The sequence below is a fragment of the Stenella coeruleoalba genome (genome assembly GCF_951394435.1).
Source record: "Stenella coeruleoalba genome assembly, chromosome: 8".
Lineage (NCBI taxonomy): Eukaryota > Metazoa > Chordata > Mammalia > Artiodactyla > Delphinidae > Stenella > Stenella coeruleoalba.
Genome location: NC_137154.1, coordinates 86,303,865 through 86,448,043, shown reverse-complemented (window position 1 = coordinate 86,448,043; position 144,179 = coordinate 86,303,865). Strand labels below are relative to the sequence as shown.

The 144,179-nt window shown below is 36.8% G+C and overlaps 1 protein-coding gene across 3 annotated transcripts; it reads left to right on the top strand.

Moving 5' to 3' along the window:
* Positions 1-37,310: 37,310 nt before the first annotated feature.
* RDX (radixin) lies at positions 37,311-140,661 on the top strand. Of its 3 annotated transcripts, XM_079930018.1 has the most exons (16): positions 37,316-38,242; positions 52,099-52,169; positions 66,385-66,468; positions 78,295-78,390; positions 78,912-79,186; positions 84,666-84,749; positions 84,957-85,103; positions 86,247-86,343; positions 87,213-87,376; positions 92,736-92,866; positions 104,787-104,947; positions 106,600-106,692; positions 110,176-110,418; positions 111,367-111,527; positions 137,272-137,369; positions 140,340-140,661. In XM_079930018.1, exons 2-15 carry the CDS (start codon positions 52,158-52,160, stop codon positions 137,336-137,338), a joined length of 1,815 nt encoding a protein of 604 aa, XP_079786144.1. In that variant the 5' UTR covers positions 37,316-38,242; positions 52,099-52,157; the 3' UTR covers positions 137,339-137,369; positions 140,340-140,661. The 3 variants fall into 3 exon arrangements, with proteins under 3 accessions (XP_079786142.1, XP_079786144.1, XP_079786143.1); XM_079930016.1 differs by lacking the exons at positions 137,272-137,369; positions 140,340-140,661 and adding an exon at positions 119,323-120,913 and having other exon boundaries at positions 37,311-38,242; XM_079930017.1 differs by lacking the exons at positions 137,272-137,369; positions 140,340-140,661 and having other exon boundaries at positions 37,319-38,242; positions 111,367-114,029.
* The last annotated feature ends 3,518 nt before the right edge of the window (positions 140,662-144,179 follow it).

The window sequence follows — 144,179 nt, the reverse complement described above, 5'->3', positions numbered from 1 at the left end:
TTTTCTACCTTTGGACCTGACCTTGTGACTCTCCTCTCCCTTTTCTGTTCAAAGGGCAAGAGGAAGTTGTACAAGCACAGGACATAGTCTGTAGTGCATTTTCAGTTTCAGTGATAGTTAAGGCTAGGAGGAGTTCAGTACTATTGCTGTATTTCACAGTTTGCATTTTTGTTACAAACTTCAATCACTCACTGACCAGTTCTTCCTCCTTTCCCTAGGATTTCCCTAGGTCTGATAACTTTCTTGGTAAACACACTGTATATTAATAGCAAGTGAAATTCTGGGAAATTTCCATTTCCTTCCTTTTTTCTCAAAAACACTGTTTTTCATTTTTACCAACCATCATTTTCAGAAGTATATTTTACATGACAGGAGTCTTGTAACCTCTCCAAATGGTCTCTATTTCCTCCTGAGAATATTTCAATCATTTTTGTTTCTGGTTGACCTAATTTTAATTATGATTCCACTGGTCATGCGGCTACTCACATCCAGCTTTCTGTTCTATGTAGTTACTCATTGAGCCAGATTTTTAAATCCACAAACTCAGAGCAAATTAGCTACCATTGGGAAGACACATTTAAGCTTTGGGGATAGTAGAAGCTATTTTATGCACTAAAGCAGTAATTTGCCAAATGTTCCCTGGTGATCTGAGAAAAAAATTGCTGAGTTTTTCATGGTATTTAATTTGCTTCCAGGAATTTAGGGAAAAGGAGAATCTGAGCTAATATGAACAAATGGGTAATCTTAGGTGTTACCTGTCCTAAAATCAATACTGTTGCCTAATTGAGTGAGCATGTATAGGAAATGTGCTCAAAGATACAGGCCCAGCTCTCTGAACACTGAAATGCTTACGTTCCTTTCTCAGGAAAATAACTATAGGAGAAATTCTGTTTCTCCCTCATGACTTCTCTCAAAGTTAATTTTTTACTTTATGCACCAAATAATGGTAAAAACATGCATGTATTTTTAAATCTCAGGTTACCAAATATCAGGAATTTCTTGGTTACATTCACCGTTTTAAACTTAGAAAGTGAATATTTAAGAAAATTAAAAAGTGGTCCTTTAATGACTTTATAAATTACCCTTTCCACTCCATTATAATCACCACTAAGTCCCCAAATAGTCTACATCCTCAAGGGAATGCCTGACAATAAATTCCTTTGAAATAATCTGAACAGACTGGAATATTCCACAAATATCTGTGGAGTGTTTACTATGCTCCAGGCTCTGGGCCAAACAATGGAGACAAAACAGTGACTAAAAGAGACATCATCCGTACTTTCATGAAATTTACAAACTAGCCGGGGAGGTTGCTATAACAAGTCTTCATGTCTAATCAGAACTCTGAGAATTTTGATCCCAATAATATATTGAATTCATCTGGTCAAGATCGCCACTGATCTTCATATGGTGATCTAAATCCAATTGTCCATTCTCAGTCAAACTTACTCAGCTTCTCAAAACATTTGATGCAGTTGATCACACCCTCCTTTCTAAACATTTCTTTAATGGATGTCCAATTTCTTTTTTTTCTTAAAATATTTATTTATTTATTTATTTGGCTGTGCTGGTCACACGGGATCTTCATTGCCACATGTGGGATCTTCGTTGTGGCATGCGGGATCTTTAGTTGCAACATGCAGGATCTTTTAGTTGCGGCATGCAAGCTCCTGTTCACTGACCAGGGATCAAAACAGGGCTCCCTGCATTGGAAGGCAAAGTCTTAATCACTGGACAGCCAGGGAAGACCTGAAGATTTTTTTGATTTTTTTGATGGACCATTTTTAAAGTTTTTGTTGAATTTGTTACAATATTGCTTCTGTTTTATGTTTTGGTTTTTTGGCCAGGAGGCATCTTAGCTCCCCGACCAGGAATCGAACCCACACCTCCTGCATTGGAAGGCAAAGTCTTAACCACTGGACAGCCAAGGAAGTCCCCAATTTCTTGGTATGACTGCTACATTCATATTTTCTAAATTTGACACTTTTATATGTCTATTTGCCTACTCAATGCCCCCTCTCAGAGATCTAATAGCATCTTAAATTAAATCCGTCCTGAACGGAACTCTTAGAGGAAACTTTGTTCCCTTCTCCACTCCACTCCTCCTGTTCACTATTTTATTAAATGGAAACTGTATTCATTCAGTTCATCAGGTTAAAGATCTTGGAACTGGCCATAATTTTTCTTTCTTTCATACTCCTTATTTAACTGACCAGAAAACACTATGGGATTTATTTTCAATTTATATCACAATATTACTGTCTCCAACCACCTTCATCAGTATTATCTTAGTTCAAGACAACATTTTCTATCATCTGGATTACTCCAGTAGATTCCCTACTCATCTTTTTGATTCCACTCTTTTGTTCTATTCTCAACACAGTGAGAGTGAGACTTTTGAAAGTTTCATCATGTCATTTCCTTGTTTATATCCTTTCCATGGCTCCCCATGACACTTAGAGTAAAATCCTTACCATGACATACAAGACTCTACGATCTGGTCTTTTCCTGCCTCTTCGCTCACCTTCCTTCCTACTCTTCTTGCTATTCCTGGAGTTTGCTCTTTACCTTCCCACTTTGAGGCCTTGGCATTTGTGCCCCTCTGCCTAGAATATCGTTCACCTAGATATTACAAGGCTCTCTTCTTCAGTTCATATGTGTCTCTATTCAAATGTTAACTTTTCAGAGAGGACTTCCCTTACTACTAAACTAAACTACTAAAACAGCACAACCTCTCCATCTCCTTGTCTTGATCCTCTTGACCTGCTTTATTTTCTTTCTAGTTCTTATCACTCCCTGACATTGTGTGTGTGTGTGTGTGTGTGTGTGTGTGTGTGTGTGTGTATTTTGTGTCTCTCTAAGAGATTCAAGATTCAAGAGCACAGTAAACTTTGCCTCATTCACTCTTGTATTCCAAAGCCTAGAACAATGAGTGTCTGACACATTCTAAGTACTCTACAAATGTAGGTTAAATAAGTGAATGTGATGATAGTAAAAAGGAAAATTACAGGGGATGTCAAGATATCATACATAGTTATGCAACTTAGAGTGAGGTATCAGGGAAGCCAGTAAATGAAGCAATCATGTGTTCTGGTTAACATCTATAAATAGAAAAGGCAGCTCACAAATGTGCATAACAGAGTTCTCTAATACTCTCAAGACAGTTGCACATCCCTCCTTCTGAGCTGACCCATTAGTGGTAGGCATAAAAGCTCTATTGAAGAAAAATGTTTTTCATGTATAGTTTGCTTTTGCTTTTTCCCAGAGAAATGTGACCAGCAATATCTCATTTATCTGTGTAACAGATCTGTTACGTAGTCAGACAAGAGAGATGAAAGGAAAAGGGGAAAGAAAGGAATAATACCAGTTTTGTCTTAATAAAAAGGCAATGAAACAGAGAGAAGTCTTGTGACATACCCAGCATGATAGCGGTAGAGCTAGACATGTAATGAATCCTTCTAGCTTATTATTGATCTCTGCTTCTAGGACCTGAGATGCAGGGTGTGGAGGAGGTGGGGGAGATGGGGGAGTGAAATTTCTACATATCAATCCAGAGTGGATATGTTTTCTGTTATATCTTCTCAACCCAAACCACCACCTGTAATTCCCATTATGACTCCCTTTAGGTTTGCAGTGCAAGAAGTAGAAAAGGTGTAGAAGGAAAGAGTGGGTGTTCTAAAAATAACTGTTGAATTGATAAATTAGCTGGTAAGAGAAAAGGGAACAAGAAAGAAGATTTTGTTGTAAGTGAATACATGTGAATTCACATGTGCATGCACACAGGTACGATTCCTAATGGTTTGAGCCTATGTGAAGAAAAGGAATTTAATTAATAGCATAAAAAGAATTGCAATTTATGGAATTGGAATATGGAATTGAATGGAGAATTTATCTTCATTTCTCTGACTTCTGTGTTTATAGTCTCATTGACCTCTCAACCACCAGATAGTTCTTATTTATGACAAAGTATCTTCTTTTCAAAATGACAAAAGAACTATATTTGTCAAGTACAACTTTATTGATATATCAAATTTAATTGTGTAATACGTTTCCTCACTCCAATCCAGGTATATGGTAAGATCAAAACGAGAGTAACAAACAGTATCAACTTGACTTGGCCCTCAGAATCCCTTAATCCCTTCCAACAAGGTACATGCTCTTCAGTGTGCACTCAAGTGTGATGCCTGGTCTGCAGCATCTACATTTCTTCCCTTTCTACTCGTGACCTGGGCCTTGTGGGTGCTGGGCCTCAGGCTGTCATTTTCTGTGTGCTTCTCTATATCAACGTCTCTGTGCTTCTTTCCCATTTCACTCTTAACTCTTCCAACACTTGGCTGTCCTCTGGCCACTTTTCCCTCATTTCTGATGCACAATATGCTCTGCTCCTCCTTTTCTGTGACCTACTGGAGTACAGTGTCTCTTATCTGCAGTGTCTGGGCATCACATTTATGTAATAAACTGCTATGGTACAAGTGCTAGCATATTGTATTTGAGAAATTGACTGCCTTGTTTCCTACTCAGCAGAAAAGAATGAGGGGTTGTGGAAGATAATGTTAAATGGCTCCTACCAAGCCGTTCCCAAACCTCTCACCCATCCATTTATGCCTCCTACTATACAGCCTGAAAAGCAAGATACATTCTTTTCCATCTTTCTTTGCATTTAGACATGGCCCTAGGACCCAGTGCTGGCCCATGGGATGCCCCTGGAGCCTACTGGTCAAGGGAGGGGGGATTCTGAGAAAGATTCTACTTTCCTGCAAAAAGAAAACTGATGAGACCAGTGTTGTTGCCTCTTTCCCTTTACCCTATTCTTCCTCTTTCTCATGCAGAATTGATGGCTGGATCTGCAGTGCCATCTTGTAACCTTGAAAGAAAAAGTCAGGAAAATCATAGGTGTGTCCACTGTGACATCACTGACTTAGAGAACCAAGACCAGCATTTAACTTCTTGATAAGTGAGAAAAATGAATCTCTATCTTTTAAGCAACTGTAGGTGGTTTTCCTGTTATTTGTGGGTGAATGCAAGTTTAAGTGATACACAGAAACTTCCTCACCACCACACCATAGTCCCCTCTAAAGAAAGAACCCAGGCCTTTGTAAATTGAGAATAGGGCTTTTTGGTCACCATGGAAGAGCTCATGGAAGATGTTTTTATTTTTTAATGTGGGCTAATTGGAGGACAGAATTGACTTATTTAAGAGAAGAGGGGGATCTAGTCTGGGGGAAGAGAGAGTGTTGCAAGACTGGGAAGGATGGGAAACAGATTCTACAAATGTCCTTGAATGGCTACTACCCAGTGCCTTAGAAGGGTAGGACCTCAGGTGGGTGTTACCTGTGTCACCAACTACTACAGTTCTGAGAGCAGAGGTAAGATCCTCTGTAGCTGAGTCTGTGGTCAGTAGAGAAGATCATTGTAAAGTGTATCTCTTTACTTTCCCAGTGAAGCAATACTGAGGAGCAATTGAAAATGGCATCATGTGGTACTGAAAGATCAAGTGTAGCCTCCAGCAACTATGTAGATTAAGGACCAGGCCTCCTGTTTACTTACAGGCTCTTATATTTTTGTGCAATATAACTATGAATGGGGAAGGGATGTGCAAAACCTTCTTAGTTTGATGTAGCCCTATTTACTTATTTTTGCTTTTATTTCCCTTGCCTGAGGAGATATATCAAAAAAATATTGCTAAGATTGATGTCAAAAAGTGTACTGCATATATTTTCTCCTAGAAGTATTATGCTTTCAGGTCTTCAAATTAAGTCTTTAATTCATTTTGAGCTTATTTGTATATAGCATGAGAGAATAGTCCAGTTAGTTTGTTTCACATATAGCTGTCCAGTTTTCCCAACACCACTTATTCAAGAGGCTGTCTTTTCCCCATTGTATATTCTTGCCTCCTTTGTCATAAATTAATTGTCCATGTAAGTGTGGGTTCATTTCTAGGCTCTCTATTAGGTTCTATCTATGTGTCTGTTTTTGTGCCAGTAACATACTGTTTTAATTACTTTAGCTTTGTAGTATAGTTTGAAATCAGGGGGCATGATATCTCGTTTTGTTCTTCTTAAGATTGTTTTGTCTAATTGGGGTCTTTTGTGTTTCCATACAGAATTATTCGTTACAATTACTTGTTATAGTCCTGTGGGAAATGCCATTGATATTTTAATTTAATGCCATTGGTATTTTAATACCCAGATTGCTTAGGTTATTATGGTCACTTTAACAATATTAATTTTTTCCAATCCATGAGCACAGTATATCTTTCCCTTTGTGCCATTTTCAATTTCTTTCATCAGCGTCTTATAGTTTTCTTAGTACAGGTCTTTTACCTCCTTAGTTAGATTTATTTCTAGGTATTTTATTCTTTTTGATGAGATTGTGAATGGCATTGTTTTCTTAATTTCTCTTTCTGATAGTTTGTTGTTAATGTATGGAAATGCAATAGATTTCTGTATATCAGTTTTGTATCTTGCATATCAATTTTGTATCCTGCAACCTTACCAAATTCATTGATGAGTTCTAGTAGCTTTTGATGGTGTCTAGGATTTTTTATGTATAGTATCATGTCATCTGCAAACAGTGACAGGTTTACTTCTTTTTTTCCAGTTTGGATTCCTTTTATTTCATTTTCTTGTCTGCTGTGGCTAGAACTTCCAACACTATGTTGAAGAAAAGTGACAAGAGTAGGCATCCTGATCTTGTTCCTCATCTTAGAGGAAATGCTTTCAGGTTTTCACCATTGAGTATGATGTTAGCTGTGGGCTTGTCATATACAGCCTCTTTTATTTTGAGATATGTTCCTCTATATCCACTTAGTGAAGAGTTTTTATCATAGTGGATGTTGAATTTTGCCAAAACGTTTTTCTGCATCTATTGAAATGGATCTTTTATTCTTCAATTTGTTGATGTAGTGTATCACACTGATTGACTTGTGGATATGGAGCCATCCTTGCATCCCTGCATAAATCCCACTTGATTATGGTGTATGATCCTTTTAATGTATTATTGAACTCAGTTTGCTAATATTTTATTGAGAATTTTTGCATCTATGTTTATCAGTGATATTGGCCTATAATTTATTTGTGTGTGTGTGTGTGTGTGTGAATCCTTGTCTGGTTTTTGTTGCAGGGTGATGTTGGCCTCATAGAATGAGTTTGGGAGTGTTCCTTCCTCTTTGGCCTATATAACATCATTAGTACTACTAATGAATATAAAAATGATTCAAAACATGTATTTTGACTTTATTGTTTAGCTCTTCATTTGAAGCTTATTTACATGTTGGTACCAAATTTTGTAAAAATGGCCTATGTATTAAACTAAACTTCAGTCAAACAGAGCAGAAGCATTTTAAGAGTCCTGAAAGCCTAAGATCTACTATTAGACACTTAACAACTTATATATTCCAACATTATTTCCAAATTTATGGCACTTATTTTTTGAACTGACACTAAAAAGTACAATATGAGGAGAATGCAGCCATGCTTCCAACAGAGTCCCAAAGGTATATCGTAATCAATGTATGTGTTCCTCAATTCTCAGGCAGATGACAGATTCGTTTTTTTGGAATATATTTGAGATAGAAAGTGAATAGGTCTTCACAGACCTTGTTCGAAATGGTACAGTGTTTGCAAATATATAATTCACACATCTTTGCTTGTATTTATTTGTTTGTTTTTTAGTTGCTTTTGTATGTCTCCACATAGGTCATCAGTCATACTTCAAAGGTAATACATATCAAAAAAGGTATTTATATATTTTTAAATATCTGTGTCCTTAATTTATAGCTCTATAAGCCTCCAAGATTTAAGTAAATTTTTGTTTGTTTGTTTATGTCTATTATAGGATTATGTGTCAATGAGACCAAAGTCATAATTCTCATAAGGTAGGTGTTCCAAGTTTTAACTCCTGAGCCCAGTCACCAGGCTTATATAATCACTACTTCTAAAAATGTCTTAGTTAGTTCAGGTTGGTATAACAGTACACCATAGACTGTGTGGCTTATAAACAACAAACATTTATTTCTCACGGTTCTGGAGACTTAGAAGATTGAGATCAGGGTACCAGCATGGTTTTGGAGAGAGCCCTCTTCTGGGTTGTAGGTGGCTGCCTTCTCACTGTGCCCTCACATGGGAGAGTCAAGAGAGAAAGCAAGCTCTCTTGTGACTCTTATAAGGACACCAATCCCATTCATGAGGGCTGCACAGTCTTGACCTCATCTAATTCTAATTACCTCCCAAAGGACCATCACATCAGGGGGTAGGGTTTCAACATATGAATTTGGGGGCAGGGAGACACAAACATTCAGTCCATAACAAATAAAAACAACTGAAAACCTACAGATAGGAGCTCAAGAAACAATTAACTTGTTTCTGTGTAAAAGATTAGCAGCACCATAACACTGTCCAAAACACAGTTATGACCTACACAAATAACAGGACCCAATATCCACTCTAGCCCAGTGCATAAGGAAATTTCCAATTGGTTCTTTCCATCCTACCTTGGGAAGGAGATACACCACCTCTACCACTATCACAAGGTGTCCAGAGGAGGAGGCTCACTAGTGTATAAGAACGCTACAGGGTAGGCTGAACACAGGCAAGGAGGACTGGGTGGGAGGTTGCAGCACTGGCTGGCGGGGCCACGGGCAGGTTGTTGGTGGCAAGCTTCTCTGTATCCAGTCTGTTTTCACAGGCTGAAAGTGTCCTTTCCTCATCTTTCCAAACCTAGTTTCTACACTCTTTCCCCTGCCTTCCCCAACCAGAGTCTCATGTAAGCCCTAGAAAATAAAGCTTCCACAGCTTCCTTCTTTGACCTTTTGTTTCGCCTCACTAAGTGGGTAACTCATAGCTATCATAGTGCTCTGGGGAAGAAAAATAAAGTGTCCTCCAATACCAATGAGAGTATGGAAAGGAAGGGAGGAAAACCAGAAAGCAACAGATTAATTCCTGGAGTTATAATCTTGCCATGTTCAAATATGATCCTCAGGACTATATTTTTTTGACATGTGCTATGATGTATTTATATAACCTCTTGCCTGGATTTTCATTTTCTCTCCCTGTTGTCTCCTCTACCTGCCTCTTTAATGTATTTAAGAATGTTGGTTAAAAAAACAAACAAATAAAATGAACTCTCTTGACTTTGCATCCCTCTAGAGTTACTATTTTAGTTTTTCCCTTTAGAGCCAGTGTCTTGAAATAATCTCTACATCAGGGACTTCAAACTGGGGGACAGGTACCACTGGAAGTGTGCCAAGACTTAGAAGGGACTGTAGTTTAATGGTAGGTGTGCTGGTCACACATAATAAATCCACTCCAACCTTCCTATCTCCTTAAACCTTTGGGTTCCCTTCTGCACATCATGCAGGGAAGCTCTGGCATCTCAATCTCATTGTCACCAATCAGTCCAGGTTTCAGTAAATCCATCAGGTAAGTTACTAGAGGCAACTACAGCTGCATGAATTAACATATTAAATCTGAAATCTCCAGTAAGTGCATCCACATTAATTTAATTAGCCTATTTTTATATCTTCCCTCTTTAGTCTAACACCTTTAGAATCCATTTCCACACACATTCCCCAGTTTCTGCTGAAACATATTCATAAAATCTTGCAATTGGTTTGGTGTGCAATCTGTTATCTCCCATAAATGTTTTGGCCCTTCGAAATATGATGAAATTTGACCATAGTTACAGGTATAATGAAAACAGAAAGTGATTGTGGTGGGTATTGAGAAGAAAGAATATCCCCTTGTACAGCATATGTCTGAAGTAAGACTATCACAGGAAGACTAGTAATCTCAGACATAAGATAGAAAGCTATGACTGGGGTTAAGGGAGGCTTAGATTCTCACATCTAAGAGAATCTAAGAACATGAGTTTAACTCATGTTCTTAGAACATGAGAGAACATGAGTTTAACTAGATGTTCTCATATCAAGTTTCAGGGTGCCATAATGTCCCAATCAATGCCCTAATTTTCACATGAGTTACTTAGTGAGGCTGTAAATTTAACCAATGTTATAATTCTGCAACCCACATTATTAAGTTTTATGTTTGATTTTCAACATCAGCTCTGTAGCGACAAGAACTGAGCTTCTTTTAAAGATGTCATAGTTCTGTTGTTCTAAGATCATGATTTTAACTAAGTGTTATAGAACCTGAGATTTTCATTTTCATTCTGTAAGCACTACAATGCACTCAGAAGAGTCTATAATAGTCAAATACAGCTGCGTGGACTCCCACGACACTTATTTCACTGGCACTTAATTAACCATAGGTGATAAGTTAATTGTAATGTTGCTGCATTCCATGGGTTACTAGCATCTTGTTTCCCATTGGCAAGAAGCCCAACACATTACTCAATCCCCAAATTCATCTTTTCGGGTCTGTCTCCTGGGACCACCCCAGATATGAATTCTATAGCAGTCAGAGTTCAGTTAGGAGACAGAAACCATGCCAGTAATTAGAGCAAGGGAAACTTAAAATAAAGAATTGTTAACTAATAAAAGGTAGTTAACTATTAAAAAGGGTAAAGATGACTCAAATATCCATAAGTAGCAAGTACAAAAAAGAAGCTGTAGTCTAAGAAAGAGTGAACAATGTAGAAACAAGAGATTGAGCAGAGACATGAGACCTCTTCAAAGAGAGCATGGCTACCACAGAAAGACACGGCCTGTCCATGGTGTGTAAGCTTGCCAGAGGGTCTGGACCAGAGCTCGTCTGCAGAAGTGGTTCACCATTTCCAGAATAGATAGGTGAATAGCTGGTCTATAGACAGAGGACTAATTATTATTAAGACTTTAATTTGACACCTCCAAAACCTGCCCTTTTCAATATGTTGGTGGCTCACCCCCACTTTCATCTATGCCTCATTTTCCAGAGTTCAAAGCCTCTCTGGTTCAGTTTCTCCAGAGAATGAATTTTGCTCCAGTTTTCTGCACAAGCGAGGGAGGGGTCATAGAATAGAGGAGGAGAACTGGGTGTACTAACTGCTCCTTTCAACCAATCCTTCTGTTTTCAGGCCAACCCTGTACCCTGTCTTCAAAGGTTGCTGAAGACTAGATGCTTGAATCTTTCTGGAACTCAAAGGCTCAAAGGCTGAGACTATTTCACTTACCTTCTTACCTAAGTAGGAACTTAGGTGATTTTAGTGAGTTTTGAAGAGAAAAGTCAGAAGTCCTTTCTTTTGTTCAGTCTATCATATTTAACCAAAATCCCCCTTATCTTTTTTTATATTTCACTTAAAAAATGTCTATCAGATATTTATTTTGGTGTATGAAAGGAGATGAGGATATAAGTTGAATCTTACTCTGTACCAGAGCAAGCCAAAACCCCATCATTTATTGAACATTCTTTCCTTCCCTCTTGTTTGTAACACACAGGGAAGAGTATACTTGGCTTTCAGAAATCAGAAATGGTATCAAAAATTTATAATATTTTCTCTGGGTCTTAAATGATGAGACAAACAGAGACATATGAAGTAATTGAGGCATATGAAATGATGTGTGGGACTGCATGCAGAAGTGAAAATGATGGGACATGAAAAATGAGGCTGATAAGAAGACATTGGGCCAGATCTTGAAGGACATTTTATACCACATAAAAAATTAAACTCTATGTATAGGACCCACTAGGTCATAATATGCTAAGCTAAGCCTAACACTTTAAGAGATACGCACAAACCATCTCCTTACCAGTTGATTAAGTGACTTCATGGTGGTCCCTTTTCAGTTATATTAACTAGCAATGTTTTCATCTTTTACTCTCCCAAGCATGCTTCTTTATGAGTCCACCAATGCCTTATGCCTTTATGATTTTTACTTCTTTCTGCATCTGCATGTGACACCACTGAAGAATTACTCATCTCATATCTGCTAAATAAATCCTTCACACATCTCTGGATGACTGTGAAACTCTACATACACACAAAGGAGACACAAGAGAGCTCAGTGGAAAGCAAAAGCCAAGGGACACTTGACAATTGGCTAAGCTTTGAATGCCCTACCCAATCACCACACAAATGGATCAGCAGAGTGTGGAAGCCTTATAGGCTTGGGGTATCTGGAAACAACTTTGTCCAAATCACTGGCTGACTACTAAGTCATGAAAATACAAAAGTAAACCTTAGGAGTTTAGGCTGAAAGAAATAAAAATTGCAATGAAAATGTCAGCAGACATATCAACAGCTGCATACTGCGGGGAAGAAGAAATCTGCAGTTCAAGTCCAGGAGAGATACCCACCCCCCGACAAATCTCAAAATCCATAGTTGTTACAACATATTAGCTAAAATCTCTAGTTTTACAAAAAAAAAAAAAAAAGGGAAATGAGATATGCAAAGAAGCAGGAAAGTAAAAAAGTAATGAGCAGGGCTTCCCCGGTGGTGCAGTGGTTGAGAGTCTGCCTGCCGATGCAGGGGACACGGGTTCGTGACCCGGTCTGGGAAGATCCCACATGCCACGGAGCGGCTAGGCCTGTGAGCCATGGCCGCTGAGCCTGCGCATCCAGAGCCTGTGCTCCGCAACCGGAGAGGCCACAACAGTGAGAGGCCCACGTACCGAAAAAAAAACAAAAAAAAACCCCAGTAATCAGCAGAAACTGACTTTTAGTGAGCTCAGATGTTGGATTTATCATAAAAAGACTTCAAAGATATTATTATAAATAAGTTCAAATAATTTTTTAAAATATTGTGACAATATTATATGTATATATATAAAATATATATCCTTAACAAATTGAGGATACCAATAATATAGACTATTTTTAAAAATGAGATTCTAGAGTTGAAAAATGCCACACTAAAATTTTTTTAATTGCTAAATTGGCTCAACAGCAGATCTGAGATGTCAGAAGGAGGCATCAGTGAACTCAAAATAGAGCAATAGAAATTGTTCAGTCTGGGGACTTCCCTGGTGGCACAGTGGTTAAGAATCTGCCTGCCAATGCAGGGGACACAGGTTCAAGCCCTGGTCCAGGAAGACCCCACATACTGCAGAGCAACTAAGCCCGTGTGTCACAACTACTGAGCCTGTGCTCTGGGGCCCTCAAGCCACAACTACTGAAGCCTATGTTCCTAGAGCCCATGCTCCACAACAAGAGAAGCCACTGTAATGAGAAGCCCGCGCACCACAATGAAGAGTAGTCCTTGCTCGCTGCAACAAGAGAAAGCCTACACACACAGCAACGAAGACCCAATGCAGCCAAAAATTAATTAATTAATTTTAAAAAAAGAAATTGTTCAATCTAAACAACAGAGTAAAAAAAAAAAAAGATGGGAAGAATGAACACAGTCTCAAAGACTTGTGGGATAACATCAAACATATAATAGGAATCCCCCCCAAAAAAGAAAGATCAAATGGTACAGAAAAACATATTTGAAAAAATAATGACCAAAAACTCTAATTTGATGAAAAACGAATATTTATAGATCCAAGAAACACAAATAATCCTAAGTAAGATAAACACAAAGATATCTATATCCGAACAAAGAGAAAAAATGGATAAGATTTTCTCTTTCTTTGTCTAGGTGTGACACACTTTAGATTCAAAGACTCAATGGTAAAATAAAATGTAAAGTATGGAAAAGGGTGATAATGCAAACAGAAACTATATGGTAGCTGGACTGGATATGTCAGTCAAAATATACTTTAGAAAAGTATTTCTCGAGACCAAGAGGGACATTTCATAATGGTAAAGGTTCAATACACCAGGAGTAGTTAACAATTGTAAATAGATAACACCTACAAACAGCCACAAAATACATAAAGCAAAAACTGACAGAATGGAAAGGAGAAATAGACAATTCAACAATTGTAGTTTGAGATTTCAATATTCCTCTCAAAGTAATTGAAAGAGCAAATAGACAGAAAATTAGTAAAGATATAGAAGATATGAACAGAACCACCAACCAACTTGGTCTTACTGATATATAGAGGACTCTCTACTCAAACAGCAGAATACATGTTTTTTTCAAAGACATGGAACATTCTCTAGTAGAGATCATATGCTAGGATATAAGACAAATTTCAATCGATTAAAAATTATTGAAATCATACAAACTATGTTCTCTGACCTCAATGGAATCAAATTATAAATCAACAACAGAAAGAAATTTGGAGACTCTCCAATATTTGGAAATTAAGCAACACACTTTTAAGTAATCATGAGTCAAAGAAGAAATCACAAAGGAAATTAGAAAACATATCGAACTGAATAAACATGAAAACACAACATGTCAAAATTTATGGAGTACAACTAAGGCAATACTTAGAGGGAAATTTGTAGCTTTATATGCTGCTATTAGAAAGGAAGAAAGATCTAAAATGTATAATGTAAGTTTTCACCTTAAGAAGCTGGAAAAAGAGCAAATCAAATCTATAGTAAATAGATGGAATTAAAAAAATAAAGAGTCAGAGAAGAAATAAATGAAATAGGGACTTCCCTGGTGGCTCAGTGGCTAAGAATCCGCCTGCCAGTGCAGGGGACACAGGTTCTATCCCTGGTCCGGGAAGATCCCACATGCCACGGAGCAACTAAGCCCATGCACTACAACTACTGAGCCTGTGCTCTAGAGCCTGCAAGCCACAACTACTGAGCCCACACGCCACAACTACAGAAGCCTGCGCACCTAGAGCCCACACTCCATAATAAGAGAAGCCACCGTGGTGAGAATCCCGCACACCGCACTGAAGAGTATGCCCCACTTACCACAACTAGAGAAAGCCTGCATGCAGTAAGGAAGACCCAACACAGTAAAAAAAAAAAAAAAAAAGGAAGAAATGAAATAGAAAATAAGGATACAATAGAAAAATAATCAGTAAAACCAAAAGTAGACTTTTTAACACAATCAACGAAATTGATAAACTTTCAGTTAGATTGACAAAGTAAAAAAAGAGAAGACACAAATTACCTAAATCAAAAATGAGAAAGACCCAACAGAAATTAAAAGGAATACTACAAACTACTTCATGCCAGCTGAACTGTCTCAAGAAGAAATAGAAAATTTGAAGATCTATATCATGTAAATAAATGGAATTTTAATTAAGAACCTTTCCACAAAGAATATCACAGACCCAGAAGGCTTCCCTGTTGGATTCTATCAAACATTACAGTAGAAATAATATCAGTCTTATAGGAACTCTCTCATAAAGTAGAGGAAGAGGGAACATTTCCCCAAACCATATTATGAAGCAGCATTTTCCTGATACTAAAGATACATCACAAGAAAAGAAAACTACAGACTAATATCTCTCATGAACATAGACATAAAAATTCTTAATAGAATATTAGTAAACAGAACTCAGCAAAGTATAGAAAAGATTATGTATCACAACCAAGTAGAGTTTACCTCAAGCAAGTAAAATTGCTTTAACATTCAAAAGTCAATTAATGAAATACATTATATTAGTAGAATAAAGGACAAAATCTATGTAATCATTTCACTAGACACTGAAAAAGCAATTGACAAAATCCAACACCCTTTCATGATAGAAATGCCAACAAACTATGAGTAAAAGGGAACTTCCTTAATTTGATGAACATTTATAAAATACCTATGGCTAACATGATACTTAATGGTGAAGGTCTGAATGTTTTCACCTAAAATCCATAGGTTTATTAAAAGGAAGGAAAAAAGAAAAACAGAAAGGTAAAAAAAGAAGTCCTTTTAGACTAATCTAATGACCTTCCTTGAAATAGTGGTGGATAAGGGGGTTTGGGAGGGAAAAAATCTATAATCTTTGTAACCAAAAGTTCTGTGCTGATGCTCCGGGAAAGAGCATCATAGATCTGAAGGGGAAAAGTGAGGAAGGAAGTGATGGGTAAATGATTCAAAGAAATTCTCATATGCATATTCATTCTTTCCCATGTGGAAGCACGACTCCATATTTGGTTGCATATGTACAGTCGCTGTTTTTTTGTTTTATATATTTTTATATATACATATATTTATTTTTGGTTACATTGGGTCTTCGTTGCTGCACATGGGCTTTCTCTAGTTGCAGGGAGAGGGGCTACTTTTCATTGCGGCGCGCAGGCTCCTCATTGAGGTGGCTTCTCTTGTTGCGGAGCACGGGCTCTAGGCATGTAGGCCTCAGTAGTTGTGGCAGGTGGGCTCTAGAGTTCAGATTCGGTAGTTGTGGTGTGCGTGCTATGCGGCATGTGGGATCTTCCCAGACCAGGGCTCGAACCCGTGTCCCCTGCATTGGCAGGTGGATTCTTAATCACTGCGCCACCAGGGAAGTCGCCAGTCGCTGTTATAATGAGAAATTATACCGATCCTGTGCTGATAAGTGTCTGTTTTTCACATTTTGGTTGGTATATTTGTATTGGAACATGCTCAGCCCTGTTATTGATGCTATTACATTAGAATCTATTCATACTAAGGAAGTGAACCTTCTCATCTGAGTTTTGGCTTTGATGAAAGATGTATTTGGATTTGTTTTGGAAGAGGGTAAGACCACTTGATCTATCCCATAAGAAGGATTGTTAGATCTTTTGTAACAGGTTTTCTTGGAATCCCTTGGATATGCATGCCTGTTGACACTAAGCATGGGACTAGGCCAGCCCCATGTTAGATGGAATCTGAGTTTGTAGTGAGCTAGTTGAACTGCAGAACCAGTCATAAACAGAAATAACTTTGGTGGGTACTTTCCTGGACAGGAGAATACTAGCACAAATACAAAATGTGGCAGAAATGTTGGGTGGTTCCTGTACCTACAACTGAAACACAGTTATTCAACATTTCAAGTAAGGATCCTCTCTCACAGTCCATTTTCGTTCATTGGAGTTACCCTTAACTAATCTCTAAATTTTAGTTACAGTCCTACTGCTAAAACCACTATACCAACCATTACTTTAAAAAAATTTTATCTATTCAAGAGACCTGTACAGTGGTAATAATGGGGGTTAACATTTACCAAGTACTTACGATGTACCAGGCCCTGTTCTATATGCTTTACAGGTATTAAGTAATGGTCGCAATAACCATAGTAGTAGTTGCTATTGTTTCTTTCCATATTCCAGATGGAAAACTAAGGCACAAAGTGGATAAGTAATTTGCCAATAGTTAACTAGCTAGTAAGTAACAAAGCTAATATTCAAATCCAATGGCCTGCTTCCAGAGCCTATGTGCTTGACCCCCATGTAAGCCTCTAGAAGCTCAGTTGTTTGGTGTAAAAACTATAGCCAGGGCTCCCAAACTGTTTGTTCAGGGATTTTAAACCTTTGCAGAAAAAAATCTTGGAGGTGGGAAAACTCCTCTTTCCTCACTGGTGATCAGGACTGTGTGTGTGTGTGTGTGTGTGTGCTCCCACAAAGTGGTGAGGTCCATGAGTGATGTGTATATTTTCAAACAGAAATAGAGAAGATATCTGCTTCTCATCATTTGAGGAAGACAAAGCTCTAGGGGACTGTGGCCACCTAAGCTACATGAGAGAAGCTCAGATATTGACTTAGTGTAAAATGAAGAAATTGTACTATATCACACCCAAAGGTAAACCCAGCCCTAACTACTCACTTGAGACAAGCCAAGCAGAAAGGAAGGGATTAGAGCAAAAGTAGAATTTCCAAGGGCCAGAGCCGTAAACATGAACAGGAATGCTGGAGCTGATTCCAAATGCCTGAAGATTAGGGGCAGAATCCTTGCAAATCAGGGAGGAAGATGTTTTTTCTACTTAGAAAGACAGAGAAACAAAGCTGAGCCAAATATTCTGGGATTTGTGTGAAGGAAAATCAGTTGAGCCCCAAGCTGGAACTGAGAGCCAGAGAGCTGATCCTAGAGAACAGACACAGAGGCAAGCTCCGGAGGAACCAAAAATCCTTCCTGAGATTCCACCAGAGATCGTTTTTTCCAAAGTGACGTTGGGCCAGAAATCCAAGGAGCTCAATCTAGCCTCCACCCTATCTGGCCAGACAGCGTGGAGGCCAGGAAAAAGAATTGAAGCTGGGTAAGCTCCTCAAACAGTGCCAATCTAACCAGGCTATAGCTGAACCTTGGTGAGATTAGGATAAAAAATCTGGGATTTGTAAACCTATCCATTTCTCTGCTCTCATATTTGCTTTCTTTTCCTTCAGTTCTTCCCGCCACCTCCCCCCACCCCAACCAATTCCAACTAAGTCCCAGCTGAACCCAGAGAAAAACTGATCTCCCATATCTAAATCAGGATAAATAATGGAAATGCTCCAGAGGCAGATACAGTGGCGGCAGAGCCAGGGAATCTGAGGCAGAGCAAAAAGTAAGGAAGAAGGATGTGGAAAAGTTCTGAACAGTAGGTTATACTACTACCTCCTTCCTAGGGATTTTTACCTTATCTTTATCCTTTTCCTTGAAGTTTGTGCTTGCATGACGACCTTGGGTAAGAGGTGAATGAGGCTTTGTGACTTCCCATTGTCAGGGCAGGAGGAACAAATAAAGCATTGCCTCTATGGAATTGTGGAATGTTTATTATCCTAAAGAAAAGCATTTATCTTCTCTCACAGGGAAATCCTGTCATCTTATCTCAGAACTTCCTCTGAAATAAGTAGTCTTCAGTGCCCTTACTTATCTTTTTCCAGCTTTATTGAGATATAATTGACATTGTGTCAGCTTAAGGTGTACCACAGGACGATTTGATATAAGTGTGTGTTGTGACCACAATAAAGTTAGTGCCTTTAATATAAGAGAAAACCAAAACAGGAAGGTTTGGTGACCTGTCTGACCTATCTGTGGGCACCCATCTATGGACAGTGGCTAAGTTCAAAAGCAACCCCCCACATCTGCTCAGGTCAAAAATTATCATGAAACTAAACCCTCTCACCTGATCCCAGCACGTTTCTGCCCTGTCCTTTCTTCCTTCTCCCTTCCCAGGGAACAGAATCTGGGAGGCTATGGTCTTGAGCAGAGCATCAGGGCTCAACCCTAGAAATGAGAAATGTAACTCATTGACAAAAATTGCTGTGAAATCTTAGTATGTTTAAGAACTTGAAGGAAGCCAGGAAAAGTGCAGGCAACCCCAGCTTGCCTTCCAGCTCACCCTGTCTTGCTGACAGAGAGTGCCTGATACCCTGTAAGGGACACACAGCTGCTTTCACGATTCCAAAATTGCCCAGAGAGTGAGAGACTTTTAAAAAATCTATTCCTAGTTTAAAAACAAAAACCTTTTCCTCCTTTGTGTTAGAATTTTATACATTTTTTTTCTTAATCTCTTCTGCAGGATCTAAGCAAACAAAATGTGACATTAACAAAAACCCATTAACATTTTCTGTAACTAATACATAAATATCTTACAATCCTACTTCCTTTTTTACTTTTTTTTTTTTTTTTTGGCCATGCCGTGCAACATGCAGGACCTTAGTTCCCTGACTAGGGATCAAACCCATGCCCCCTGCAGTGGAAGTGCAGAGTCCTAACCACTGGACTGCCAGGGAATTCCCTACTTCTTCTTTTTCACTTTCTATTTCTGATGTTCACTTTTCAAAAATAGCTTTCCAAAGTGAATTTAGGAACTGAATGCAAGACTTATGTCTTTGTCTTCCTATTTTCATTGTCCTCCTTTGCAGTCTAGTCTACAATATACTCACACAACCAAACCAAAAGAAAACACACTTATAAGTTTACATAGGATAATTACTGAGCTGATGTTATCACTGATTTATAAACGCACATTTAGAGATTTGTAAAAATGCAGTTTAGCTCAGAGTCTAATTGACTAAACAGTTCTTATTTCTAAAAAGGGCAGAACTGGAGGATTTTGTGCTTAAAATAGAAAAAAAAATTCAGCAAAATAACTTTATGATCCTGGTAGTATAGAAGTTAAATGGCAGAAAGAAGACCAAAGGACACAGTGAAATCTTCATCTCTAGAAGAACAAAGCTAACGTGGAAATTTATTGCTAAATGAAATTAGGTCCCTTTTTGCTTTAAGGTTATATAATTTTGTAACACTGTCACTAACTGTGTGTGCTGGAGTTCGTTACCTTATGTTTTACCAAATAAGACTGCCTTTAAACAATAGAAAGTTCTTACTTTAGTGAAATCTAAAATGATTCATTGTCAAATCAAAGAAAGGAGAAAATGTCTCTACCAAAGATAAATGTAGCCAATTCTATAAGTTTTCCTAAAGCAATATGGTTTTACACATTTTCTCTGTTTACAGTTTACCAGTCACATGTGAACCTTGCAAATTTCATCAAATGTATGTTTGTTAAACAAATGAATTGTTGTTTCAGACAAGTAGAGAAAGACTTCTAAGCCTCAGACTTTTGATAAATGGCAGAAGCCCATGTAACTGCTGAGGACCAGTCTGACAGGAACTGGCAGCGATAACACAGAGAACAATGAAGGTCCATTATCTCAGTGTTCACAGAAGAATGGCTTGGCACCTAGCCAGGTGTATAATAAGTCTATTTTAATGTTTATCATACTAACCAATGGATTTTTCCAAAGAATAGTAAATTAGGTGTGGCTCTTTTCTTTCTTTTTTTAAAAAGAGGATTTCCTGACAATCTGTCTAGAACTTATGATAATATCTTTGCATATTTTCATAAAATGGTACATCATGCACCTATGATAAACAATGGGACTTTGGTATCAGCTTTTTGAGTCTGGGTGTTTGGGGAATTTTATTTTCAATGGTTCTCTTTTGACTGTCGTAGTCTACATCAAGGCTGACTTTACCTGAGTCTAAATCCCTTAAAATATGTGACTTGTGATGCCCCATTGCAATAAATGAGGAGAGTCGCTTTGCCTATACTGCAGCCTGGTCTCCACACAATCAAGAGGAGAGCGAAGCAAAGACAGCACTGCTACCCAGGCATCACCTGTAATGTATAATTCTAGGGTCACACATGTGTTTTTGAAACCAAATATCTGTATTTATTAGCACATTGGAGTAACTGCTGAGTAATTAACTTTCCTCATTGTCACAACATATGGAACTAAAATTTAAATTGTTGACTGTGAAAAGAAAACCTCAACCTCAAATCACTTAATGTTCTATTTATTACTAAAGCTGCCATAAAGAAGTCAAAAATTTGATTTTTAATATTAATGAGAAAATTCTTCATTTTTTAAAATTAGAGATACTATAAATCCATTGCAAATTTTATAAATAATATTAAACATGACTCTTGTGTGTATTTGGTGCAAATTTTAAAATTAATATTAAAGTAATTGCTCAAACTTCAAATAATGCTCAAAATGTTTAAAAATTCAATATCATTAACAAAACTCTCAGCAAAATATGAATAGGAAGGAACTTCCTCAGTCTTATAAAGGGCAACTATGAAAAACCTACAGCTAACATCATATTTAATAGTAAATATTGAATGCTTTTCCCCTAATATTGGAAGTGAGGCAATATCTGTTCTTACTACTTCTAGTCAAGATTGTACTGAAGGTCTTTGGCTGTGCAATAAAGCCAAAACAAGAAATAAAAGGCATATTGATTGGAAAGGAAGAAGTAAAACTGTTTTTATTTGCAGGAAACACGATCACCTATAGGAAATCTACAGAATTACAAAAAAGCCACTAGAACTAATTATTGGATGTAGTAATATTGTAGGATACAAGATCAATATAAAAATCAATTATATTTCTACATTCTAGTGAAGAACAATCTCATCTTGAAATTTATAAAAGTAGGCTTCCCTGGTGGTGCAGTGGTTAAGAATCTGCCTGCCAATGCAGGGGACACAGGTTCGAGCCCTGGTCTGGGAAGATCCCACATGCCTCGGAGCAACTAAGCTTATGCACCACAACTACTGAGCCTGTGCTCTAGAGCCTGTGAGCCACAACTACTGAGTCAGCGTGCCACAACTACTGAAGCCTGTGCACCTAGAGCCCATGCTCTGCAACAAGAGAAGCCACCGCAATGAGAAGCCCATGCACTGCAACGAAGAGTAACCCCAGCTCACCGCAACTAGAGGAAGCCTGCATGCAGCAACAAAGACCCACTGCAGCAAAAAATAAATAAATTTATTTTGAAAAAAAAAGAAATGTATAAAATTAATACCGTTTATAATAGCACCAAAAAATATTTAGGAATAAATTTGACCAAACATGTTAAGACCTATACATTGAAAACTATAAAACATTTCTGAGACTCAAATTAATGGAGACATGCAGTGTGTTCCTAAATTGGAACACTCAGTATTGTTAAAATATCAATTCTTCCCAAATTGATCTGTAGATTCAGTGAAATTCCAGTCAAAATATTAGCATTATTTTTTCTATAGTAATTCATAAACTGATTCTAAAATCTGTATGAAAATGCAACATACCTGGAATAGTCAAAACAATTTTAAAAACAGAGAATAAAGTTAATAGATATACACTACCTGGTTTCAAAATTACTATAAATCTACAGCAATCAAAATTGTGAGGAATTGTCATAAAACAGACATTTAGATCAATGTAATGAAAGAGAGAGTCCAGAAATAGATTCAATTTGTTTTCCACAAAGGTACCAAGGCAATTTAATGAGGAAGGGAAAATCTTTTCAATAAATAGTACTAAAAAAATAACCCCTAAAATGAACCTCAAAACCTACTTCACATCATGTGCAAAAATTAACTTGAAATGTGTTACAGACCTAAATATAAATGTTAAAACTATAATAGTTCTAGAAGAAAACATAGGAGAAAAATTTTAATGACATTTAGTTTGTTAAAGAGCTCTTAAATATGACACAAAAAACATGAACCAGAAAAGAAAAAAATTAGTAAATGGACTTCTTTAAAATAAAAAGCTTTTGCTCTTTAGACACTGGTATGAAAATGAAACAGCAGGTCACAGACTGGGAGAAAATCGTTGCAAAACTTTTACCATGCATGGGACTTCAGAATTTTAAAATACCTCATAAACCAATCAAATGGAAACTTTTGTTAAAAATGGGCAAAATAATTGAACACTTTAGCATAGAAAATATATGAGTGAAAAGAACATGAAAATCTCATCATGAGTCATTAGAGAAATACAAATTAAAATCACAATGCAGTATCACTACACATCCACTAAAATGGCTAAAATTAAAAAGACTGACAATATCAAATGTTGGTGAAAATATAAAGCAACTGGAATTCTCATACACTGCTGGTGGAAATGTGAAGTGGTGCCACCACTTTGAAACCAGTTTGGCAGTTTCTTAAAAAGTTATACATATACCTACAATTTGACCCAATCATCCCACTCCTGGGTATTTACTCAAGAGAAATGAAAATATATTCCATATAAAATTTATATACAAATGTTTATGGCAGCTTTATCTGTAACAGCTCCAAACTGGAAACAACTCAAACGTTCATCAACAATTGAATGGAAAAACAAATTACAATACATCCACACAATGAAATACTATTCAATAATGAAAAGCAACAAACCATTGATACATGCAATGGCATCAATAAATCTCAAAATAATTATTCTAAGGTGAAAGAAACACAATCAAAAAAAATACACACTGAATGATTCCATTTATATAAACTTCTAGGAAATGCAAACTATAGCAACAAAGATCTGATTCAGTGGTTGCCTGGGTCTGGGTTGGGAAAAGAGAGGAATGGATGGAAAAAAGGGCACATGAAACTTTTGGGGATGGTATGTATTCATTATCTGGACTGTGGTGATGGTGATGGATTGTGAGGCTCAATATGTCAAAACTCATCAAATTTTATACATTAAATGTGTGCAATTTATTGTACAGAAAGTATAGCTCAATAAAGCTGGGGGGGAAATGCTTTGTAAACATTGCTCTTTTTACCCCTTTGTTTGTGAATTTTGTAATGTTAGCAACCCAAGCGCATGTGCTTGACCCAACATTTCAAAATTCATACTTAAAGTCTTTATTTATGTAGTTAAGCTAAAGTTATATTTAAGTGTCTAAACATGGTTTAATAACATTTTATTACTAAAAGTTACTTTAGAAAATGTGGAAAATAGAAAAAAATATTAAATATATTTCTGACCACTCAGGAATAACAGCTGTTATTTTGTTTTCAGACTTCTTCATGCATATATGAAAATAATAATTTTTTTAAAATTGGGATTATGTTATACGTAATGTTTTGTATATTGAATTTAATTTAACATTACATTAAAAGCATTTTACATGTAATTATATAATTTCCAAAAATGCAATTTTTCTATTGTATAATAAATGTTACTTTGTATGGATATACCATGATTTATTTAACTTTTCTTGCATAGGGACACTTAGGTTGTTCTCAAATTTGCACTAATTTATATAATGCTGTGTTGAACATCTTTGTATGTGTGTGTGTGTTAAACCGTGTCCTAATTTTTAAGTATAGATTCTTAGAAATGGATTAATGATCAAAGTGCATGAATATTTTTAGGACTCCTGACCCATGGTGCCAAACTGTTTTTCAGGAATATTGTACCAACTCACATCCCACTGGAAGTATATAAAAGTATATGAAAGAGCTGATCTTACAATATTCTCCAAAGTATTGAATCTTACAGAGCTTTTAAAATTTTTTTTTTTTTTTTTCCGTACGCGGGCCCCTCACTGCCGTGGCCTCTCCCGTCGCGGAGCACAGGCTCCGGATGCGCAGGCCCAGCGGCCATGGCTCACGGGCCCAGCCGCTCCGCGGCATGTGGGATCTTCCTGGACCGGGGCACGAACCGGCGTCCCCAGCATCGGCAGGCGGAGTTTCAACAACTGCACCACCAGGGAAGTCTAGAGCTTTTCAATTTTAACACTATTCGCCCCCTACCCATTGTCTAAGGAAACAAGGAAATTCCTTCAAGGAAATTATTATTTTGATATGACATCCTACTTAAAAGACATGAGTCAGTTTTGCAGAAAAGTAAAAACCAAAGCATTACATTTATGAGACAAGTAGTGTCAAATTCATCAACACTGCATTGCATTGTAACTCATATATCTATAGTTTCTGATTCTGATACAAAAATAAGTAAAAATTTAAGGCATAATTTGTGAAATGATAGATTTATTTTTCTTTTTCTTAATGTTTTATTATTTTCCAGCAGAGAATTGTCACTTGGCGAGAAGTAACAATTACTTAGCTATAGATATCAAGTATAAATTTTATGGACTATGAATATGAATATAGACTATGAATAGGTAAAGCCATGAAGAGTCATTCTAGGATCTGCAATCCAGAAATATTTCCTGTTTTTTTCTTAAACTGTGTTATATCAGGAAGAAAACTAAGACAAAGATCAAGTGCTAGGGCATTTTCATTTTTGTGCATTCTATAGAATGCTGAGTCTTTGGGGTCTTTAACAGCTCTGACCTTCACCCAAATGATTGTCCTTGCTGGTCCAGCACTCAGCAAATGGTGTAGGCTCAGTCTGTGGTGCTGGTGGGTAAGCACTACAGAGAGAATCCAGGCTGGGCCAAGGTCCATGGATCCAGTGTCAGTTTTTGGTGGGGTATTCAGAAAGAAAAATGGTAAAGAAGCAGACAAAAAGTTATACTATTTGAGGCCAAAGAATGAATAAATATACTATGAATGAGGTCTACAGAAACATGCTTAGAGAAATTATCTAAAATGTGATTTAAAAGTAAATAATGTGTATATTCATTAGAAATTGCAGTATGTTATAAAAGTGTGTTGAAATGATGAAGGGTAGTATTGAAATGATAGGTGCAAGTAACTTACCCCTGCTGCCTTTCATGGTGCTTGGTGCTTTGCAGGTTCTTTACAAAAGTTTGCTGGATGAACAAATGATTGTTATCTCAGAGTCAAGAAAAAAGGTGGAGAATAAAACAACAATAAAGGAGATTGACACCTTGGGTTTGGATGTTATGCTAAGAATAGCCCTAGATGATTTTCTGTGTGAAGAAAGAAGAGATGAATGTGAAGATGAGCAGTCTGAATTTTCTTTGAAGTTTGAATAAATCACACTTGAGCCTTTGTCAACCTCATCCCTTCCTCAGTATTTCTGTTCTTTTCCATACAGATTTATAGAGGAGATTTTGTTGAGTGGAAAGAATGATGTCTTCCTTAGCCAAGGAAGGAGGCCTCAGAGGCTCCAGTGCTGAGGGTAGATAAGAGATCAAGGAACTGGATTGTCTAGATCCAATTTTTACCAAAATGTTGGGCCAGAAAAGAGAAGAAACCTTAGACAGTCTGACCTAGTTAGGTTTACATTCTAAGGAAAAATGAGTGCTTATAAGTTTGAAATTTCTCTGTGATGCTATTTTAACCACCTCCCCCCCAGATTCTTTTCTTCTTTTGAAAGCTGTAAAACTCCTTAGAAACACTTTTCTGAGTCATTTGCTGGCATATAGACAAGGAAGGGAGGAAATAAACAATTATATTGTTTTCAGAGTCAAAGAGGGAAGAAAATTCAGGCTGGGGAATGAGGGGTGATGCCAGAAGAAAGCTATGGTCAGACTTGGATCATCTGGGAGAAAAGGATGAATAAAGGGCCAGGCCTGGAGAGGAGACATGTCCTCAGGAATTATCACTAGCAGGGAACTTTGCTACCAAAGGCACTGCTAATTTCTGGGTAGGAATAGATGGATGTACTCTACAGCACAGAAGAAAACATCATTAGTTTTTTTTTTCTATCAGATACTGACATGTGTTTTAAGATCATAAAGTTTCCTTTCCTGAAAATATGTTCTTTTAATCCCTCACTGATTTTGCAACTTTCTCATTATTAATGCTCTGCCTCAGAGAAGCCCTGCCTCAGGAGATCACCCAAATAAGCCTTGGGTGATTACTAGCTATGTTAGTAGCTATGTTACTAGCTACTAGCTATGTAATTATTACTAGCTATGTTAGTAATTACTAGCTATGTTACTAGCTATGTTAATATGCTATTACTAGCTATGTTAATATGTCCATTCATTTCCTCATATAGAAAATTAAGAGCAAAAAAAAAATAGTAAAAGAAAAAGAATAATACTTTCCATCTGGGTTTGTTGTGAGGATTCAATGAAATAGTACATACGAACCTCTTAGCAGACTACTTGGTCTAGAGCAGGTGGTTGCTAAATGTTATTGTTGTTACAAATTCAGTTGTATAAGTATCTCATTTTGGGGTATGTGTACCAGGGACTTACTGGCTTTGTCAGTGAGAGGTTAACCCCAATTTAAAGTAGTGGGGCAGAGAGACTGTTGGATGTTTGTTGCATCAGATGCCCCTTGAGATCTGTCAGTCTCATTTATCTCCAGGGTTTCGACTTCTTGTTTGGCCCCAGCTCTTGCTGCAGTACCAGCTCTGCATGCACTCTGACTTTATGCAGATGCCGTGTGATGATGATTCCCCTCATGCCCATGCACACGCCTACTGACTCTCTTGCTGAAGCTCCACTATTGATGCTGAAGCATGAGATGTCTTGGGACCCATACAGCATGCAGGCAAACAGCTGGAATTGCAAGGAGGTTAATACCTGATGGGATGAATCTCAGATGACAGGAGATAGGAACCGGAGGTTGAATTTCTCCTTCTTTCTCACCTCGACACACTGTTCTGAGATGTGGTCATTCACACTCCTCTCTGAGGGCTACCATATAAGATCAAGTGGTTAGTTATGCTTGATACAAAGTGATGGCCAATTCAATAAGGACTCTGACATTGGCTCTCCCTCCTTCCCTGCCTCACTCACCCTCTTTTCACTCCTTATCTCCTGGCTTTGTCCTCCGCGGTAAATGGGAGCCCATTCACTTTGTCTCAGCCTCTGCTTTCTGGGGAACCCATGTTAAGACACTTATCATATCCATTGTTACTTCCTTTATATAAGATAGTATTTTTAATTTGTAGCTAAATACATGGTTGCCCAGAGTAAACCCTGTAGTATGCAACTTCTCTTGCAGCTATACTTGGTCATATGACTAAGTTCTGACCAATGAATATTATTATTTATATATAAATATAATAATAATAACATATATTACATTATAATAATATGTAATGTATATAATAAAATCTAATAAGATGCACACACACATACACTTTGGAAAATCCCTTTAAAAGAATGGGAATGGCTTTCTCCTTTCCTCCTGGCTTTAATGTAAATATGATGGCTGGAGCTGGGGCAGCCATCTTTTGCCATGAGTTGGAAGCCACATGTTGAAGATGGTGGAGCATGAAGATAACAAGGCTGCGGTTGGAGCTCCTGGTGATTGGGAAGACACCACATCAGCTTTAGAATGCCTACCTGGATATCATTTTAAGAGAGAAGTTTCTATCTTTTCAAAACCACTGTTATTTGGGGCTTTTAGTCAGTTTCTGCTGAGCTTAATCCTAACTGGTCCAGTAGAAAATTGACTTTCTTTGGAATAAAAAAAAGAAAAAGGAAGAAAAAATAACATCAAGTGTCATTTTATATTCCTTACATGGCAGCACTGGATTCAAAGGCCAAAATTTTTACCGTTACATTATACTACCTCTCGCAAATTTAGATTATATAAGCCAGATATCCAGTGACCCGATCACCTTTGAGTTACCAGAATGTTGACATTCCAGACTAACATAAAACAAATAGAATGCTACCCATTCAGAAACCTGGCCTGTCAATGCTTCTCATCTGCATGAATACATGACATTAATTACAATAGAACTTACTGTGGGTCAGGCCCTGTGCTAAGCTCTCTAGTTAGAAAACGTAAGAAATAGCACTCTATGAAGGATATGTTTGAGAAAGAACCCTAGTCTGGGATTTTAGTTAGGAGGCTTGCCAGTATCCTGGATTCAGACAGTGGTAGGTAGCAGAGTTAGAGAGGAAGAGTGGGCTAGAAGACTCTTTAAGAGATAATGTTAGTAAGACTTGATGACTGATGGAATGTGGGGGTTGAATGAATTCAGGATTATTCTCAGGCTTCTATGATGGATGTCTCATCGGAAGATGGTTTCACAAATTGAGATGAACATATACAGAAGGAGGAAGAGGAAAAGAGGGCGGAGGAGGGGGAAGGGAAAGAGGAAAAGGAAGTTTAATGAAGAAGATGATGGGTTCAGCTCTGGGCATGTTGAGTTTGAGAGATTCCTGAGTACCAAGTAGCGATGTTAAGCGGGAAATGAATATATAAGCCTGGGAAGAGGGCTTAGCTAGAGTAATTTTCAAATTATTTTGTAATTTTCTGCTTTGACATTACCCCTTCCAGTAGACTGACTTTCTCGGGGGCAAAGTAGTCTTGTTAATCTTGGGTTCCCAGCACCTAGAACAGAGCCTGCATCATAGCCAATGCTAAATAAATGTTCAGTGATTGAGTGACAGATTAAATAAATGAATGAATGAATTTCAATCTGTCAAAAAAGGGATATGTTTTTTTCATCTCAAGTTGAAACTCCAATATACATTCCAATGGAAACATGATTACAAACCTCAGTTGGTTGCACATTACTGTGGGTCCAGTTACATTACATTTTAATAAGCTTCTGCAGACTAGCTTCAGAACTGAACCACCCTTCAAAATCATTTCCACGGGGGTGGGGTGGGGGACATTTTTCAAATTCCAAATTAGTTACACCATAATTTTGAACCAAAGGTCCTTCACTAGTTGGGAATGTCATTCTGTTATGTTTCCCATGAAGAACTTACATAATGCCCTGTACCTGCACCCTGGAAGCCATCATGTTTACCCTACAACTGAGAGTCGGTCAGAGTGTCGAGTGGTCACTACCTCAATGCTTCAGTGCCACACTAGGTACCCTTTTTTGGAATCAGGTCACTACAATGCCTATAGAAGGAGTCTTGAGGAAGGGAACAGAGGCACAACCCAGTGACTTGAAAAGCACTCCAGAGACTAATAATTGGACTAGATCAAGGACTTAAGTGGATTTGCAGAGGGCCTAGACTTTGTCCCTTTTCTTCACACATAGTTATCATAACAGCTAGATATTTATCAGCAATAGCCAACTCTGATTCAGACAGTCTCTCCAACTTTTCTGTAATCATTAAACTTATATTGTATGTTAGCTTCTTGTGTAAAAAAAGTATTCATACATTCAATTACTAACTTAATAAATTTCATATTGTGTAAAGCAATTTATAGTACAAGTTGTGTTTTAGTTATTTGAAGTAATGGTTGTTGTATTGCTCACTCAACGTTCTCAGAGAAACAGAACCAATAGGATATATAGAGATATGTATAAGAGGAGTTTTTTTTTTTTTTTTTTTAATAGGAATTGGCTCACATGTGATTATGGAGATGAAGAATTCCCACGATCTGCCACCTGGAGAGCCAGGAAACCCAGTGTTGTAATATGGTCTGAGTCTGAAAGCCTGGGGACCAGGGGACTGCTGGCAAAAGTCCCAGAATCTAAAAGCCTGAGAACCAGGAGCTCCGACATCCAAGAGCAGAAGATGCACCTCCAGCTAAAAAAAAAAAAGAGAGAGAGAGGTTTCACCCTTCGCTCACCTTTTTGTTCTATTTGGACCCCCAATGGATTGGATGATTCACCCACATTGGTGAGGGCAGATCTCTTCACTCAGTCTATCCAATCAAATGTTAACCTCTTCCAGAAAGATGCTCAGAGACACACCTAGAAACAATTATTTTACCAGCTATCTAGACTTCAAGTTAACACATAAAATTAACCATCACAGTTGTATTTCAGGAAATAAGTGGCAAAGTCACAAAGTAAATAAGTCTACATGACAGCTTTGTCATTATAATACAGTAACTATGCCTAGATATTGTATATCACTAGTGTTGCCAAAAACAATATTTGAAGAATGTCAATGATTTTCTTTGCACTTAATAAATGTATTGTATTGGTACTTAGAGTTGAATACATCAAATTGAGAGCAGCAGGTGTTGTAAATAACATTAAACCTTGGAGTCAGGAAACCTGGATTTTAGTCCCACACTAACTTCTTGGGTGATTTCATTCATTCATTCAACAAATATTTCTTGGCCACCTTATAATGTTCTGCACATCATGCTAAGTGCTAGGATACAAGAGTAAAAAGAAATTGACATTGTATCTACATTTTTAGACTGGTAGTTTAAGAGGACAGACGTCAAGTTTGAAAAAAATCTATGTGTTAACAATGTACCTGCTATTAAACACTGTGAAGAAAAGTTACGTGGAGATTGGACCAGGGTAGTAGGGTGGTCAGTACAGGCTTGATTGTGATGGACATCTAAAAGATGGTTAGGTGTCAACTAGGTGAATGGGGCAGAAGGAACTGTGTATGCAAAGTCTCAGTACCCTGGGTGGGACATCAGGCATATTCTAGGAATTATAGGCCAGAGTGGCTTGAGCTCAGAGAACAAGTGCAAACCAATGACCGGCAATAGGAATCAACAAATGAGTGTGGGGTAGGGAGGGGCAGGGAGATGGGAAGAAGTGAGATAATCATAATTTTTTCAACAAATTAACTCTGGATTCAGTACCGAGAACTAATTGTAGGAGGCACAAGTAGACGTGAGAAGACCAGTTAGGGGGCTACTGCTGGAGTCCAGAAGAGATAACTGTTGTGTGACCCGATTGGGAGTGGGATAGATATAAAAAGGTGGACAGACACAAGAGGAGGTAAAAGCGACAGGATTAAATAGTAACAGGCTGGGCATGAAGGAGGTGAAGGAAAGTGTTAGGATGGCTCCTGCATTTCTAGTTGAGACAGGGAATAATGGAAGCACACCAGACTTGAGCGAGACAAACTCTGCAGATCTTAATTTCTGTTTCTGCAAAATAAGAGGCAAACTTTAAAGTCCTGTCCAGTTCTACTGTAAAATTGTGTGATTGTGTTATGTAATTCAATCATTTTTTGAAAACAAGGAGTGGCCTAATTAGAGTAGAAATTCCTTATAGGTAAATACATTAGTTATCTGTTGTTGATCAAAAAAATTATCCCAAACTTCAGTGACTTAAAATAACAGACATTATCTCACCATTTCTGTGGGTCAGAGATTCAGGAGCAGCTTAGCTGGTGGTTCTTGCTCAGGGTCTCTCAGGTGGTGGCATTCAGAATGTCAGTAGTAGCTACAGTCATCTGAAGGCCTGACTGGGGCTCGAAGATTCATCTGCTCCCACAGTGGCTCACTCACAGGGCTGTAAGCAGAAGCCCTTACTTCCTCATGGGATCCTGGCAGGAGGCTCCATTTCTCACCACATGGGCCTCTCCACAAGGCTGCTTGAGTGTCCTCATCACATGGTGTCTGGTTTGCCCCAAAGCAAGTGATCCCACACAGAACCAGCCAGAATGAAGCTGCAGTGCCTTTTATAATGTAGTCTTGGAAGTCACATGCCATCAATTCCACTTTATTCTTTTGTTAGAAGCAAGTCACTAAGTTCAGCCCACATTCCTGGGAAGGGAAATTAGGCCCCATCTCTTGATGGGTATCAAATAATTTGTGGTTATATTTGAAAACTACCACAGAAAAGTTTAAATCTTGACACTTTGCAGAGTGCTGGGTACCTTTCCTTGACAGTAAATAACACTGTTGTATAGGTTTAAATTAAAATAAAACTACTGTGTTATAAACTAGAAAACAGCTACCTAGAATACTCAATGCTAAGTTCAGGGCGAATATTTATCATTTATTTATTTATAGCTCTGTAATGAGGCAAGGAAAGTCTAACAATGTACAAAGCTTAATGGGTCATAAACTAATGGATATTTGAGTCAAAAATTGTGAAATATCATGGTAAGTGATCCTCCATGTAAATGCTTTATGTTGTAAAATACATAATGAATTCTAGAAATTACTCATTGTTATGTATGAGAATCAAATATTTTATATGTGAATCACAGTCAGAAATGAAGGATTTTAGAGCTTGAAGAAAGCTTACAGATTGTCTGTCTAATCCAGTTCCCTTATTTAGTAGATGAGAAAACTGAGTCCATTAAAAAAAAGAAAAAGAAAAAAAGAAAAAGATGTTCCTAGAGTCTCACATAGTCAGTGGCAGGAAACCACTGCTGATGGGATGGATTGGCCATTTCACAGTAATACTAGGGAGGGGATTTAGTGCTTTTTGAGCTCCTTGTCTAGTTCTGAAAATCTACAATGCCTTAAAACAATCTCTGGGACAGGCCCAAAAGGTGTATATAACATTCTCCCTCTTTTAACATTGTTTGCAAGTAAAGTACAGACTAGTCCATTGGCTCTTTCAAGGTCACTTAGCAACTTGTTGGTAGGAATTGGGAATAAAGCCAAGGTTATAGATTTCCTCACTTGGACACTTTCCACTCCATTTATTACTTACCTCTGAAATGTTATTGCTGTTTATCATGAACTAAATTGGCTTTATTACCTAAGCAGAGAGGATTAAGCAATAACTTTTACCTTGTCTTTGTTGAAGACTACATGCTCATATCTGTGATCACATTATGAATTATGTACCTATGTAATTTAATCTTAGATAGGGAGAGAGTAAAGGTAGGAATCCACCTGTGGTTTCTTGACTCTTAGTTTGGGTACATTGGACATGAAACCTCTATTGACTGTACTGAAATTTTATAGCTTATATCAGCAGTTAAATTTGTATGGCTTACTAGGCATACAAAGCAGGTGATAAGATAGTTTTATTTACTTTGCCTGTTTTTACTGAGGTCTGTTATATTGGTGAACACATTGTGAATATGTACTTAAATATGCAAGATAGTGTGAATAGTATGAAATACCACAGTTTACAACAGAAGATTCACATTTGTATTTTTTCTATGTATAGGTTTTAAAAATAGTGATTTTACATTGCTGTAGCTTTAAAAAAATAGTGAATACATTTTTAAATTAATTAATTAATTAATTTGGCTGTGTTGAATCTTTGTTGCTGCACGTGGGCTTTCTCCAGTTGTGGTGAGCGGGGGCTACTCTTCCTTGCGGTGTGCAGGCTTCTCATTGAGGTGGCTTCTCTTGTTGTGGAGCACGGGCACAGATGCTTCAGTAGTTGTGGCACGTGGGCTCAGTAGTTGTGGCTCGCAGGCTCTACAGAGCAGGCTCAGTAGTTGTGGCACACGGGCTTAGTTGCTCTGCGGCATGTGGGATCTTCCTGGACCAGGGAAACTCATGTCCCCTGCCTTGGCAAGAGGATTCTTAACCACTGTGCCACCAGGGAATTCCTGTGAATAAAACTTTTTGATGGAAAAATATTTTAGTATGTTATGGTGCTCCAGATTAATTTAATTCTAAACTGTAGTAAAATCCTTGGCTTAAACGAAACTATATTTTCCAAAGAAATAGTTGGAAATGAAAGGCCTATTTTAGCATGTTATCTATGTTCATTTCTTTAACAAGTATTTATTGGATATCTCATTTGCTGTACTTATAGTTCATATATTTCCAGTTACTGAGTCCTAGAGTGCCCGTAGACACTTAAAAGTCAGCATCTTCCTAACCTGCCTAATTATCTTCATCTCTCAGTTCTACTTTTTTTACAATCCGCATTTATCTTAATGGTACCCATCAGAAACCCTGAAAACATTTTCACTTCTCCTTTTCTCTTACTTCTCAAATCTTTTGAAAGATTCTATTTCCTCTTTTTCATCCTCACAAACTTCCCAAGTTCAGACCTTCATCCTCTTGTGCTAGAGGCAAAACTGTCTACATAAGGCATCCCTCAGAATCTCAACATCCACTTTCACTGTCATTGAACCTCTCTCCCAAGCAATCCACACGGCTGCCAGTTACTTTGCTAACATAAATCAGATCACATTATTCCTCTTCTTAATACCTATTATGGAAATTCCCTGGTGGTCTAGTGGTTAGGACTCTGTGTTTTCACTGCCGAGGGCCCAGGTTCGATCCCTAGTCTGGGAACCAAGATCCCACAAGCTGCATGGCATGGCCAACAAACCAACAAACAAACTAAAAACAAACAAACAAAAAAAGAATACCTGTTACGGACTCCTATTTCTTCAAGGAGGAAGGACAAATTCTGAACTCGAACGGACCTCAACTTACCTTTCTGAAGTCTCTTATGTCTAAACATCAATGCCATCTTTCCACTGTGTCTCCCAAGCTAATTGCCTTTCCCCTCACTTCTTTTAGGGAACTTCTACTCATTCCTTTACTCTCCCCTTCTCTGCTTGTCTTTCTCTTCTCTAGGCAGAGTTAATTACCCTCTCTTCTGTCTCCTTGACAATAATGTGTTTATCTTTATTATGGTGCATATTACACAGCATTGTTTGTTTGCCTTTCCCATTACTGAATCTAGAGGGAGACGAACAAGTGTTATTCAAACTAGTAAAGGCCTGGAACTCAATGTTAGTTCTAGATTAAAAAAAAACAAAAAAACTTCTATTTATAAACCGTACTTGCAAAACTGAATTTTCTTCATTTTTAAGAAAGACTTATACGTGCTAGTGAGACAAATGCTTTATAACTAATCATCGGAATCCCAGAATTCAGAATTAGCCAATATATTGTGGTGGAGTAGAGCAGGATTCTAGCATGGAAGACTTAGTAATAGATTGTTCATCACATTTTTTCTAAAAAAAAGTAGTTTTAGCAAATGTGATTTTACCCCTTAAAATCTGAAGTGTTGGAATTAAACTGAGAAATAAAAATTTCAATTAAGCCTTATATATATATATTTTCCACTGCAAAAGTAATACAGAAAATACTGAAGAATAGAATAAGGGGCGGGGGGGAGGGGTGCCCATAGAAACATCATCCTGAGACAACTCTGGGTTTCAATTTTTCCTTTTTTCTAACACTTCATAGTTTTGTTTTGTTGTTTTTAAACATAGATGTGATCATACTACATGGTTAGTTTCATAACTTGTGGGGTTTTTCTTCACTTAATACTATACTTTTTAAATTGTTACCTAAAATGCTACAAAGTACTTATGGTTACTTTTAAGACATTTAGTTTCCATAATCTTTATTTTTGCATCTTATAAATAATATTGTGACATACAGCTTATGAACAAAACTTTTGCTCTATTTCAGATTATTTCATTCAGATAAAATCTCAGATACAGAGTATGAATTTTTTTTAGGTTGAATCACAGCACCAAACTGTTTCTAAATAGGTTGTTTCAGTTTACACTCCCACTCACAATGTCTGGAAGCACCCTTTTAATCTCACCAGCACTGAATATTATCCTTTACTTAAATGTTTACTAATATGATAGCTGACTGAAGTATTACAATTTTTGGTCTGCTTGCTGTTGAAGAGTATAGGATTAGGATAAAATCAACGCTTTGGAGTCAAATAATACTGGGTTTGGTCACAGCTCTGCAACTTCTAGCTGTGTTATAATACATCAAGCAGATTACTTAACTCCTTTTTTTAAAATAAATTTATTTATTTATTTATTTTGGCTGTGTTGGGTCTTTGTTGCTGCCCGTGGTCTTTCTCTAGTTGCGGCAAGCAGGGGCTACTCTTTGTTGCGGTTCCCGGGCTTCTCATTGCGGTGGCTTCACCTGTTGCGGAGCATGGGCTCTAGGCACGTGGGCTTCAGTAGTTGTGGCTCGCGGGCTCTAGAGCTCAGGCTCAGTAGTCGTGGCACACTTCCCAGACCAGGGCTCAAACCTGTGTCCCCTGCACTGGCAGGAAGATTCTTAACCAGTGTGCCAACAGGGATGTCCCTACTTAACTCCTTTGAGGCTCTCTTTATTCATCGGTTTTTTAAAAAGGTCAATAATAATATTTACCCCAAACTCAGGGTTGTTGTAATTATTAAAAGAAATAGTCACGTAAAGCATTTCACACCAGTGCCTGGCATGTGACAAACGATAATGAATGCTTCATTTTCTGTTGCAAAAGTATATTTGATTAGTGTACTATCTAGGAATTCACACAATACTTTGACTATCTTTATCCACGCAGCTTGTTGTGGAAGGCTGGACAATCACCTGGATAATTCTTGCACCCCAGGGAGAAGGTCAGGGAGTAATCTTATAGTTAAAAAAAAAGTACACACCTGGTTCCCATTCTTGAGGAATCTAAAGGCCTTTGAGTTAACTCTTGGCGCTTTTAATTGTTCAGAGAGGTCTCAAAGGGCAATGGTGGAAACTCACTAAAGAGTAAATTTAGTGAAAGTAATCAGGGGAGAGAGTTCCTGGAAAAGCTATTGTCTCAGGGAAGGCAAATGCTAAGGCAGGAAGTATATGAATTATTTGTTCTATAGAAGTTAAATACACTCGTGAGGTTTTATTTGAATCTAAAGTTTATTAATAAAAAGTATATAAAGCACTGCAAACAGAGCAAGCTCGGCGAATCTGATTTTGTGCACTTCCTGTTTCTATACTCAGAGCAAGTTTTGCTCTTTGAATCCCAGCAGAAAATAACAGGGGCTTGGAAGTAGATGACAGAACCAGAAGTCTATCTAGTCCCGACCACTAAAGTCAGTGGGCTAGAGTCACACCATGATCAAATGCCTAACTTTCACAAAGTCTAGGATAATTTAGGTTTGGCTGCTCTTTGGGGTCCCACTTCCAACATTTTCCTTTTAACCGACTTCTTCCAACTGCAGAAGAATGCCAGAGATAATAAAAATTTATCAAATATCCTTGCCTGGATAAAAATGTGCACTCTTGATTGGGGCCATATCCATTGAGGTTTCGGTGGCGGTTTAAAAATTGCCCCTGAAAAAGCAAGTTTTTCTAGTTGGGTAAATTCTGCAAAAATAATGTAAAGTTCTTTATTGCATGCATAAATTCCTCTAAGGCAGGTCTTTTTCTCTCTCCAGGTCCAGGATTTTCAAGCTGAACAGCCAAGTAACACGCTCGACTCGGTTGTGGATTCCCTCGGGGAAGAACTCCTCCTTGGGGGCGATAGAAACGCCCTCGGTGAGTTTTCTGGCACCAGCGGGAGTTTCAAGTTTCCGCCCATCGAGGGGAGGCGGCGGGCCCACTCCCAGCTCCGGGTTGGGCGGCTCTTCTTCCCTGAGCATCGGGCTTAGCTCAAGCCCAGTCCTCCCCGGAAGGAGTCCCCCACCCCCGCGCTCTCCCTCTTTCCCTCGGGGCTCTGGAGCCGCAGCCCCGCCCTCGCGCGTCCCCGCCCGGGACGGGGACCCCAGGCGACGCTCCGCGCGGCTGGCGGCCGCGAGCCCGCGGGGCTAGGAGGGGCGGGGGCGGGGCGTGGGAGGTCTGGCGGCTGCGGCGGCGGCGGCGGCGACTGCGGCGTTGCTGCTCGGGACGCAGCGCGAGGCCGGCCGGCCGGCAGGGGGAGGCGGGGGGCGTGGGGCAGCCCCGCCTTTCCCCCGAGGAGCCGCCAGGCAGCCATATTGCGGAGCTGTCTGCGGTGGCGGCGGCGCCTCTCGTCTCTCGCGGCCCATCGCTCCCTCCACCGCCTCTACCTTCTTGCCGCAGCCGCGACACCCGGCGCCGCCGCGCAGCGCCCCGGCCACACGCAGGGCGGGAAGGAGCCGCCCACTCTCGGGGTAAGCCGCCGGCGCCCTACCTTCCCCCACTCCCGTTCCCGGGCTTCGCCGGAGACGCTGAGGTGGCGGCGAGAAGTTTCGGGGCCCAGTGCTGTCCGGCGGCCGCGCCGCGAGGGCCGCGGTGTCGCTGCCCTAACAGCCCGGCTGGCCAGGCCGCATCCGGGGCCGCGGGAGCCGCGAGGCTCTGCCCGAGTCGTGGCTGCGGCCTGAACACGCCGGTGCGCGCTTCTCCTCCCTTCGGGCGTGGGTCCGCCTTCAGCGTCCGCCCCGGACCCCCTCCGCCTCGAGCTCGGTCGGGTTCCCGCCGATCTGGTGCGGCCCCGGGCTCGGCCTGGCTCGTCCCTTCTAGGCAGTTTGAGAATACAGATTTAAGCCTAGGAAAAATTACGTTTTGCCATGTAGGGAAGGAATTTTTTACAACTTCTTCTCCCCGGCCTCCAGTTTGAAAGTAAGGGTGTTGAATTACTAGAGAACGTGTGTTCCGCCCTGGTGGCAAAGGGATGTTGCATTACGGGGTTTGGGGCGCGAACCGCCCTCAGCCACCCGCACCCGCGCGGCGAGGGCCGCAGTTCTGGCCCCGGCTCTACCTGCTGCTTCTACTGCTGAAGGCGGCCTCCGAGCCCCATAACTTTCTTCGGCCTTTGAGGCAGCCCAGTTTAGTATCTTAGACCCCAGTAGACTAGTTGAAGACATTACAGTCCCCCCTTCCTTTAAAGGGTTGTAAACTTAATTCCTGGGCTAACTTTGAAAGCGGGGGTGAGGGGCACTGCATTATTGCAGTTTAAATAGAGCACTTCACTTTTTATACAGATGTGGCATGGTTCTTTAACCATTCACAACATGTATTTAGCGTTCTTTACCATTAAGGAGTGGTTATTAATGAGGCTGGAAATAGGTTAAAAGTCAACTTCATCAAAGATACATTTTAAAATACAGTTGAGATTTGTGTAGAAGACATTTTAATGAGTTCTGTGGCACTAAGACGGGCATGATGTAAATGTAAAAACCCAAGATAATAAGAATTTATTTGATAAACGAGCACTTGGACTTAGACATTGCAGTCTATTGTTTATGGAGCATACATTTTTTAGAACACTAAATACTCTTTTATATTTCGGACGGAGCTCTGAATGAACAATTGCCCCGTTCATTTTGCTGGATAAATAATGGCTTAATCCATTTGCCATAACAGCATTATTATCGATGGATTTAAGAAGAGAGACTAATATTCAGGATTGCATGTAAAAAAAAAAAATTTCAGTATTACATTACTTTAACCAGTGGGCTTTATCTTCCAGAGACTAATTACCTCAAATGTGGTAAAATGTATTGAATAAAACATTTTGAAGTTAATGGTATCCTGTAAAGTTGATTGCACTGACTTTGTTTATTTTGCTAAACCACTTTTTTTAATATATGATGGGATTTAATAAACAGTACATTATTAGTGAGGAATGAATAGACATGCATTGGAATTCTTTACAGTTTTATTTAAATGAGACAAAATTTGTGGCATTTAGGAATGTTAAATTCTTGCCCTAGTGGATTATACATTGTTTTGTTCACTCCTGTATTCCCAAGCATGGCAGAGCATGTAGGAGAGGCTCAGAAGTTAAATGTAATTAATTTCAGCGTGGGGAAAGTATGTTTAGTCTGTCCTTTGTTTTGGACATTTGTATTAACTGGAAATTAAACTGATACCCTTTTTTCTGTGGCGGTGAGAAATGACAGATTCTGCTGTTCTTTCTCTCTTTTGTTAAAACTCAGTCTCAGGGAGAGAACAAGGCTTATTTCTTCTTTTTTTGCTTCACTATTCCCAAGAGCAGAATTGGATTTTATTATTCATTTTTATCTTTGGCAGGCAGTTGAAATGAAAGTCTTTATGTACTTTTATCTTAATTTCAGTTCTCAATCTTCTAATGTAATCTGTGTACAGTCTAATACAATGGAGCCTAAAATCTTGAATGATGATGGGAGTCTTGTTTTTTCTTCCATTTTTAACTTGATTCAGTTCAACTTGTACAATTTAAAAATGGCAAATTTTAACCAATATTTCTCAAAGACCAAAGCCTAAAAAAATGTGTTCTATTAAGATTGTGAAGGTAGCCATGTTGGTGAACATACTTGATAGGGTAGAGTTAATATCATATCGTGCTATTGCTGTGAATCTGGGAAGTTGAGGAAGTCACCCTTTCTTGGATGGCTTGGACCTCCTGCAGACCAGGAGCTAGTGGGCACTTCTCACGACCCTGATATTATCCTTGGGGTACTGGATTTAGTGGAACTGGATTGGGTTGCTATAGACTCCAGCTTTACAAGGTTATTTTAAACCTCATGGTGTTAAAAGGCCTTCAGGGAACTTCCCTAACTTATGCAGCAAGTATATCCTCACCTGTTGCGTGATAGAAATGGTCAGTCTGACCCCAGAGAGTTCCAGAATTTCTAGCCTCTTTCAGAAGAATCCTGCCTTTACTGTTCATATTAGTTCCTGGTATATTTTTCAATATTAATTTATAATGAACATATTTTAAACCATTTTTAAAGACTATAAAACTAATAAATTTTATGACAAAGTTAAAAAAACCCAGAAAGATGTTAAGGAAAAAGTAAAAGTTCTCCCCAGCTTCCCAGAACCCTCCCCCCACCACCTCTCCCAGTCCGGGTCTCTGTTTTTCAGAGGTAATTGCTATTAGCTATTCCTTGTAGTATATAGAAAATGCCAATATTTATGCAAGGGTAAACATATACTTTATATATATCCCTTATTTGCAATTTTAAAGTCTTTAAAAATAAGATTATTTTGTAACAAACATTGAAAGGGTGTTTATTACTGTGTTGAGCATTAAGTAATTAGTATTTCTTGGATTTTCATTATTTGAATGAAATAAAAATGGAATTTCTGGTAATCTCAAGTGTTCATGTACATGTGCAAATTTTCTTGATTAATGATTGAAGATGAATTCACTTTTTTTTTTTTCTTCTAGGGTATGGTATATAACTGACACTGAAAAGTGGTGTCCTTTAAAAAAGGGTTTATGATTTTGGGTAGTGAAATGTCCCTATTATATATGTAGCTTTTTACCTGGGAACTGTTTGGAAAGGAAATATGGTCCATATGATTCAGTTCTTTGTTTCTTTGTTCCATTTAATGGTGAATCCTAGCTTTAACTTCCTGGAAGAGAGGGGTTCTTTCAGGTTAGTAGTTGTATAGGTTTTTTTTTTTTCTTTGAATAACCAGTATGTATAGAAACTCTTGCAAATTCACAAAGTTATTTTTTTCCTATTTCAGTATCAGTTACCTTTTAGAAGAATTCTAAAGTACATTTTATAGAGGCTAGTTATATATGTAAATACGCTATGCATATGAATAGGATGCTCTAGTAACACTGGTTCCTTTTCTGCTTTTCTACATAATTTACATACATTTGAAATAAGAAACTTTTGGGTTCTAGTAAAGTTGATTTATTTGAAAATGATATTCTCTTTACTGTTAACCATTTGGAGAAGAGTTCAGCAAACTGGTTTGAAGGCCACATTCAGCCTACTACCTTTTTTGTAAACAAAGTTTTATGTGAACACATGATGGCTCATTGGTTTACATATTATCTATGATTGCTGTTGTGCTACAACAACAGAGTAGTTGAAACAGAGGCTGTATGGGCCACAAAACCTAAAACGTTTACTTAACCTGGCCCTTTACAGAAAATATTTGCTGACCCCTGCTTTAAGGTATTATTCATACATTCAGACATTTATAATCATATGCCAGATATTCTTTGCATTTGTTCAGTAAGATAATGAGAACGTCACACTCTAATGGGAATATACTTGTGCCATTTTGTATACCATAAACTGTTTTTGCTTAAGTGCTCTTTGTGTGTATAAACTGGAGTTCATATTCAGTGTAACAGTGTTGTAAGCATAGTCTTCTGTGATGTGAATTCTGGGTGTTTCTTGTTTTGTACTTCAAAAAAAACCCAAAACTTCTTGTTGTTTCTGTAAATTAACTAATAACCTTTTGATAAATTAAATTGTAACTGAAAATCCTGTTAGTACTCAGAATGATGTGGGTACGAGTATAATAGAGGGACCATTAATAAAAGGGAGAATGGGGACATAGGAAATCTCAGCCATGGTTAATTGAATCTAATCACCCTTTGACTTTTATTGAGTGTGTGGGATGGACTAAACTTTGTTAGACATCATGAGCGCTCTTGATATTTAAGCTGTCTCTAGAATCTAGACTTAAGGAGACTATAAAAACCTAGTTTGGTTATTAAGCAAAGTTGGTATATACAGTTGACACGCCACATCTGTGGGTTCTGCCAACCTTGGATTGAAAATATTTGGAAAAAAAATTCCAGAAAGTTCTGAAAAGTAAAACTTGAATTTGCCACATGCTGGCAAGTATTTACATAGCATTTACATTGTATTTACGATTGTTTACATAGCATTTATATTGTATTAGGTATTGTAAGTAATCTAGAGATAATTTAAAGTATATGAGAGGATGTGTGTAGGTTATATGCAAATATATTTTATATTTATATATATGTATGTATGTATATAAATGTACATATATTTTGTGTAAGGGATTTGAGCATCCCTAGATTTTGGTATCTGCAGAGGGGTCCTGGAACCAATCCCCTGTGGATACCAAGGGATGACTGTATACCTAAAGTGCTTACTATTTACATCTAATCATCAAGCAGCATGATAATTATAGATATTATTAAATGTGTCAAGTTAGGTGGCCTTTAAATTTAATTTGATTGTCAAATTATTATTTTTAATTTTTTAATTTTTATTTTTTACGGTACGCGGGCCTCTCACTGCTGTGGACTCTCCCGTTGCGGAGCACAGGCTCCGGACGCGCAGGCTCAGCGGCCATGGCCCACGGGCCCAGCCGCTCCGCGGCATGTGAGATCCTCCAGGACAGACGGGGCCGCGAACCCGTGTCCGCTGCATTGGCAGGCGGACTCTCAACCACCGCGCCACCAGGGGAGCCCTGCTTGTCAAATTAAATGAGATTATTGAAAGAGACTTAGGTAGAGGCGATAAAGGCCTGTATTTGGGAGACCTCATTGAGAGTTTTTTTTTTTTTTTTTCCCTACCACGTTCACGGTTGCTGTCTCTTATAGCCTATTGCTTCCTAGTTTGCTCACTTTACAATGTAAAAGATGAGAGGAAAGTATTACCCTTGATAGTAATCAAGTGAGTATTATATATGAACTTAATTTACCAAAAAAATCAACAAACATCTGAGGCCTTACTGTGAGCCAGACACCATTCCAATTTCTCAAAAGGGGGATTGAATATCTCGAAAGTTAGAAACTTAATGATAGAACTGCCATATAGCCTTATTGACTGCATGAGCAAATACTGTCTAATTTTAAAGATATCTAATTTTAAAGATATTTAAGAAATATCTTTAAATATCTAATTTTAAAGATATTTAAGAAACATCTAATTTTAAAGATATTTAAGAAATATCGTTAAATATCTAATTTTAAAGATATTTAAGAAACATTAACTTTATTCTGTTTTGAAAATAAGCTACTGTAGTATCTAGTGTTTCAAAACATATATAGAATTGTGAGAATTCCTCAGGTCAGTTTGAGACTTTTCTTCTTTCCTTCTACCTAGGTGACTTACATGAACCTATCTTTGTTTTTCCATTTTTAATCATTTCTTATATGAATTTTTGATGTTTCCTTAACTGTAAGATGAAGAAATTGGACTGGATTTAGTTTTCTTACCTTTTAGCATTTAAACTTAATTTTTGCAAATGGTAATGTATTGTTTTTATACCCTCCTAGGAAGCAATACAGGTATGGTGTTTCTTTTAAATTTACAAAATTCATTTAGAAAAGAATTTAAATTCAGTGTAAAACTTTGCTTTGTGCCTTATATTTGTTTTAAGTGCTGGAAATTTGCTTTGCATTTCCAGTAACGTGTGTATTGCTTTTAAATGTTGAATATGGGCTTCCCTGGTGGCGCAGTGGTTGAGAGTCCCCCTGCGGATGCAGGGGACACAGGTTCGTGCCCGGTCCGGGAAGATCCCACATGCTGCGGAGAGGCTGGACCCGTGAGCCATGGCCGCTGAGCCTGTGCGTCCAGAGCCTGTGCTCCGCAACGGGAGAGGCCACAACAGTGAGAGGCCCGTGTACTGCAAAAAAAAAAAAAAAAAAAGTTGAATATTTTATTTCCTTGAACAAAAGTCAGTTCTTACAAAAGCAAGCACTTAATACCTTATTTAGAACTGCATGTCACCCTTACAGGATATTAATTTACAGAGGTGACTATACCAGTATTAATGTGCACTTACAACAAGTCTTTAGAGGTAGTCTTTTTGACCTGAAAACAACAGAGGATAGAGCTTTAACTTCTTGAAAAGCTCTGGTAATTGGAATGAGCTTGTCTAAAATGATGTCAGAGGAAGGCAGAGTAGGATAGCCAAAAGAGCACAGGACTTGAATTTAGAAGGACCTCTGACTTTGTTGACTAGCCTTATTTGGGCAAGTGACTTATCTGAATCTTAATTTCCTTAATTAGAAGAACAAGGGATTGTGATACTTATCTTGGGCAGAGGGAGGAATGGCAGTTATTAGGAAGATTAGATAATGTAGGTAGAGTGGCTGAAGAGTGAGCATTCTACAAATAATTCCATTTACTACCCTTATCCTTGCTTTTGGCCTTATTTCTTTTTTGCAAAATGGAACTAAAAATTCTTGTCCTCTGCTTCACTTGTGGAGTCACATGGCATTATATAGGTAAAAGTACATTATTATTGCTATTAAATTCAGTACTTAACAGAGCTAAAAAATTTAATAAGCATAGTTCTTTGTATATTCGAGGTTTTAAAACTGGGTCTGTGAACTTGCATAGTGAAAAAATTGCATCTTTATTTACACGTTTTCTTCCATTACGAATGTGGGCAGCAGTAGCAGATACTGTTTCTAATAGAAATTGCAGGTATTTTCATGATGAATAACTGTTATTGCAGATCTCAAATTGACATTTAATACTCATTATTACTTAAAGTTTAATTATTAGATACACTGGTAGATATTGTGATTTAAAGGTTAACAAAGAAGCATATATATTACTGTATTATAAATTTGTGCTTTTTATATTTTTGATATTATAATTCAGTATGATTGATTTTTTTTTTAATGTAATATTGTGTATTTTATTTTGTGCATTTAAAAATACTTTTCTAGGAGGGGGTTCATAGGCTTTACCAGAGGGGCCCATGTTGGGGAAAATAATGATTAAGAACTTTTTTTTGTAGATGCCATTATTTTGTTAATTTGACCGCCAGAATTACCTTATTAGTTCAGTTTATACTTCTCTTTGTTACCCTGCTTCCCAAACCCACAGGAAGTTGGCAGAGGACTGCAGAGAGACCACAGTTATGTTCAGAGGTGGTGTTTCAAAAGACAGAAAAATAAGTACAGTTAGGCTTGGGGAAAAGAAATTCTTAAGAGTACAATTAGGCAGCCTGGTATAAATTATTGAAGCATCACTGTAGGCCCAGTATGGACAGACTTAACACCTGTTTTACCACCTGACAGGTGGGGAGAGTCTGTTGTTGTGTCACTGACTAATAGAGCTCAAGGTGTTAAGCGTGAGGCTGTTTTTTCCATTGTACTGCAGAAAAGAGGCTGTTTTAAGGGTCACCCTCAGAGTTAAAGGACAAAGAGAATGTTTTATGTGAATATTTCTTCTGAGAAATGTGGCACTGTGTTTAAGTACGTATTCATACGTTTTCTGGAAATGGGATATATATATGCTGGTGGCATCTCTTAATACTGCTTGCCGTGACTGTGCTTCATTGGTTCTGTGGGAGTCAGTGTGGAAAAGAGGTAGGGTAAGACCACTTTAAGAAAATTAGGAAGAGTGGGGAGGAAGGAGTAAATTTTGTTTCAATAATTATTTATTATGAGGGTAGAGGGGAGAAGAGTTGATATTTATTATACATCTTTGATATACAGCGATTTAGGTGATTATATGGTGTCATTTCTTTAGAGAAGAAAAGAAGGCACCGAAACACAGTTTTCAAGATGAACCAGTTAGAGGTACAAACTCAGGACATATATCTAGGTACCTTGGCTTTTCATGTGACATTTTATTAAATTGTCCATTCTACTACTAACAGATGCCATTTTTAAGGAAAAAAATATGCTAATACAATCAAAGGAGGACTAGAAATGTACTATTGAGGTTAAATAATATTATCGTGATATAAATATTTTTTAATGATCACTAAATTGGCTAAAAACTTAGGTTTTAACTACATTTATACACAGCTTCATCCTAAAAAATTTAAGGTAGAATTCTTATGTATGTCATGAGATCTTATGCATAAACTGATATATAGACAATTTAGTGAAATATATTTTTAAAATTCTTACCTGATTTTTAAAATTAGTAACTTAACAAAAATAAGACCCTGATTAGTATTAAGTGCTCAGTTCTGTATATCCAAATATCCTTTGTAAGGGTACCTGTTTTTTTACTTTTCACTTATCCTTATGTAAATGTTGACACAGTTTGTCCCCCTTGTTATCACATAATTTCAGCATTAATTGTGATTTTGATTTTAATCATTGGCTGTTATAATATCTTTGTACTGCTGAGAACATCTTGGTACAGATTACTTTGTTTTATATTTATTTATTTGTGGTATATTTAGGAGAGAACACTGGTCTGAAAATACACATTTTTAGAAGCTTCTTTTAGAAGTCAACCGTATCCTTATTTGCAAAGGCTTTTTGTTAGGCCCCTCACTTCCCCACAGTTCATATAGATCATTTAGTCTTGTTGGAGATTTTAAAAGCTTAATGTGTATAAACTTGGTTTTGTATATGTTGGCCTGGGATATATTTGTACTTTTCACCAGAGCACTCATATTAAACCTAAAACTTTAATGTGGATTATTTTGCTTGAAAGGTCCTTTTCTATAGAGTATAAGTAACTCTAATATAGAAACTAGGATAAATTATTAACTCTAATATAGAACTCTAATATTAACTCTAATATAGAAAACTAGGATAAATTATTTCTTAAAGGAAAAGGAAAAAAGTAACTCTAATATAGAAAACTAACTCTAATATAGAAAGTAACTCTAATATAGAAAACTCTATATAGAAAGTAACTCTAATATAGAAAACTCTATATAAGTAACTCTAATATAGTAACTCTAATATAGAAAGTAACTCTAATATAGAAAGTAACTCTAATATAGAACTCTAATATAGAAAACTCTAATATAGAAAGTAACTCTAATATAGAAAGTAACTCTAATATAGAAACTCTATATTAGTAACTCTAATATAGAAAGTAACTCTAATATAGAAGTAACTCTAATATAGAAAACTAGGATAAATTATTTCTTAAAGGAAAAGGAAAAAACTCTACCTTTATTTAGTTCCAGTATTTGAGTAATACAAAACTTAAGAAATTCTGCAAAACCTGACATACATGATGCTTATTTACCTGCCTAGCTGGTCCTATGTTTGATGAGTACTCTTTCTGTAATTTGAGTGCTGTAACTTAGTTTATAGTCTGGCATCCAGTTAGTGTTCACTTTTTCCCTTTGTTCTTCCTTACCAGTGAGAGATGGCACAGGAAGGGCAGAGCAGCCAAATGGTTTAGCAAACAAGAATGATCAGTACATGAGCAAGCTCTCTTGAGTATCTGCTAACTTCTCTAGGGTGTGGCCATGGGGCCTGATATGGTAATGGAATGCTAAATCAAGAAGGTAATGTAAAAATTGATCTAGGACAATTAAAATTCCTGGTACTGTACGCTTGTAGGAGCAAACCTGAAATACCTCTATAGGGAGACATAGACAGCTCAGGGCTTGCAGGAATCCCACACTGGGGAGTGAGTGGGTTAGAGACATGAGATTTCTGTCCAAAATTACCAACTCCATAAAGAAATAAGTCATAATGAACTGGAAATAGAAAATTTTATAGTGACATAAACATTATAGGGGTAAAAGGAGGATTCAATACAAATTATAAAATAGGAGTAAAAGTAGGATTCAGTACAAATTATAAAATAGTATAGCATTAAAGTTTTTTTTGAAAGACCAAAAGTGAATTTCTAGAAATTAAAATATATAATCACTGAAAATTTAAACTAGTGCACAGGTAAACCATTAAGAACACCTGCAGAGAATTAGTGAGTGGAGGAATGTTGAAGAGAGGTAAATAGAGGGAAAATGTGAAAGAGTAGGCATGGATTGGAGAATAAGATATCCAGTATGTATCTAATAAGAATTGCTGAATGGGAGAGACAATGGCTAATAATTTTCCAGAATTTAAGAAAAGCATGAGTCTTCAGAATAAGGACGCTTACCAAATCTTGAACAAGATAAATAAAAGCAAATCTGAAGAACACACACACACATACACACACACAAAATCTTAAAGGAAAGCAGAGAGAAAAGGCATATTACCTCAGAGAAATTAGTTAAATTGCCAGCAGACTTCTCCTCATCAGTAACAGATGCCAGAAGAAAACTAATACCTTCCAAATGCTGAAGGAGTAACAGTTACTTTAGAATTCTATATGCAATTAAATTACTACTTAATGAAAAAAGGAAATATTCATTAGATATAATAATTCTAAACCTTTTCTCAATAACATAGCCTAAAAGCATATAAATTAAAAACTGGCAATTTATAAGAAGAAATTAACATCCACAATCTGAGTTGGGAAAATTCAATACATTTTTTCTCAATTTGATTAACTAGACTAAACTTTGAGAGTAGAGAGGCTATAAACAAAACATTAAATACTTACTCTGGCTTGATCTAACTTATCAGACGCAAAACATACATTATTTTCATTTATAGCTGGGAAAATCAAAAAGAAATGAGGGCTTCCCTGGTGGCTCAGTGGTTGAGAGTCCACCTGCCGATGCAGGGGACACGTGTTCGTGCCATGGTCCGGGAAGATCCCACATGCCGCGGAGCAGCTGGGCCCGTGAGCCATGGCCGCTGAGTCTGCACGTCCGGAGCCTGTGCTCCGCAAAGGGAGAGGCCACAACAGTGAGAGGCCCGTGTACCGCAAAAAAAAAAAAAAAATGAAACTGACCAAGCACAAAACATAAAGGAAATCTTAATGAATTCTTTGACTAGAGTATATAGTAAACTTAGAAATAAATAATAAAAAGACAGCACTCTGCCCCCAGGCCTCTGACCATTCTATTTGAAAATTTAAAACTTATTAGCAGTGAGTAGAAATCATAATTGGAAACTGAAACACCTAGAGCTAAACAGTAATGAAAATATATATAAAAACCTATGTGGGAAGCCACTAAAGTGATACTTAGAAAAATAGTGGAGTTTTTTTTTTTTTTTGGAGTTTTAAATATAAGGAATTTTTTCCCAAAATTATTCCCTCCAAAAGGAGATTTATATTTGTTTCATAGGAACTGTCTCATTGCAAGATGTTCTCTTTCTCTTGAGCATGGAAGTACTATTTAAGAAAGGCACATTGACCTGAAATGCCTTTACTACATGTCAGTTTGGAAAGCTCATGGAGCTCATCTGATAAGTGATTTAAGTGAAAAAAAGAGGCTAAGAAGTCTAGAGGAGATCTGGTTTTAAGTCACTTAAAAATAACACATCTAGTTATACTGTGGATATTAAAATATATTCCAACAATACAAATAGGAAAAAATAACGTCCTACTAATGTTTTCTATAAATGGGTAATTGTGGCTTGGGATAAAAATGTTAATTTTAGTGATAGATTCAAAAAGTACTTTATGTAATCTGGAAAATTTACTGTGATTCAGAAGTTTGATATAGATGCTCATGTCTGGTGTGTGAGGAATTTAGATTATTTTACATAATCAGATGATAATTACTTGAAAATAGTCTCACTGGCAAAATAGGGAGATCATTTCATGTTTGGAATTACCTTATGGTGGGACATTTTTAGTTTGTGACCTTAATGCATGTTATTAGAAAAAAAGATTGGAAATTACTTAGGTAAACTTTCAATTTCAGGGATTAGAATATGAGCCTCAGAGTAAAAGCCAATTAATGAGAAGAAAAATGATGAGAAAAAGGACAGAAATTAACAAAACAAAAATAAAAGAAACAAGAAGATCAACAAAACTGAAAGCTGGTTTTTAGACCAATAAATGAAGCAAACTTCTGGCAAGATTAATCAAGCAAAAGCTAAGGCAAAAATTAACAGTATTAGGAATGGAAAGGGGATCATAACTGTAGATGTAGTAGAGATATAAAAAAAATCATGAGAGAATACTATGAATAACTTTATAGAAATATGTCACCAAAACTTGCGGAAAAAGCAGATTTGACTGTGGGGTGTAGGGATTTAAGTCATGTTTTAGCCATGTTGTATTTGAGGTATCATTTAGATATTGAGCAAGCCAAGTTAGCCAAGCAAGTCTGGAGATACAGATTTGGGAGTTACTAGTTTATAAATGATGTAAAAGGTTGGTTTTTGAGGCTGTTTTAAGACCTGAGATGAATTTGATAGTAGGGGTGAAAAGAGGATTTAGAAGTGGAAGATAGGACTGAAGTACAGTTAGGTTCATGAAGGTAGGTGATTGTAGGTAGGGAATATTTATCTATCATTTCCTAGCTAAGAGTTAGGAAATGAGGAATTTAATACTTCTAACTGAATTTCATAGCCCATTGTATTAGATGAGAAATTTCTCTTGATGCAGTTCCCTGTATGGGGAGAGGTTCATTGACATGTGATTGGCTAAAATTTAGAGAAACGACCTTACTTTGATCCTTTGTTTTTATTTCAATTTGGAGAATTTTCAGTTTTATTAATAATAGTATCTTAAAAAGCAATTGATAGTATATTTTTAAAATACAAAAGTAATTCTATATTAATTTAGTTGATAGTGTAATGAATAAAATTTCTTGGCAAAGATATTACTTATATAAGCTGATTTTCAGGTAATTAATATATTTCTTACTATAGGTTTTCAAATTGGAATGATAATCATTTTTTTCTGGACAACTAAATGGTTAAAAATGTTACATCTTTTGGTAGGTTTGTAGGGGGAAAATCCAATTTTGTTAGATGTCTGTGAGAACATTTACCCTGAAATAGTCCATTGTTTTTCCTGGATTAAGATTTACTTCTTTTGCCTGAGCGTGAGAATATATAATTTAACATTGGTCTTCAGGACAATTCTGTATTTCCGTGAAGACCATTAGCTTGCTGATGAGTAGCATGCAGATTACTAGTGTGCAGACTATGGCTGTTTTATCTACCTTAGGTGAAAAAGTTACTCTTAATGTTATTTGTCTCTACTTGGACTTTTAAATTTTCAAGGAGGAAAAATAATTTTCTTTAAAAAGTTATCTTTTTGTAGTTTACATTAATCAGTATTTACTTTTTTGTCTTTGGCAGTACAGAAGAAAGGTTGAGAAGTGTTCCTGAATTCATTTCTTTAGAATCTGAATCTATCTGTTCTCTTCTTTGCCGTCCCTCTTCTCTACCAGTCTGGGTATAGGGGCAAACTTGACTCAGAAAGAGAAAGCATTTGGCCCTTAGTAATCTTTCCTTTGCTATGTGTTGTCTGTAATTAAATTAAAACTTTTAGTTGATGATTGAGATGCTTTATACTATGTTATTTGAGATGTGTGCTGTTTTAAATCACAGATATAAGTATTTTAAAAGAATGTGAATAATAGAAGACATTGAAAATTAGAATAAAATGAGCTCCATGTTAATTGTAACATTTTAAAATGTTAGTTTAAAGTTTTCTTTATACAAATTATATTGTTAAGCAAAAATATTACTATATAAAAAGATAATAGATCAATTATGCTTTCTTTTCTTTAACAGAAGAACAGAATTCATAAAAGTGAAGAATTTTTAAAGAGGGTGACAAAAAGAGAAGGAAAATGCCGAAACCAGTAAGTGTATTTTATTACTTCTGACACTGCTTACTTAATAAAATATCAGTGGCATTAAGGTCCTTTCGAAACAAGGCAAAGTATTATGGTAGAGTTTTGGGGGGAAAAAAAGCACTGATATTACTGTTGTTTGCTTTAGATTAATGTGGCTAGAGTATGGTGTTATGTGGGCCAGTGATGAAGAGGTTTAGGTGACACTGTAATTAAGATTACTACAGGTTGTGGGGTCAAACTTAGTTCTTATCCTTGCCCTGCCACTTAACCTGACTGACCTTTGTTAGATTAGTTCAATCTCTCCAATTCTTAATTTCTTCACATATAAAATGGAGATACAATTAGTTACTTACTGGAGAGTCTGGTGAGGATTAGAAGATCCTGGTACATATACATTCAGTGCTTAGTAAAAAGTAACTTAGTGTTAAACAGGAGAAAATAATGAGAGGTCAGAAGGATCCATGCAGTATTAATTTTCTCATAATTCTAGCTTTGATGCTAGTGATACCAGTGCTGATATTATATATAGTCCTAGATTTTTGATTTAATGGTATATATGTGATCATTTTATTAAGTTTTATAATTATATAATTTGTGACTAAGGTTTATTCTTTTATCTTATGATAAATGTACTTTTCTTCATCTAACAAAATCGGGGATTTTTTTTCAAGAATTTTTCGGCCAGTTATCTTTTTAAGAAAATCATTGGTTGTGGTTATTTGAATTTTCTGGCATGAATGTCACTTTCGAATTACTTTTAAACATTTAGCAGGTAAAAAAGTGCATTGTTGGAGGGAGAGAAGAATAAAAGGAAGTGAAAGGCATAATCAATACAAAGCAAGAATTAAATTTTTGCTTGCAGATGACATAATTTGCAGATGACATAATTATGTAAATAACCTGGAATTTACAAAACAACTATTAGAACTAATAACAGAATTTAGCAAGACTGTTGGACATAAGGTTATATTTTTAAAAAATCAGTTTTCTGTTTTATATACTAGCAGCAAAATTCAAAAAATGAAATAATTCCATTTGTAATAGCATCGAAAACATAAAGTATTTAGGAATAACTTTACAGAGGCTGTACAAGATCTCTATGCCGAAAACTTATAAGTACTTAAAAAGACCAAAATATATACAAAAATAAACGTTGGTCATAGATATGTCTAGAAAATATTACTACAATGTCTGTTGTCCCCAAATATATTGATAGATTGAATGTAATTCTAATCAGTTGAATCCCTTTGGTTAAAATTGACTAGCTGATTATAAAATGTTTATGGAAGAGCCAAAACTTATGTGGAATAGCTAAAGCAATAGCTAGTGGGAAGCAGCCGCATAGCACAGGGATATCAGCTCGGTGCTTTGTGACCACCTAGAGGCGAGGGATAGGGAGGGTGGGAGGGAGACGCAAGAGGGAGGGGATATGGGGATATATTTATACATATACCTGATTCACTTTGTTGTACAGCAGAAACTAAGAAAGCATTGTAAAGCAATTATACTCCAATAAAGATGTTAAAAAAAAAAAGAAAAGGGTGGGGCTTCCCTGATGGCACAGTGGTTAGAAGTCCGCCTGCCAGTGCGGGGACACAGGTTTGAGCCCTAGTCCGGGAAGATCCCCCATGCCGCGGAGGAACCAAGCTGATGCGTGACAACTACTGAGCCTGAGCTCTAGAGCCTGTGAGCCACAACTACTGAAGCCCGCGTGCCTAGAGCCCGTGCTCCACAACAAGAGAGACCACCACAGTGAGAGGCCCTCACACTGCAAGGAAGAGTAGCCCCCACTCACTGCAGCCAGAGAAAAGACCTCACGCAGCAACAAAGACCCAGCACAGCCAAAAATAAATAAATAAATTTATTTAAAAAATAAATAAAAAAAAAAACAAGGGTGGAGCACTTATACTCCTGGATTTCAACACTTATTTTCAGGCAACAAAAATAAGACAGTGTGGCATTAAAATATTAGATAATAGGATCAGTGGAACAAATACACATCTCCACACACAAGGTTGTCACACAATTCAATGGGGAAATTAAATTCTTTTCAAGAAATGATGTTGGAACAAAGAGTTATCCATACAGAAAAATACGAATCTTGACTCTTATATCACAGTTTACACAAACAACTAACTCTGAATGGATCACAGGCCTAAATTAACAGGCCCAAACTATAAAACTTCTACAAGAAAATAGAAAACATTTTTGCAGTCATGGTGTAGGCAAAGATTTCTTTGATGGTACACAGAAAGTTTGAAGCATTAAAAAAAAAATTGAACATCAAAATTAAAAAGTTTGCTATTTGGAGAAAGGAGCCCACGTTTCCGTAGAGCAGGAACTCCTGGCTCGGGGTCTCGTCCCTCTGCCGTCACGGAACTGCCCCGGAGCCTGAGGGGAGGCGGCCTCCCTGAGGCTGCCAGCTCTGGAGGGGCCCAGGTGGCCGAAGCCATGACAGTCGTGGGGACCGCGGGCAGGCCATGTGTATGAAAGTCTCTTGGTGCTGCAGCCAGGAGTCAGTGCTGTGCCTCTGAGGTGGGAGAGCCAACGTTAGGACACTGGTCCACAGGAGACCTCCCAGCTCCACGTAATTTCACACAGCGAAAATCTCTCAGAGATCTCCATCTCAACACCAACACCCAGCTTCACTCAATGACCAGCAAGCTACAGTTCTGGACACCCTATGCCAAACAATTAGCAAGACAGGAACACAAACCCACCCATTAGCAGAGAGGCTGCCTAAAATCATAATAAGTCCACAGACACCCCAAAACACACCACCAGACGTGGAGCTGCCCACCAGAAAGACAAGATCCAGCCTCATCCACGAGAACACAGGCACTAGTCCCCTCCACCAGGAAGGCTACACAACCCACTGAACTAACTTTAGCCACTGGGGACAGACACCAAAAACAACGGGAACTACGAACCTACAGCCTGCAAAAAGGAGACCCCAAACACAGTAAGATAAGCAAAATGAGAAGACAGAAAAACACAGCAGATGAAGGAGCAAGATAAAAACCCACCACCTAACAAATGAAGAGGAAATAGGCAATCTACCTGAAAACGAATTCAGAATAATTATAGTAAAGATGATCCAAAATCTTGGAAATAGAATAGAGAAAATGCAAGAAACATTTAACAAGGACCTAGAAGAAGTAACGATGAAACAAGCAACGATGAACAACACAATAAATAAAATTAAAAATACTCTAGAAGGGATCAATAGCAGAATAACTGAGGCAGAAGAGCGGATAACTGACCTGGAAGATAAAATAGTGGAAATAACGACTGCAGAGCAGAATAAAGAAAAAAGAATGAAAAGAACTGAGGACAGTCTCAGAGACCTCTGGGACAACATTAAACGTACCAACATTCGAATTATAAGGGTCCCAGAAGAAGAAGAGAAAAAGAAAGGGACTGAGAAAATATTTGAAGAGATTATAGTTGAAAACTTCGCTAATATGGGAAAGGAAATAGTTAAGTCCAGGAAGCACAGAGAGTCCCATACAGGATAACTCGAAGGAGAAACACGGTAAGACACATATTAATCAAACTGTCAAAAATTAAATACAAAGAAAACGTATTAAAAGCAGCAAGGGAAAACCAACAAATAACACACAAGGGAATCTCCATAAGGTTAACAGCTGATCTTTCAGCAGAAACTCTGCAAGCCAGAAGGGAGTGGCAAGACATATTTAAAGTGATGAAGGAGAAAAATCTACGACCAAGATTACTCTACCCAGCAAGGATCTCATTCAGATTTGATGGAGAAATTAAAACCTTTACAGAGAAGCAAAAACTGAGAGAGTTCAGCACCACCAAACCAGCATTACAACAAATGCTAAAGGATCTTCTCTAGGCAAGAAACACAAGAGAAGGAAAACACCTACAGTAACAAACCCAAAACAATTAAGAAAATGGGAATAGGAACATACATATCGATAATTACCTTAAATGTAAATGGATTAAAGGCTCCCACCAAAAGACACAGACTGGCTGAATGGATACAAAAATAAGACGCATATGTATGTTGTCTACAAGAGACCCACTTCAGACCAGAGACACATACAGATTGAAATTAAGGGGATGGAAAAAGATATTCCATGCAAATGGAAACCAAAAGAAAGCTGGAGTAGCAATTCTCATATCAGACAAAATAGACTTTAAAATAAAGACTATTAGAAGAGACAAAGAAGGACACTACATAATGATCAAGGGGTCGACCCAAGAAGAAGATATAAAAATTGTAAATATTTATGCACCCAACATAGGAGCACCTCAATACATAAGACAAATACTAACAGCCATAAAAGGGGAAATCGACAGTAACACATTCATAGTAGGGGACTTTAACACCCCACTTTCACCAATGGACAGATCATCCAAAATGAAAGTAAATAAGGAAACACAAACTTTAATGATACATTACACAAGATGGACTTAATTGATATTTATAGGATATTCCATCAAAAAAACAACAGAATACACATTTTTCTCAAGTGCTCATAGAACATTCTCCAGGATAGATCATATCTTGGGTCACAAATCAAGCCTTGTTAAATTTAAGAAAATTGAAATCGTATCAAGTATCTTTTCTGACCACAATGCTTTGAGACTAGATATCAATTACAGGAAAAGATCTGTAAAAAATACAAACACATGGAGGCTAAACAACACACTACTTAATAATGAAGTGATCACTGAAGAAATCAAAGAGGAAATCAAAAAATACCTAGAAACAAATGACAATGGAGACACGACGACCCAAAACCTATGGGATGCAGCAAAAGCAGTTCTAAGAGGGAAGTTTATAACAATACAATCCTACCTTAAGAAACAGGAAACATCTCAAATAAACAACCTAACCTTGCACCTAAAGCCGTTAGAGAAAGAAGAACCAAGGAACCCCAAAGGTAGCAGAAGGAAGGAAATCATAAAGATTACATCAGAAATAAATGAAGGAAACGATAGCAAAGATCAGTAAAACTAAAAGCTGGTTCTTTGAGAAGATAAACAAATTGATAAACCATTAGCCAGAGTCATCAAGAAAAGAAGGGAGAAGACTCAAATCAATAGAATTAGAAATGAAAAAGGAGAAGTAACAACTGACACTGCAGAAATACAAAAGATTGTGAGAGATTACTACAGCCAACTCTATGCCAATAAAATGGACAACCTGGAAGAAATGGACAAATTCTTAGAAATGCACAACCTGCCAAGACTGAATCAGGAAGAAATAGAAAATATGAACAGACCAGTCACAAGCAGTGAAATTGAAACTGTGACTAAAAATCTTCCAAGAAACAGAAGCCCAGGACCAGATGGCTTCACAGGCGAATTCTATCAAACATTTAGAGAAGAGTTAACACCTATCCTTCTCAAACTCTTCCAAAATATAGCAGAGGGAGGAACACTCCCAAACTCATTCTACGAGGCCACCATCAATCACCCTGATACCAAAACCAGGCAAGGATGTCACAAAGAAAGAAAACTACAGGCCAATATCACTGATGAACATAGATGCAAAAATCCTTAACAAAATACTAGCAAATAGAATCCAACAGCACATTTAGAGGATCATACATCATGATCAAGTGGTGTTTATTTAAGGAATGCGAGGATTCTTCAATATACGCAAATCAATCAATGTGATACACCATATTAACAAATTGAAGGAGAAAGACCATATGGTCATCTCAGTAGATGCAGAGAAAGCTTTCGACAAAATTCAGCACCAATTTATGATAAAAACTCTCCAGAAATTAGGCATAGAGGGAACTTCCCTCAACATAATAAAGGCCATATATGACAAACCGACAGCCAACATCATCCTCAATGGTGAAAAACTGAAAGCATTTCCACTAAGATGAGGAATAAGACAAGGTTGCCCACTCTTATTCAACATAGTTTTGGAAGTTTTAGCCACAGCAATTAGAGAAGAAAAGGAAATAAAAGGAATCCAAATTGGAAAAGAAGAAGTAAAGCTGTCACTGTTTGCAGATGACATGATACTATACATAGAGAATCCTAAAGATGCTACCAGAAAACTACTAGAGCTAATCAGTGAATTTGGTAAAGTAGCAGGATACAAAATTAATGCACAGAAATCTCTGGCATTCCTATACACTAATGATGAAAAACCTGAAAGTGAAATCAAGAAAACACTCCCATTTACCATTGCAACAAAAAGCATAAAATACCTAGGAATAAACCTACCTAAGTAGACAAAAGACCTGTATGCAGAAAATTATGACACTGATGAAAGGAATTAAAGATGATACAAATAGATGGAGAGATATACCATGTTCTTGGATTGGAAGAAGCAACATTGTGAAAATGACTCTACTACTGAAAGCAATCTACAAATTCAATGCAGTCCCTATCAAACTACCACTGGCGTTTTTCGCAGAACTAGAACAGAAAATTTCACAGTTCGTATGGAAACCCAAAGACCCCGAATAGCCAAAGCAATCTTGAGAACGAAAAACGGAGCTGGAGAAATCAGGCTCCCTGACTTCAGACTATAGTACAAAGCTATAGTAATCAAGACAGTATGGTACTGGCACAGAAACAGAAATATAGATCAGTGGAACAGGATAGAAAGCCCAGAGATAAACCCACGCACATATGGTCACCTTGTCTTTGATAAAGCAGGCAGGAATGTACAGTGTACAAAGGACAGCCTCTTCAATAAGTGGTGCTGGGAAAACTGGATAGCTACATGTAAAAGAATGAGATTAGAACACTCCCTAACACCATACAGAAAAATCAGCTCAAAATGGGTTAAAGACCTAAATGTAAGGCCAGAAACTATCAAACTCTTAGAGGAAAACATAGGCAGAACACTCTATGACATAGATCACAGCAAGATCCTTTTTGACCCACCTCCTCCTAGAGAAATGGAAATAAAAACAAAAATAAACAAATGGGACCTAATGAAACTTCAAAGCTTTTGCACAGCAAAGGAAACCATAAACAAGACAAAAAGACAACCCTCAGAATGGGAGAAAATATTTGCAAATGAAGCAACTGACAAAAGATTAATCTCTGAAATTTACAAGCAGCTCATTCAGCTCAATAACAAAAAAACAAACAACCCAATCCAAAAATGGACAGAAGACCTAAGTAGACATTTCTTCAAAGAAGATATACAGACTGCCAACAAACACATGAAAGAATGCTCAACATCATTAATCATTAGAGAAATGCAAATCAAAACTACAATGAGATATCATCTCCCACCGGTCAGAATGGCCATCATCAAAAAATCTACAAACAATAAATGCTGGAGAGGGTGTGGAGAAAAGGGAACACTCTTGCACTGCTGGTGGGAATATGAATTGGTACAGCCACTATGGGGAACAGTATGGAGGTTCCTTAAAAAACTACAAATAGAACTACCATATGACCCAGCAATCCCACTACTGGGCATATACCCTGAGAAAACCATAATTCAGAAAGAGTCATGTACCAAAATGTTCATTGCAGCTCTATTTACAATAGCCAGGAGATGGAAACAACCTAAGTGTCCATCATCGGATGAATGGATAAAGTAGATGTGTCACATATATACAATGGAATATTACTCAGCCATAAAAAGAAATGAAATTGAGTTTTTTGTAGTGAGGTGGATGGACCTAGAGTCTGTCATACAGAGTGAAGTAAGTCAGAAAGAGAAAGACAAATACTGTATGCCAACACATATATATATATATGGAATCTAAGAAAAAGAAAATGTCATGAAGAACCTAGGGGTAAGACAGGAATAAAGACAGACCTACTAGAGAATGGACTTGAGGATATGGGGAGGGCGATGGATAAGCTATGACAAAGTGAGAGAGTGGCATGGACATTCATACACTACGAAACGTAAAATGGATAGCTAGTGGGAAGCAGCCGCATAGCACAGGGAGATCAGCTCGGTGCTTTGTTACCACCTAGAGGGGTGGGATAGGGAGGGTGGGAGGGAGGGAGACGCAAGAGGGAAGAGATATGGGAACATATGTATATGTATAACTGATTCACTTTGTTATAAAGCAGAAACTAACACACCATTGTAAAGCAATTATACTCCAATAAAGATGTTAAAAAAATTATACCTCATTTAAGCCATTGAACCTAAACAAAATAAAAAAATAAAATGGGTTAATCAAAAAAAATTTGCCATTTGAAAGACAACAATAAGAAAGTAAAAAGGCAAGGCAGATTGGGGGAAAATAATTGCAGTATGGCATTCTTTTAGAACTCAATAAGACAACCCAATTTTTAAAAAGTGGACAAAAACTTTGAACATCTACTTCACAAAAGAAAATATATTAATAGCGAATAAGTAGTTGAAAATATCCTCAATATCTTTGGTTATCAGGGAAACATAAATTAAAAATACAGTGAGATTCCACTTTATATTTACCAGAGGAGCTATAATTAGACTGATAATACCTTGGCTGTAAGGATGTGGATCAACTAGAACTCTTATTTCTGATAGGAATGTGAAAGTTAAAAGTAGTTTGGAAAACTGTCTGAATAATTGAGTGGAGAACACTTATTTTTCCTAAGAGTAAGGATTAAAAATTATATATAAGGCTTCCCTGGTGGCGCAGTGGTTAGGAATCCGCCTGCCAACGCAGGGGACACAGGTTCGAGCCCTGGTCCAGGAAGGTCCCACGTGCCGCGGAGTAGCTAAGCCCTTAGCCACAACTGCTGAGCCTTTGCTCTAGAGCCCGTAACTACTGAAGCATGCTCACTATTTATGACTAGGCTGAAAAGTGGCCTTATATCTGTCTCTTCTGTTCATGTTCTGTTGGTGAGACCTTAGTCACATAGCCATACGTAATTGAAAGAGACATTGAGAAATGTTCTTGTAGCTCAGTAGCCATGTCAAACGGTAATTCTGTTAGATTTTGGTGGTCAAACAGCAAGTAGTCTCTGCTACAATCGTCGTTAGTTTTAAGGAGAAAAATCATATAATAAATTCAGAGCAGTTGCTAAAATTGAACAACTATTCATGATTTAAAAGTAAAAACCAATACTTCTTAAGCTAAGTATCGAAGAAAACCTATAACAAAAGTAATTCTTAATTTGCTTAACAGTGGAAGCTTTTCTTTTAAGATCGGGGACAAGACAAAATGTACACACTATCACTGCTGCTGTTCAACATTGAACAGAAAGCCTGTGCAGAAAAATTAAAAACTCTAGTACTGGAAAGGAAGAAACACTTTGAAGATGTTAAGGTATTTATTTATATCGGGTTGGCAAATTATGGCCCATAGGCCAAAGCCAGCCCACCACTTGTTTTTGTACAACCTTCAAGCTAAGAATGAGTCTTACATTTTCAATGGTTGAAAAAAAAATCAAAAGAATAGTAATATTTCATGACTTGAAAATTATATGAAATTCAAATTTCAATGTCTATAAAGTTTTGTTGGAACACAGTATGCTCATTGTTAATTATCTATAACTGCTTTTCTGCTATAGCAGGAGAATTGAGTAGATGCAGCAGACAGTATGGTCTGCAAAGCCTGAAATATTCACTATTTGTACTTTTACAGAAAAAGTTTTCTGACACCTGGTTTATATAAATACAAGAATTTACATTTTAACAGTTGGCAAGGGAGCTGATAAAAGGATCAATATAAAAATCAATTGCATTTCTACAGAAGTAAAACCAGAAAAAATTTTGGAAAGATACTTCATCATAATTATGACCCTGTGTTTGAAACGCTTTAAGCTAGATGAGTTTCAGTAGTTGGAATTCTTTGGATTTTAGAAAGGTGAATATACAATGTATTATGTGCATAAGTAGTGTTATGAAATTTCCATCAAGGTCTGTTGCATCACATCAGTATTTCTGTAGATTGGTGTGTGAATATCCATTTGAAGTGGGATAAATTAATTCACCAGGTGGACTTATTTCAATTGTTTTTGCTAGAAATTAGCTAATAAACTAGAGTTTTCAATGCATTTAGGATATCTTGGGATTATGAACCTATAATTATAATAGCTATAAAACCATAGGAGAAAGATATCTTAAATGATTAATATGATTTTTCTGGAGGAAATTATAAACATTTTTTAAAAAAATCTTAAAGAAGACCTAAATCAATGCATAGAAAGAACCATACACTTGGATAGTAAGAGTCAATATTGAAAAGATGTCATTTTTTACCCCAAGAGGCTGATGAATTTAGTGTAGTTCCAATTTAAATCATAATGTGGTGTTTTGAAAAATTTATAATTATATGTGGAGTCAAGAGCAAGAACAAAGAGACAAGAATAGCCAAAACAGTTCTGAAAATAATAAGGGATGACTTGCCATACCAGATATCAAGACTTATTTAAAGATACAGTAATTCAGACAATATGGTATTGGCAGAATAGTTCAATTGAACAGTACAACAGAATAGCACAAAATAAGACCCATACCTATGGACATTAGATTTGTGACAGTGCAGTCTTTGGAGAGTGAATGAAGTAATCAATATACATCATGTTTGGATGTTTAAAATCACTGTATTATTATCCCTCTGGGGATTAGGAAATGAAATTGGATTTCTACCTTAAATCATAAGCAAAAATCATTGAAGACAAACTATGAAAAACAAAACTTTGATAGGAAATATAAGAATATCTTTATGACTCCAGACTAGGGAAGGATTTCTTTGCTTTTTTTAAAAAAAATTTTATTTTATATTGGGGTATAGTTGATTTACAGTGTTGTGTTAAAAATTTTCTTAAATATGGCAAAAAATTGATATCTGCATGTAAAACATTGATAAATTCAACATTAAAATTTTAAAAATGTTTATCATAGAGAGGAACTCTTCATAAAATAGAAGGGCAAGCTACAAACTAGTAGATTTCTTTGTAATGCAAGTAACTGACAAAGGATTAATATCTAGAATATATAAAGATCTCCCACATATGAGTAAGAAAAAGACAACCCAATAGAAAATAAGCAATACATGTGAACAGACATTGTGAAAGATGGGGAGACAGAGTGGTCAATAAGCATATTATATTACTTTTCTATTGCTCTATAACAAATTATCACAAATTTGGTAGCTTGAAACAACACACATCTATTATCTCACAGTTTTATACGCTAGAAATATGGGATGGTATGAATGGGTTCTCTGCTCAGGGTCTCACTACCCTGAAGTCAAGGTGTAGCTCAACTGCATTCTCATCTGAAGTTTGGGGTTCTCTTTCAAGCTCATTCCTATCATTGGCACAATCCATTGCCTTGCAGAATGATCTATCCTTCTTTACTGGTGAATGAAGTCCCCATTTTCTTGCTAGCTGTTGGCCAGGGGTCTCTCTTAGTCCTAGAGTGTGGTGTGTGTGACAAGTCCTTTGCTCATGCCCCCTCCAATTCAGCAGTGGAGAACCTCTTTAATGTCAAAGTCCTCTCACACTTTAAATCTCTCTGACTTCTGCACCCAGTCAGAGAAAACTCTTTGCTTTTAAAGGAATCATGTGATTATCTCAGGCCCACCCACAATGATTTTCCTATCTTAAGGTCAACTGATTAGTAACCTTAAGTACATCTGCAAAATCCCTTTTGTCTTGTAATGTTAACATAATCATGGGAGTAAGGTAGGGGTGGGGGCGAGGAGATCATGGGGGCTGTCTTAAAATTCTGCATATCACACATAAGAAAAAGTTCCCAACTTCATTAGGGATCAAGAACCTGCATATTAACACCATATTGAGATACCATTTTGTACCCACTAGATTGTTAAACATTAAAAAATCAGATTATATCCACTATTAGTGAAAATATAGAGCAGCAGGAATTATTATTTATGGGAGTGTAAATTGATACAATCATGTTGGAAGACAATTCAGCATTACATTGTAAAGTTGAAGCTATGCATACTTTATCACCCAGGAATTCTGAGTTATACTTCTAGAGGAACTCAGACACATGCACTAGGAGACATGTAGAAGAATGTTCATAGCAGTATTGTTCTTAATAACCAAAAAATTGGAAACAATTTAATGTCAATCGATAGGAAAATGGTAAATGAATTACTGTCTAGTCACATAAAGATGAATGAATTGCAACTACTCACAAAAACATCAGTGAATCTTAGAAATATAATTGTGAAAAGGCAAACTATAGTGTAGAAAAATTTTTGTTTAAACCTTTTATTGAAATAGAATATACATATGCAAAAGAATATATGTGTGTAGTTGATGAATTTTCATAAAATATACATATGTAATCATTGCCCACATCAAGAAGGACTTTATTAGCAAGTATTATACAATTTTAATACAGCTATGCAGCTAAAAATCAAAAACTAAACAATATTTTACATATAGATACCTACATTTGTGACAGAACTATTGTTTTTTAAAAAGCTAAGGGGATGACAAACACAAAATTTAGGTTAGTACTTACCTGTGGGCATTGGGGTCAGGGAATTCACAAAGAAGAAATACACTGGTGACATTTTTTGTCATTTCTAGTTTTTAAGTTGAATGGTAGATTTATGGGTAAAGGAGAACCTTTTCTTTGTTCAAAATGTTCTGACACCAAAAATGAAAACATTTTCTTTATTCAGAATGTTCTGATACCAAATGTGTGGGTTTTCCATACCAAGCAGTTCTCCAATTCTATGTGGATACCAGTTGTGTGTCCTGCAATTTAATTTGTTCTGACACAACTACCCAGAATTAGCGCAGACCCACCGGACTGCTCTGGACTTCTGAAGCAAATCACAGGTAGTGCAAGTGACTCACACTTCTGTCTAACTTGGCTAACTTTTGGGGATTCCCACGATCCCCTCTTCAGATTCTATAATTTGCTATATATAACAGCTCACAGAACTCAGGGAAACACTTTACTTACTATTACTAGTTAATATGAAGGGTACTATAAAGGATACAAATGAAACAGATGAAGAAGGTGAGGTCCAGAAGGGTCCCGAGTGAAGGAGTTTCTGTCTTTGTGGAGTTTGCAGTGCACCACCCTCTCAGCAGGAAGAAGCAGGGAAGCTCTCTGAACCCTTTCGTTTAGGGTTTTATGGAGGTTCCATTTCATAGGTGTGATTGATTAAATCATTGGACATTGATGATCAGCTCATTCCCCAGCCTTTCCCCTCCTGGGCAGTCGGGGTGGGTGTCTAAAAGGTTCAATCCTCTAATCATGTGATTGGTTTCTCTGGCTACCAGCCTCCATTCTGAAGCTATTAGGGCCTGTCTGGAGTCACCTCATTAACATAAACTCTATTATGGTTGAAAGGAGCTTATTATGAATAACAAAAGATCCTCCTCTCACATCTATCACTCAGGAAATTCCAGCGATTTTAGGAGCTCTGCCAGGAACCAGGATGAAGACCAAATATATATTTATTGTTATGTTACAGTGGGTTTTATTTTGTTATGCTTCATTGTCTATATATGTTACAAGTATTTTATGTGTATTAATATTTCCTAAAGGATTATTTTAAAGAAGGAGCTCTATAAGATTTTTTTGACTAGAGAAGGTATTTCAGATAAAAGTACATGTGTGGAGGTACATGTGGTTGTTAGCATGAGTAAAATGTAAGGGGAAATAAGTCTGATTTAGAGTTCTAATAGTGTGAGTTAAAAAGATAGGTTTTTACCATATCATGGTGAATTCTAGGTGAAGATGCTATTCTGGAGTAAAAATTATTTTGGTTAAGGCATGTTACGTTTTTGGTGAGATATCCACCTAGAAAGGTATTTACACCCAAAAATTGGAATTTAAAAAAGTTTAGCAAATAAAAGGCAATAGATGTATGGTTTTTATAAAGTGAAGAATAATACATTTGCAGTATAAATAAAACTAAATATTTGATTTTTATATTGAAAGAAATAGGGAATAGTGAATGACATTCAAAGAATTTGGAGTTATATCTCTGCCCTGCCATTTGATATCCATGTGTCCTTGGGCAAATGATGGAAACTTTTCTGTAGAAATGAACTTTTCTATAGAAATGCACATATCTCCTAGTATTGTTGCAGAGGCTAAATAAGAAAATGAAAAGCGCAGGTCCTCGTGCCTACTGTATGTTTTCAATAAATCAAAAACAAATATAAATAAATCAAACTATCACTTTAATAAAGAAAATATTAGGTACATTATAGAGTTGCTTTTTACTGCCTACATATGATACCACTTTATTTTATAAATCAGATAAAAGTATTTTCTCTTTTCTATTGATTTTCCCTTTGATTTTTATTGCAGATCAATGTAAGAGTAACAACAATGGATGCTGAGCTGGAATTTGCCATTCAGCCCAACACAACTGGCAAACAGCTTTTTGACCAGGTATCATTTACCAAATAAAGTATGTAATTTTGACACCATAGTGTGGATGCTACTGCATACTTCTTTCTGTGTTTTTTTACCTTAACTTATAATGCAACAATGTAGCACTTGGAATATTTCACAGTACCTGTTCAAATGTCTTGAACAACTGTAGGGGATAGTTTTTCTCATTCCTAGATTTTGAGAGATAGGACTTTTTAAAAATAATTATTAGCAGGTATTTATTTAACATCTGTTATGCAAATCATTGTAACGAGGACTAAAAGGAATTCAGAGATATTCTCCAGGGCTTCCCTGGTGGCACAGTGGTTGAGAGTCTGCCTGCCGATGCAGGGGACACGGGTTCGTGCCCCGGTCCGGGAAGATCCCACATGCTGCGGAGCGGCTGGGCCCGTGAGCCATGGCTGCTGAGCCTGCGCGTCCGAAGCCTGTGCTCCGCAACGGGAGAGGCCACAACAGTGAAAGACCCGCGTACCGCAAATAAAAGAAGAAAAAAAAAAAAAGATATTCTCCATAGTCCATGAGTGGAATAGGTGGAGATCCTAGACAGCGGGTGTAACCAAGCAATGGGCTTGTGTTCCCGCAGCACAGAAAGCCAAACTCTTGAAAGTGAGAGTTTGCAGCAAAGTAAGGGTTTATTTCAGGGCACCAAGCAAGGGAGTGGGAGACAAGTCTCAGATCCACTCCAACCTGGTCTTTGAGTTAGAGGGTTTTTTTAAAAGGGAAAGAACAAAGAAGCTGGGGTTAATCATCATCTTGTGACATTTTCTGTGACATTTCTTAATCGTAGAAGAAAGGATGTCTCTGGTTTATGATTTGCTAGCCAGGTGGTCCATGACTTGGTGGTCTGTTAGCTTATCTTGCCCTGGAGAAGTAAGCTGTACATTAATGATGATATCTGATGATACAACAGCAATTTTAGTACATTAATGATATCAACAACAGCAGTTTTGGTCATCTGACTCTGATTATTAGTGTTCATTTAGCACAGGATTAAGGTCAGAAGGGACAAGAAAGGGAATAAAGTTGGATAGAGAGGTTAATCCTAAACTCAGTTTTAGGGAAACTTGGTTTCAAGGGGATGGCAGGAGCAAAGGCACAGGCTATAAACAGGCACCTGACAGCAGTTTGATGTTGTCGGCTCATAATACGCTAGCCTGGAGTTAGAACGTGTTAAAGAACTTGGACTACTGATATTGTCTTTTTTTTTCTCACTCTTGAGAGCACATTTGAGCCACCTTGGGGAGCTTTCAAGAGGAAAAAAGAAAAGCAATGCTTGGAAACCACCTCTAGAGATTCTGTTAGTCTGGGACCTGCTCTAAACTATTAGTAGTTTTATTTAGGCTCCCTAGGTAATGCTGTATATAATGTTGTAAGTAATCAAGTTTCATTGAGAAAAGGAGGAAGGAGATTGGTGACCAGAGGTCAAGTGGTTAAGAAGTGAATTGATTGCAAAAAGGAGGAAGGTAACTTTTACATAAACTTTTATTGATACATATGAGCAGGAGAGCAATAGTCTGTGATCAGGCTTACTATTGACCTTAGAATATGGGAGAGAGAGTTTCTGGCATTACAGCAATAAATAACATATTAGATAGCTACTGATCCAAAATATGATGAAATAGAATTTAAAAACTCCTGGGAAGTTGTTTCTTCTCTTGACAAAGTAGTAAACTTAATCTCTTGATTAGATAATTAATGAACTTGAACGCCCTGATAAAGTCTGTTTGGAAGATGAAAGGCTTTTTTTTGGTGTGAGTGAGCAAATTTTTAAGACAACAACATAGGAAGCTGCATGCACCCATACGATATAGATATTTTACTTTTGTGAACTAATATTCACTTCTGTTGATTCTTCTAGGTCTCCTGTTTTGTAAATACATAGTCTGTCTTATTTGAATAAAAATGTAGATGCAGTTAGCATTTACTACTTCATAGCATATTGAAATGTTATTTATAGTGAGCAAAATGTTTTGTGTTAGTCAAAAATGAATCAGCAAGTGGGCCTTTTTGGTATTGGATAGTGAGAAATAAAATATTTGTTTTTTTACTAAGCAGAATTGCTTTAGTTTGGACACGAGGGAAAATTAAATTACATTTATTATAATGCAATAATATGTAGTAGTTGAAAAGTGTGGGCTCTGGAACCACACTGCCTGTAGTAGAATCCCAGCTGTAGCTCTTTGACTTCACACAAACAAATACTTTCTTTGCCTCATTTTTCTCATTTGTACAGTTAGGATGATAATAACATTACTCCTTCAGAAGGTTTTTGTGAGAACTAATTGAGACTCTGTTTAAAGTACTAGAACAGTATTTGCTATACACATTTCATATTGTAATTGAAGAGGTCTAAATTAAAGAGTATTGTTATCTCGTATGGGCTCTCTCAGCAATTAATTCTTGTAGTCCCTGTTCTATTTCCTGATAATGAGAGCCAGAATGCTAGGATCTAAAAGCAGGCATTTACCTTGGGTGTAGTGAGTATATGGGTGGGCTGTCAGGTCAGTAGGTTCAGGGTCAGGCCAGGAGCAGACCTAGGGGTAGGAGTTCTCTCAAATGAATCCACCTGTAACAAAACCTCACTTCTGATTAGGATGTCAGCTTGAGGCCATCTGCCCTGTGGAGGACTCTAGTTGAGTGCTTGAGGTCCTTTGGTTTGCTCCCTGCTGACTCTTTCTTCACTGGCCTCCTCTTCCAGCTTCTGCTTGTGGGATTAGAACAGTAATATCCCCAAGGAGTACTCAACATGATCTGTTAGGATGCAAGAAAAAATATTAAAATGTTTGTCTATATTTTTGTCTTTCCTCTTCCAAATTATTTTTAAAAAATATGCTAATATATTAGTGTGAGAGCATTGTATAACTTCTAAATAAATATACATATAATGTAGTTATGTGCCCAAGTATGTTTTTACTTGTAAGTTCATGATCTAAAGTTTCCTAGAACACTTTTAGAGGTAGGGAAAGATGGGGCCTCTTAAGGAATTTCACAACTGTGCTCTCATTTTTCCTGGTTTGTGTGTGATAGTCTGAAGTTCGCTAAGAGACTGTCCCTTGTGCCCCACTGTGGCAAATCCCCCTTTTACTTAGCATTGTGAATCACAAAAAGCCTAGAAACAGAAGCTGAAGCCTGCGCTTTGGTACACTTCTCTCTGCTGCTCTTGACATTTCCTACTTCTGCCACTCTGAGCTGGAATGTTTTCTGTGGAGCTGTTGGGACAACCTATCTTTTGCCAAAGTTGAATTATCTGGGGTCTCTTTTGTCCACATTAAAGTTTTGGTTGTGACTTCCCTGGTGGTGCTGTGGTTAAGAATCCACCTGCCAATGCAGGGGACACAGGTTTGATCCCTGGTCTGGGAAGATCCCACATGCCACGGAGCAACTAAGCCTGTGCACAGCTGCTGAGCCTGAGCGCCACAACTACTGGAGCCCACACTCTCTAGGATCCACGTGCTGCAACTACTGAGCTTGCGTGCTGCAAATACTGAAGCCCACGCGCCTAGAGCCTGTGCTCCGCAACAAGAGAAGCCACGGCAATGAGAAGCCTGCGTACTGCAACGAAAAGTAGCCCCGGCTCGCAGCACCTAGAGAAAGCCCACGTTGAAGCAATGAAAACCAGATGCGGCCAAAAAAATAAATAAAAATTAAAAAAAAAAAGTTTTGGTTGTTTGGCATTGATTGGCATTTGCCATCAGTGTGGGTCTTTGTATCCTATATCATTCAGAAATTTCTCAGTTTTTTTTTTTTTTAACGTGGTAACCTTTCCTAGCACAGCTAAATTTTTTTTTCTTGTTTTTAATTTTTTGCATGTGTCATGCCAGTGAAATTTTTAAACAGGGAAAGTAAACTGAAGGGTTCAGTTTGCTCTCTTGAAACCAAAAGCCTGATATGTTTTTAGATTTTTGACATATATACACTAATATGTATAAATTAGATAACTAATAAGAACCTGCTACATAAAAAATGAAATTAAAAAAATATATATATTTTGAGCCTAGACCCCGCCCCATGCTCAAACGTCACCCCCCACCCCAACTAGGCCCCTGCTCCACCCTAAACCCCACCCCTGCCTAAGTTCCACCCCCCGACTAAACTCTGCTCCCCATAACCAAGGCTTTTTTTCCTTCTTTTTTTTTTTTTCTTTTAGACTGGGGTTCTGTTTTACCTTGGTGCTGACTCATTTATATTTATATTTTTTCTAATAAATCTTTTATTTTTCTAATTTTATTTTATTCTTTATACTTTGTTATTGTTCTGCTCCTTTTGGCTTGTTCCCCCCACCTCTTTTTTTTTTTTTTTTTTTTGCTGTTGTGGTTTAGTTTTACCTTGTTGCAGTTTGTTTCAATTATATTATTATTTTTCCTAATATATTTTTATCTTTATTCTTTGTTATTGTACTGCTCCTTTTTCTCTCTCTCTTTTTTTTTTTTTTTGGCCATGCCACCCAGCTTGTGGGATCTCGGTTCCCAGGCCAGAGATTGGGCCCGAGTTCTTGCGGTGGGAGCGCCGAGTTCAAACCACTGGACTAACAGAGAACCTCAGACCCCAGGGAATATTAATTGGAGTGAGGCCTCCTGGAGGTCCTCATCTTGGCACCAAGACCCAGCTCTACGCAACTGCCTGCAAACGCCAGTGCTGGACGCCTCAGGCCAAACAACCAGTAAGACAGGGATACAGCCCTACCCATCAAAAAAAAAAAAGAAATGACAAAAAATATGTTACAGATGAAGGAGCAGGGTAAAAACCTACAAGACCAAATAAATGAAGACAAAATAGGCAACCTACCTGAAAAAGAATTCAGAGTAATGATAGTAAAGATGATCCAAAATCTTGGAAACAGAATGGAGAAAATACAAGAAGTGTTTAACAAGGATCTAGAAGAACTAAAGAGCAAACAGACAGTGATGAACAACACAATAACTGAAATTAAAAATACTGTAGAAGGAATCAATAGAATAACTGAGGCAGAAGAACGGATAAGTGAGCTGGAAGATAAAATGGTGGAAATAACTGCCGGGGAGCAGAATAAAGAAAAAAGAATGAAAAGAATAGAGGACAGTCTCAGAGACCTCTGGGACAACATGAAATGCACCCACCAACATTGGAATTATAGGGGTCCCAAAGAAGAAGAGAAAAAGAAAGGGTCTGAGAAAATATTTGAAGAGATTATAGTCAAAAACTTCCCTAACATGGGAAAGGAAATAGTCAAGTCCCATGCAGAGTCCCATACAGGATAAACCCAAAAGAAAAATGCTGAGACACATACTACTCAAACTATCAAAAATTAAATAAAAAGAAAAAAATGTTAAAAGAGGCAAAAGCAACAAATAACATACAATGGAATCCCCATAAGGTTAACAGCTGATCTTTCAGCAGAAACTCTGCAAGCCAGAAGGGAGTGGCAGGACATATTTAAAGTGATGAAAGGGAAAAACCTACACCCCAGATTACTCTACCTGGCAAGGATCTCATTCAGATTTGATGGAGAAATCAAAAGCTTTACAGACAAGCAAAAGCTATGAGAATTCAGCACCAGCAAAGCAACTTTACAACAAATGCTAAAGGAATTTCTCTAAGTGGAAAACACAAGAGAAGAAAAAGACCCACAAAAACAACCCCAAATCAATTAAGAAAATGGTAATAGGAACATACATATCGATAATTGCCTTGAATGTAAATGGATCAAATACTCCAAACAAAAGACACAGACTGGCTGAATGGATACAAAAACAAGATCCTTATATATGTTGTCTACAAGAAACCCACTTCAGACCTAGGGACACATACAGACTGAAAGTAAGGGGATGGAAAATGATATTCCATGCAAATGGATATCACAAGAAAGCTGGATTAGCAATGCTCATATCAGATAAAATAGACTTTAAGGTGAAGACTATTACAAGAGTTAAGAAAGGACACTACATAATCAAGGGATCAATCCAAGAGGAAAACTTAACAATTATAAATATTTATGCACCCAGCATAGGAGCACGTCAATACATAAGGCAAATGCTAACAGCCATAAAAGGAGAGATCGACAGTAACACAACAGTAGTGGGGGACTTTAACACCCTAGTTACACCAGTAGATCATCTAGACAGAAAATAAATAAGGAAACACAAGCTTTAAATGACACAATAGACCAGATAGATTTAATTGATATTTTTAGGAAATTCCACTGGAAAACGGAAGAATATACTTTATTCTCAAGTGCACATGGAATGTGCTCCAGAATAGATCACATCTTGGGTCACAAATCAAGCCTTGGAAAATTTAAGAAAGTTGAAATTGTATTAAGCATCTTTTCCAACCACAATGCTATGAGATTAGAAATCAATTACAGGAAAAAAAAACAGTAAAAAACACAAATACATGGAGGCTAAACAGTGTGCTGCTAAAGAATGAGATCACTGAAGAAATCAAAGAAGAAATTAAAAAAATACCTAGAAACAAATGACAAGGAAAACACGATGAGCCAAAACCTATGGGACGCAGCAAAAGCAGTTCTAAGAGAGAAGTTCATAGCAATTCAAACTCACCTTAAGTAACAAGAAAAATCTCAAATAAACAATCTAACCTTACACCTAAAGCAGCTAGAAAAAGAAGAAAAAGGAAAACCCAAAGTTACTAGAAGGAAAGAAATCATAAAGATCAGAGCAGAGATAAATAGAAATGAAGAAAACAATAGCAAAGATTAATAAAACTAAAAGTTGTTTCTTTGAGAAGATAACCAAAATTGATAAACCATTAGCCAGACTCATCAAGAAATAAAGGGAGAGGACTCAAATCAATAAAATTAGAAATGACAAAGGAGAGATTATACCTGACACTGCAGAAATACAAAAGATCATAAGAAAGTACTGCAAGCAACTATATGCCAATAAAATGGACAACCTGGAAGAAAGGAACAAATTCTTGGAAAAAGTACAAGCTTCCAAGATTGAACCAGGAAGAATTAGAAAATATAAACAGACCAGTCACAGGTAGTGAAGTTGAAGCTGTAATTAAAAATCTTCCAACAAACAAAAGTCCAGGACCAGATGGCTTCACAGGTGAATTCTATCAGACATTTAGAGAAGAGTTAACACCTATCCTTTTCAAACTCTTCCAAAAAATTGCAGAGGGAGGAACACTCCCAAACTCGCTCTATGAGGCCACCATCGCCCTGATACCAAAACCAGACAAATATATCACAGAAGAGAAAATTATAGACCAATATCACTGATGAACATAGACACAAGAATCCTCAACAAAATACTAGCAAACAGAATCCAACAACACATTAAAAGGATCATACATCATGATCAAGTGGGATTTATCCCAGGGATGCAAGGATTCTTCAGTATAGGCAAAAAATCAATGTGATACACTATATTAACAAATTAAAGAATAAAAACCATATGATCGTATCACTAGAGGCAGAAAAAGCTTTTGACAAAATTCAACACCCATTTAATGATAAAAACTCTCCAGAAAGTGGGCATAGAGGGAACCTACCTCAGCATAATAAAAGCCATATATGACAAACCCACAGCAAACATCATTCTCAGTGGTGAAAAACAAAGCATTTCCTCTAAGGTCAGGAACAAGACAAGGATGTCCACTCTCAACACTGTTATTCAACATAGTATTGGAATTCCTAGCCATGGCAGTCAGAGAAGGAAAAGAAATAAGAGGAATCCAAATTGGAAAAGAAGAAGTAAAACTGTCGCTGTTTGCCAATGACATGATACTATACATAGAAAACCCTAAAGGTGCCACCAGAAAACTGCTAGAACTAATCAGTGAATTTGGTAAAGTTGCAGGGTACAAAATTAATGCACAGAAATCTCTTGCATTCCTATGCACCAACAACGAAAGATCAGAAAGAGAAATTAAGGAAACAATCCCATTTACCATCGCAACAAAAAGAATAAAATACCTAGGAATAAACCTACCTAAGGAGGCAAAAGACCTGTACTCAGAAAACTGTTAAAACACTGATGAAAGAAAACAAAGATAACATAAACAGATGGAGAGATATACCATGCTTCTGGATTGAAAATGACTATAGTACCCAAAGCAGTCTACAGATTCAGTGCAATCCGTACCAAATTACCAATGGCATTTTTCACAGAATTAGAACAAAAATTTTACATTTCGTGTGGAAACACAAACGACCCCAAATAGCCAAAGCGATGTCGATAAAGAAAAAAGGAGCTGGAGGAATCAGGCTCCCTGACTTCAGGCTATACTACAAAGCTACAGTAATCAAGACAGTATGGTACCAGCACAAAAACAGAAATATAGATTAATGGAACAGGATAGATAGCCCAGAGATAAACCCACACACATATGGTCACCTTATCTTTGATAAAGGAGGCAAGAATATACAATGGAGAAAAGACAGCCTCTTCAATAAGTGGTGCTGGGAAAAATGGACAGCTGCATGTAAAAGAATGAAGTTAGAACACACTAAATTAACTCAAAATGGATTAAAGACCTAAATGTAAGGCCAAACACTGTAAAACTCTTAGAGGAAAATATAGGCAGAACACTGTATGACGTAAATCACAGCAAGATTCTTTTTTACCCACCTCCTAGAGTAAGCGAAATAAAAACAAAAATAAAAATGGGACCTAATGAAACTTAAAAGCTTCTGCACAGCAAAGTAAACCATAAACAAGACTCAAAGACAACCCTCAGAATGGGAAAAAATATTTGCAAATGAAGCAACTGACAAAGGATTGATCTCTAAAATATAGAAGCTGCTCATGCAGCTCAATGTCATGAAAACAAACAACACAATCAAAAAATGGGCAAAAGACCTTAATAGACATTTCTCCATAGAAGACATGCAAATGGCCAACAAATACATGAAAAGATGCTCAACATCACTTATCACTAGAGAAATGCAAATCAAAACCACAATGATGTATCACCTCACACCAGTCAGAATGGCCATCATCAAAAAATGTAGAAACAGTAAATGCTGGAGAGGGTGTGGAGAAAAGGGAACCCTCCTGCCCTGTTGGTGGGAAAGTAAATTGATACAGCCACTATGGAGAACAGTATGGACATTCCTTAAAATACTAAAAATAGAGCTACTCTATGACTCAGCAATCCCACTACTGGTCATATACCCTGAGAAAACCAAAATTCAAAAAGAGTCGTGTACCACAATGTTCATTGCAGCACTGTTTACAATAGCCAGGACATGAAGCAACCTAAATGTCCATCAACAGATGGATGGATAAAGAAGATGTGGCACATAAAAAAAAAGGAATATTACTCAGCCATAAAAAGAACGAAATTGAGTTCTTTGTCGTGAGGTGGATGGACCTCGAGTCTGTCTTACAAAGTGAAGTAAGTCAGAAAGAGAAAAACAAATACCGTATGCTAACACATATATATGGAATTTTAAAAAGCGGTACTGATGAACCTCGTAGCAGGTCAGGAATAAAGACGCAGACGTAGAAAATGGACTTCAGGGCACGGCGGGGGTTGGTGGGGGGAAGCTGGGATGAGATGAGAGAGTAGCACTGACATATATATGCTACATGATGTAAAATGGATGGCTAGTGGGAAGGTGCCGCATAGCACAAGATCAACTCGATGCCTTGTGACGACCTAGAGGGGTGGGATAGGGAGTGTGTGAGGGAGGCTCAAGAGGGAGAGGATATGGGGATATATGTATACATGTAGCTGATTCACTTTGTTGTACAACAGAAACTAAGACAACATTGTAAAGCATTTATACTCCAATAAAGATGTGAAAAATTAAATACAGAAATAAGATAGAAAGGGAAAAAACTAAAGAGAAAACTGTAAGAAAGAGTTAACATTAAGAGAGATATACCGTGGCTTCCCTGGTGGCGCAGTGGTTGAGAGTCCGCCTGCCGATGCAGGGGACACGGGTTCGTGCCACGGTCTGAGAAGATCCCACATGCCACGGAGTGGCTGGGCCTGTGAGCCATGGCCGCTGAGCCTGCGCGTCCGGAGCCTATGCTCCGCAACGGGGGAGGCCACAACAGTGAGAGGCCTGCCTACCGAAAAAAAAAAAAAAAGATACACCAATCAAATAAAAAGTGTGGAGTTTGGATTGTGGCTCAAGAAGCCAACTATTAAGAAAAATTCACAAGAAAAACTTGTCTAGATATTTGATAGCAAGAAATAACTGCTAATTTTTTTAGGTGTGAATAATGGTATTTTAACTATGGTTTAAAAAATGAAAGATTCTACAACTCTCTGAGGGTATGAATGAACAAAACATGGTTTTAAATTGTTATAATACAAATTTACTACAACATAAAACAATTTTAAAAAATGACTTAAAATGATAAACAAATGCAATTTGTAAATCTCATTCAGATCCTAAGTGGAATAAATTAACTGTAAAAAAAATATATATTTTAAAAATAGCCACAGAAATTTCAGCATATTAGGGAACTGTTAAGTCTTTCTGGTGTGATAATGGTATTGTAATGTTTTATTTTTGTTTTTATAAGACTCCTTATGTTTAAGAATTTTAAAGTAAAGTATTTACAAATAAAATGGTGTATCTGGGATATGCTTCAAAACAATCTGAGAGGGGAGAGGTGCTGTAGATGAAGCAAAACTGGCCATGAGTTTCTATCTATTAAAGCTGACTGATGAGTACATTTACACTATTGTACTATTCTGTTTATTTGTATATGTTTGAAGTTTTCAATAATAAAAAGGTTTTTAAAGCCAAAAAAAGTAAAAAGAAATATTTATTGTTTATTTTAAACCAAGAATGTTTATTACTTAAGAACTAATGTTGAATCTTTTTGTAAAGCTTTTAAAATCTTAAACTCTCACCTCCCTCATTTTATTTTAAATATAGAATTAAAAATATATTTTTGTTGGCCTCATCCTAGGTGTAGATTAATAATCCTAGTTTACCACTTTATTTACCCTAATACTGCTGAGTACCTACCACAGGCTAATCATTCTTGGAGATGACATGGATATTAAGATGAATAAGGCAGTAATCTCTGCTCTTAGTTTTAAACAGTCAAGGAGGGTAAATAGACACTCTACTAAGAATAGTTAATTATGATAAAATAAATGTTCAAATAGCAGTATAGGTAAAGTACTATGGGATTATCAATGATCAAGTGATTAATTTTATCTAGATGATAGGAAAGCTTCATTCACGGAAGCATGTTAGTTGAGCTGGGCCTTGAGGAATACATTATTTAACAGGTGGTAAAAGTACAGAAGAAACATTCTAGACAGGGGAAGAAACACGACCAAAGGTGTAGAAATGTAAAATTTATGGCATGTTCCAAGGATGGTTTTTTGCTCAGTGAGGGTAGAACATAGAATATATGATGGTGAATGAAGGGAAGTAGGAATGGGGGTGAAATCAGCAGCTGGATACCCTGAGGCGTGGCATTTACATGTCCTCAGAGACTCTTATCACCAAAATGATACTATTGTCTGGGCTACCTAATAGTATAGTTTTAGGGGTGGGGTGCTAAACTGAAATAGGAAAAGTGGGATTATGACAGCTCTGTGTCTGTTCCCCAGATTCTTCTTTTTATGTTTGGGTCATGATGGGAGATGAGAAGGAAAAGGACATACAAAAAAGTGGATCAAATAAGATTGAAATGACACTACATTTTTTAATAAACAAAACCTGAATTTAAATTTTCAGAAACGTTCCTTTAATCACTATGTTAAGTTTAGGAAAGATCTTTTCTGTAGCAAAAGAATAAACCTATAATTTCTGTGTAGTTTTGTTCTTCTTTTGAAGTATAGTGCCATCCAGTTATAATGTGAGTGTTGAACTGAAATTGGCTTTTTTTTTTTTTTAAGGTGGTGAAAACGGTTGGTTTGCGTGAAGTCTGGTTTTTTGGGCTGCAGTATGTGGACAGCAAGGGCTATTCTACATGGCTTAAACTAAATAAAAAGGTAAAGCATGTATGATAACATCCAGCTAATAATTAAGGTTCTTTGAAGTTATCATGGTCATGAATTTGTGCCAGAAAAGCTCAGAGTCTGACGGAGTTCAAGCTTCTTTTTACAGTTATCTCTGTGAATCATTAGAGGTATCATGTCTTTTAATTTAGTAAGGTACCATCAACTTACCATCTTCGAAAACAGAAATGTTCATTTTTGCTATTTGAAAACTCAGAAGTAAAAAATACTATGAGGTGTTACTTAGTACTTTGACCTTAATTTAAACATCTTAAGGATAAGCTTCTCAAGAGAAATTTCAATTTAGTTATTAGTTAGGATCTGTGAACTACCGGTCGCATTCATGAGCATAGAATCTTTTTCACACATACATTTTTTACGGGTTTAGAATCTTAATAGATTTAGAATCATACTTACGTTTTACATCCTACTTTGTTCCAAAGAGAAGTTTATGTGACTGTGGTCAGTTATTGTGAACTTAATATTTTTGACAGTACTTGAAATTACTGTTTCAGGTGACACAGCAAGATGTTAAAAAAGAGAATCCTTTGCAGTTCAAATTTAGAGCTAAATTCTTTCCTGAAGATGTTTCTGAAGAATTAATTCAAGAAATAACCCAGAGACTTTTCTTCTTGCAAGTTAAAGAAGCTATCTTAAATGATGAGATATATTGTCCACCAGAAACTGCAGTTCTTTTGGCTTCCTATGCTGTCCAAGCCAAGTATGGAGATTTTAATAAAGAGATTCATAAGCCAGGCTACCTGGCTAATGATAGACTCCTACCCCAGCGGTAAGTGAAACGTGCTTTTATGTTATAGTCTCTGAAAAATCATATTTTAGAAGTTTGTAAATGGTTGTGTTTTTTTTTGTTGTTGTTTGTTTTAGATTTTTAAGTTGCCAGCTGGAGTGTATAGTTTTAAAAGTTATGACCCAGAAGCTACATAGATTTATATACTCTGTAATTACTTAAAGTTTCTGCCTCTTCTCATTCCCACAAGATAAGCAATAAATGGAGGCAGTGATAATTTGGGCTTGAGGAAGACATGACTATTGTTGCTCATTAGTAAAAATTCTCACACAGGTAGATAGTTGCTTAATAAATGCTTTTGAAAATAATAAGTGCCAGGCTATATTTCCTCCGCAGAATTAAAGTTAAGTTTCTAACTTTTCAAAAGACTTTTAAAACTCGGTTTTCAGACTCCTAGTCTAGGGCTCTGTTCTCATCTGCAGCATACTGCTGTCTCTGCTGAACTCGGGTCTGCTCACCAGACCAGGCAGGAAAGCCAGTCTACTGACACCTGGTTGTGGTGAAGGAAAGTGTAACATTTATTGCAGGGTACCAAGCAAGGGAGTGGGAGACAAGCCTCAGATCCACTGCCACTTGGTCTTTGAGTTAGGGGCTTTTTAAAGGGGAAGAATAAAGAGGCTAGAATTAATCATTGTCTTGTGACAGTTTGGGAGTCAGAAGTCTGTGGTTTAAGATTCTCTGACTAGTGGTCTGTGGCTTGAGGGTCTGTTAGCTCATCTTGCCCTGGAGAAACAACCTGAGTTTGTACACTAATGATGATATCTATAATAGCAACTTTAGTACATTAACAATGTTAGCGACAGTAGGACATTAGCAACTTTAGTCATCTGACTTGGTTGATTAGTGTTTACTTAGCACAGGATTGAGGTCAGAGGGGACAAGGAAAGGGAATAAAGTTTTGGATAGAGAGATTAATGAAAAACGCAGTAAGAGAACTTGGTTTAGGGGGACTCGGTTTCAATATAACAGTTATTTTAAAGTAGCATGGCATGGAAAACATGGAAAACATCATTAGCAGAAGACCTAGATTTTGAATGCTAATTCTACCCTTTGCTAATTTTGTGGCCTTAGTACATAACTTAAACTCTCTAAGCCTCAGTGTCTGAGTCTGCAAACTGGGGATAACAGTTGTGCTCTGTCAACCTTACTGTTTTTGATTACAGTTCATGAACTGTATGCTTTACAATTTTAATTGTGAATACAAGTGTTAGTTGGTAGTATTATTTATAAAATCTAGAAAGTACATCAAATGTTACTTTTAAATATCTCAGTTCTGAATTATAGTAGTGTACATGACCCTGATATTAGAATGTACTTGGGATTTTTCTTTAGAATCCAGAGAAGTTATTACAATTCTTAGCTCAGATTCCTGAATTTCAAAATTTCTATTTAAAGGCAAAACTGTATATTAACCTAAAATTTCAGTTCTCTATCACTTCCTCATAGTATTTAAGCCCTTAGGTATAATTTCTTTTTCATAGGTACTAAATATGAAGGAAGACAAAACTACTTTGTCTACTTTTAATTAATTTCCTTTGGTTGTAAGCATTAACGATTATCTTTGGCTAATAAATTATATTCTGTTGTTATATGCTTTATAGGTACCCTTAAGTACAATAGCTTTAATAATTGATTATTAAATGTTATACTGTTCTGCTCTTTAATATTACAACAATAATAGTTATCTTAGAAGGTAAAATAATGCATGTTGTTCACTGAAAGAATCAGGAATATGAGATACTTACTAGTCTCTGTTTGTTTTTGATGATTATTCCAGCCCAAAATTCCTTTTCTCAGATTTTTTAAGCACTAAATTGAGTAACTGATTACTGGTACAGTAGAATTTCATTTCAGTTAAAAGTTTTTATTTTAATTGAGGTATAATTTATATATAGTAAAATGCCAGCAGATTAGTTTTTAAATCAGAACATAAGGTAACTGTTATATAATCAAAATTACCCTTAAAATTGTTAATTGTTCATAAAATAGTCATGTTTTATCTGAACAAGTATAACATAGTTGTTCTTTCAGTGTTAGATCAGATTGCTGTTTGGGTGAGTACCAGATGAAGTAATTGGCTTACATTTAATAGTCATGTGATTAAAAAAATATTTTTTGATACTGGAATCACGTAAACACAATTAATTTAACTTCTTTTACATGCATATGTGCTGTAACCCATTCTATTTAGAAGAAGGAAGATAGCACATGCTGTTCAAGATTTGGTCTTTAGGGCTTCCCTGGTGGCGCAGTGGTTGAGAGTCTGCCTGCCGATGCAGGGTACATGGGTTCGTGCCCCGGTCCAGGAAGATCCCACATGCTGCGGAGCAGCTGGGCCCGTGAGCCATGGCCGCTGGGCCTGCTCATCTGGGGCCTGTGCTCCACAACAGGAGAGGCCACAACAGTGAGAGGCCCGCGTACAGCCAAAAAAAAAAAAAGATTTGGTCTTTAACTTTGAGGGTCCAGTCAGGTGTCCTTCAAGTTGTTCGTCTAAGGAGGACTAATTCAAGCTATCTAAGTTTAAAAGAGACTTATAAAGTTAGAATACTAAGTTTTTGGTTTAGAATGGAGAAGATACCTTCAGTCGTTGATTTATTCCATGCATAGTATATAACAAACTTTTATCACTAAGTATCTGGGGGAAAATTAGTAATCAGCTTATTTGGTGAACCTAAATCAAACACAATAATTTGATGATTTTGTTGGATGTTTATAATTCTTGTGTTGAAAAACCCAGATAAGCAATCTGTTCTCCCACAGTAGAGTTTAGTAGTCTGCTGATAGGAATAATCAGCTCCACCAGATAGTATCCCTCTCGTTTAGAAAGAGCTAGATATACATAAGTTTTTGTGTACCAGGTTTCTGACTTGGGCATTTGGGTGGTTTGTAATACCTTTTCAAGGTAAGAGGAGAAGGAACACATTTCAGAGGAGGAAGATTTCAGCTTTGAACCTATTGAGTTTGAAATATCCCTAGTATAAGAGCAGTTTCAGCAGATTGTTGGGAGTTGAAGCCAGATTGTGGTGGACTGGGGGTGGTGATGTGAGGTATGGAAATGAAGGATGGTGAATATGAACAGTTTATGAAAGAAATTTGGCTGTGACAAAGAAAAATACTAAGAGGAGGGAAGCATGAGTTTATAGACATGTTCTTTAAAAGATGGAAAAGAATTAATTCCTTTATTCACTCTACAGATTTTTGCCTCTTTTGTTCTGGCACTGGGCATAAGTGGTGAGCAACATGGATGTGATCTTTGCCCTCTTAACACAAATAAGTATATAGGCATACCTCCTTTTTTCGTACTTTGCTTTATTGTGCGCTTTAGGTATTGTGTTTTTTACAAATTGAAGGTTCATGGCAACCCTGCATCAAGCAAGTCTTTTAGCACTATTTTTTCCAGCAGCTTTAGCTCACTTCATGTCTCTGTGTCACATTTGGTAGCTCTCGCAATATTTCAAACCCTCCACTAGCAAAACGATTATGACTCCCTGAAGCCTCAGATGGTGGTTAGCATTTTTTAGCAATAAAGTATTTTTAAATTAAGGTATGTACATTGTCTCTATGGATGTAATGCTATTGCACACTTAATAGACTACAGTATAGTATAACCATAATCTCTATATGCACTGGGAAACCAAAAAATTTGTGTGACTTGCTTTCTTGTGGTGGTCTGGAAATGAACCGAAAATATCTCTGTGGTATGCCTGTATCTGGTAATATATGTAGGCAGGGGACAATAAATGATGGAGTGAAGATCCTGAGAAGATAGAGGAATAAGTCTTTTAAAGTCCCAAATAGACAGATTTAAAGCCAGGTGGGACAGATTAGCCTTACCGTGAAGATCTCCTCCTTTTTCCTGGACAGAAGGAAAAAAAAATGGGATTTTTTTCCTTTTTTTTTAGTTTTTATCTCTTTTTTAAAAGTTAATTTTTATTTTGTATTGGGGTATAGTTGATTTATAATGTTGTATTAGTTTCAGGTGTACTGCATAGTGGTTCAGTTATACATATATATATATCCATTCTTTTTCAGATCCTTTTCCAAAGTGGGAATTTTTGGATACCTGCAAACCAGTCATGCAGATTAATAATACAAGCACATTACACAAAATGCAAACGAATGAGATTTGAAATGCAGAATATAAAAAGCTAGAACATAAATCTTAGTGACATTTAATTTAATTAATCCATACCTTCAAATTTAGTTAACATTGTAATATCTGCAATTGGCTGCACTGATTATGCCCTCAAGGCTTGCCTCTTGGTGAGCACAGAGGCCAGATGGCAAGAGAGAGTATAAAGACAAGAAAAATGTGGAAACTTAAATGCTGTAAAGAGGAAGACAAAAATCTCCTCAAAAGCAAGAGCTTAAAAATGGTGTGTAGTAAAAACATCATGGTCTGTCTGAGGCCCCATTAAGGAATTCACTCTAAATAGTGAGCAACTTGTCCAAGGGAAGATTATATCCCAAGATTCCTTTATGCTGCTAAGAAATCTGTGGGTTTACCTTAAAATTTTTACATAGTAAAAAAAAAATTTAATACCACAGCTTTTGCTATCAGTATAATAGGATCTGAGTATTCATCAATAAAGGTGGATAATTATCATCATAATTCCCAAGGAGAATAGAAATACATAGTGGGATAGTGAACACAGCAGGTAAATTATATGCATGCTGAATTTGCTCATTTGGTGTTAAAATATTAGTCGTTGAAAATGAGAATGTTTGTGTTTGCTTACATTTGCAGAAGAAACACTGGAAGGATACAAAAGAAACTAATAAATTATTTGAAGTGTTGAGGGGGTGGTGAAAAAAATGCCTTTTCACTTGTATACTTCTTATATAAAAGTATTACTGATAGAAAATAACAAAATTAAATTTAGCAGCAAAGAAAGTAAATACATAGAGTCATAGAAGAATTAAGACCCAAGAATTCTGATTTTCAGTCTGTTCTTGTCTAATTTTTTTTTTTATTAATCATGAGGAAGTCATTTTCCCTTTTTTTGGCCCAATATTTTACTCATTTCAAACATTTGAATTCCCATAAACTAGCCACATAACTATCTTAAAAGCATATATTATGTAAAATAGTTTCAGGATCATAGAATCTTTTTATTTTGAGATAGTTGTAGATTCACACACAGTGGTAAAAAACGGTAGTGAGGTCTGGGTCTTGAGTATCCTTCTCCCAGCCTTCCGTAATGGTAACATCTTGCATGACTTTAGTACAGTATCACAACTAGGATATTGACATTGATGCAATCCACTGACCCCATTCAGGTTTCATCAGTGTTAACTGCAGTCATTTGTGTGTATGTATATATTTGTTAATTCTGTGCAGTTTTATCACGTGTATAGCTTTGTGTGAACACCACAGTTAAGGTACTGAATGATTCTAGACTTTTAAAAAGAATATTTGAATCTTAGAGGCATTTTCATAGATTTTTTTTTTTCCTTGCAGTGTTTTGGAACAACACAAACTGACAAAAGAACAGTGGGAAGAAAGAATACAGAACTGGCATGAAGAACATAGAGGAATGCTAAGGTATTTGGGTGGTTATTTTCTTAGTATTTTTTCTCAAATTAAAGTTTTTTTTCCATAACATTTATTATCACATCAGATTATCCCCAACAGATTATTTGGCTTATATAAATAAATATAAAGCACTAAATTTTAATCCAGAGTGTTTTTGTAATTTGTTTGGTATTACTTTTACTTATATATATATTAAAATTAGCTTTATTTCAATAGGGAAGATTCTATGATGGAATACCTGAAGATTGCACAGGATCTAGAAATGTATGGAGTCAACTATTTTGAAATAAAAAATAAAAAGGGAACTGAATTGTGGCTAGGTGTTGATGCTTTGGGTCTGAATATTTATGAACATGATGACAAGTAAGTAAATTAGTTGCATAGTGAACTAGTCATTATTCATTGCTCTATATGGCTTTGCTCTTATGTTTGTAAAGTTCTTTTTAGGCTAAATTACTCTTAACTGCTTTTTTCCCTCCCAAATTAAAAGATTCATTAGTGCCACATAGGCTCTCAGATAACATATATCTGTTTTCTCAACATCTTGCAGTTTCAGAGTGCTCAAGTGTATTTTTTTTAAATAGAATGATTGACTTTTATTTGAAGTGTACTTCTTGATGTCTTGTGAGTTATGTCTAGTAACTTAATTAAAATTTGTTCTTGCATAGATAAAGAGTGATTCCTTAAATGTTATGCCTGGCATGTAGGTTGAAATTGATATTAACATGTATACATCAGGAGCAGTGAGACAATGAATAGGTGTATAATCTATTGTATTTTGTAACACTTTTCTTTGAACATTTATCTTCAGGAATTGTTTTGAATATTTTTAGACATCAGTGAAGTAGAATATTCTTCCTGTATCATGCATAATGAACAGTGTAATTTTACCTTGAAATTGACCAGGAATATATATGTCAGGCTCTTAGAGCACTTTTCAGTAATGATAGCTACAATTGCTTTATTCCTTTCTTTAATTTACCATATCACATAAGCGTCCAAGTCTGTGGCAGTAATGCCTTCTCCTAAGACGTTTCTTTTTATTCTGAGTTGGCTCCAGAATTTTATTTTCATTATTTACAAGTATCTAATAAAATACACATTCCTAAGCAAATAGAATAACTCCGAAAGAGAGGATTTTACTAATTTTACTCTGGTATATTTTTTCATATATTACAAAGCAAGTTAAAATGCTATATCATTCAGAAGAGAAAATTTTGAAATTTTTGATTGAAAAGCAAAAATGACTTCAAGAGTAATTTTTGTGGATGAAATCTTTTCTTCTTTTTCTTCCTTTGGAAAATTTTTGAATGAGTTTCTGTAAGAGTACCTATTATAGTTATGACTACAGATAAGATGGGGAATGTGAAAGAGGGGTTAGCTCTGGATGGGAGGGATTGGGATTGGGGATTATGGACAACGGGGGCTTTGGACTTAACTGGAATGGTTCAGTTTCTTTTTGTAATGAGAATACATTCATCTTAAGGGATGCTTTCATTTTTTAAGGTTAACACCTAAAATTGGTTTTCCCTGGAGTGAAATCAGAAATATTTCATTTAATGACAAAAAATTTGTTATAAAGCCGATTGACAAAAAGGCACCTGTAAGTAAAATTCTTTTATGTATTAACTCTAAATTTCTGCCACTTTGCTATGATACCACTTGAAGAATGGCATTGTTCATTTATTGAATTGCTTCTGAGGAATATTCTCTTTTCATAGTTTAACTTTCCCAATGATGAACTAACATTAAGAATACAAGGTTTTAATCTTTTTACAACATGTAAATTACTAGAGTTTTATTTTAACCGAGATTTAACTATAAGGTAGGTAATATTTATTAGGAGTTTGTTGAAAACAATCAGCATTCCTATTTTACAAAAACATGTTGGTGGCTAGAATTAGTAGAGGTTGCCCTACTCTAAATTAACTTGTTTATAGAGCTTTGCATTATGAACTTTGTATTTTCATAACTTGAAACCTTGAACTTAAGAAATATTTATATTTAAATAGATTTTTTGATTCTTCTAGTGTCAAGTATACTCCAGTATTTTAACTCAGTTATTGGAAAGACAAAGATATGGAGAACATTTCTAGGTTAAAAAGCTTAACAGCCTTGAACAAAGGTCCAGTTTTGAGATTAATGGCAAAAGGCAAAACAAACAAAAAATCCTCCTCTGTGAAGGAACTGATGCTCATAGTTTCTTTGGAGAAGAAAAAAGAATAAATGACATTTAATGCACTGAGATGGTAAGAACATTAGCTTCTCCACAAAACTGGTAGGGAATGAAAAGGTGAGAAACCAGTTATGTGAAAGTATGGCATATACATGAGGAGTGAAGAAATTTTATGATTTCTAAACTATATGGAATATGACATTAGAAGTCATAGCACAGGTTGAAATTTAGTACAGATTATTGTGAGAGTGACTGTCCTTCATGAAGATTTTAAATTTGGGCTCCTTTATGTTTAGGATTTTGTTTTTTATGCACCTCGTCTGAGAATCAATAAGCGGATTTTGGCCTTATGCATGGGAAACCATGAACTATACATGCGAAGAAGGAAGCCTGATACTATTGAGGTACAACAGATGAAGGCTCAGGCTAGGGAGGAGAAACATCAGAAGCAGTTGGAAAGGTATGGAATTTATAGCCTTTCATTTTTAATTGATAGGAATAGGTTATCTAAAATTTAAGAATCCTCATCAGTTTCTTTGACATACTCTAAATTGACATTTTTACATTAGATTCATTGTTATTAAAATTGAATGACAGGGACTTCCCTGGTGGTCCAGTGGTTGGGACTCCCTGCTCCCAATGCAGGGGGCCAGGGTTCGATCCCTGGTTGGGGAACTAGATCCCGCATACTTCAAGGAAATACCCTGTGTGCTGCAACTACCACCCAGCACAGCCAAATAAATAAAATTTAAAAAAAAAATTGAATGGCAGGATGTATTATCACTATCCTCTTTTAAAATGAGTATGTATAATTTTCAAGTAAGAAATCTTTGACAAATATTTCTGAGAAAATGGCTTTTCATGACTCCATAGATGTGCTTTTCTTTTATCGTGCTTGCTTTTTACTGACAGACTTTGGTATGGATGTAGTAGTTTGAAATTTTCAAGTTTGTTTTGCTTGTGATTTGTGTGTCTTAATTTTTCAGGGTAAGAATGTGCTGAGTATTTGCTTTGAAACAGTGTCAGTGACATTGTAGAACTGAAGTGAACAGTTACTATACAGAGCTGAATAACAATAGCACTCCCTACCAATGACACTGATATTTTTAACCATGGTTCACTTAGACTTTTGAAAAAGGTGTTAAATATATTAAATTGAGATTTTTGAAATGTAAAAATACTGAATAAACTCCTTGTCGACCCTGGAACCACATTACTGGGTCCAGCAACATAATTCCTAAATCTGATTCTATATTAATTTAGACTTTATGCTTTATTTGAAAAAATTTAGAGACCAAATTAAATTTAACCTCTATTGAGGAAATCTTTGGAGAATAACACAATAATCTAAGAATAGAGTAGGTCCTAAAGAAAAAAAACTGATGACCCCTAACCATATATATATTAAAACATATGTCATGTTGACAATAACATGATTTGACTCCAGCAATTCAATTGGCCCTCTGCCAGATATAATTTTGCTACCTATATTTTTAGTGTTTGTATTAGATATATTTTTTTCTTAAATGTTCTGTGTATTTCAGATATTTTAGTAATTCACATTGCTCCCCTCAATTTGTCTGCCTTAGAGAAGTTTACTGCTTCACAAAACATTTTTTATACAGGCATGAAACTTTCCAGTAATTCCTGACCCCACCATTAAAGATGCTAAGTTGGAATGTTACTTTGGGCTCTATCATTTTTCACTGCTCTCATGTAGCTTAGAATCACATTGTAGTTCTAGTCTTACCTACTTTTTAAAATAGTTCTGTATTGGGCTTTACATTCTCTCTTTTCTTATGCAGCATAGCCTTTCCCTCTCTCTCAAAGGCAAAACTTTTTCTTTCTCTCGTTCTCTCTCTCCCTCTCCCCCTCCCCCTCCCCTCCCCCTCTCTTTCTTCCTTGCTTCCCTTCCCGTCCCTCTAAGGTCTCCTATCTGAGTTAAATGAGAAATTATATCTCATACTCATCAAGCCGTAATATGTCCTGACCAATCTGCTTGTCTATGATGTTGATGTATTATTTACATTCTTAACGTAAATATATTTGTTTATTTGTCTTTTGTTTCTCACACATAGAGAGGAGTGTAGTGTAATTAATAAACACCATTTGGTGATGGTGCTATATTTTAGTTACTCTAAGGTCTAGATGAAAGTGGAAGATTTTAAGTTTCTTTCTTTTTTTTTTTTTTTTTTAAACAGTAACGACCCCATGGTTCCTTTCTTGGATTCCATGAAAGGTTCCAGCATTTCATTAGCAAGCATTTATTGACTGCTTTGTACACAGTAGGAATTCAGTAATTGTTTAATTCATTTGAATGCCTAGAGGATGTTTTTTATTAGTCTAGCCACATAGGGATTGGCAGTGTTTCAGAAATGGCGTTCCAAGTCTTCATTTATTCCCTGCTTTACAGGTCAGAGAGAAATGACAGCTGTGTTTGTGGAAACAATTTTGGTCAAGCCCAATGACAAAGTAGCCAGCAGACATACTTGGGGGAATGCTCAGAGGTATGCTGCCTGTGCTGCTGGAATCTCTTGGGCAAGAACAGTAGCTGGGAAGGGGCAGCAAGAGGCCTCTTTCCCTACAGTACGTTGGCATATGTGGCCATATTCTCTCCCCATAACTCTGATAACTTTTTTTCTTATAGTGAAAATGATCTTATTTTCCATGGGTTATTGGTCCCTGTAGTCTGTGTTCTTAAGTTATTTACATCCAAATTGAATTGAGTTTACAGTTTAGAGCCAGATACCTACATGTCAGTTGTAGGTTAGCTATGGGATATTCTGTGCCATGGCTGGCTGCCTGTATCACTAGGACTCAGCTGGTGTCATGCAAAGAATACAGGCTTTGGAATTAAATAAATCTGGGTGTGAATTCTCTTCTGACACTTGTTGAAAAAGTAACTTCTGACCCACTGTTCTCTTGCCCTTACTATGAAAATAATAGTCCTACTTTCAGGAGTTTTTGTGAGAAATACTAGTGTCAGTATAGAAACATTTAGCAAAGTACCTGATGTTTTTAATAAATAGTAGCAGTAAATAATTCTTAATATTATTAATACATAGTCTGAATAGAAGTTAGTTTGAGAAGTTAGTCTGAATATGTTTTAATCTTCACTTTAAGAAAAATGTAATTGAGGCCATCTGATAGTCTTTAAAAAGTAATATATTTTAAAATACTTTTGGCATATTAGTACAGAGAATTGATAGTTATTAGTGTGTTCTTTATTTCTTAAAATAGAACAGCTTGGTCAAATGAGTGTTTCCAAATCCAAACTCTAAGTAAAAATATTTACATCTGTGGTTTAGAGTAATCACAAGAGGCTTGCTTCATGGGGAAAGTGGGACTTCATTTTGAGAGTTAGAGACAGGGGTAAGATATTTTCAGAAGATGAAGCTAACCTAAGCAAATGTGTAAAGATAAGGATATGCACGGCATGCCTAGTGGCCTGTGAATGGACCAGTTTGTTCCTCCAACAAGGTTTATGGGAGAAGCAAGCTTTTTCAATTTCATAAAGGAGACAAGACAGGCCTGCAAAAACTAGGTATCACTAAGAAATGTGGAGAGCCAAAGGCATTTGTATTAATTGAATGGGATGTTAGTTGGTGATGGCTGTAGTCAGGTGAGAATTCTTATTAAGATATGAGACACGGGCTTCCCTGGTGGCGCAGTGGTTGAGAGTCCGCCTGCCGATGCAGGGGACGTGGGTTCATGTCCTGGTCCAGGAAGATCCCACATGCCGCGGAGCGGCTGGGCCCGTGAGCCATGGCCACTGAGCCTGCACGTCCAGAGCTTGTGCTCCACAACAGGAGAGGCCACAACAGTGAGAGGCCTGTGTACCGCAAAAAAAAAAAAAAAGCTACGAGACACAAGCCTCATAAGAGCGCAGCAGAGTAAACTTTGCAAAATGCTTTAAATATTATAGTCAAGTTAAATATCGGCTATACATTTATTCCCTTTTTCAGTACAAAGACTAAATTTTCCCCCCAACTTGCTTGTTACCTTCTGTCTTATTTCCTGCTTCCATATCTCCTTTACCTCTGTCCTTGAGGATGAACAAATGAAACATCAATAGGGAAAAGCTAAATAACACCAGTGCCTATCTCCAGAAGGGGCCATCTGTGTGCCAGAGCTGTACCTGAAAGGTTCTGAGTTCATGGAATATTATTACAGCCTTTGGTCTTGAGATCTGTTTTGTGGTGTAAGTCCTCATAAAGTGTCTCAGGGCCTCAGGGAGGGAGGGAGGAAGGTAACTAACTGTCTTGGAGAACAGTGGCAACACTGGATTTGATTGAGCAGAGGCTGGGGAATGTTGGGGGTAGGCTATTCAACATCTTAGAGTAGCAGCCTGGCACGGAAAAAAGTAGCTCTTGGCTATACTTAGCAATTCCTTGAAAAGTACTGTGCTCTTGCTTTCACAGACAAGCCTGCCTTTTCAGCTTTCTAAAGAATACAGAAAGGTCAGCAGCCTCTGCGGAGGCCACCAGGCCTTTGCTTTGCTCAAGGAAGTTGGGAAACTCAAACATTTCCTTAAACCTCAAGCTCCCCTGTCTTCTAGAGGGGTGGGGGCTCCCAACTCTTTACCTGTGTATACTCTTACAGGTTGAATAGGATAGGAAGAAAGAGGTGAATGTGCTGCAGAGTGAGTCCAAGTCTTGGCGGCAGAGGGGTGCTTAGTTACTGACTCCTGGCTGTTGAGAAAGTACCTTGTAGGGAATTCTAGAACAGAGGTGGAGCTCCTCTCACATGAATGAACTCCAAGCCCTAGATTATTAAATGCTGTGAGGATTTATTAAAACCAGCTGGAGAGGTATGGTCACCCTTACACTTAAGGGTCTATCTCTTGCCAGCTTGCCACAACTGTACCTGTTTATCCCAAAACTGGGTTGATTCTCTTTTCATGTTGGAGGCGTATAGGTACTAGGAGCTGTAGGAACTTTTAAGTTTAGGTTTATTGAGTAAGGAATTGATAATAAAACTTTGCTGGTAAGCTTATCAGAGACTGCAGGTTGAGAAACTACATGGTTTGGGCCTGAAATTCAGAATTGACATCAAATGGCAGCAATGTCTTTTAGAAATATTTAGGTATATTCACATAAGTGTCAGATGAAGTCATAATCAATTTTTTTTTTTAACGAGAGAAAATTATTCCCATTAAAGTAGACAGTATTATCTGATAATTAACATAGGGTCTCTTATTCATCATTATACTTCTGGCCCTCAACATAGAGTCCGACCCACAGTAGGCCCTTGGTAGATGTTTGATGAGTGAATTTGGCTATATTTAGGTATGTACTGTCATTCTAAGGAATTTGTCAAAGGAGATTAAACTGGTTTGTCATCTTGTATCTAAGCATAAGTTGGTACTACCTTAGAAATTAAACTTCTATTAATTAATTGTTAATGGTTGAAAATTGTTGCCCTCCCAGGTTATTTTGCTGTTTAAAGTGAAACAGCCTTGTTTACTCCCTTCAAGCCTTTGTTACTTCCCCCAGTGGAGGGCTCCTGCTAATCTAAAGAAGGCATGTCCTTGGGTATAGCAGCTGTGCAGTTAACTCCTTTTGTGCTGACATGTAATTTACTGTCAAGAGTTCATTTTAAACAGTCATTGACTAAACTTTTTGCAACCTCACAATTGTGTATGTAACAGTGTAGTCCTATATTCTTAACTATATGAGTTTTGAACAAATCTGAGTATAATGAGGACTGTTAAAATATTTATGCTGTAGTTTCTTAGTTGATTCACAGCTAGTACTTAGGCTTCATATGAATATTTGCATATATTAATTTGTAAAAGCACAATTGTAATTCTTTTTAAGGGCGCAATTAGAGAATGAAAAGAAGAAAAGAGAAATAGCAGAAAAGGAAAAGGAAAGAATAGAACGTGAAAAGGAAGAGCTAATGGAACGTCTGAGGCAAATTGAAGAACAGACATTGAAAGCCCAGAAAGGTAAAAGTTTCTTTTTGACACTGGATTCAAAATTGTTGCTCTGTCATCAGCTAATAGTATTTCTTACTACTGTTAAATCTTATTTGTCTTATCTAGAATAATTACATTTAATTGCCAATTTAATACTTGGTGGAATTACATCATAAACACGTTTAAGGCACATTCAACTATACAAGGCTCATATATTCTTTGTCTTTCATTTACTTAAGCACTCAAATATTTTTATGTGTACCCTTATATATTATGAATGCCTGTATGTAGTAATTTATTCCTATCACTATTCAGGGTTCCATAAACAAAAACACGTTTTCAATACTCTCTGGTACTTAAACAAAAGCATTTTATGGATATGTAAGAACTTCAAGGCATCTAGGTAATTAAAGGCATTTTAAGCTATTCTGACTATTTAAACTCTTCTGGAACTGTCTCTAAATTTAATTTCAGTATATTAAAAATAATGCACAACACATAGTAGAAGTGTTTTGTTTGTTTGTTTTCGGTAACATGTTTGGAAGAACCTATGACCTAGGCAGTAGGTAACCAAAATGCTACAGTGTATATATAGAAAGGATACATTGGATTTAGAGAGTGTGGTTTATATAAAGGAACTCTAGAATATACTAATTTCAAACAAGAAATAGTGGGGAGAACAAAAGAAAAAAGATATTGAGTAAAATAGGATGTTATGTTCCTTCCTAAGCAGTAAGATCTAGGGGATAACATGAAAATCTACATTATTTATAAAATTAAATTAATACCTGCTTTTCTGACAACTAGTAGGACCAGGCATTCACTTCTGTTGGAAATAGCTAATGATCTTAGTTAAGGTTTATTTTCATTCCTTACATTAGCCTACCGTGGTGGGGAGATGCTGTTGAGCAGTGGGTAGAATAACTTGCAGATGGGTGGCTAGCGGAGGAAGTCACAAAGACTGTTATAAGTCCACAAACTGATCATTCCAATTGCAAGATGATTGGAAATAATATTTCTAAGAGAAGAAATAGAAAAAAAAAAACCCTGGATTTTATTCTGACTCATTAGAAGCCTCATTTCTCAGAGCTAGAAAAGACCTAGAAAGTATTTAGCTTAAAGCCCAGAGGTAGTAGAGACTTATTTGCAGACCAACACAAGGGTAGAACTTGTTTCCTGAATTCCAACTTGATGCTGTTTCTCCCACTCTAGGTGCTTTTTCATCAGTTAAAAAAGCAGACATTTGTGATGCGCCTACTTTGTGCTGTGTTTTCGAAAGACAGATACATAGCATGCGTGGGAGTGAAGCCTGTGTGGTTGACAGAAATGAGATGTATACATTAAAAATATTAATAAAGTGAGGTAACATGTGCTAAGCACCATGTGAAGAGTACGAGCAATACTCTTAGAGGAAGAATAGTGTAAAAAAAAAAAAATCTGGAGTATACTAAAGTGTGTTTTTTAAAAAAGGAAAGTTTAGGGCTTCCCTGGTGGCGCAGTGGTTAAGAATCCGCCTGCCAATGCAGGGGACACGGGTTCGAGCCCTGGTCCAGGAAGATCCCGCATGCCACGGAGCAACTAAGCCCGTGTACCACAACTACTGAGCCCGTGCTCTAGAGCCCGTGAGCCACAACTACTGAGCCTGCGTGCCGCAGCTACTGAAGCCCACGTACCTAGAGCCCGTGCTCTGCAACAAGAGAAGCCACCGCAGTGAGAAGCCCGCACACTGCAACGAAGAGTAGCCCCCCGCTCAACGCAGCTAGAGAAAGCCCGTGAGTAGCAACGAAGACCCAATGCGGCCAAAAATAAATAAATAAAATAATTTTTTTTAAAAAAAGGAAAGTTTAAAGAAATGTATGATAGTGCTCTGATTTTAAAGAGAAGATTGAAGGATAGTACTTTTTCATTTACATAATACATTTTCTTAGAGAATAGCTAGTTACTAAATCTTTCAATCTTATTTATTTAGGATGTATAATAAAAATATTAATGATTTACATACAGAAAAGTACTCAAGTAAAGAAGCACCAAAAAATATAAGGAAGATAAAACATAAGAAAGAATATAGAGCATGCCTGTCAAGACAGTTTCAAATCAGTCATCCTAAGGCAAAGGACATCCAGTTTGTTTTGTTTTGTTTTTCTAATAATACAGCTTTTCCAGGCTGTCCTAAACTCTGCATGGTTGTCTTGTAATTTATGCTAAATTCTCATTCAAATGCAGTAACTCTGGTCATATCTAAATCATGATATTTAGTAGATAAACCCATAAGTTTTTGTGAAAAGAAACTTCCATACTTCATTATTGTCATTTTCTTGAAAAAAATTTTATTGAAGTCATTATTTGAAATGTCATAAATCATTAAATACAACCATTCTGACATTTTGCATTGCCATAATTCATCATTGTTAAATTATTTAGCTTCCTTTATCATTCTTTTAACCATCTTTAAGATATATTGGTGACTATATTTGAGATACAATACAGCCAAACTTGCATTTAGTCACTATTGCAACAAATATCAAAGTGAATTTCCACCTTCACAAAGACAAACCACAGGAAAGAGTTGGGGGTATAGTGATTTCATTCATTCTGGATACTTGTTAAACACCTAGTACTTAATAAGTACACCCAGTACTGCTGTAGGCATTGTTCTAGGTATTGGGGATATAGTATTGAACAGATAAGTTTCCTACTCTCATGTAGCTTACAGTTTATTGAGGAAAGACAGAGTAATAAAATTAACAGATAATAAAAATCATCTTATGTAGTTCGAAGTGCTGTGAAGGAGATAAACAGGATAATGTGATAAAAGTAGTAATAGTAAGTAGGAGGGGTTTAGGTATGCATTGTTTACAAATAGGAGCCAAGCTTTAATTCTGTCATTAACTTATGACCATAAGCAAGTCATTTTAGCCTCTAGATTTCCTTATGTTCCTAATTTCTAAAATGGAGGTAAATAATCCCTAATTTAGCTTTTTGAGATTTTTTGATATTTAAAGTTATATTAAAGTTTTTTGTTGTTGAAATTTTTTCATAGGTATAATAATGTACATACCTCTTAGGTGTAAGGCTCAATGAATTTTTACAAAGTGAATTTATTTTTGTAACTACCCAGAACAGGATAGAGAACATTACCTGCCCTCAGGGAACCCCACCTTGTGTCCCTTTGCAGTCATTTTTTCACCCCAGATGTATATCATTCTGATTTATATCATCATGAGGTTTAGTCTTACCTTTTTTTCTAATAGCTCTGTTGAGATATAACTTACATACCACACAGCCATTTGAAGTGTACAATTTAATAGCTTTTAGTATGTTTGCATAGTTGTGCAGCCTCCATCACAGTTTTAGAACAATTTCATCACCCCAGAAAGAAGTCCCATACCTGTTAGCAGTCGCTCCCAGTTATTCCCAATTCTCCCTCCCTCAGCCTTAGGCAGCTACTAATTTACTTTTTATCTCTATAGACTTGCCTTCTGGACATTTCATGTGAATGCAGTCATGCAAAATGTGATCTGTTGTGACTTGCGCTGAGCATAATGTTTTCAGGGTCCATCACGTTTTAGCATGTATCAAGGACTTTATGTGTATAATGCTACATTTTACTTTTCCATCAGTTGTTTCCACTGTTTGGCCATTGTGAATATGCTGCTATGAACATTTGTGTACAAGTTATTGTGTATCTGTACGTTTTCATTTCTTTTGGGTATAAGCCTGGGAGTGGAATTGCTGGGTCATATGTTTAACTTTTTGAGGACATATGCATCTGATTTCTAAAACAATTATATGTCATTTAACATTCATACCAGCAAGGCATGTTTTCTCCACATCCTCACCAACACTTGTTAATCTTTATCTTTTGGATTATAGTCATGATAATGGGTGCGAAGTGGTATCTCATTGTGGTTTTGATTTGCATTTTCCTAATGGCTAATGATGTTGAGTATCTTTCCATATCCTTATTGGCCATTTACATATCTTCTTTGGAAAAATGTATTTTCAAATTTTCTGCCTATTTTTCAATCATGTTTTTTTTTGTTGTTGACGTATAAGAGTTTTTTTTAATATTTGTGTGTAAATCCCTTATCATATATCAGATATATGATATGCAAGTATTTTCCCCTGTTCCATGGGTAATCTTTTCACTTTGTTGATGGTGTTAAATTTGGTTTTAAATTTGGATGAAGTCCAATTTATTTATTTATTTATTTTGGCTTTTATTGCTTGTGCTTTCAGTGTAATGCCTTAGAATCATCTTGCCTATGTTTGAACTACATAGAAATGAATTCATGTGTACTTTTGGCTTCTTTTTGCTCAAACTTATGCAGGTAGCTGTAGTTTGTTTTTTCACATTGTTGTGTAATATTCTATTGCATGTATTTACCTCAGTTTATGCATTCTACTGGTGATGGACATTTGTAATATTTCAAGTTTGGGGCTGTTATAAAATAAGGCTGCTATGAGCATTCTTGAACATAGCACTTGGTGTACATACCTACTAGTTTGTGGGATGTACACATCTAGGAGTGGAATTTAGGGATCACAGCTGTATAGAGCTATAGTAGATACAGCCACCAGTTTCCCAAAGTGATTGTATCAAATTTCATTCCTACCACTGCTCTACATCTTCATCATTATATTCACCACTCATTATCAGGGTTTCTTTTTTGTTTTGTTTGTTTAGCCATTCTGGTGAATACAATGAGTACAGTGCATTTTCTTGATGACTGATGATTTTGAGCACCTTAGCAAATGCTTATAGCTGTCTGTGAAGTGCCTTTTCACTTATTTTGCCCATTCAAAAAAAAAATTGGATTTTCTTCTTTTTCTTATTGATCTGTAGTAGTTCTTTACATGTATTGTAAAAACATCTCTCCGTGGTTTACCTTTTTACTCTCTTAATGGTGTCATTTAATGAAAAGACAGTCTTAACTTTAATCTCCATTTATCACTCTTTTTCCTTATGGTTGTGAATGTAGTATTGTTTACTACCTCCTAGAAACTTTGTTTTACCTTTCACATTTAGGTCCACAGTCCATATGTAAGTGATTTTTATAAGAGTCAAGGTTTGTTTTTTCCCGTACGTATTTCTAACTGACCCAGACCCATTTATTGCAAAGACTTTGTACCATACATAGCATCACCTTTGTCACAAATCCAGAAGTCTATATGTATGCATCTGTTTTTAGACTCTTTTCTGTTCCACTTATCTATTTGTCTATCCTATTGCCAATGCCACAGTGTTCAGTTACTAGTTGTACCTAAAAAGATTTTTAACTGATGTGTCATAAATAAGTCATAGGTATATAATAAAATGGTAGGAAGCATGTTTCAAAGACAAGGCAACTCTTGGGCTCCCATGTTACTTAACTTTATCTTTTATCTTTTATGGTATTAGTTGTTAATTGTTACACATTATATATTTTCATAAATTATAATCCTGAAATTGAGAAAAGGAAAATAATTACTTGAAAAAGTTAATACAGAGAGCCATTTAGTTTATAACAGGACAAACTAAGTCTCCAGAAGAGTTTAATATCTGCCAAGACTGGACTTCTCCATTTAAGTCAACGGACTGAATATTCTGCATATTTCACAGAATAAACCCTCTCCTCCCATGGTATTGCTAGGTGATACACCTCCTGGATCATCCCTGGGTTGGTAGTTTTCTCTTTGTTTGCTGTATTAACTATACTTTTCCTTTCTTCCCATCTCTGGTAGCTTCCTTTTCTACTTATTCACAATCCTTTTCTTAATAGAGAGCTCCTGGAGAGGAAGTTCTGGGGATGGAAAATCCAGGAGAGGAAGATCAGCTGTTGAAATGTCTTTGCTGCAAACCTCTATGGATTGAGGATGTGATAACAGTTTCTCAATGTGATGACAAGCTCTGTAACTCTGATTTATCTTCTAAGTTGGCATTTATAATACAGCTTTTCAGTTGGGTTTCCCACCGCTGCCCAAGTATGGTCTTTTCAGATTTTCTTCCTTTAAGCTTTCATTCTCAGCCACAGGAGGAGCTTCACATGCTCTTCACATTTGCAGTATTGCTGTTTATTTGGTGGTTAGAAATGTTTTATCTTTTTTGAGGTGGGGAGGGGGCTTTTTTTTTTTTCCTTCAATGCATGATTCTAGTGCACTGGCTTACTGTTTTGCTAAAATAAAATTAGTAGTGTATTTGGGTCCCTGTCAAAGAGCTCCTGAATTTTTAGCTGGTTTTTCTTTATAGAGGGCCTGTGGATTGTGAACCTAAATGTTAAAGGTAGAATGAAGTTTCTAGAAGGTAGTAAAGGAGAGAATGTGTTCATAACCATAAGGAAAAGATTGATAAATTGAACTTTTATAATTATAAAGGGGACTCTGGCCCTTGGCATCTCTGCAGAGGGTTTGAAGGACCCCTGAACATCTGTTTCTACGTTATTGTAAGTGTTCCTCTGGCCGTTGATTCTTTCCCTATGCTTTGCTTTTTTTCCACCTCTCCTAGATGAGCAGTGTCAATCATAGTTATTTTAATGACCTTGCTTGCAAACTCCAATGTCTGGATAATCTATGGGCCTATTCTATAGTCTGTTTTCCCTTTTTGGGGTGGGGGGAGGGGGTCAGGGGCTCATTTGGTCCTGTCTGGTATACCTGGTAATTTTGATTGAATGCCCAACATTGTATATGAAAAGTTATAGAGACTTTGGATGGTGTTATTTTCCTTTAGAGAGGATTTAATTTGCTTTTTGATGGTCAGAATATGTGCAGATCACCTGGATAGAGTTGAGCTGGGTTTCAGGCTTTGTTAACGATGGTCTCTTTCTGGTTTTCCCATTGCTAGTCTAGCCCTTTGGGGGTGTCATCTGGAAGACTGCATATTTACTGGGGCCCTTCTGTCTTAGAGGGCCTTGAACTCCAACCTTTGACTCCCAAGCTGCAAGAGAGTGTTAATCTCTCTGGTCACCTCTTTACCCTCTTACAGCTGCTTTTTGCTTGTTTCCGTATGTGTGCATTTTAGGAGTTGGCAAATGTCTTGAGGGGAAATACACATAGATTTTGAGACTTTTCTGTTTACTCCTTTTCAGGATCTTGTCCTTTCAAGCCTTGGATGCTTTGGCAGCCCCAAAGTCTAAATCTCTGTCTTCTTAGCCTGATAGAATACTACAGGCTCTGCCTCTATTCCACTCTTCTGGGAATATTATATACCTGTTTTTTTTGCATATAAAATAAGCAAATACATGATATACACACAAAGATATGTTTTTCTTTCCACTTCTTTCTCTTTTTTTTGTTGGCAGTAATCTCAGATTTTATTCAAAAGCAAGACCACCCACCCCAATTACTCTGGTTATCCCTTCATAATGAACGTATCTTACATTTACAAAATTTTTCCTTGTGTCTACTTCAGTGAATTTAAAAATTAATTTATTGTCTCAATTATTTTCTAATTGTTTGGCTGTGGAAAATTGGCATATTAGATTGTACTGCCTGGAACAGCAACCAGAAGATCTGCTATAAACTTGTTAGAAAAGTAAATTCTCTGGCTCCATCCCACATCTATTGAATCAGAACCTGTAGGGGTGGTACCCAACAATCTAGTTTAACAAGTCATCCAGGAGATTCTGATAGAAACCATTTGAGAAACACTGGCATATGAGAAACATGTGCTATTTACTTAATGGACAGGCAGACATGGAAGTGAGGGAATATATCAAATAAGAAAACAATCAGTGGCCCAAGTGCTTTGACTCTAAATGGGTACAGAATAAGAATAGCCATGAATGAGACTCATAAACTGGTTCTATTCAGATACGTATAAACTGCCCCTCTCTTCTGCTTGATTTCCATGGGCTTACGTTAGTGTAAAACCCCAAGAACATTTGTCTTGGGCAGATCTGTAAATTCTTCAGCATATGGACACTATAGAGAAAGAAGTAGGATTGACCATTTCCTAATCATCTCCCAGGCTGCATTACCCAATACGCAGTCTGTCTACGCACATGTTTCTGTCATCTGCCAAGCAGGGGCAGAAAAAAAAGTAATATATAAATATATTTATGTAAATAAGTACATTTATATAAATGTAGATTTTTATATAAATAAATATGTATAATACATATTTTTAAAATCTTCATTTTGAGTAATGTTTTTTAAAAGTACCAAAATGGTCATTAGAAAAAGCAAAACATTTTTGGCCTTCCTTATATCTTTTTATGACTTTGTATTGTTTTTAGTTTGATTGCTGGGACTAAGGCACTAGATATAATTTTTCAATGCCTGAGGCCTTACAGGGTTTTAATCTGTCTCAGAATTCTCCACTTCCACTTCTTTCTTAAACAAAAGGTACATATATCCTTTTGCACCTTGCTGTTTTCAGTTACCATTGCTTAGATGTAGTACAGGTATTCTAAAATTGCTTTTTCAGTAAGTAATTTGTAATCATATTCTTAATTCTGTGATTTCTAAGAATTTTGATAATAGAACTTTTATTTGCTTTTTTTTTTTTTTTTTGTAATAGTATTAGTTCTTTTCCCAGGGTAAAAATAAACTATTGCCCTAGACTGGAAAGAGGAAGAAAAAAATCTATAATCTTCTGAGATATTTTTTTATTATTATTATTTTTTACTAATACTGTTACAATTTTTATAGCTTCCAATCTTTGCCCTTGGGGGTGACATAAGAGTTGATTTGGCTTGCCAAGTCTTAGACCTGTCAAAATCAAGTGATGCTTGTGTTCAAACCTGATTGAGAAAGGGAAGCTTTCACAAATTTTATTAGCTTGAACTTAGAATAACTTCCCTGGTCTACACTTAATTAACTTCCATAACCATCTACATCAATATACTGTGTACTGTTAATGAGAGAAACAATTTATTCTTGTAACCTTTCACCTTTGTCCTGAAAGAGCTGAGATTCTAAAAGAAGCCAGATTTCCTTCGTACTCTCTTCTCACATGCCAGACCTCAAAAATTGTAGGTTCTTGCTTTTTTTGACCCAGATAGGCAAAACATTGATACTATTCACATTTCTCATCTAATCCTTCTCCTCAAGGGCTTCTAACTGGATCCAAGGTCTGGAGGGATGTTTGTTTCATAGAAATACATATATATTTTTTGGCCATGCCACGGACCTTGAGGGGTCTTAGTTCCGTCTCAGTTCCCCTGACCAGGGATTCAACCCAAGGCCACAGCAGTGAAAGTCCTGAGTTCTAACCACGGGACCTCCAGGGAACTCCTGAAATATTCTAATTTGTGGGTTCACAAACTTTTTCTTAAAAGGCTGGATAGTAAATATTTCAGGCTTTGCAGGCTACATGGTCTGTTACAGCTATCAACTCTCCCATTGCAGCATGAAAGCAGTCATGTGCAATACCTAAACAAATGAGATTGTGTTCCAGTAAAACTTTATTTACAAAAATACGGCATTGGGTTGGGTTTGGTCACTGAGCCATAGTTTGCCAATCATAGTTAACTGGAGAGGAAAGAAAGAGATCATTGTGGGATATATGGCACTTCAAAACCTTCCTTTCTAGACTAGAGACTAGAGTAGATTTGAAGCTTTCAGTACATTTTCAACATTAAAAAAAATTAGAGTTTTGTGTAATTCTTAATATACCACAAAACAACCATTGCTCCGTCTACTATTCCTCAAATTAATACTTAGTACAAAAAAACTGTTAGAAAATAAAGAGTATTTTGAAATTTAACTTTGTAACCCAGGCTTATTTTTCTTTATTGACTCATAGTACAGAAAGAATTTTTATTATGAGAGAAAATAAGGCGTTTTCATTTGTAAACTTTTCTTATTATTTGCTTGCTTGTTTAGAAGGAGGATACAGCTGTGAACTCTGTGAGCTTTATTTTATGTATTAGTCAGCCAGATGGAAAGAATGATCATTAAAAAAGTTAGATGGGCTAGCTCTGATGTCCAAGTTTTAGAAGACATATACTAAAATGAATAATCCTAGAATTTAGCTTCAGTAACATCCTTCATTATACACTTTTCATCTTTATAGCCAAATAGTCGCGTAGAAGTTTACATTTTATCTAGAGTTTAAAGTCATTTTTCTTCCCAGTCTTCTCAAAACCTCCCAAGTCTTAACTGCAGTTACTTAAATTAGTTCTGACCAAGAACAACAAAATAAAGAACAGTAAGGTGACTTGTACGTTACAGTTAGCTTTCAAATCTTTTGACATACAGATTTTCAGTTTTTCCTTTTTTCTAAAGTATACAGAAAGGGAGAGTCATTCTTTGTAGGACATTGCACCCATCTTAATAGATGACATTCTCTTGTCTTCTGTCACAAATGTCCTTGCTATTGAACAAAGATTGTCAGAATAATACTTAAAATTAGTACTTTCAAATTGATTTCAAATCTTTTGGCTTTGTGCTAGTAATATTTTCCTTTCTCAACTCATTAGAATAAGAAAAGAGAATTAACTTTATGATCTGTACATTTATGGATTAAAATTCACCTCATTTATCTCCAAATATTACTTACTTGTCTTCATGCTTGAGGAATGGATATGTACTAATAACTCAAAATTTTCAGTAATTCATATAATTCACATCAAAATTCCTATTTGAGTCAGTAAGTATTAAGTCTTAATGTCTTGGGTTTACTTATCTAATACTTAGTTTAGGTAAGTAAAAACTTATTTAAGTTTTAAAGTGTGTTATTTTATAGACTTTTGAAACAGATGGCAGTTTGTTTATGTCAAAACTTCAGAGAGGTTTTTTAAAAAATTTTCATTGGTGTATAGTTGATTTACAATGTTGTATTAGTTTCAGGTGTTCAGCAAAGCAAATCAGTTATACATATACATATATCCCCTTTTTTTTAAGATTCTTTTCCCATATAGGCCATTACAGAGTATTGAGTAGAGGTCCCTGTGCTATACAGCAGGTTCTTATTAGTTATCGATTTAATATATAGTATTGTGTATGTGTCAGCCCCAATCTCCCAGTTTATCCCTTCTCCTCGCCCCCCCCAAATACCCTGGTAAACATAAGTTTGTTTTCTACATCTGTGACTCTGCTTCTGTTTTGTAAATAAGTTCATTTGTACCTTTTTTTAGATTCCACATATAAGCAATATCATATGATATTTGTCTTTCTCTGTCTGACTTACTTCACTCAGTTGCTGCAAATGGCGTTATTTTGTTCTCTTTTATGGCTGAGTATATAGGTACCATTGTATATTCCATTGTATATAGGTATCACATCTTTACCATTCATCTGTCAATGGACACTTAGGTTGCTTCCATGTCCTGGCTGTTGTAAATAGTGCTGCAGTGAACATTAGGGTAATGTATCTTTTTGAATTATGGTTTTCTTTGGGTATATCCCCAGGAGTGGGATTGCTGGGTCATATAGTAGTTCTATTTTTAGTTTTTTAAGGAACCTCCATACTGTTCCCCTTAGTGGCTGTACCAACTTACAGTCCCACCAGCAGTGTAGGAGGGTTCCCTTTTGGAGAGTTTTGGGGGTTTTTTGGCGATACGCGGGCTTCTCACTGTTGTAGCCTCTCCCGTTGCGGAGCACAGGCTCCAGACGCGGAGGCTCAGCGGCCATGGCTCACGGGCCCAGCCGCTCCGCGGCATGTGGGATCTTCCTGGATCGGGGCACAAACCTGTGTCCCCTGAATCGGCAGGCGGACTCTCAACCACTGCACCACCAGGGAAGCCCATGGAGGGTATTTTTTTAAAAATAAAATAAAGGATGTGCTTCTAGCTTTATGACATAACTTGAATTACAGAGAATTTTCATTTCTTTGCATTTTTGAATTGTGTAATAGAGTTTTAAAAGTTATTAGGTTTTTGCCAAGTTAAAAACGAGGTAATGTTCATTTGCATATGTGCTAATTTTAAGAAACTGTACAGATTAGATTCCTTGCTACTATTTTGACTTCTTTTGATAATGAGAAAATTAGAATTAATCATTGTTTTGGGGCGATACATATATTTGACAGAACTAGAAGAACAGACTCGAAAAGCTCTAGAACTGGACCAGGAACGAAAACGAGCAAAAGAAGAAGCAGAAAGGCTTGAAAAGGAGCGTCAAGCTGCTGAAGAGGCCAAATCTGCTATAGCAAAACAGGCTGCCGACCAGATGAAGAATCAGGAGCAGCTGGTAGGGAACCTGGGTTCTGTTAGGGGAAAAGAAAAATTCAGACAAAAGCATGGACGAAATCGGTTCCGCAATTTCAGAGTGTTTATTCTCTGAGCACAAAGGTGTTGATTAATTACGTTTTCAAATCCCCTCACTGTGGTATGTGTGCACTCACTGCAAGGAACTTGTATCTTTTTATTTGAATGTATTTTAAAGCAGTAAGTAGAATAACAAAGAATTATGAAAACCATAGACCACATGGACCATTTTCTGTATTCAGAGGAATACCCATCATGACAAATGAAATACCAGTGTAAAAATAGACAATTTGGAGGTTGCAGTATTTAGTACAGTAAATAAATGATCAGTATTGTGCAGCCACTACCAAAAGTGTGTTGTAATAGATCCAAAATCAACAGTAAAATTTTGTTTGCTAATGAGTGCCAATAAAATAAGTTCAAATAATGGAAACTTAAAAAAACACCTTTGTAAAATTAAGTATATTATACCTTCTGGAAAGCAAACCAAAGAGACAAGTGTGGAAATAACGAAGTGTGGAAATAAGCCTAAAATGATTATTTCTTCTTTTAAAAGGAAACCTAAAAATAAAACCATAAAAGATACATGGAGCCTGTTGCTAACAAAAGATTCTGATTTGCTTAGATTTTGTTTAAGCCACTGGCATGTTTTGCTTTAGATAAGTTGACAATTACGTATATTCTAAACCCTATAAGATAACCGTAGGCTAACTATAAGATAGATCATAATTGATTGGGGTTTTTTGTGTATTTAGTGGACTTGCAAATAATGAGGAGTAGGCATGACACCTAGAAGATTTGGGATTTAAATATTGGTTTAGGCATTTACTTGCTATGTGTCTTTGGGTCTTTCTGAGCCTCAGATCGCTCCCTTTGAAAAAAGGAATAATACCACCTAATAGTATTGTTGGGGAATTAAGAAAGTGCTGTTTAAATTATAAAGTGTTATGTAAATAGAATTCTTTTTCCTTCTGTAGGCTTTAACAGATAGTTTATTTTATTTTATTTTATTTTTTGTGTGGTACGCGGGCCTCTCACTGTTGTGGCCTCTCCCGTTGCGGAGCACAGACTCCGGACGCGCAGGCTCAGCGGCCATGGCTCACAGGCCCAGCTGCTCCGCGGCATGTGGGATCTTCCCGGACTGGGGCACGAACCCGTGTCCCCTGCATCGGCAGGCGGACTCTCAACCACTGCGCCACCAGGGAAGCCCCTAAGAGATAGTTTATTGATGAAAGTTTAAAAATAGCTCCTAGGTTCCTGCTATGAAAACAGGAATAACTACGTGTATATAGAATAATAAAATTTTTTTCACTTTGTCTCATTAGCTCATTATACCTAGTACAAGTAAGATATTTATGCTCTTAAAGAAATAGTTCCTTTTTTTAAACAGAAGACTGTCTATGAAAAACATATAACACAGTCCGTGTGGGAATTCCCTGGCGGTCCAGTGGTTAGGACTCTGAGCTTCCACTGCAGGGGGCACAGGTTTGATCCCTGGTCGGGGAAGTAAGATCTCAGAAGCTGCACGGCATGACCAAAAAAACCAGTCCATGTACATTAAAGCTTTTTTGACTTAATATAAATGACTGAAAATATATTACTTTTTAGTATTTGTAATTGTTTTGTTTATTTTAGGCAGCAGAACTTGCCGAATTCACTGCCAAGATTGCGCTTCTAGAAGAAGCCAAGAAAAAAAAGGAGGAGGAAGCTACTGAGTGGCAACACAAAGTAATCATTTGTTCATCACTATAAATTATTGAACATCTATTTTGTACCCAGCCATATGTGGAAATTATAGAGATAAATATAAGTTGCTGTCATGATTTAGAGGGGGAGAGGTACCTCTGTATGAATGTGTATGTACTGTAGTAAATACTAATCTAGTGATAATAAGCTAAGTACTTTGGGAACACAGAAGAAATATTTAATTTCTGAGGGAATGAGGCAGGTGTTGGGGAAACCCTTATAAATTTAAGCCGGCTCTTGAATAATACATTCAATTTGGGGGTAGAAAAGATGGAGACTGAAGAGGAAGTCATTCCAGATCGAGGGAATTGAATGAGCATAAGAAGTATAAAAGCACATGACAGATTTGAGGTCAACTAGTAAGTGAGCAAAACTTAGGGTCTGTTTTCAGAAATTTTGAGAGTTGTGGCTAGAAAGTTAGAGAGGGAATTAAGTTGTGAAAGGCTTTAAATAAATGCCCTGCTAAGGCAAGATGCTGAGAAATATCTGTAGACGTTGGGCTCTGAAGATTTCAAAACAGGATTGTAACATGATCAAGCATGGTTTTATAAAAACAGCTTAGTAATCAGCATGAAGGATGGATTGGGATAGTGGGCAGGATTACTTAAGAGCTAATGACTCACACTAAGGATGTGGCATTGAGAAAAAAGAGGAACAGGAATTATTGAAGGACATTTTGTGGTAGACTCAAAGGGGCATGGCAACCAAATGATTGGATGTAAAGTTGAATTAGAAGAATGCAATGAAGATGATACTGAGATTTCTGAGTTCCTAAGTAGATGAAACCACTGTTGTCTGAAATGGCATAAAAGTGAAAAATTAGGCTTTATTTGGAGGGGTAGGGAATATAAGATAATGAGAATTTAATTCAAACTTTAATGTTAACTCTTAAATGGAACTATAATAATAACAATTTTTACACTCAAAGGTATATAGTTCTCTGATTTTTCTCCGACAAAATGTACTTATTACAGAAAGCAGTTTTGTTTCCCTCTTAAATTTTCTTTGTAGCACTTCGGATTTCATAGGGAAGTTTTTGGTATTGAGAGTTATGTATATATGTATATGTCAATGGAACTCTACAAAAAGAAAAACACTTAACTTTTTTGTTAACACTACTTTCTTTATTAGAATTGTATAGCTCCCTTTTAGGGATGATTTATGAACGTCAGGGACACATAAACTTATAAAAATAACATATCACAGAGGCACATCCTGTGAATTGTAGAAATTAGAAAATGCATGCAAAAGAAAAATCACATTCTTGCTAACTGGGATCACTATTTTAACACTGTAGTGCATATCCTTCCAGGATCTTTTCCTATTTGCATATGTGTATACATACACATTTATATGTCCAGAGTGAGATCATACTGTACATATTGTTCTGTTTTAGTCAGTTTTCATCTCATCTAATATTAGACTATATTCAAAATTTTTTCATTTAGATATAATTGACATATAATGTATTTTTAGGTGTACAGCATGATGATTCAATATTTGTATCTATTGTGAAGCGATCATCACAGTAAGTGTAGTTAACATCCATCTCCATATATAGCTACAGAAATTTTTTTCTTGTTATGTAAACTTTTCAGATTTACTTTCTTAGCAATTTTGAAATATAGAATATAGTATTATTAACTGTAGTCCGTATGCTGTACATTATGTCCCCATGACTCATTTATTTTATAGCTGGGAGTTTGTACTTTTTAACTCCCTTCTCCAATTCCTCTTCCATTTATGCCTCTGGTAACCATCAGTCTGTTCTCTGTATCCATAAGCTCGTTTTTTTTGTTTGTTTGGTTGGTTGGTTGGTTGATTTTTAGATTCTATATATAAGCGAGATCATATGGTAATTTGTCTTTCTCTGTCTGACTTATTTCACTTGGCATGATACCCTCAAGGTCCATCCATGTTGTTGCAAATGGCAAGATTTCCTGGGACTTCTCTGGTGGTCCAGTGGTTAAGACTTCGCCTTCCAATGCAGGAGGTGCATATTCAATCCCTGGTTGGGGAGCTAAGGTCCCGCATGCCTTGGGGCCAGAAAACTAAAACATAAAAAAGCAGAGGCAATATTGTAGTAACATATTCAATAAAGACTTTAAAAATGGTCCACATCAAAAAAAAAATCTTTAAAAAAATTCCTTTTTTATAGTGGAATAGTATTTTACTATATATTAATATTTATACCACTTTTTTTAATCTGTTCATCTATTGATGGACACTTAGGGTGCTTCCATATATATCTTGGCTATTTCATTCTTTTGCATGTGGCTCTCTAGTTTTCCTAGCACCACTTATTGCAGAGACTGTCCTTTCCCCAACCTATATTCTTGGCTGCTTTGTTGTAAGTTAATTAACCATATATGTGTGGGTTTATTTCTGGGCAGACTATATTCAGAATTGAACCAAAAAGTCTTTTATAGCTAATTTGCCAGGCCAGTGTCCAGAGTAGGACTTTGCATTGCATCTGTTTGCTCTAAGTCTCTTTTAAAGTAGGACAGTTCTTTTTTTTATGATATTGGTTTATTAAAAGGACCCACAGATTGTCCCTCCTCCTGTATTTGTCTAATTCCTTTCTTATGGTGTCATTCAGCTTGTCTTTTTATCATCAATATTTCTTGTAAGCTGGAAGATAAACCTAAAAGTTTGAAGGATTCAAGTTAAAAATTTCTGGCTATGATGCCTCATAGGTGAGACTTTCAGATAATTTATCATCCAAACTAGAACACTTTTGAGAGTGAAAGGGGGTGTTGTTAATAATTACACCAGGACAACAGTGTAAAGCAGTACTTTTCCAGACAAACCAGCACAATAGAATTACTCAGATAATTGGTGACGTTGGATACTTCCTGTTATATTATATCAGAAGACATTTAATATCTGATTAACCCACCATTAGTTGTTTTAATTGATCGTTGGACTAGAGTAATAACAGTCTGTTTCCTCCATTGTCTGGTTATATTTTATCGTTGCTAAAACGTAATCTATTCGATGTGGAATTCTTTGGCATTATACTTATATCCGTTTTCTCATCAACTATTTGTATAACAATTTTAGCAACAGTTGATAATCCTTGCCAGAATTAATAATTTTATTAGGGTTTTGCACAGTGGTGTCTTTAATTCTGTCATGTAATAAGCTTTTATCAATAGGGCCTGTTTTCATTACCCTGAAATATAGTTTATATTAGAAAGAAAGGATAATAACTTGATTTTTTTTTTTGATGTGGACCATTTTTAAAGTCTTTATAGAATTTGTTACAATATTGCTTCTGTTTTGGCTTTTTGGCCACGAGGCATGTGGGATCTTAGCTCCCTGACCAGGGATCGAACCCGCACCCCCTGTATTGGAAGGCGAAGTCTTAACCACTGGACCGCCAGGGAAGTCCCAGGATAACTTGATTCTTTTAATTACCAATTTTCAAAGTAACTTGCTGATAAACTTATTTTTTATGTTCAGGCTTTTGCAGCCCAGGAAGACTTGGAAAAGACCAAAGAAGAGTTAAAGACTGTGATGTCTGCCCCTCCTCCACCTCCACCACCACCAGTCATTCCTCCAACAGAAAATGAACATGATGAACATGATGAGAATAATGCTGAGGCTAGTGCTGAATTATCAAATGATGGGGTAATGAACCATAGAAGTGAGGAGGAACGTATAACAGAAATGCAAAAAAATGAGCGTGTTAAAAAACAACTCCAGGTATTTAAAATTTGCAGTTGTATGCACATTTAAATATAATTTGCATTTTCCCCATTTGTTAAGACAAACTTATTAAAAAAGAAACATTTGATTTTTGGAAGCCTTTACCTCTAGCTGGCCTTGTGATTGGTTTGTAAGTACTTGGCCTACAGTCACGTTATTTCATGTTTTCTGTTGTATGTCCCTGTCACCAGATGTTTGTTAGCCTTGTGTAATGAAGCCTTAATTAGTAAGCTATTATTTAATTATAACTTGAGCCATGTTAAAAGTAGAACATAAAATACTGTTTAAAAAACAAATTTCTTTTTTAAACAGTATACATTAAAAAGAAATGATAATTTAATAGACTACCTGTATGACATTACATAATCTGATTTTTTTTGTTGAGATTTTGTAATGGCAAAAGGTCAGTATATTAAATGTACATAATTAGATTAAAATAGTAAATTTTAATGTTACACCTATTAGAGAACTTAATAGAATCAGTTCTCTAATTTTTAAATTCATGAAATCTTTAAATATTAATAAAATGGGGTGATAATTGTAATAAATGTATTAAGACTTTTGGAGAAAACTTCTCTCATGGTATAGAATTTATAACTTACAGTAACATTCAATAACAGCTATATTGAACCTTTTGTAAGTCATTTCAAGTATTAGATGAGAAAGTTCAAGGAAATTTAGAATAATACACAAACTCATCATGGTTGCGGAGTGTAGAAATGAAAGGCCATGGGTATTCCTCTCTAACCACTACCCCCCACCACTACTAAAAGTACAACAAACGTAAACACTTTAAAGAAAAAGATTTCGCAGTGGAAATTTTAATATACTAAAAAGTCAGAGATCTGTTATATTTGTATTTTGTGTCTTTAAACCTCTTTCATAGGTTTTTAAAATCTAAAAAAAAAGTTAATAATGGTCATACTTTTTATTTTTTAAACATAGGCATTAAGTTCAGAATTAGCCCAAGCCAGAGATGAAACCAAGAAAACACAAAATGATGTTCTTCATGCTGAGAATGTTAAAGCAGGCCGTGATAAGTACAAGACTCTGCGACAGATTCGGCAAGGCAATACAAAGCAACGTATTGATGAGTTTGAAGCAATGTGAGAGCTGTTATTTTGCATACATGTTCTTCATAAGCTGAACCACCAACAGAGAAAAGCAGGCCTTTGCAGATGTGATGGAATGCATCTCACCTTGCCAAAGCACTTAAACCAGTTTGACTGTGGTAGCTAAAAGACATTTAAGGGGAGCTTTTCAACATTAAGGCAGTGTGATATCATGCTTGGTTTTCTTTTTCTTTTGGGCCAAGGAATGGAGAACAGTGTTCCATCACCTCCTTTTTCACATTTTTCATTTTCCATTTTTTTTTTCTGTTGAAGATTAACACTAATTATCATGTCTGACAAATGTGTATGTATGATTTAAGCACTTTGTACATTTTAAAGGATGGTGGTGACTTAATGAGTGTTTAGGTAGGGCACTCTGTTTTTTCTTCTTCCATATTTTAGCTGCATGTATTTCCACATTCTCTCTCATTCATGTTTCCTCAGTGTGTACTTCTCATACCTTGATGTGCCCTGTAACCATAGCGCTGCCACTATACAGATCATTGGCAGTGATTAAAATGAGCATAGGTGGCAGGGTGGACAGTCTTTCATCATTGTGTAGAAGATGGCTATGAATCATGAAAAGGATTAGAATGTTTAACAGTATAGTGTACAGCTAGTGGTTAATTTTTTAAATCCCAGTTTAATAACATTATTGGATATTTGTTATTTGCTTACTTAATTACGGTCATCTTTGACAGCTGAATTGATTGGTGTTTCATCTCCTGTCATCATTTGGTTTTCTTTGCCCACTGATCTTACAAAGGTATAGACAGCAGGTAGTAAGTAGTTCCCTAGGAAAGTTTACTGATGAAACACTACTGCAAATAACAGTTGTCTCTGAAAGATTCTTTCATAGATTGATTTAGAAAAACAGATGTTTAATAAAAGAAAAAGCACATTTGTTGGTAATTGATTATCATCATTAATAAAACCCTGGACCTTGCTAGAAGGGCAGCATATGAAAACAGCAGTCCCGAGGAGGGGACAGTAATACTACCTCACTACTATACCTGTGATGACTGGTCGTTCAAACACAGTGAAGTGTGTAAGCTATATGTTTTATAATACATAGTGATACTGTCAATCATGAAGGAATATTTTTGAGATCTCCTTTTCCTTCAGAATATCTTAGAGTGCTAAATTTTAACTGCCTTTTTGTTGAACTGAACTGTGGGACTCTGATTTGTATTAAAATTGTTAGCGCTCACTGGTATACTATCTTCCTGGAGGGGTGTTGTATGTCTAAGGAAGTGTGTGTGTGTGTGTGTGTGTGTGTGTGTGTGTGTGTGTGTGTGTGTGTTTGAGAGAGAGAGAGAGATTGCCCTTGTAGCATATGACGACGAATGTTTGTACCTTCATTTCTTGATGTAATTATTACATAATCATTTTAGCATATTTGGTTTCTAAATCATTGTGCTTATTTTTTTCAATCTAACTAAAAATACTTAAATTTGGTTAGTTAATTCTATTTTAGAAATTATAATTTTATAGGTTATATTAATTTCAGTTATGTTTTACAAAGAAATCTTTCTAGTTTGAAAGATGTTCAATATTCACAGGTTCTAACATTTTCTTTATTATAAAACATTTAGATTTGGAGATAAGGAAAGCCTTGTTTTCTCTGTGTGGTTCAGCTACTTTCCATTTGGTATTATGCATTCAAATTTACATTTATCTATTAAAATTGCCATTTTCTTAGACATTTTTCATGCACAATAGATTCAAGTTGTGTCTGAAAATATCTCTGTGCTTTTTTGATTTTGCTGACTTTAAAAGGATTAATCTGGGCAGACATTATGAAAAGGAAAGGTTGCATTTAATATATTTTTTGGATTTAGTAGGACAAAAGATAACTGGTTAACCTTGAAGTGACTGTTGTACGGTGGTTGTGCACATGCTTCAAAACACTGTGGAAGAGGACATTTCTCCTTGCAGCACATTAGAGGAACAGATGATAAGCCTTACTATTCATGGTTTAAAGCATGTGTTCACTCTTCCAGAGCATTAAAGTAATTGCCATAATAGGTGAAAACTTGGATTTTTATTGGATTTTTGTTAATTTGCTTCATTTTGAATTGTGTGCACTACCATTCCTACATCAGTTTGATATCAGTGTTGAAAAATTACCAGTTATATTTGCTGTTTATAATCTATTTGTAGATTAGAATTAAAATGGATTTAATCCATTTTTAAAGCTGTGTGAATTTTTCTAAACAGGAACAACTATTTGCAATATGGGTTTTCATTAAACCAATTATAACTTTTATTATTAGCATTTGAGAAGCACATGTTCATATAGCAATGTAAAAATAATGAGTATTTGGTAAATTCCAGCAGGCTTATACTATTAGCATAATTTTGTGTTGTACAATTAAGTTACATCTATAATTTTGGATAACATTCATTGGTTAACAATAAAGTGACAAAAGCTCATGTTTCATGCTTCACTGTTGTTATTTAACATGGATTTCTTGTATATTTCCTGAATATTATAATCTCTATTAGATCCATAAATCATTACATCTTAAAAACAAGTGGATAGGAAAAAATTCAGAATCCTCATACATTTACTCGTTCCCCCAAATTATATATCTCTTTTGGTATGGAAGTAATAGTGATAATTCTCCAGAAAAGTTAAATCATTAAATTAAATTGACTCTTTTCATAATAGAAAATCATTTAAGATTTCTAGTCATTGCTTTTCTTGTATAGTGTTTAGTTTTCCTAAGGAAGAAGCAGTTTCATTGTCCTTGATTAATCTCACTATTAAAATGCTAATGTTCTTTAAAGAACTGTATACTAAGTGCTTCTTAGTAAATTTTATTATAAAGATTATTCTTCTTAAATAACAAGTGATAAATCTGTTTTAAGCATAGTAAAAGCCAGTTGTCTTCTCAGTTTACAGTAATATTGAACTGTCACTTTATTATTTCTATTCTCAAAGACAGGTGGTGATCTCTTTATTCTGGTCCTGTTAGAAAAGAAAAGGGAATTCCGTAGTATAATATTTTGCTTTATGTCTAATTAGAGTTCTTTTTTTAAGAACTAGAATTAGCACTTAGAAAATTATATCTTACACTGTATTGGAACTCACTCCTGGTTATCATTGGAAAGAGTTCCAATGTTAGTGCTGTGATTAAAAAAAAATGCACATCACTTTCTGTCTCAGTTCTTATTACCTGTTGATTGGTGATATTTTTAGAATTGAAGATAAAAGATTTTTTAGATCCCACAGTATCCCATTTTATGTATGCATAATGAAAATAGTCTTTTAAAATCTAAAACTTAAAACTGAAGTATAGGAATTACTGCCTTTAGAATTAATTTAGTGAACTGATTAGTAAACCCAAGCTTAGGTGTATTTAATAAGAATAAGGGGAAACGTTTAAATATGGAACTACACTGGTAGACAGTCCTCTTTTCTTTAAGTTTGTTCTAAATGAACAGAACTTTAGCTTTTCTTATTCTGTACTTCATTCTTTTTTTAACTAGGAGATAATCTATTAAATATTCTAATGTGGTTTATCATGTAGAATGACAATATTCTAGTACATTTCAAAAGCACAGTGATTCAGCAGATATGATAACTTCATAAAATGTCAAGGCAGTATGACTCCTCACATTCTACACTGTTCGCAAGGAAAACTTGGCTCACGATCGTGTTTCATATATTGAAGCTTATCACCCTCCCTTCCGTGGCTTTTCCAATTAAATAATCTTAATTCCCACTTTTTCCTACTGGACCTATCTTTTTTTAAATTTAATTTTATTTTTTTATACAGCAAGTTCTTATTAGTCATCAATTTTATACACATCTGTGTATACATGTCAATCCCAATAGCCCAATTCATCACACCACCATCCCCACCCCCCTGCGGCTTTCCCCCGTTGGTGTCCATAGAATTGTTCTCTATATCTGTGTCTCAGCTTCTGCCCCGAAAACTGGTTCATCTGTACCATTTTTCTAGGTTCCACATACATGCGGTAATATACAGTATTTGTTTTTCTCTTTCTAACTTACTTCACTCTCTTTATTACAGTCTCTAGATCCATCCACGTCTCAACAAATGACCCAATTTCGTTCCTTTTTATGGCTGAGTAATATTCCATTGTATATATGTGCCACATCTTCTTTATCCATTTATCTGTCGCTGGGCATTTAGGTTGCTTCCATGACCTGGCTATTGTAAATAGTGCTGCAGTGAACATTGGGGTGCATGTGTCTTTTTGAATTATGGTTTTCTCTGGGTATATGCCCAGTAGTGGGATTGCTGGATCATATAGTAATCCTATTTTTAGTTTTTTAAGGAACCTCCATACTGTTCTCCGTAGTGGCTATATCAATTTACATTCCCACCAACAGTGCAAGAGGGTTCCCATTTCTCCACACCCTCTCCAGCATTTGTTGTTTGTAGATTTTCTGATGATGCCCATTCTAACTGGTGTGAGGTGATACCTCATTGTAGTTTTGACTTGCATTTCTCTAATAAGTAGTGATGTTGAGCAGCTTTTCATGTGCTTCTTGGCCATCTCTTTCTTTTCTTTGGAGAAATGTCTATTTAGGTCTTCTGCCCATTTTTTGATTGGGTTGCTTGTTTTTTTAATATTGAGCTGCATGAGCTGTTTATATATCTTGGAGGATAATCTTTTGTCTGTTGATTCATTTGCAAATATTTTCTCCCATTCTGAGGGTTGTCTTTTCGTCTTGTTAATGGTTTCCTTTGCTGTGCAAGAGCTTTGAAGTTTTATTAGGTCCCATTTGCTTTTTTTTTTAATTTCCATTACTCTAGGAGGTGGATCAAAAAAGATCTTGCTGTGATTTATGTCAGAGAGTGTTCTTCCTATGTTTTCCTCTAAGAGTTGTATAGTGTCCGGTCTTAATTTAGGTCTCTAATCCATTTTGAGTTTATTTTTGTGTATGGTGTTAGGGTGTGTTCTAATTTCATTCTTTTACATGTAGCTGTCCAGTTTTCCCAGCACCACTTATTGAAGGGACTGTCTGTTCTCCACTGTATATCCTTGCCTCCGTTGTCATAGACTAGTTGACCATAGGTGTGTGGGTTTATCTCTGGGCTTTCCATCTTGTTCCATTGATCTGTGTTTCTGTTTTTGTGCCAGTACCATATTGTCTTGATTACTGTAGCTTTGTAGTATAGTCTGTAGTCAGAGAGTCTGATTCTTCCAGCTCCGCTTTTTTCCCTCAAGACTGCTTTGGCTATTCGGGGTCTTTTGTGTCTCCGTACAAATTTTAAGATTTTTGGTTCTAGTTCCGTAAAAAATGCCATTGGTAATATTATAGGGATTGCATTGAATCTGGGGATTGCTTTGGGTGGTATAGTCATTTTCACAATATTGGTTCTTCCAGTCCAAGAACATGGTATATCTCTCCATCTGTTGGTATTGTCTTTAATTTCTTTCATCAGTGTCTTATAGTTTTCTGCATACAGGTCTTTTGTCTCCCTAGGTAGGTTTATTCCTAGGTATTTTATTCTTTTTGTTGCAGTGGTAAATGGGAGTATCTCCTTAATTTCTCTTTCAGATTTTTCATCATTAGTGTATAGGAGTGCAAGAGATTTCTGAGCATTAATTTTGTATCCTGCAACTTTACCAAATTCATTGATTAGCTCTAGTAGTTTTCTGGTGGCATCTTTAGGATTCTCTAAGTATAGTATCATGTCATCTGCAAACAGAGACAGCTTTACTTCTTTTTTTCCAATTTGTATTCCTTTTATTTCTTTTTCTTCTCTGATTTCTGTGGCTAGGACTTCCAAAACTATGTTGAATAAGAGTGGTGAGAGTGGACATCCTTGTCGTGTTCCTGATCTTAGAGGAAATGCTTTCTGTTTTTCACCATTGAGAATGTTTGCTGTGGGTTTGTCGTATTGGCCTTTATTATGTTGAGGTAGGTTCCCTCTATGCCCACTTTCTGGAGAGTTTTTATCATAAATGGGTGTTGAATTTTGTCAAAAGCTTTTTCTGCATCTATTGAGATGATCATATGTTTTTTCTTCTTCAGTTTGTTAATATGGTGTATCACATTGATTGATTTGCATGTATTGAAGACTCCTTGTATACCTGGGATAAATCCCACTTGATCATGGTGTATGATCCTTTTAGTGTGTTGTTGGATTCTGCTTGCTAGTATTTTGTTGAGGATTTTTGCAACTATATTCATCAGTGATATTGGTCTGTAGTTTTCTTTTTTTGTAGTATCTTTGTCTGGTTTTGGGATCAGGGTGATGGTGGCCTCATAGAACGAGTTTGGGAGTGTTCCCTCCTCTGCAATTTTTTGGAAGAGTTTGAGAAGGATGGGTGTTAGCTCTTCTCTAAATGTTTGATAGAATTCACCTGTGAAGCCATCTGGTCCTGGACTTTTGTTTGTTGGAAGATTTTTAATCACAGTTTCAATTTCATTACTTGTGATTGGTCTGTTCATATTTTCTGTTTCTTCCTGGTTCAGTCTTGTAAGGTTATACGTTTCTACGAATTTGTCCATTTCTTCCAGGTTGTCCATTTTATTGGCATAGAGTTGCTTGTGGTAGTCTCTTAGGATGCTTTGTATTTCTGCAGTGTCTGTTGTAACTTCTTTTTCATTTCTAATTTTATTGATTTGAGTCCTCTCCCTCTTTCTTGATGAGTCTGGCTAAGGGTTTATCAATTTTGTTTATCTTCTCAAAGAACCAGCTTTTAGTTTTATTGATCTTTGCTGTTGTTTTCTTTGTTTCTATTTGATTTATTTCTGCTCTGATCTTTATGACTTCTTTCTTTCTGCTAACTTTGGGTTTTGTTTGTTCTTTCTCTAGTTCCTTTAGGTGTAATGTTAGATTGTTCATTTGAGATTTTCCTTATTTCTTGAGGTAGGCTTGTATAGCTATAAACTTCCCTCTTTTGCTGCATTCTATAGGTTTTGGATCGTCGTGTTTTCATTGTCATTTGTCTCTAGGTATTTTTTGATTTCCTCTTTGATTTCTTCTGTGATCTCTTGGTTATTTAGTAACATATTGTTTAGCCTCCATGTGTTTGAGTTTTTTACGTTTTTTACGTTTTTTTCCGTGTAATTGATTTCTAATCTCATAGAGTTGTAGTTAGTAACATGCTTGATAAGATTTCAAAATTCTTAAATTTACTGAGGCTTGATTTGTGACGCAAGATGTGATCAATCTTGGAGAATGTTCCTTTCGCACTTGAGAAAAAGTGTAATCTGTTTTGGGATGGAATGTCCTATAAATATCAGTTAAATCTGTCTTGTCTATTGTGTCATTTAAAGCTTCTGTTTCCTTATTTATTTTCATTTTGGATGATCTGTCCATTGTTGTAAGTGAGGTGTTAAAGTCCCCCACTATTACTATGTTACTGTCGATTTCCTCTTTTAGAGCTGTTAGCAGTTGCCTTTGTATTGAGGTGCTCCTGTGTTGGGTGCATATATATTTGTAATTGTTATGTCTTCTTGGATTGATCCCTTGATCATTGTGTAGTGTCCTTCCTTGTCTCTTTTAACATTCTTTATTTTAAAGTCTATTTTATCTGATATGAGTACTGCTACTCCAGCTTTCTTTTGCTTTCCATTTGCATGGAATATCTTTTTCCATCCCCTTACTTTCAGTCTGTTTTGGGTCTCTTGTAGACAGTATATATATGGGTCTTGTTTTTGTATCCATTCAGTAAGGCTGTGTCTTTTGGTTGGAGCATTTAATCCATTCACGTTTAAGGTAATTATCGATATGTATGTTCCTATGACCATTTTCTTAATTGTTTTGGGTTTTTTTGTTTTTTTTTTTTTTTGCAGTATGCGGGCCTCTCACTGCTGTGGCCTCTCCCGTCGCGGGGCACAGGCTCCGGATGCACAGGCCCAGCGGCCATGGCCCACGGGCCCAGCCGCTCCGCGGCATGTGGGATCTTCCCGGACCAGGGCACGAACCCGTGTCCCCTGCATCGGCAGGCGGACTCTCAACCACTGCGCCACCAGGGAAGCCCTTGGGTTTGTTTTTGTAAGTCCTTTTCTTCTCTTGTGTTTCCCACTTAGAGAAGTTCCTTTAGCATTTGTTGTAGAGCTGGTTTGGTGGTGCTGAATTCTCTTAGCTTTTGCTTGTCTGTAAAGCTTTAGATTTCTCCATCAAATCTGAATGAGATCCTTCCTGGGTAGAGTAATCTTGGTTGTAGGTTCTTCCCTTTCATCACTTTAAGTATATCATGCCACTCCCTTCTGGCTTGTAGAGTTTCTGGTGAGACATCAGCTGTTAACCTTATGGGAGTTCCTTTGTATGTTATTTGTCATTTTTCCCTTGCTGCTTTCAATAATTTGTCTTTAATTTTTGACAGTTTGATTACTATGTGTCTCAGCGTGTTTCTCCTTGGGTTTATCCTGTATGGGACTCACTGCTTCCTGAACTTGGGTGGTTATTTCATTTCCCATGTTAGGGAAGTTTTCAACTGTAATCTCTTAAAATATTTTCTCAGGTCATTTCTCTCTCTCTTCTTCTGGGACCCCTATAATGCAAATGTTGTTGTGTTTAATGTTGTCCCAGAGGTCTCTTAGACTGTCTTCATTTTTTTTTTTCATTCTTTTTTCTTTATTCTGTTCCACAGCAGTGAATTCCACCATTCTGTCTTCCAGGTCACTTATCTGTTCTTCTGCCTCAGTTATTCTGCTATTGATTCCTTCTAGTGTAGTTTTCATTTCAGTTTTTGTGTTGTTCACCTCTGTTTGTTCTTTAATTCTTCTAGGTCTTTGTTAAATATTTCTTGCATCTTCTCAATCTTTGCCTCCATTCTTCTTCCTGGATCATCTTCACTATTATTATTTTGAATTATTTTTCTGGAAGGTTGCCTATCTCCGCTTCATTTAGTTGTTTTTCTGGGGTTTTATCTTGTTCCTTCATCTGGTACATAGCCCTCTGCCTTTTCATCTTGTCTATCTTTCTGTGAATATGGTTTTTGTTCCACAGGCTGCAGGATTGTAGTTCTTCTTGCTTCTGCTGTCTGCCCTCCTGGACCTATTTCTTAATATCTCTATCTTTAGTGATTTTAAGAGCTGCCGTTTTCCCTCTGGAAAGATGATGACTTTTTGCTTTGTTGCCTCAATACTTCAACCTCTCTTAAACTGTGATAACAAGAGTTTTCTGATTTGAGGTTACATATGCTGCTTTAGGAGTTGAAGTATCTATCCATCATTATTCCTCACAGAATTTTAAGGTTAATGATTGTGACTAAGATAATTAATTACCCCATGGCACATCTTTTAAATTCAGGTTTATATTTGGCTTGAGTTCCCTAGCTACTAATGGTTCCAGGTTCTTATTTAATGACCGTCATTTAGCCAATACACTTTTATTAAGTATGTTCTATATTCTAGGATATAGAAGCAAGATTAGAATGACAGTGACCCTTTGTTTTGGACTATCTTAAAAAGTGAAACTTCAAATATTTATCTTATTTCTTGGATCATTTGCAATAATCTGTTACAATACTAGATTTCTTTTAAGATGGCAACACATTTTGTTGACTCATGTTATTTGTATGCCCAGATTCCTCTGTGCTTGTATCTAGTCAGTTGCTTCCATCCTTGTAATTTATTACTCTGTTTTAATTATTCATTTATATTTAATGAACATTTTTAAAATTTAGGTTCACTTTGGTAATTATGCATGTCAGTTAGTTTGCTCCTAAAAGTAGTTTACTGGTTTTAGTTTATCTTTAATAAGTCTATATAGCTAAATGTACATCTTGGTAACATGGGATCAGAATTTCTGAGATTTATGTAATAATCCTTGGAAAAATTCCTTTTGATAAAATGTGGATTTGTTATATCAAATTCTTCTTGTGCTGTGTTACAATGTATGCGTGATAGTTCTTAACTTTTTGCAAGTTAAATTAAAATGTTTTCCCTTTGTTTTAGACCTAGAAATGCAAGTATGTCTTAGACTCTTAAAGCAGTACTACCTTCTCCCTCCCTTTCCTTTTGTTTATACTGAAAAGTCTTTGTTATTCAGATCTAGCATTTGAGTCTTATATGCCATCATTCCATTTATGTAATTATTTGCTTTTAAATTTTAGCTGATTTGGATAAAATGATACACTGTGTCATGAAGGAGACTACTACAACATAAAGAGCAATAGAGGAAAATAAGCAACTGGTAGAGAATAAGAATACACAGCAGTTTCTCAAGTATGCTTGTTCTCTGATAAATTGCTTAATTTTCATTTTATAGGTCAAATTTTAAACACTGATCAGTATTTAAAGATATCCCAAAAAATAAAGTGCCTAATTTAGAAGTTTTTCTAACTTTATAGAAAGACTCATTTTATACCCAATTGACAAACCAGTCAGTATATAGTAATTAGTAATCTGTATCAAGTACTGTGAAGTTCAGTGGAGTTGGGAGATTTCAGTTGAATCTTCATTACTGTATTGTGTTAAAATATATGTAAGATTTACCATTTTAGCCATTTTCAAGTGTTCAGTGACATTAAGTATATTCACATTGTTGTGCAACCATCACCACTATCCATCTCCAGAACATTTCATCATCCCAAACAGATTCTCTGTACCCATTAAATACTAATTCCCCATTCCTCCCTCTTCCCAGTCTCTCGTGACCACTATCCTAATTTCTGTGCCTTTGAATTTGACAATTCTAGGTACCTCACATAAGTGGACTGACTCCTATATTTGTCCTTTTGTGTCAAACTTATTTCACGTAACATAATGTTTTTCAGGTTCAGCCACATTATAGGATGTATCAGAGTTGTTTTTTTTTTTTTAAGGCTAAATAATATTCAGTTGTATGTATATACCGTATTTTCTTTATCCATTCATTGGTTAATGGCCATTTGGATTATTTCCACATTTTAACTATTGTGAACAATGCTGCTATTATGTACATTGGTGTACAAGTATCTGTTCGAGTTACTGCTTTCAGTTCTTCAGTATATACCCAGAAATGGAATTGCTGAATCATATGGTAATTCTGTGTTTAATTTTCTGAGGAACTGTCAATACTGTCTTTCTCAGCAACTGCATTATTCCCACCAGCAATGCATAAGGGTGCCAATTTCTCCACATCCTCACCAACAATTTTTATTTTTTGTTTGCTTGTTTGTTTGTTTGTTTTTTGGCTGTGCCACTTGTGGGATCTTAGTTCCCCGACCAGTGATTGAACCCAGGCCACAGCAGTGGCTGAGTCGTAACCACTGGACCACCAGGGAAGTCCCTTTATTGTTTGTTTTTGATAGTAGCCATCCAAGTGGGTGAACTGGTATCTCATTTTGGTTTTGATTTGCATTTCCCTATGATGCATTTCTCTCTGATGTTGAACATCTTTTCATATGCTTATTCACCATTTGTATCTTATTTGCTGAAGTGTATATTCATGTTTTGACCATTTTTAAATTGTTTTTTGTTGAATTGTAGGAGTTCTTTGTATGTTATGGATGTTAGTCCCTTATCAGATACGTGAGTTGCAAACATTCTTCCATTCTGTGAGTTGCCTTTTTATTCTATTGATAGTATCTTTTGATGCACAAGTTTTTAATTTTGATGAAGTTTAATTTTTCTGTTTTTCTTTTGATGCCTGTGCTTTTAGTCTTGTGTTTTTTAAAGAGACAGAAGAGAGATTATGTACAATGGTCGAAGTCTAGAGAGATGAAAAGTACACTGTCTTGACTACAATAGAAAATGTAATTTCCTGTGTATTGACTGCAGGATGATAAAGCTAGAGTAGATTGGGTCGGGAATTTATGGAGTCTTTAATCCTCTGCTGAGGTGGTTTAGTTTGATTTGAAGACATCTGGTGCCTTTGGGAATGCAGTTACAAAAGGGAATAATAACTAAACTTTGCTCCAAAGGAAAATTCATGCTGCTATGTAAAGTATACTAGAAAGTGCTATAATGTAATTAGCCTGAAGAAAATCTGTGGTCATGGGAATGATATTACTACCTTCTGAGTAAAGGAAATATGTAGATGTATTTTGCTCTCATGTTCACTATATGTAGTAATGTTTTTCCTTCTGCTTATTTTCCAAATGACCTCTTTTGAGGACAGTTAAGACCTCTGTTTTATCCGTGACCTTTTAAGGATGCGTTCTTTAGTGGCACAAAAAGAGAACTAGAAATTAAAGACACCCAAGAACAAATGGATTTGATTCTGAGTTCTAATTGCAGGTCGTTGTACTCTATTGTGCTCTAGTTTTATAAGCAGTTTCATAGTTCTGAATTAGATTGTCTGTTTCAGAGCATTTCTCTGGAATCAGATACAGACATTTAGATTCCAGATTCATTGTGTCACTAAAATGTAATGACCAAATGTTAATATCCATGTACTTTTGAATTATTAATACTTGTTTATAGTTGAAAAACTATTACTGCAGAGTGTGCTTACAACAGTTCTATCAACATCCTCTTGCTCTCAGATGATTCTAATAATGTAGTGACTGGAAGAAACTTGAAGGGTTTTTTGAAATAGGTTTTAAGGGGTTAGGGAAAAAAAGTTCTTTCAGATCATTATGAAGGGGTGTTATATTCATCAGAACACAACTCAATGAAGATTATCTCAGAATATATACACACAATTAACTATTCACTGGCTGTGACAGCTTTGAACAAATTACTTTGGAAATTTCTGTAGGTTTTTTAAAGTTGAGAATCATTTGATTATGCTCATCAACTTAACTTTCGTGCTAGATTTGATTCATGTGCTTATGCCCAAATGATATGTTAGGTTTTTTTTCCCCTTATTTTTGCTTATTTTGCCTGTTTTCCTCAAGCAATTTGGTCATCTAAGTTACAGGTGAATGGTTTTCCTCCCCACTAACTTTAAAATATGGTGGTTTATCATTGGTATGTAGATTAAATGTAGAATTTTGCAACTTCTTAATTTGTGTGTTTTAAAAGTACTTTCTATCAAAAGACAAAATCAGTGTATGCAAAAGGAAATCATAATCAAACATCTGTTTACTTTCTTTTAAATTCTTTAATTAATGTTTGCAAATGTACTGCATGATAGCACATTTTAGTTTCTTAGAACTTTTACATTGATTAAACTATCATTTTTTTCAAGAAATATTAAAATCTTTAAAAGGTAGTTGATTATAACTATGAAAAATGTTTTTGTTGGTAGGGTCAAAATCAAATTACATCACTACTATTTAGCAGTTTATATGTGTTCTTAAAATACCTTAAGAGAATACCTCCATTTTGTAAAAATTAGAGTATCAAACAGTATAAAACATGAAATTAGAAGCCAGAACCTAACCATCTGAATAATTTATAATCTAGTTTAATGTGCTGGGCCACATTACATTTCAGTATAAGCTGATGTTTTAAGAATGTTTATAATGAATTGGGGGGACATAGGCTATATCAAAGGCTTTGAATCAAAATGTATAGAAAATATATCAATTGGAGAAATAGTTTTATCTTTAGAGGAGATTATTGGCATTAATGTTTTAGGAATATTCTCAAGCATTAGGAAGACTGGAAACCAATATGTCTTCTAGATTACTGATGTGATGTATACAGGTAGGAAAGTGTTCTCCACTACCTTATTTTTGAGCAATTATGCCTTAGTTCTTAGGCATTACAAGAATTTATGGATTTTTTCCCATAAAGTAATAAGATTAATACCTACATACATATGCATTCATAGATGCAGTCCTTCTTCCAGTGATTTACAGAGCAGTTGCTATTTATGCAAAGCACTGGTAGAGTTATGGGAGATAGATGTGACCCTGTGACTGGGTCAAGGAAATTGTAGTTAGGGACTTGGGACGTGGACTCAAATTAAGGTACAGAAAGTAAAAGTAGTAAAAACCGAAAGAAAAATTGAGATAAAATGTTCAGGAGTTAAAATGAGAGGTTATTAGTAGGTGCTAATTAGCATACAAAGAAGCATGATATTGACTTGATTAATGAGGCCGGGAAATATATTCTTCATTTATAAAATTACAGCTGCTGGGGAGCATCAAAGTTATAAATTAATCACTAGGTAGGCTAGCTAATGTTAACTTGGTTCTCTGCCACTAAAGAATTGCATTTTCTTTAATATCAACGTGTCTGGTTTTCTTATAATAGAATTTATTGAATGTAAGCAACCTTAACAATAATGGTTTATATTAGAATAGCCAGTATTGAAATGTAATTTAATATTAAAGTTTTCTTATAACCCTTTTGTTAATTACTTATTTAACTTGCCACTAAGTTTACCATGTTTTTACTGTAAATTATTTTTTTACTTTAAGTAAATATCAGGATACCCATTACCTCAAACAGTACAGGTAGAATTTCCTTCTCAGACGCTGGTTAATTGTCTGTGTTGATTTTTGTAAATGTATATAGCAATAGTTTGTATCATAGCAGAGCTTCAGAAAACTGGGATATTTAAGGATTGTTCTTTTCCCCTTTGGTTATTTTCTTTCTTTCTTTTTTAAATATTTATTTATTTATTTATTTGGTTGCACCGGGTCTTAGTTGTGGCAGACGGACTCCTTAGTTGTGGCTCCATGGCTCCTTAGTTGCAGCTTGCCAGCTCCTTAGTTGTGGCATGCAAACTCTTAGCTGCAGCATGCATGCGGTATCTAGTTCCCTGACCAGGGATCAAACCCGGGCCCCCTGCATGGGGAGCGTGGAGTCTTATCCAACTGCGCCACCAGGGAAGTACCTGGTTATTTTCTTTGGAGAGTATTTTAAGCATTAAAATAACTATTATTGCCAGAGTCCCTCCTTTTTTATTAAAAAAACAACTTTCAGCTATGCATAAAGAAAATTGTTTTTAAAAAACTAGAAATTAGGTATTTTAGCTATTTTAAGAAAAGCATATTTTTCATTGGCTTCCAGTATTATCATGTTATGTGTTGAAGTTGCCAAATACTAAAGGTGCTTTAGGTCATACTTAGCTACTTTATGACTGAAGTGTAATTTTTTTAAAAACTTGGTTAAATCATTAAAATTAACAAATATATAAGTGAACATGAAACAAAATTCAATAGATAAAAATAGGGTAACACAAAAAAGTAAGCCTCCTTGCTTTGTCCTCTAGCCCTGCAGCTCTCCCCAATGGTAACTATTTTTTTCACCTTGTGCCTCCTGGAAATTACCTGTACATGTAGAAGCATGCATATGTTGTATACTTATTGTTGTTTACATAAGGTATAGCATTCTGTATACACAGTGTTGTGCTTCTTGCACTGAATGGTGTATTTTGGAAATCGTTATATATAAGTACAAAAATACCACAGTATTTAATTATGTGGATGCCCCTTAACTTCTGATGAACATTTATATTTTTACTTTGCTTTATATACAATACTGCCATGTATTGTTGAACAAACACTGCTTTTGTTTTATCCTGTTTAAGATATTGTGTTAGGAAGTTTTTACTTAAATGATGTAGGTGCACTTTTTACATTTTAAAAATTTAAATAGTAGTATGTGCTTATTGAAACACTTTTATAAGAAAAGTGGGCACTTTTCCTTTTCATAAATTGGATTTTTCTGTATTTCAGGTTTAAAAGGTGACATAGCTATAATGGCTTTAATGTTTCACTTTTGAGGGCTCAAGTGTAAAAGATCTGCCAGTATATAAAAATTCTCTGACTTCTTCAAATTTTATAATCAGAAAATGCTATTTTTAAAAAAGGAGAAAGTCAGTACCTTTCTAAAGGTACTTTGGTAGCTTTTTGGTTTTTAATTTCCTTTGAGTACCACCATTTCCTCAGTGTGGAGTTTTCATTTGCTTACCTTTATTAAAATGGAAAATGACAAGCTCAGATCATTGCAAAACACTCGACCATGACACCAAGCAACAGGAAAATTATTTCAAAGAATATCAAAGTTTTCTTTGATTTTTAAGGAGGTAGATCAACTTAATTCATCCTATTATGTGATCTTTCTTTCTGACTTTAAGAAAATGTCCTTTGATTTCACACCTCACTTTTCAGATCAGATATTGCTCTTGTACCTATAAACTTTTGGTTCTTAAGTGATTTTCTTGGGCACCAAATATTTTGGGGGGTATAGCCTAATTAGTTTCAAAGTGCTAATGATATTTCATGTTAATCAGATAGAAGAAACACTGATATTAGTGGTTTGCAGTCTCCCTCTCTTCCCCTGTTCCCTGAGATTCACAGTAAATTCTAAGCTGATGTACCAGAGAGGCTCATAAAGTCTAGGTCCTCAGTCCGTAGTGTTCACCATCCCTCTGTTGCTCTTTCAGCTGCTTGGTGCTACTGAGTTCTGATCCCTGCTGTTTCTGCATAGGTTTTCAGGCACACTCAGAAATTGTCAAGTGAAATTACAGACTTCATAGCCCATGGTTATCTGCATTCTAAGGGTTCAGGGATCCTTTCCCAGATTCTCTTGCTTTTTCAGCCATTGTTTTTGTTTTTTACAGTAGATACTTAGATCCAGGTTTTATTGGTCCAGAGCACATTAGATACACAGGCAGTCTGACTGGCATTTAGAGTGTTTGGAATAGATGTGAAGCAGCACGATGTAGAGTTAATTGCATCTGGGTTTGAATTGTGGCCTGGCCACTTTCTTAGATGTGTGACATTAGGAAGCCACTCAGCCATTTTGAACATCAGTTTCCTCATCTGATAAATGGGAGTAACACTATAGATTTTATGAGCATTGACTAATAATATACATGGAGTACTTTGTTTACAGCTTGGCATATTAAAGGTGTTTATTAACTTCTGTCATTTTGTTTGTCATAATATTTTTGTTCATCTGTCAGTAGTGTGGGTATTGGTATTTATACTCCAGTCCTTTGGATTCCAGTTTTTATGTCTTCTTGCCTTTTAAGAATTTTATTTGTGATTCTCTTTAGATGGTATTGCTCAGCATATGTTTATTGAGTGTGTGCCAGGCCCTCTGCTAAGTATGTAGAGATAAAATAGACATGGTTTGTTCTGAGCAGTAAAGAGTTCATGGTCTACTCCCAGTAGACGAAGTAAATAATGTGTGTGTATGAGTAAGTAATGTTCTCTCCTCAACCTGTTAATGTTGGAGTGTGCCAAGGCCCAGGTCTGCCCCGTCTACACTTGGTTCCCTTAGTGTCCTCCTCCAGTGTTGTTGCTTGAGATACCATCTGTATGCTAAAAACTCAAATCTCCAGCCAAAACCCTCTACCTTGAACTCCAGATGTGTATATCCAACTATCTACCTAACATGTCCACTTTGATATCTAATAAGCATCTCAAACTTGCTATGTCAGACCAAACTTGAGGTCTTCTCCCACCCCCTGCCCACTTGCTCCTGTCTCAGTCTTCCCCTTCGTCTTCCCTCCTTTCAGTGGATCTGGCCCAAACCTTGACTGTAATGTGATTCTTCTTTTTCTCTCATAACCCACACCCGCTCCAACCACAAACCTGTTGGCCCAACATTCAAAATATATAATATATTCAAAAAATGACCATTTCATACATCCTCCACAGCTGTCACCCTGTTCCACACACCAGGATTGCTTGTATTATTGCTAGAGCCTTCTGATGGATTTTCTGGATTCCTCTCTTGATATTCTACAGTCTATGAAGACAGTAGCCTTAAAAAGGTAAGTCAGATCCTGTCATGCTCAAAAATTCTCCAGACCTTTTCCTTCTCAGTAAAAGCTATATCCTTCTCAGTGGTCATTCAGAGCCCAAGATCATCTGATTCCTTGTCACTCTCAGACCTCATCTGCTGATTTCCGCTTTTCTCACTGAATTGAGGTCAACTGGCTTCCTTGTTATTCTCTAAACTAGCCAGTGTTCCTGTTACGTCATCCTGGAATGCCTTTTCTCCCCAGGTATTTTTATGATGCACTTCCTTGCCACTTCCAGGATTTTGCTTAAATGTCACCTCAATGTGGCCTTCCCTTACTACCCTATTTAAAATTACACTTTCCCCAGTATTCCCTACCCATGTCTCTTAATTATTTTTCTTTGTAGCACTTACTATCCAACACACTATATATATTTTTAATATTTTAATATATATATATTTTAATATTTTTTTACCTATTTGTATTGTTTATTATCTGTCTTTTCCCACTGGAATGTAAGCTTCATGAGGGCAGGAATTTTGCTGTTTTGTGCAATGAAATGTGCTCAGTGCCTCGAGCAATGCCTGATGCATGATAGAGCTCAAAATTTTTTGTTAAATGAATAAGTGGGTGAATTCTGGAAGCTCAGAGGAAGGCATCTAGTCTTGGTGGAAGGCTTCCTGGAGGAGATGACTCCTAAGCCAAGCCTTTAAGAATGAGTTATTCTTAATGGTGGGAGGGCGTGAGGGGCAAAGATAGGAGGGCTATCCAGATAGTGGGAGCTATGTATGTAAATACCTTCAGGCACAAAAAGACTTGGAGCGTGCTGGAACTACCTGTTTGTACTGAGAAAGTATAAACTTTGAGATTCAGAAGGTGGTGCTATGAAACACTGGGGAATCATGAGGGGAAGCAGGTGTGGATGTGCCTGTGATGCTTTTTTGGACAAGTTTGGAATGCTGATGGAACGTCATAAGAGTTCCCAAGGAGAAAGTGTAAGGAAAGAACAGCTAGTACAGAGCCCTGGTGAGCACCAACATTTAAGGGCTGGCCAAAGCAAGAAGAGTACGTTCAGGAGAGAGCTGCAGAAACACAACAGGGCAGAGTTAAACGTCCTGGGTGACCACCAAAGCCATAGGAAACAGGTCTGTTACAATGTTTCAATGTACACTGGCTTTGGCAGTAAGAAAATCATTGAAGAGAGCAATTGCTTTGGAGTTAACACTAGTTTTTTGCTTAGCTTAACTGTATAGTATCTTCTGGGAAGTGTTTTCCACAAACACAGAACAGGAAAGTGCTCTTTCTCGTAGTGTCCTCCATCAGCTCCAGATGTCTGAAGCTGACACTGGCATGAACCCCACCCCACAGCCCTGCTCCAGTCCATGAAATTGTACCTAGTAAGTGAAAATCTGTATGCATGTTTACCTTTTAGGGGTGCACCATGTAGCATTTGAATGATTTAATCCATTCAAATAATTTCATTCACTAAGCACTTGTTAAGTACTTGAAGTTAGGTCCTGAGGATTCATAAATAATTTTAAAAAACTTTCATAGTCTAGAGGAAGAAACGAAGAGTTAAGATATAGTGTGACAGACAAGTAGACAAGAGATACATACAAAGATCTGGGGAACAGCAGACCCCTTGCTAACATCTCCAAGGATGTAGAGGTTATTGCAATTGTCAGCATTTATCTCAGGAACACGTACAATTTTCCCCCAGCTTCCCTTTAGGGCTGAGGGAACATCTCAGTGGATGTCCAATGGTGGTCTCAATGCTGGTTTGCACAGGGGTTCCAGGAAAAAATCATACCTTAGGAGTCATTTCCAGTGCTAGAACCAGGGGTGTCAGCTATGTAAGCAGAGGCTGATGGAAGTCTGGGCCTAAAGCCAGCTCTAGAGTTGAGCAGGGTATAGTAGGACTGCCTTGGGCTGTGGGTTAGGAAAGTCCACTTATAACTTGGGCTACTTCTAGGTACCTCAGGATAGGTAAAAATGGGTTTTGTGTATGTTCTGGAGCTACTAAGGAAATTTTGGTAGGAGGAGTCCTTGCATTTATTCATCCAAATATTTTAGTGCCTAGTACCTTCCAGGTACTGTGTACCTACTAATCATTAAGAATATAATAGTGAAGAAGACTAGATCCTTATTAATGGACTTACTTTCTATGGTAAGTCATGAAACACATGCAGAATAATTTAAAAGTTGTGAATCGTATTAGATTGAATCATGTAAAATTGCTAATATTCAACCATCTTTGACCTATAAAAGCAGCAAATTTGTATCAATGCTGTGAAAGAAACAAGGGACTGAGTTGGGGAAAATAGGATGATAATCGGGGATAGGAAGGTCGGAAAAAGTCTCTGTGAGGAACTGGCATATAAGTTGCCACCTGAAAAAAGAGAAGCCTAGCTTTTTAAATTTAAATCAAGATGGCAAATGCAAATGCCCAGAAGGATCAAATGAGCACACTGGGCCTGGTGGGGGAATCTTCCCGCCGGGTCTAAAGAGGGCGGCAGCTCCTCAAAGCAGTGCTATTTTGATTTTCCAAGAGAGCCAGCAAACAGCTTTTTTAAAAAAGCATCCAAAGAATAATGCTTTAAATATTTAAGTAGAAATATAATTTTATGTGAAATCTCTCAAATTTTACACGTCAGCTATTTAAAAAATTTTAGATAATGTTTTGCAAGCCAAACAATATATCTGCTCTCTTGGAAGTGGCCCACTAGACACCAGTTTACAAGATTTGCTTTAAAGCATTCCAGGTAGAGAGAACAGCATATGCAAAGACCTTGAGGCAAGAAAGGGCTTACTGGTTCAAGGAACTGGAAGGAGGGCAGTATGTCCAGAGCTAAGTGAGCCCAGGGGAGAGTTGTTTGTGAGATGAAGTTGGAAAGGAGCCAAATCTCAAGGAGCTCACACAAGCATAGTGGCAGAAGTGGAGGGACAGACATAAAAATTTAGTGTGTACCAGATAAGCGTGCACCTTGGGACCTCACCTGTGCCTGGAGGAAGGGACACACTTTCCTAATCTGTACAAAGATGTCATAAATGCTGCAGGTGTCCTTGGAGGTAGGTGCACTATCCCATTTTAGAGTTCAGTAACCTGCCCAAAGGCCACCAGAGTGGCAGAGTCTGCATTTGGGTTTGGGTTTCTTTGAATTGAAATCTTCCCCCCACCCGTTTTTAGAAACTACAAAACGCCAACTTTGCGATTGAGACATGTTTACATGACGGTGCCCTTCAGAGGATTTTCTTGTCTGCATAACTTAAAGTGAATGTATTCATTAGTTTAGAGGCCAAAGAAGAATGCTCTAAATGTTATGTTGAATACAGAGTAACAGTGACCTGGAGATCAAACCCCAACAAATTGGGGCCCAGACTTATTCCACTGTTTGGTGTGGGCTAGTAACGCCAACCTGTGAAGAGTTTAGTGCTCTCATTTTCAAGAAAAGGTGGGTATAGCTTAAAGATTTGAAGTTGAAATATACAATTTATACCTGTGGGGGTGAGAAAGCATCCTTTTCTTTTTACTGAGTGTTAAAGCCCTCGAAATCAAATGAAGGGTCTGTGCTCAAGGGATCTTAGAAATCTAGAAAAAAATGCAATTTGAGAAGTGAAGATGGATATGTATAGAAATAGGCTGTTTGAGCTAGTTAATAGATGTTAAATAAAATATTTCAGAAATTTGGTGAGCAGGACTTCAGTGATAAGAACTGAACTTGGTCTAGAAAAAATTCAAGAGGTTGAGGATCAGATTGCCTGGAGAGTTTCAGCCTGGGACAGAGCCAGGGAGGAAGGTGGCCACAGCTTGAGGCCTGAGAAATAAGTCACAGTGCAGCCTTGAGACAGGCTCACAGTTTAAGTGAAACACCTGAGGAAATGCCTGTGGAGGAGATTGCTAAACTAGTTTACAGAACTAAACGTGATGGAGTATTTCATTAAAATTCACCAGTCATTTTTTTGGTCACATTACAATATTGAAGACAGAGAGAAAGTAGCATAATTAACAACTTTCTCCAGATGCTCTGTGTGGGTTATTTGATTTACCTTGTAGATAAAAATGGTTCTGCTTTGACTTTCCTAAGAATTCTTTTAAACTATTAGATTTTTGCCTGTGGAATTAAAAGGAAAATTGTACATTTAAGAGGAAATCACTATGATTATATTTTGCTTCAAGGTTAGTAGATTGTAATTACTGAATAAAGTAGGAGTTGGCAAACTTTTTCTCTAAAGGTAGGTCCAGATATTAAATATTTTAAGCTTTGCATGCCAAATAGTTTCTGTCACAAGTACACAGCCCTGCTGTTTTGGCACAAGAGCAGCCATGGGCGTATGTAAGTGAAGGAGCCTGGCCGCCTGCCTTCCAGTAAAACTTCATTCATGGACACTGAAATCCGACTTTCATACAATTTTATTTTATTTTTTATTTTTTCATACAGTTTTATATGTCATAAAATTATCTTCTTTTAATTTTTAAATCATGGTCTTTACAAAAACAGATGGGGAGCTGGATTTGGTCCATGAGCCATAGTTTGCTGACCTCTGAATTAAAGGATTTTAAAAACAGTTACGTTCTTCCAAGGGCCAGCAGTGTGGCTTTCTCAGCTGTCTAGATTGTTTTATTTCATGGTACAGGGGTCTTATTTTGTAGTAATGAAGAGATTTCCCTACACATTTGAGAAACTTCTAGCAGTGGTTCTCAAACTAGCATATATCATTATCACGTGCAGACTTTGTTAAAATGCAGATTGCAGGGCTCCTCCTGAAGTTTCTGATTCAGTAAGTCTACATGGTGCCTAGGAACTTGGATTTTTAACAGGTGAGGCTAATGCTGCTGTTCTGGGACCACACTTTGAGAATCACTTATTTAGAGATGAGGGTGTCAGACACGGTGGGAATAATACAGTTGCTTCTTTTACTCAGTGTCCTTGGAGTAGCTATTGACTTCTCTACCTAGACGATTTGAGACCTTCAAAATTCTAATGGTTCAAAGACCAAAGATAATTGGAACAAAATTTATAACTTCCCTGTCTATTGTAGTATTTTTCCTCCATCAATTTCTGAAAGTTTTAAACATTTACAAACTAGAGATTGTTTTACAACAGTGTCTAGGAGAAATATAAAGAAATCTGTTATTATATATAGTATATATTCTTATGTAGTATTATACATGTAAATATATATATAAGTACTCATGCATCCGTTTTAAAATAGTACATTGCTGGTAACTTAGGCATTCTGTATTCCTTCTCTATCATGTCTCCCTCTTCTTTGATTTTAACTGTTTGTATCCACAATATAATGTCTCCTTTTGCATGCCTGTGAACTTTACCTACTTTACATACATGCGCACACACACATCCATTTTGATGAATATAGCTGTGGTTCATTCATTTTCGCTGCTGTGAGGGTGTCTGTTTTATGAATGCACTATAATTTATCCACTCCCCTGATAATGGACACTTGGATTGTTTCTAGTATTTTTTATTTTACAAACAATATAGCCTGAAATCTTCTTGAACATATTTCCTAGTAGTGTGAGCAACAGTATCTCTACCTAGAGAGGGGAATTGTTCAGTTACAGGGGCATTTCAACTTTTCTGTGTAACCAGCAACTTGTTTTCCAAAGGAAGGTTATACCCACACTGACTTCAACACACTTGAATATCACTAACTTTTTTAACTTTCTGCCAATTTGATAGGTTTAAAATGTGCTTTTAGTTTGCATTGTCTTGATTACTAATATAGTTCAGAATTTTTCTTAAATTTATGGGCCTTTCATGTCTCCTCTTTGAAGTGACTTCTTTTTTCCTGTTTTCTTTAAAAGTTTCTCCACCTTGTTTTGATAGAAATGTATTAATAGATTAATTTGGAAAAAAATTATATCTGTACAATATTTAAGTATTCCTAGTCATGAATATGTAATATCTCTCCATTTAGTTATGTCTTCCTTAATACTTCTCAGTAAAGTTTAAATTTTTCCATTTAGATCATCTATTTCTTTTGTTAGATTTATTATTAAGCATTTTATTTTTACTATCTTTTTAGTACTTAATTTTAAAACTATTGGTGGCTGGTATATAAAAATGAAGTTGATTTTTGTTTGCTGACCTTATATTCAAGAACCTTGCTCAATTCTTATTTTTTCTCATAATTTGTGAAGCCTTTTGGGCTTTCTACATAAATAGTCATCTACACTTAATACAGTTCTTTGTCTTCTCAATCCATATAACTTCTTTTCCTTATCTTACTGAGTTGATTTGACTAAAGCTTTCAGTACAATGTTGAACATAAGTGCACCTCATTTCTGATTTAACAAGAATGCTTCTAACGTGTGCCATGACATAAGTTTGCTGTTTTGACAGATGACCTTTATCGGGTTAATGAAACTTCCTTTTATATATATACACCTGTTTTTCTAAGAGTTTTTTTAAAAATCAAAAGGGTGTTTAAAATGTATCAAATGCAAATTCTGTGTATATTGTGATAATATGTGTATGCTTTTTTGTCTGTTAACATATTGAATTAATAGATATTTCTAATATTAAACCAAGTTTCGTTCCTGGGATAACTTGATATGATGTATGTCCTAACCTGTGGTTTGGCACTCCACGAACACTGAGTCACCTGTATTGTGAATATCCTGCCCCTCTGATTTGTATGTATCTTCCACTCACCGCCCCTCCAACAAGGGTTGCTGTTTTCTAGAGGTATTTTAATTTCATGGCGCCACCTGGTGGCAAACTTTCAACATTTCTGATGATGTCTCTTTGCTACCTTTCTTTTAGGCAACTGCATGTAGTTTCCTCTGTTATCACTGTAACCTCTCATTTAACTTTATTTTCTCTCTTATACCTTAATATTTATTCACTTTACTCCCCCATCCTCCTTTCTCTTGCTCCTCCAAATATTTTTCAGTATACTCATGCCAATCATTCTCTTTTCCGTCCTTTTTCTTCTCTCTCCCCTTTTGTTCCTTTATGGGTACTGCAAATCTACCTCAATTATGGTTAAGAATGATGAGAATAGTGCTGGTTACTAGGGTAAAAGATACAGCAATACATTTTAAAATGACAATTGGTACAATAAAGTGCCAGCTCTGCTAACCTTCAAAGGCCTTGAAAATACTTAAAATTCTTTTTAAAGTGTTCTTAAATTCAAGTACTACTTAATCACCTTCTAATTAATTCTGCCCATTTAACATCAAAGTTCACTATTAAGGAAAAATTATAAAACTGCTTTGTTTCAGTGTTCCTTTATCAAAATGTGAGGGTTCTGCTGTATTTTGCTGCAAGACTCAGTTTTTCATTATGCATTAAACTGCTTGGAAACCAAACTGATCATCTATAACATGGTTTCCATAGGAAACAGCCCACCACAGATGCCCTTTTGATGTGTAACACATTTATAAGATAGAGATTACCATTTCCAATTGCTTAACTCTCAAGCATAGAAAATACTGTAAACAATATTCTCCCCAGTCAGAAAACTAACACATGTATAAGCTTCATTGGTTTAGCAATTTCTTTTTGGAGTTAATTGTGACTTTTGTCTTTGGTGTCTCTAAGGGCTATGTCTGAGAATGGCAGGTGAGTCAGCTGAAGAAGACAGAACAGAGAAAGTAGGGCTGAAATTGATCTCTTTAGCCGCTGCAGTGCTAACATGGCTGCAGGGGAGGTGGTTTTGATTGTGTGTCTTACTCACCCTAGTCTTAGTAGGCAGGTACAGTATATTGAGCCATTGCTTATTCATAGATAGCAAGTGTTGATTTTAAAGTAGGCACCAGGAAGTATTTTGGTACCTAAGTCTGGTTGGTGCCTGAAAGATATTTTAATCAAGAGAGAACCTCAAAATATAAAATCTGATCTTCAGCATTACTCTAATACTTAAAAAGATTTTGATGGCTTTGAGATCTGGTAGTCTTATGAAAATGACTAGTTTGTGCAGAGCTGCTGCAACTATTAGAATTCTAGCATCTTTTCAAAAGGGAGATTTAAAGTTATTCTTATTTGCACATTGTAATAGTAGAGATTCAAAAGTGATTGAAAAAGAAAAGTTAGAGGTTAAAGATTAGGAAGGAGATTACTTTGGCAATTTGGTTACGTAGAAGGCTCTACATAATGCAAGGTGACAAGGGTGCTTCTGGCTTCTGTACTACAGTATTTGGCTTCCTTCTGTGTTCTAAACGCTTTCTAACCTTTTGATGTCTTTTTTAAAAGGTGGGGACCCAAACTGTATGCATTGTTCCAGATGCGTTCTTGCCAAAGCAGTATAAAGCAAATGTAACAGTTAGGAAGAAGGCTCCCTCCCTCACTGGGTAAGTACAGCTGGCAGCCTTGACCAGGGCTAGCCCACCTTCCCATTAGACCTGCCATACCCTCTCCACTGCAAAAATGCTGGCGGGACCCCGTAAAACCTGAATCTGTTAATCCACAGCCCAGAGCCTTTCATCTAGTGAAATGCCAGTCAAAAGAGCTGACCCAGAGCCAGCCCTACCATTACAGCACCTAATCCCACCCCCTCCAGATTTTTTTTCAGTTGTTTGCATCTCTTTGGCTCTTTGCCAATCAAGAACACTGAGGTCAGATAGAGTTTATTAAAATGAAATTTTACCTATAATCTTGGTGAGCTGATTAGACACGCTACTTTAGACTGTTTGCTTACCTTTGTGAAAGAACCCCCTTGATGTAGAGTATTATAGTGCAAGCTCACACATATGACACTTGTGTGCTGCTAGAAGGTTTTTTTTTTCTTATTTAAAAAAATGTTCAGATCTACTTAAAAATGAAGTGCCATACCTATATATTAAGTAGAAAAAATCCAGAATTGGTTCGTAAGCCAGGTTAGTATTATGCATTGATCTCAATTTGGAAATATTTAAAAATCGTTGATCAACGTGATTATCATGATAAGAGGTTGTTTCAAAGTTCTTTAATTGATTTTTTGACCCATCCCATTTCTAAATAAAACTACAGCCATGTGGTTTATCTTGTAGATCTTGAGTGGTACATTTGAGTTCCCCCAACTTGCTGATTAAACCTCCCACAATTCTATAAACCAATCTCTAGCTATATGGGAATATATTTTAGATAACACTTTAAAATGTGGAATAACTCTGTTATAACAATATTATTTTTTAGGTTCTTTTCATGTGACGTAGAAAAATGGTGATATATGTTCACTTAGGCTGGGGAACTTTTAGAAATGATTTGCTTCTTTGGCCTTGACTTTATTTCTGTATTTCTTTATTTTCTAATCCCAAACTTCCAATACTTCCCTGCCCAACCCCCTCGCCCTTGGCAACCACAAGTCTGTTCTCTATGTCTGTGAGTCTGTTTCTGTTTTGTAGATAGGTTCATTCGTATCATATTTTAGATTCCACATATAAATGGTGTCATATGGTATTTGTCTTTCTCTGTCTGACTTGACTTCACTTAGTATGATAATCTCTAGGTCCATCCATGTTGCTGCAAATGGCATTATTGCATTCCTTTTAATGACCTTGACTTTTGGATTGCTGTGAAACGAGTTTAAGGTCATGCAAGAATCTCTGACATTCCATGACATCACCAAAATATTTTCATTGTTTCAAAATCCACTTGAAGTCCTTGTGACACATCCATCATTGTTTGCTTTCACTCGTTTGGAAAGGGGTGTTTGTGACTCCATAGAATCCAGTTAATCTTATTCTTGATATTTGAGCTAAAATCCTTGGTTAAAACATGTTCTTAATGATCCATAGATTGCCACAAACAATACTGTTCTTAGCTATTCATCTTTAAATCATTTCTTCCAGTGCAGGCATTTATGTAACTCTTTCTATTTTGTTTGCTGATTGGTAAGATCCTACCAACTGAAATTTGCCTGATGTTTTGCAATTTTTCCTCATTGATTTTCACCCTTTAGTGTTTTTGCTTTTTAGAGCAAATCCTTTGAGTGAGTTTGACTCTGTTGTTGCCATCAGAAGTAGGAAAAGAAAGTTTCTGCATGACTTATCAGAAAAGTCAAGATCAAATGACAGAGGTTTTGAATTGTCCAAAGATGAATTTATTAAAGGATCAAGGGAGTTGGCAGTCGCTGCATCCTTCAGCTTGAAAAGTCACATAGTTGACAGCCTCAGAAGAACAGCTGGGCCCCCCCTCCTTAGGTGATTGTAGTGTTATTGACCCAAGAAAAAAGACAGGAACTTTTGACAGTTTTCCGGTCCTACTCCCACTGTCCTGAGGGTTTCTCCATCAGAATCCTCACCCTCTTGCTTGTGATTGGGCAGGCCCGTGGGATTATGGTGGCGAGGAATTACAAGGATAGCCATGGACGAACTGCAGCTGGCTGGTTTCTTCAGGGATAGAATACCCTACAGCCTCGGGTGTCAGGCTGTATCCAAATCATGAATCAACCCCAAAGGCCTCTGGTTGTCTGGTGCATCCAGACCCACAGGCTTCTTGCTCTCAACCTTCAGGCCTTGTCATTTCTCTGAGGTGCTAGGCTGATTTTAGCTTAGGAGGCTGAGTTAGACCTGATCTGATGACCTTCTTTCCTACACCCTGGGGTCGGGGGGTTGAGGGGGAAGTAGCCTGAGGTGGGTAAGACAGAGCTGGTGTAAATAAGGTGACCAATCCCTTGGGGACACCTGCCTCACAGGCTGCTTACTTCTCTTGTGATTCACGTCACAAAGGCTTATAAGACTGTGACATGAAGGGGAGTATGTTTATACCATGATCTCATATCCACATCATGATTCTGGATCTGAACATTGCAATATCTACCATGTTAGATTCCTTTTGAGACCAAAAATAGTTTTAGCAAGGCTGAGGTCAGAGTGTAGAGCCTGTGGAACCACCTTTGTTTTGGTGCAATTTGTACGTCATCGTGTTTCCTTGGTGACATTCCATCCCCCTTCATAATTCAGTAGTAAACTCTTGTCTTGGCTACATGTTACTGGAAAGGTGATCAGGGTCGTGCCCTTTTCAACCCTATCATGGTAATATTTAAAAGTTCAGTTTTCTTCTTTCTTGCCTAACTTTCCTGTTCACTTTCTGTGTCTTCACGCAGGTCCCTGGCATCTGACGCACATGGCGAGCTTTAGGATAAGGTCGTACTAAGACATGCCTGATGTTCTGAATGTCTGTATCCCCCAAAGTCCATAATCTCAGCTGAAACCCGATGGATGAATGTTCCCTCAATCAGGGCTCTTGTTGGTGGTTCTTTCCACACCTCGGTCGACTGTTGGTTTTCCCTTTCTTGCTATTCTGTCTCTCTCCTCACCTCTCTCGATTGCCTTTCCTAGGGACAGACCTTAGAGAGACGGGCCAGGACGTGGGAACTCGGCACTGCACCTGGCAGTCCTCAGCCAGCATCCTCTGCATCCTGTCTTCAAGGTACCATCCCCGCAACAGATGCCTGAAGGCCCAGGCTTCTGAGAACCCACTTGTTTTCTGCATGACTAGCTTGTAAAGAGGGATATGCGGAGAACTTTCCACTTAAAAAAAATGTATGTGACTTATTTTGGGCTTCGAACTGAGAGCAAAATCAGTGGTATGCAGCTCTGTTTCCTGGAACACATCTGTGGCATCTGGAGAAATTGTTGCAATACTCCCTTTCCTGTCTGGGCTGTTTGTATAACTGTACATATAAATGTAGCAATAAATATATTCTAACATCAGCCTGGGGCATTTAGTTTCCGCTTGATTCTGCACACCGATGGTAGGCAGTGAATATCACATTCTCGAGGAATTGCCCTACTGACCAGCGGGCTTGCCTGCCCCTTCTCAGTTTCTCATCTTCTCTGATTTCACAAAGTGTTAGCTTGGAATTGGCCAGTGTTTGGAGAAAGAAGGTTGAGGGGTGCGGTGGCAGAGCTGGGACATGAAGCCACATTATTAATTCACTAGGTTGCACTATTCCTGACGCTCCGAGGTGGCTTGAATGTCTGAGGACTGAAGCTTAGAGGATTGGGTGACAATTTGCAACAGGAGTCAGCTATTTTATAGTCACTCTTAAATCCTTCAGGAATGTATTGTGCTTGGATTATATGACAGGTACTCACCTGCCAGTCACAAAGTTACCCCTTAAAGATTTTCGGAAAAACCACACAAAATATGCCAACATGATATTGAATTTTCCATCTGTCCCTGATGTCTTTCGAGGGCACTAAGTAAGTCTGGTTGTTTTAGAAACAGTGCCCTTCTAGAGTGGACACATAAGCAAATAAACTTTTTAAATGCTGTTTGTCTACTATCAAGAAATATTTGTTCCCAAACTGCTCTCATAATTTATTTGAAATCTTTGCTTATCAGGCATTTTTATAACTTAAAAGATAACCAGGGCTTCCCTGGTGGCGCAGTGGTTGAGAGTCCGCCTCCCGATGCAGCGGACACGGGTTCGTGCCCCGGTCCGGGAAGATCCCACATGCCGCAGAGCGGCTGGGCCCGTGAGCCATGGCCGCTGAGCCTGCGCATCCGGAGCCTGTGATCCGCAACGGGAGAGGCCACAACAGTGAGAGGCCCGCGTACCACAAAAAAAAAAAAAAAAAAAAAAAAAAGATAACCACACAACTTCGTGTGATTCTTATCAAATTACTGTTTGCCAGGCCTCTCCTCGATTATAAGCGGCAGGTGGTGTAGAACCATTCAGCCCTAAGGCCTGGGGATGCAGTGGAGCCAGAAGCTGGTGTCCTGTGGCCAAGGTTCACAGGCAACACCCGAAAGACTGCGTGTTATGTATTACTACAGACTGGAAGTGCTTGAGGAAATCATCTGGTTGGGATCCTTGAACCACTGGTCAGGTAACTGTCTGAACAATCATGCCAGGTGTGTTCTTTCACCTTTTAGCAGATCCATCAGAGAACCTGAGGCTCAAGGTCAACAGGTAAAGAAGGCACAGCGTGGGCTGCTGCCGCCACAGCAAATTCCCATGTGCTACCACCGTACAGACCTCTTCCACACACAGACTGGTCTGGCCCGGACTGGTAATACAGGGGGAAACTATTAAAAAAGAGACAGGACATGGGCTTCCCTGGTGGCGCAGTGGTTGAGAGTCCACCTGCCGATGCAGGCGACACGGGTTTGTGCCCTGGTCCGGGAAGATCCCACATGCCGCGGAGCGGCTGGGCCCGTGAGCCATGGCCGCTGAGCCTGCGCGTCCGGAGCCTGTGCTCCGCAACGGGAGAGGCCACAGCAGTGAGAAGACCGCGTCCCACACATACACACAAAAAGGACAGATTATCAGTTGCTTCTGGTTATAGTGCGATTATATAAACATAATTATAGATAATGCCGTATAACCAGCAGTTCATAAGCTTGTTCATGGAGCTGTGGAGGGTTGAGGGTTTTCAGCCAGTGGGTGTCAAGCCTGGGCATGGGTCGTGACTGAGACCCTGGATAGGTCACTTTAATGCCCTGGGCCTTTGACGCGTCTGCCGGAAAATGAGGTGTTTGGACTAAATGATTTCTAAGATCCTTTCTGTTCTTTGAGTCTCCTCCTTTGGAAAGGGAAGGGAGTTAGCCTACTTTCAATGCTAAAGAGGAAGGTCATGGGATGGCATAGATGGGCAGCTGAGAGGCAGAGGGGAGTTATGAAGATCGCTTATTTTCAGGTAACAAGAAATGCATGAAGATAACGACAAGTTAAAGCACCATTTTCGTCGCACCCCTTCTGAGGAAACATGTTTAGCTATCACTTCCCATGGGAGAGGAAACTGGCTGGATTTCTTCCTGGGCTCTCTTTTGCGCTGGGCAGAAAGGCTGCTGTCTACACTGCGTGCTGGGACGGACAGGTGGGGACTTGAAGCCTCAGAACCAGAAGCCACTTTTCTTCAGGAGCTGCTCACACCCACCAGGCCCTTGTGAACTGCTGGACTTCAGTCCTGGTCAAGCGAAGCTGACAGGGGTGTAGCCACCCAAAGGGAGAAAAGCTGATCTCTTCCAGTCATGAATAATCCACATCCACTCTTAGGAGCGCATTGGTGGGCAGACACTACTCTTTAGCACAACACTCCCGTCCTCTTGGCCCCCTCGGCCCCCTCCTTCCTTTCCAGGCAGGTGGGACGGATTGCTTGAGCAGTGAGTTTGGAGAGGAGCCGTGTACCCAGTCCTGTTCTCTGTCCACAGGAAGCACACATGACTGTCAGCTCCTCCATGCCCTAGTTCTGCTGAGGCAGGCCCGGGCTCCCACAGGAGAGGGGTGGCTGTCTCATTTGGGATTCGATATTAGGGAGTCCAGTTGCCTTAGGCATAAGCCTAGATTCCCAGCATTAGCTTCATCAATGATAAAGGTGATCTTGTGGGCTTCACCTGCTCATTCTTTTGCTTTAATTCTGAATTGATTTCACCCAGTGCTTTTTACTTTAAACTTTATGAGCGTGATTATCGTCCGGAGGCTTTGTGAAACCACAGATGCTGGCCCCACCCCCAGAGTGTCTGATTCTCAGGTCAGGGGTGGCGCCCAAAGACGTGCACCTCTCCCAAGTACACAGGTGAGGCTGCTGGACCGGGGACCACACTTACAGACCTAGGGGGCGCCAGAATGGGAGAAGGAGTTCTGTTTACTGGTCCTGTTAAACCCTAGAACTGAATGTTCTCAAGGCTATCTGGGTCAGCCGGGCGCCCTTCACTCAACTGGGGCCAGCAAACACTTGGGTCTGTATGAGTAATTCTCGCAAATCAGTGTCGTCTTCTAGCCCACAGCCTTGGGCAGGAACAAATGGTTATGGATTATATTCATTTCTGTTCTAAGTAAAACACAAGATGATTCAATGCCAGCCATAAATCAGCCCTGAAATGCGGATTTAAAAACAGAATCCAAGATGTGTGTGTGGTTCTCCTTTGATAAAACCTTGCAGAGTGCCGTGCACAAATCAGCATTTAACTGGGACTTCTTGTTAATGCTGAAGCTACTGCATTGAAAAAACTTTTCATTGAAATATAAAGTAAAAACATTTGCAGTTTAGTGGACAGTGTGAAGAATCTTCACAAAGTGAATGCATTAGTGGAATCAGCACAAGACCAGAAAGAGAACATTTCTTCCCTCCAGAGACCCTTGTGCTTCTCTGTTACTAGATGCTCCTCCAAGGGTAAGTGCTGTCTTGAATTCTAACAGGAGAGCTAGGTTTTACTACTATGTTCTTTAT

Bases quoted from the DNA above. Each gene is read 5' to 3' on its own strand.
- RDX (XM_079930016.1), top strand. The intron at 110,419-111,366 runs GTATTTAAAATT...TTTTAAACATAG, and splicing joins GTGTTAAAAAACAACTCCAG to GCATTAAGTTCAGAATTAGC. The intron at 111,528-119,322 runs GTGAGAGCTGTT...TTTTTTTTGCAG, and splicing joins ATTGATGAGTTTGAAGCAAT to TATGCGGGCCTCTCACTGCT.